Source organism: Onychostoma macrolepis, chromosome 02, assembly GCF_012432095.1.
Source record: "Onychostoma macrolepis isolate SWU-2019 chromosome 02, ASM1243209v1, whole genome shotgun sequence".
Taxonomy (NCBI): domain Eukaryota; kingdom Metazoa; phylum Chordata; class Actinopteri; order Cypriniformes; family Cyprinidae; genus Onychostoma; species Onychostoma macrolepis.
This window is the reverse complement of record NC_081156.1, coordinates 7,075,316-7,219,494: the sequence shown is the minus strand read 5'-3', so window position 1 is coordinate 7,219,494 and position 144,179 is coordinate 7,075,316. Positions and strand designations below refer to the sequence as shown.

General features: G+C 36.3%; 5 protein-coding genes and 1 pseudogene across 9 annotated transcripts; 5 read left to right on the top strand and 1 right to left on the bottom strand.

The window, feature by feature from the left end:
* Positions 1-10,248: 10,248 nt before the first annotated feature.
* Positions 10,249-14,560, top strand: aqp1a.1 (aquaporin 1a (Colton blood group), tandem duplicate 1). The gene is made up of 4 exons (XM_058749820.1): positions 10,249-10,648; positions 11,830-11,994; positions 12,249-12,329; positions 14,039-14,560. Exons 1-4 carry the CDS (start codon positions 10,292-10,294, stop codon positions 14,216-14,218), a joined length of 783 nt encoding a protein of 260 aa, XP_058605803.1. The 5' UTR covers positions 10,249-10,291; the 3' UTR covers positions 14,219-14,560.
* Positions 14,561-22,631: 8,071 nt separating this feature from the next.
* On the top strand, positions 22,632-30,612 carry aqp1a.2 (aquaporin 1a (Colton blood group), tandem duplicate 2). Of its 3 annotated transcripts, none has more exons than XM_058764604.1 (5): positions 22,632-23,015; positions 23,944-24,108; positions 24,271-24,351; positions 25,500-25,705; positions 30,034-30,612. In XM_058764604.1, exons 1-4 carry the CDS (start codon positions 22,650-22,652, stop codon positions 25,695-25,697), a joined length of 810 nt encoding a protein of 269 aa, XP_058620587.1. In that variant the 5' UTR covers positions 22,632-22,649; the 3' UTR covers positions 25,698-25,705; positions 30,034-30,612. The 3 variants fall into 3 exon arrangements, with proteins under 3 accessions (XP_058620587.1, XP_058620593.1, XP_058620588.1); XM_058764610.1 differs by having other exon boundaries at positions 25,500-25,677; positions 30,034-30,610; XM_058764605.1 differs by lacking the exon at positions 30,034-30,612 and having other exon boundaries at positions 25,500-25,975.
* A 5,614-nt stretch (positions 30,613-36,226) lies between these two features.
* Positions 36,227-45,660, top strand: LOC131551094 (zinc finger protein 91-like; annotated as a pseudogene).
* A 7,446-nt stretch (positions 45,661-53,106) lies between these two features.
* thoc1 (THO complex 1) lies at positions 53,107-64,312 on the top strand. The gene is made up of 21 exons (XM_058756668.1): positions 53,107-53,252; positions 53,718-53,791; positions 53,893-53,953; positions 54,069-54,138; positions 54,252-54,370; positions 55,080-55,128; positions 55,431-55,526; positions 55,621-55,703; positions 55,855-55,928; positions 56,055-56,163; positions 58,107-58,241; positions 58,329-58,429; positions 58,561-58,627; positions 58,724-58,774; positions 58,870-58,940; positions 60,085-60,180; positions 60,281-60,346; positions 60,421-60,504; positions 60,609-60,756; positions 61,661-61,745; positions 63,489-64,312. The coding sequence occupies exons 1-21, from the start codon at positions 53,202-53,204 to the stop codon at positions 63,764-63,766; spliced, it is 1,968 nt and encodes a 655-aa protein (XP_058612651.1). The 5' UTR covers positions 53,107-53,201; the 3' UTR covers positions 63,767-64,312.
* A 137-nt stretch (positions 64,313-64,449) lies between these two features.
* usp14 (ubiquitin specific peptidase 14 (tRNA-guanine transglycosylase)) lies at positions 64,450-75,444 on the bottom strand. The gene is made up of 16 exons (XM_058756680.1): positions 75,281-75,444; positions 73,438-73,583; positions 73,316-73,348; positions 70,110-70,214; positions 69,885-69,988; positions 69,752-69,810; positions 69,464-69,594; positions 69,259-69,339; positions 68,033-68,118; positions 67,320-67,434; positions 67,166-67,231; positions 66,958-67,050; positions 66,725-66,856; positions 66,568-66,628; positions 66,362-66,469; positions 64,450-64,676 (listed from the first exon to the last, which is right to left on the bottom strand). Exons 1-16 carry the CDS (start codon positions 75,294-75,296, stop codon positions 64,540-64,542), a joined length of 1,473 nt encoding a protein of 490 aa, XP_058612663.1. The 5' UTR covers positions 75,297-75,444; the 3' UTR covers positions 64,450-64,539.
* Positions 75,445-79,985: 4,541 nt separating this feature from the next.
* On the top strand, positions 79,986-141,408 carry rock1 (Rho-associated, coiled-coil containing protein kinase 1). Of its 3 annotated transcripts, none has more exons than XM_058753533.1 (33): positions 79,987-80,798; positions 107,723-107,804; positions 110,231-110,331; positions 112,221-112,358; positions 113,512-113,687; positions 113,811-113,895; positions 115,094-115,238; positions 116,842-116,980; positions 117,770-117,861; positions 118,320-118,470; positions 118,556-118,622; positions 118,729-118,817; positions 119,817-119,865; positions 120,039-120,174; positions 120,668-120,747; positions 122,672-122,918; positions 124,026-124,132; positions 124,717-124,867; positions 126,681-126,841; positions 126,963-127,147; positions 128,967-129,036; positions 129,794-129,897; positions 130,033-130,198; positions 130,846-130,939; positions 131,016-131,104; positions 131,817-132,008; positions 132,565-132,730; positions 136,659-136,729; positions 136,823-136,911; positions 137,026-137,104; positions 137,651-137,912; positions 138,151-138,358; positions 141,276-141,408. In XM_058753533.1, exons 1-33 carry the CDS (start codon positions 80,700-80,702, stop codon positions 141,277-141,279), a joined length of 4,074 nt encoding a protein of 1,357 aa, XP_058609516.1. In that variant the 5' UTR covers positions 79,987-80,699; the 3' UTR covers positions 141,280-141,408. The 3 variants fall into 3 exon arrangements, with proteins under 3 accessions (XP_058609524.1, XP_058609516.1, XP_058609508.1); XM_058753525.1 differs by lacking the exon at positions 141,276-141,408 and adding an exon at positions 138,665-141,269; XM_058753541.1 differs by lacking the exons at positions 136,659-136,729; positions 136,823-136,911; positions 137,026-137,104; ... (1 more) ...; positions 138,151-138,358; positions 141,276-141,408 and adding an exon at positions 134,566-136,652 and having other exon boundaries at positions 79,986-80,798.
* Positions 141,409-144,179: the final 2,771 nt, after the last annotated feature.

Below are 144,179 nucleotides of genomic sequence, written 5' to 3'. Positions count from 1 at the left end.
ATTTTCTTTTTGTTTTCCGCTTGGCAAGGTAAGTAAATGATGACAAAATTTTAGTTACAGGTAAGAAAATGCTCAAATATATTGTTTTACAAACTCACAAAACATGCCACAAATACACACAGGTCATTTCATGCAATTTAATGCACAAATAAAAAAATTTATTTGTAAATTTTATTTGTATTTAAATTTTATTTGTATTTATTTATTTATTGTAACTTTTATCAACAAATATCTGATGCATATTTAATTTAATTCACAAATAATAATAGATACAGTATAATAGGAGTCCTTCTACTCATTTCTTAAGAGGCAAAATAAGAGGCAACCACCCTAAAACTATTTCCAGTTTGGCTTTGTAGAGATAGTAGCTATGAAAACAAAATGAGCAAACAAAACACATATAGCAACATAATGATGCTGCTGAGTGAGAAGAATGCTAAAATTACCTTTAATTAATCTTTTTGATGAATCCCCTTTAAACAGTTTTCAGACCTGTTAGCTGCAGTTGCTGACATTTTATGATGCCATGTTTTCTAACACATAAAATTGACTTCGCAGGGACTGTAGAAATGACAAGCTCAGCACATCCTGACAATTTAAAATATTTCTTCTTTCTCAATTTGAGTGAATTTCATTCAAAAACAAAGGATATCCTACTGTACTGATTACATGAGATAAACAGCCCACAGTATAGCAGATTAAAGAGAGCAATAAAGCTGCACACCATTAAAATGAATGAGAGTGTTTCCTGCCCCTGACAGTAAGACTAAACACTGTCTTAAGATCTTGCACTGATCTTTGGATTTGTAATCAGATTCTAAAATTAACTCCATGTGAAGTCATGAAAAGAAAGTGACCAATGTTACTGAGGTAGGTGGTCAAATAAATGTCAAATGTATAATCTGGCAGAATATATGTACACAGTTATTACATGAAAGTGGCATGTTTAATCCATTAATATGATTGTCAGCATCAAGGTTTTGTTGTTTAGCATGGCAGCATAATCAGCACTGTTTAATCAGCAAGATTATGCTTTATTAAAATGGAAAATGGTTAACAATAGAAAAGATTTCATGTGTCATTTTTTTGTTAGACTTTTAATAAAGTGTTGTTAAATTGTATAAGTTTCATGATTTCAAAATAATTAGACACGCTTTTTGATTGCGATTTAATTTAACAGTTAAAACAGAGTGTGGGGGGGGGGGGTCCAGAAAAATGAATGGAAATTCCAATGGCATCTAAGAGTACAAACTAGTAAGCATATGCCTATTCACTGATTAAGAGGGGTTCCTTGGTAAGTTTTCTCCCCTGTAAGGGGTCCCTGGCCCCAAAATGTTAGAGAACCCCTGATAGACAATGGGAAGTGTTTTGGTACAGGACAGCCCTTAGCCACAACACTCCTTCTACCACCCCAGTCCAAAGAAGATCTGACCATTTCTGCGTCACACCCAGAGAGCTTGTGACGTTACATGGCAATACTAGAATGCTGGAGTTCAGTGTAAACAGTTCATTCCATTATAACAGGAGCGACACCATGTAGACGTGGTGTCAGTTTAGGTTACTTTTTCACTTATTCTTTATTAACGTATCAGATTTTCTGATGAATTACATAATGATTCTGGCAGTAGGATTTGCTCCTGTGGTGAGCCAAGTTCATGCTCATTAGAGACGGCCCTCATGACAGCTATTTGGAGTTTAATGTCACTGTCATCCTGAGCTGAATGGGATCCTTTGAGAGGAAGGATCCTGGAGAGATAGAGCCAGCACATTTGTTACAACAACAGGCTTCAGTTTGTGGCGGGAACACTAAAGCATCCAGACGTTAAACAATGAGGGATGGCAGTATTTATAAACAGTTCACATTCTCTGTGGCCTAATGACTGTGAGGACAGTGGATAGTGAGTATTTTTTATAAAGAATTAATTCAAAAGGTAAAGTGAATTTAAAAGTTCAAATCCCTAACCTTAAGTATTCATTTTTGTTATAACTGCACCATCTGTGCAATGAACTTGAATCATATCTTGAATCATATGAATCAATGATTTTAATCAAAACAGGCAAAACAAATCCCTTAGACTTAAATTGAATGACCGAGTCATGTATAGAGACCGAAATATATTTTTTTGACTTGGGTCAATTAGTGCACATTCACTTTTTCAGCAGTGTTGGTTTTATTTTTCCCAGAGGGAAATGCTTCATTAAAGCATTATAAAGTCATGAACCAAACCAGCCAGCTACGGGGTGAAATCAAACAATACAAACTTTTTTGAAGCCAAAACGTATTTGAAAATCAAACAAAAAGACAGAGGTATTAGACTGTGTACTTGACAGCTTTAATTAAGAAACAAACTACAATCCCATGAAGCACGACGATTGACATAAACAAATTTATGTTTTCCACCATGAATTCCATTGTTAAACATGATCATTTAAAAAAAAATAATTTCAAATAATGTGAACAGATGGCTTCAACAAAGCATACAACTGAGTAATGACCTCAGAGCTCACATCAGGTCTGTCTGGGAAAGTTACTTTTAAAAGTAATGCATTACAATATTGTGTTAGTCCCTAAAAAAGTAACTAATTGCATTACTTTTTATTGAAAGTAATGCGTTACGTTACTTTTGTGTTACTTGTTCTCATCTGGGCTGGGCTTATTTGTTTGTTTTTAATATAAAAAGTTCTGTTTTTGGCAAATGTAAAAGCCCTTTCACACCAAAAGTGAAATGAATAAGCCTCAGGCTGAAGGAAATGTAAATTCACGTCTGTACAGTAGAGGGCGCAGCTCAAACAAACCTTTCAGCTGTGCTGCCTTTTTGGATTGCTTGAAGAATAGGATGCTCATTTTTGCTTATTATTAGTATGGTTGAATTGGATCATTGAAGGTCAGCTGCAAAGACATTGGTTAATAAAATGGGATTGAATACATAAAGGATATTTACGTAATTAGCGTTACTTCTGGAACTCGAATGTTGCTCTCTCAACCCAGCAACCACCTGTTTCTTAGAAACTGCTCCTAAATGCCCTACAACAACCACCCAGGACACCCCAGCATTGTGGCGGTAGTTTTTGTAGAAATAGCACCACTCACTTTTCCAGTTTTGCAGACTTCTTTTTCCCTAAGCGTGTTTATAAGCTAATGCCTTCTGGATGTTTATCAAGACACTACAGCTTCCTTATTTCTCAGTTCTCTTCTTTGAAATGCACAAGCTTATTTTTCTCACCCCCTGGTTTCCTCTCGAACCTCCTCTTTTGAAGCTCTCAATGGATAGTCTTCATTTCCCATGGAAACAATAGCTGTCGCAGATCTCAGCCTTTGTTTAGGCATTCCTCTGCCTGGCGGCAATATGAAGCAATTAGGTGCATGTGAGCAATTAGTGAACTGAGGTTTTTTCTGTCTTTTTTCTGTCACACAGTGTTTTGTGGCTGAATGGCTCTCGGAGCTCTCGCTATTCGATCTGACTACATCTATGCGACAGGTCTTATTGTGTGATAAGTTTACATCACTTCATAGTGGATATTAAACTTTAAAAAACCCTTTGATCTCAAAGCAAATCCCGTCTATTATGTTGGACTCTCTTCAAGACATTCTAATATTTGCCATCAATCTTTGATTATTGAATGTAAATTCAGCTAATAAATTACATCTTATTCTTAACATTCTCTATCCCATGCTTTGCTCTTATCTCATCTACCTCTCTCCATCTTATGGTATGAAGGTATGGTACTAACTGGTACATACTTATATCTTCTCACTACCCCTGGATTTGTGCATGTGTGTTTTATGTCAGCCTTCTATGCATTCCAAGCACTGTGTGTGATCTGACTGTGTTTGGATGGCAAACGTCATAGTAAAAGTTATCTCCCTTATCACATAAGCCGAGCGGCAAAACTCTGGTGCGTTCCTCTCTTGTCTCCTGGATTTTTCTTAGAAAAAGTACAGTGAGTACATTTTGAGTACATTGCACTTACATTGTTGATGACTGACTCAGTCCTTAGCAAGGAGGATATCAGTGTTTCTGAATTGCTATTTTTAAAAATAGTCACACTATTTTTCAGCTGCTTTTTGCTGGAGGAGGAGTGTCTTTCTCTTTAAAAAACTTAAAAAGAGTTCTGTTGGATTCAAGTGAGGCAACATGCTTAGTCAAGTAATAGTTAGAATTTTTTTTCTAGAAACTTTATTTTAGGGTCCAATTCTTACTATTAACTATGACTTTTGCCTCAATAAATTCCTAATTTGCTGCTTATTAATAGTTAGTAATGTAGTTGTTTAGGTATGTTGTAGGATTAAGGGGTCTAAAATATGGTCATGCAGAAAAAGGCATTAACCCTTTAACTGTCACCTGCCATTTTTAAACATAGGCATAAAAGTGCACTATCCAAACTTAAATTGTTATAATTCATGAACGCTTTTCAATACAGACCTAAGGTTGGACTCTTTTTAAAGAAGACAATCAGCAGATTATTGCAAAAGTGCAGTTGTAAAATGCATTTTCGGTCAGCGGCACCTATCATGCAGGCGTGAATTAGCCGAAGGCGATCAATTGTTTCGCTTTTGGTGTGAAAGCATCATTCTATGGAAGGCAGATGGGGCCAAAAGTCTTTAAATATAATGTGTGACATTTGACCATGTCAATAACATGCATTGTTTGTCTGTATTAAAGGGGTCATATGATGCGATTTCAAGTTTTCCTTTCTCTTTGGAGTGTTACAAGCTGTTCGTGCATAGATAAGATCCCTACAGTTGCAAAGACTAAAGTCTCAAAACCAAAGAGATATTCTTTATAAAAGTTAAGACTCGTCCACGCCCTCCTAAAATGGCTCATTCAAACACGCCCCCACATGTCACTGTGTGGGAAGATTTGCATAACACCGCTCAAATGTATATGCAAAGAAAGAGGGCATTTATTCTCGCCGTAGTATTGTTGCGCCATGTCATGGAGATGCTGTGTTTCGTTGTAAAAACGACTTTGTTTGGGCTTCCAAAAGAGGACACAACACAACAGTTCAACCCAAATATTTGAGTGTGTGCAGCACATTTTGCGGAGGACTATTTCCTGATTATGGCAGTAGCCTGCCAGCTGTTCAAAGACTGTTTCTATAAAGTGGGGCAATTCCAGCGTCGCAAGGACAGTCTGGCACTTCTGACTCAGCCTGTAAGTATGTTTTCATATTTAAAGAATTTGCCACTGACTATTCAAATGCGAGTTTTGAGCAGTGTAGAGTAGTGCTTGTTGTTTGTCATTTCTCTGATCACAAATGCAGACATGGTAATGTTTATGAGGCGCGATGCAACTCGACACATAAAAAGACAGTATAAGTCATTATAATCAGTAATTATGTCCCCACTGGATGCAACAAATGCCTCTTTATAATGGGTTTTATTCTTTTTGCCTTGTCGCTCCAGGACACAGCATCACATTACGGTAAGGGGCGTAACATTTCCATCACACGCTTGAGGTATTTGGCCAATCACAACACACCGGATATCTGGCCAATCAGAGCACACCTTGCTTCTCAGAACAATGAGCTTTGTAAAAATCGACGCGTTTCAGAAAGGCGGGGCTTAGAGGAGCAACAATAATGTATGTGGAAAATAATGTGTTTTTGAACCTTAAACCGCACAAACACATTGCATTACTCTAAATACACAAAACAATGTTCTTTTTAACAACGTCATATGACTCCTTTAATGTTACATCATGCACAGCAGCCAGTAGTTGCTGTATTTCAGACTATATTTGCATATGTAACACGATGGTATGTTGGTATACAGCCAGCAGCCATATCACCTTGTAGCCTAAGACTGGTTGCCCACTGAAGCTATGGGTTGAGCCTGGTCAGTACCTGGATGGGAGACCTCCTGGGAAAACTAGGCTGCTGCTGGAAGAGGTGCTAGTGAGACCAGCAGGGGGTGCTCACCCTGTGGTCTGTGTGGGTCCTGATGCCCCAGTATAGTGACGGGGACATTATACTGTAAAAAAGCACCGTCCTTCGGATGAGACATTAAACTGAAGATGTGTAAGAAATGTGGCAAAAACTGGTGCTTAAACACAACCAGAATGTGCATGTCTACACATACAAAAGAAATGCATTCAAAATGGTCACGTTAATTCGGACAAACAGTGTGTGTGGACACGATCAAATTTAATGTGTTCCATTTAAAGACTTTTGGCCTCATCGGCCTTCCATACCATCCATCGGCAAATTGCTTTATTCTATCACGCCGCGCTCAGTGTGAAAGGGTCTTAACTCTATTTATTTAGCAACTACTTGTCAACTTCTTCTTCTGACCCTAACCAAACAGTCTACTAATACTCTAATGAGTGCTAGTTGACATATAGTTGCAAAGTTATTTATAGTTAGTAAAATGCCTAAAGTGGACTATCAGAATAAAGTGTTACCTATTTAATTGATATAGCACAGAAGTAAACTCTTTTTATTATGTTGATTAGCCTTCTAATGAAGTAAGCACACTTTCATTTTAATCTTAAAAAACTGAAATACAGTGTTGTCAAAGCATACTGAATGTGATGTTTTTAACATTGTGCAGTGCTCTGAGCCTTTTTTTCTCTTTGTGTCTTTCTCTTCGTAAAAAGATGACTTGCTTGTTTAAAGTGATCTGACAGGCAAAGTGTCTGGATTAATGGAACACAGCCAAAAGACTCAAGTGTCTCTGATTGCTTGACATGAGATTTATGAAGAGTCTTTTGACTTCTGCCCTGCACAGTCCATTAAAGTCCCATTGCTCATCCTACACATATCTCAGAGGGAGTGAAACAAGTTTTTACTGAGGTTTTCAGAACTCATGTTTGCTAATCAGTCCTTGCTCACATAACACACTCAGCTGAGTGCACATCATTACTCAACATAATTATTTTAAACACTCTGAAAAATGTAAAATACAAAATACAAAAATGATACAAGCTCCTTCAGCAGAACACAAAGTACAAGCCAACAGCAATGGTAAAATAAGAAGAAAACAGATTTCTAACCATACACTGTCAACATTATCTGTGTACAATGAAAACCCTGGGGATTTGTAAACAGAAATCAGTGATATCATTATATTTAAAAGCTATAATAATTAGCTTCATTAAAACAAATTGGAAAAATTCTAATTTCTCATGGTTTGAGTAGCTCAGACATGCAGTACTTCTCTTAAAGGTGTCTGGTTTGCTCTGTTGAGTACATACAAAACTATTTTAATCTTTTGTCAGCCTGTTTACGCTTCACGTATCTCAAAGGGCGACACTGTGTGCTTCATGCAAGTTATCGGTATCAGTGTAAATACTGTAACTAGAGAGACAATTGAAAATATCTGTGACAAGAGTATTTTACAACTGAAAATAGGTCAAGAATTGTATTTCAGATAAGAAATTAACACAAGGGGTATTATGGTAGTAATATAGAATATAGAGTTAAATCTATATAGAACAGAATCATATCTAAACCCCCAATTATTCTGTTATTCAAATTCACAAGATCAGATAAACTTGAAATAAGCTCATTTTAACAAGCCAAACAGTAGTGAAAATAGTTAGAAAATAATTATGAGAATGCAGATAATGTGTGATTTATGATTGGGTCATATCTTTATTGGCACAGGTCCTAGATCAACAGTTCTCTGTCAGAAATATCTACAAAGCCAGGACTCTGCCAGTCACTGAGATTACATGTTTATCTTCTGCAAATCCTGATGTTCTCCAGGTACTGTATATGACCAAAGAGTGCCAGAATATGGCATTGTTTATACTTTGTATTTTGTGGTGTTAAATGTTTCTATGAAACTTACACGTAATTGCCAGCTATATAAGAGATGAATTACCACTTTGGCTTTGATTAAGTATTGCTAGTAAAAATGCAGTACCGTATGATTTTAAAGGACAATAAAAACATCAGTTTAGACAGGAACTGTGCATGTACAGTTTAATTCACAGTTAGTACCTAGAGTATGAAGCCTAAACAATATAAACACACGAGCAGACACAAGTTCATTTGCCACAGGAGCCAGATAAATCCTCGAAGCACTGATAGCAGATGTCCTTTAAAGACTTTATTTTGGCAATACAAATCAGAAGTTAGCATTAAAACAATATGTGAAAGGAAGCGTGTTAAGTTTTAAATTTTTATGTCATTCTCAGCGGGCACCTTGATATCAATTTGATGTCAAATATTAGTCAAGACTTGATCTAGATGCTGTAACATCATTTTAAATTCAGTTTGGACTGCAATTTCTGCCAGTGGTAATTGGGTGAAAATAAGAAGTTAATTGATTTCATTTATATGTAGGCCAATATGTTTAATGTTCAATTTAAATCAAATCAACGTCACGTCAAGGTTTATATATATATATATATATATATATATATATATATATATGTGTCAATTTTGATGCCAAGTTGATGTCTTTTCAACATCAGTTGCCCACTGGGTTGCTTTACTTTGAAATGCAAAGCACAAAATACAGCTCATAAAAGGTTAGTTCAGAGAAAAGGTCTTGAATCAGTTCTTTGCATATGCCATTATGAGTGTGGCATAAGAGTACAAATCATTTCTTGGGCTACTATAGAGAGAGGTTAAACGTGCTGTTACTTTATTGTCTGAGGTGAAGAGGGAGCTGTGTCTCTCTGTGTGTGTGTGTGTGTGTGTGTGTACACCTGGTATTTATCACGTTATGGGGACCAAATGTAAAACCAGTAAATTTTGACCTTGTGGGGATATTTTTAGGTCCCCATGAGGAATCAAGCTTATAAATCAAACAGAATTAAGTTTTTTGAAAATCTAAAAATGCCTGTAGTTTCCTGTAAGGGGCAGGTTTAGGTGTAGGGTTGGTGTAGGGCGATAGAAAATACGGTTTGTACAGTATAAAAACCATTACACCTATGGAGAGTCCCCATAAAACAAGGAAACACACACGTGTGTGTGTACCCAAACTGTATATTGGGGACAAATTTGTTCCCAGAAGTGATCTAAACCTGACAAAAACCTGAGAAACCAGAATTATTCCTTTTTTAATGATTAAGTTATTTTAACAAATATAAAAAATTGTAAAAATACAGACATTTTGCAGAAAGTCAGGAAATAGTAATACCCCAAAAAAAAGTTTTTTCACTTTTGTAAAAATGCAGAAAGTTTTCTATGAGAGTGCTAGAATATACATGTGGACATGTGGCCAAGTAACCCATACTCGGGAATTAGTGCTCTGCATTTATCCCATCCAAAGTGCACACACACAGCAGTGTACTGGTATATATGGTTTACGAGGACATGGATGTGTATAATAACATGGGTACTACAACGTAAACATGGTTTATGAGGACACTTCCTGTGTCCCCATAAAACAAAAGGCTTTTTTAAAAGGCTTAAAAAAACATATTAAATTCATATGTTTTATGAAATTCAAAAATTACCAGTAGCTTCCTGTAAGGGGTAGGTTTAGGTGTAGGGTTGGTGTAGGGCGACAGAAAATACGGTTTGTACAGTATAAAACCATTACGCCTATGGAGAGTCCCCATAAACCACAAATTCAAGTATGGGTGAGTGTGTGTGTGTGTGTGTGTGTGTGTGTGTGTGAGAGAGAGAGAGAGAGAGAAAGAGAGAGAGAGGGAATTTAAGCTCACTTTTACTCCCATATTGTGAACTTTATGTGAATTTTCCCCTATTGTATGCTGAAAATTACATAAAGTACTTTTATTTTTCTGTTTGATTTTTACAAACTGTCAAACCAAAAGTCTGGTCACAGCTGAGTTCATTAATGTATCTCATAGTCCTGAAAGGTCAGAGTGTGCAGAACTGTGATCTTGACAAAGGGTGAAAACTTTGAAGTGAACTAAAATGTAAGTTTTGATTTATGTAACATTTTAAGTCACTACATAGTTTCCAATCTTAGCTCTGATGAAATTTCTATTATTCTAAAATGTGAAAAATAGTAACAGTCCAATAGTTTGTTCTCCAAGTTGGAACAGAATAAAAGTTCAGCTGCTCGTAGTCTTCAAATCAAATAGAGATCGATGTTTAAATAAGGCCAGATTATGCCCTTCTCTGCAAGACTTAAAGTGTGAATGAAATGAGAGTTGAAAGGGGGAAAGAAAAACTAAGGATTTCTCATTAATTTTGCCTGCCTCTTCTCCACTCTCTCTCTCACTCACTCTTTCTGCAACGTAGCTTAAACCCGCCCTCTTTCATTAGCAGGACCTGCCCTATAAATACTCTCTTTTGGCAGAGAAACTTACTCAGTGCCCTCAGAAACCCCCACACTAACACATCCTCGTGCCCAGAGCTGCCAGTCATGAAGGAGCTGAAGAGCAAAGCGTTCTGGAGGGCCGTTTTGGCCGAGCTGGTGGGTATGACCCTCTTCATCTTCCTCAGCATTACAGCTGCAGTTGGAAACACCAGCAATGATAAACCAGATCAGGAGGTCAAGGTGGCTCTCGCGTTTGGCTTGTCCATCGCCACTCTTGCCCAAAGCCTGGGTCACATCAGCGGAGCCCATCTGAATCCAGCTGTGACACTGGGCTTGCTGGCCAGCTGTCAGATCAGCTTGCTGAAGGCTGTGATGTACATCGTGGCCCAGATGTTCGGTGCAGCGCTGGCGAGTGGCATCGTGTTTGGCGTCACCACAGGGGATGCCCTGGGGCTAAATACGGTGAGTACGCTGATCTTCAGTATCTCTGCTAAGACACCAGTCTCTGACGGCTCTGTTTATATGAGTTTCAATTCAGTTTACTTACTAGTTTAAAATAATCAATATTTACATTTTTCAATGAATCTCCAAACTGGAATAATCTGTAATTAATTGTATATTTTAAGTCTAGGAAATTTATAATTTGTTAAATTTCACAAATAAATAATTAGTTACAAGGAAAGAATTTTTCTACGCTGTTAAAAATATTTCAAATCTGAATTTGGTTTTATGCAAGTCAAGAATATTATGAACAAATCTAATTATATTAAAGCAAGAAAAGCCATCTCCTTTAGGTAACAGCTTTGTATTTTCACTTTTTTACAGTAAACTGCTGCTGTTTATATTACAGTTTATATTGCATGTATTCTTGGAAAAAACAACAACAACAATTGATAAACAAAGCAACCCAGTTCCTGGTTTATTGTAGTGGTAGTTACAAATTATATTAGACATTATTTTTTAAATATGTTTTTTTAATACATCTGCAAATATTTATATAAAATATGTAATACTCTAAAATATAGTTATAAAAAATGAAGTATACATATATATATATATAAAACTTCAAACATTTCTTATTTTCATTTACTTTAACCTGATGTTCTAAAATAACTAAAACAAAAATAAAATGGACATTTTAAATAATTAACAAAAATGAAAATGAAAACAGAAAATAAAACCTGATTCAAAATATTAATGAAACTATAATAGTTGTTCACTGATACTAAAGCAACACTGCTCAGTGCGTCAGAATCAGTCACTGTGAATTGGCGTGTGGGCTGACGATACTCTTATCATTTGTCTTCAGAGGCGGCGTTCTTTCCAGTGATTATGTTTTCTTAACTTTTCAAGAAGGTGTAATGCACTTATTACTTTGCCAGTAAACAGAGTCATATCATGTTATTGCTGAGTGACATCAGACGGCTGTCCTCTGACCCGAAAATGATTTCATACTTGCATAAATGTGCGTTTAAATTTACATTATTATTCCTGCTTATACCTTATTGTGTAAGTGATCAAATGAGTGTTTCCTCTGCTTTAAATGAATTGTGATGCTTATGCGTGCAAAGAAATGATTACAAATACTTATTAGTAGTTTGAATCTACACAACAATCTAACTAAATCTATTTTTTATTTGCAGCTCAATAGAAATATTTCTCCCGGTCAAGGTGTTGGTATTGAACTCTTCGCTACCTTCCAGCTAGTGTTGTGTGTCATAGCAACCACAGATAAAAGAAGGCGGGACGTGACGGGCTCCGCCCCTCTGGCCATCGGCCTCAGCGTTTGCCTGGGCCATTTGACAGCCGTGAGTAATCAGCATTCACTCTTCTCCTGCTGCTGCCTCTTTTCTGCATCAGCATTCCTGTAACTGTTGTAAATATTGCCAGGGTTACCATATGAATACATCAAGCAACATGACATAAATAGAGTGATGTTTAAGTATGTAAATTAGTGTCTGCTTTAAGAGAAATAAAAATAAAGTAGCATAACTGATTCAAAAATGGGCAGCTTATTTCTCTTGCTCAATCACCCATGACTCCTTTGTTTTTCTGTGTTTAGATCAGTTTCACGGGATGTGGGATCAATCCGGCTCGATCCTTCGGCCCTGCAGTGATTCTTCGAGATTTTACCAACCACTGGGTAAAATTACATCTCTGTTTTCCCCTTTGAACATTAATACATTATATCTAAAAAATAACAGAGAATGAATATGTTAAATGTAAACCATTTAGGATCTTATCAGAAAACAGAATCAGCTCATGTTGAACTTTTACAGTTAATGAGTAACAATTATATTGTTTTAGATGAATGCCTAGTCAAGAATAATCTATAGTTAACTTAGTTAAATCACATGTTTATGTATTGTTTGCTAAGGGTTACTTAGTGTACTTAAAGTCCCAGATAGCACATGTGCATGCACAGATGTCTATTTAAAGGGACAGTTCGTCCAAAAATTAAAATTATTTCATCATTTCTCTCATCCTTAAGTTGTTTCAAACCTGTATGGGTTTTGTCCTTCTATTTTGAGGAATGTGAGTATCAAACAGTTTTTGGTTCCCAAAAAATGCTATGGAAGTCAATGTACACCAATGTACAAATGTTTGGTTACCCAGATTCTTTCAAATATCTCCTTTTGTTTTGGGCAGAAGAAAGAAACTCATACAGGTTTGAAACAACTTATAGGTGAATAAATGATGACAGGAATTTCTTTTTTTTGGATGAACTGTCCCTTTAAGGTCTATCTTTTTATCCTGTAAATGTATTGTTTGCTCACCTGCCATAGGGTGTTAAATAGCCATAATAAAAATGTATTTAAGATATGTATGAGATATTTGCACAAAAAGAATAATACCTCGAATTTGGCTTGTTGAGAAGAAATGAGCTATTAAAAAATCTATCATATTTGGAGACCAGAATATCAGAGAGACTGGGAGTGACCTTTGATTTGGGTCAGTAAGCAAACCCAGAATACAATACATTGGGAGAAAGAGAGAGAGAAAAAAAAAAACATTATTTTGAAGGTCCTCTTTTGAAATACTGTTGACTATAAGTATCTTTGCAAGTACATGTCAACTAACTCTCATTAGCGCTAGGCTCTCATTAACCCAGGCCAGGGTTAGAGTTAGTAGAATAAGTTGAAATGCACTTGCAAAGTTACTTATAGTCAACAGAATGCCTAAAGTGGACCAAAATGTGGTGTAGAAACAATTTTCACTCAGAAATTGCCAGTATATTTCACAAACAATTACAAAGAAATGGCAAGTAACATGTTTAAACGAATTAAACAAAATGTTGAAGTTGAAAAACTTAAAGTAAAACATACTTCAATAAAATATTGACTCAAAAAACATCAATAAACATCAAAAAATCATTTTTTTTTCTTTTAGTAGCAACTGACCACATGCAATAACAGCAAAACAGAAAAGCTTCTAAAGATATTACATAAGCGATCTCACCGCAGAACCTGATTTTACCAAGTGAGACATCTTTGTTGACCCTGGCACAACCAATCAGATTTGAAGAACCAGTTTATAGTTTTTGTGAAGTTTAGGCTTACAATAAGTGTTTTGTGCTTGTACATCAGTATCATTCATCTATCATTTCCTCTGATTTTAGGGATTACTCATGGTTAAGGTTAGGTTTAGGTGTAGGAATATAGTCAAGACTAAATTTTTGGATTAAAATGTTGTTCCAGGGTCAACAACATACAGTATGTTGACCTAGAAACACATCTAACTCAACAAGATCAAGTTGTGCCGATCCCACCCACAAACACAAATAGACTTTTAAATATTTTTGAAGTTGTTGTTTCCAGTCGATGTTTGAAATGATTTCTCTACTGTTTTCAGGTCTATTGGGTAGGCCCTATGTGTGGAGGTGTGGCAGCTGCGTTGGTCTATGACTTCCTTCTCTACCCTAAACTGGACGACTTCCCCGACCGCGTGAGGGTGCTGGTGTCCGGCCCGGCCACAGACTACGAGGTCAACGGTACTGATGATACCCCTGCTGTCGAGATGTCATCAAAGTGATATGATACTCTGCGTATTTAGTGTATGATATTCTTCAAGACCACAAAACATCTGTAAATATACCTGTTTTTTTCCACAGGGAAATAGCATCAATTTTAATTGACTATATGCCAGTGTGGAATTGCAATGTAAAACCGTCTTTGTAGTTGTTCAAAGGGAAAGCTGGCATTTTGTATTGACTGATTAGCATTTTGTATTATTGTTTGTACTCTTATTTAGTGAATCAGTATGTACCTCAGGAAATTTATACCGTTTTCACTATTTTTTTTCTCAAACACTTTGTGTTTTTGTGAACTTTTTTCACTTTGTATTGTGTTATGTGTACACTATGATATTGTTTTTGTAATTAAACTTCAGAATGTTTAATCCTAAAGTGTTTTTCTTCAAATTACAAAAATGTAATTCCAAGACAAGCGGTTTAAATATTAGTTGATGTTTTTTCGCACATATGCAAGGGTTAACCATCACACATCCCTGCTGAAAAAAACAATAGAACCCTGCCCAAAACACAACAGAAAATGTAATGGTTTTAATGGTTATAATGGGAATTGTATTGGTTTTAATGGAAACTATAATGGTGTCTACTGGTATGTGATGGATTCTATTGGTGGGATGTTAAATCCTATTGGAAAAATGCCCAAAACACACTACAAAAAGGAATTTTGTAATGATTTTACTGGAAAAAGCTAATGGTTTATAATGGTATTTTAATGGAAACCATTGGAATTTCTGTGATGGTTTCTATTGGGCTTCTATTGTTTTGTTTTTTTAGCAGGGATCAATCAAATACATTTTTGAATCAATAATGAAGGGGTTACTTTGGAAGGTGTATCCTTAAAATTTTGAAAAAGACTGCTTTGTTTTAAAATGTGGGTGACTGTCACGTAATCCACTGATGGCAAATCGAAACTGAACTCAAGTGCAGTTTATTTGGTTTCACTTTATTTTGATGGTCCCTTTAACACATTCTATTGACTATAAGTAATGTTGCACCTACATTTCTACTGACTCACATTAGAGTGTTAGTAGTGTATTAGTTGACTGGTAGGGTTAGGGTTAGATTAAGTTGACACGTTCTTGCAAAGTTACTTATAGTCAGTAGAATATCTGTTGGGAGACCAACACAATAAGAGTTAGCAGATATGAAGCAGACAGTCTACTAATACTCTTATGAGAGTTTGCTGACATGTAGTTGCAACATTACTTAGTGTCAACAGAATGCTCAAAAGGGACCATCAAAATAAAGTGTTACCGTTTATTTTCAGATAGTCTGACAGATACAACATAAACAGTACCAAATGAAGACTTGACTAGACCTTAACTATGATCCTGAACCTCAACTAACTTCAGACAGAGGGTAAACTCAAACAAAGGGACAAGGGAAACAAGAGGGCTATAAATACTAAAGTTAATTAGGGTAGTGAGACACAAATGAGAACAACCAGGAAATCACAGAAGGGAAACAGGAACTGCAACTACAAACTAAAAGACTTGATAACAAAACAAGAGCACAAAAGACACAGAACCCTGACAGCAATATTTCAATTTTAAAGATGCCGTATGTCCCATAAGCCTTGTTTTGATATTTCTGTAGTCTAAGCCTCCCTTGAAAAGCGTCGGCTAAATTAATACACGTATTGAACCTTCTCTAATTTTGCCTGGGTCCTAATGGGGAGAGTAAAAAATTAAGCATTTTTTTAAGCATGTGTTTTTGAGGAAAATGAGAAAAGTGCATAATTTAAATTACATTTTGGAGTGAAATGTGACCTGGATATTTTTGTATGTGTGTTAGGGTTAGGTAAACGTAAGTGAACTTGATGCAATTATGAAGCATATCAGAGAACAAACTTGGTGTAACATAAGCCTTATCAAAGAACTGCCTGTACTGCATACACCAAAAAAAGTTCATTTCTTCATTTTTCACATGTACTAACACTATTTCGTAATTTCAAACATTTATATACAAGAATATCAATATTACTCAAATGATGTAATTGTTTGATGTAACAATTTATGTAACTGATGTTGATTTTAGTTTCATTGGCTGTGATATTGTTTGGTAATGATTGACTATCATTTTCTTTCATATCGGCTTCTCTGAAGAGGAAAGCAAAGTGCTGTTTTTAATCAAGAGAATGATGTGAAGAATCTCAATAAACAAAAAACTCAGTCCACACATGTATGGAAATATTTGATACAGGTGAATAAGCCATCTTGCGCTTCTGGAAATGGTGGTTAATGATGTTTAATGGACTAGTAGCCACCCATGGATAAAGCCTGGAAGCCCACCTCCCTCCTTTGTGCATCTTATCCTGTCTCGTATCCTGTTCCACACCAAGGAATGTTGCATCTCTTTTTCCTTATTGTTCCCAAAGTCATATAAACCAAATGCTCATGAATGAGTAGCCTGATAATAAATAAATACATTTTCTGCATAATAAAAATATTGTATTCCAAAGTTTACAATCTGTAAAAAAATAACATGCATTTATGAGACCACTTGTTAAAATATTTTGTATTGAATTTAGAAAAACATACTTTTCATTACAAATTATAAAAGTTTAATTGAATTGACAATTTTTGGCTGCTAATGAACATTAAAAATGTTGACAGGAGTCCTATCCCAAACAGCACCCTGAAGTCGCAAGGTCATGTAGCTGACCAATCAGATTCATCCTTTCGGTAAAAACATTGAAAGCTCAGCCAAGATGGAGGAACAGCTGATCATAGCTGTACAGGAATAACTGTTTTTAAATAAATTTAGTAGCAGAGCTACTGTCCACCAAAGCATTTTTCACCAAGGCTTTTTTAAATCGTTTTCAACGGGAGCACTGTTTTTTTAAACACCAGGATCACGAAATGCTGAGCGTCTGTTACATGCTGAGCATTGAGAGCTTGCATGTTTTTTTCTGGGTGGTGAGAGTTGAAGAATGTTCAACTTAGAGTAAAACACAGCGCTCATCCCTGTCACTTTTTAGTCAGCCGTCCAATCACAGTGGAGGAGGGGCGGGGCAAAAGTCACACAGACCAATCACCACATCCTGGTTGTTCAATAGCAAGACAACACGAAGAAGCACAACAATGGAATAAAATCATCTAAAACCAGGGCCAGAGCAATTACTTTACATTCTGTCAACATTTTTATATTCAGAAATAAATTATCTGCAAAATCAGATTATCCGCGGATATTCTGTCTCATATCTGCAAAAGTGTCTCAACCGGAAAAACAAAACTCTGTGCCGCAGAAGCACTCTCAAGCTCACAGCTAGGTGGCTAAACTGGCTAAAAATGCATTGGCGAACACACAGACTAAACCTTTGCCGTAGGCTATTCCACACTTTCTTTACGTAATGCCTCTTCAGGAGCTCTGCGGTGGAGCTCACCTTGTGCAGTATATAATCCTGCGATACCGGAAACTGCAGTTTCTGGACTGCATTTTTAGGAGCCTAGTTTTTTGTGACAGCGCCACCTAGCTAATAGTACTCCATCAGTGGAGACCTGATTCAAACCTGAAACAAACAGGTGCAGAGATTGCTAGACCCTTGGAAATGATTCAGTTTTATTATCTTCCAATCTCATTTTTAATGAGGCGATTTCAAACTTGAAATGTGCGAGGCTTGTGTCATCCACTTCCAGGTGTTTTTAGCTGTACAAAAACATTCAGTTATGCTGCTAGATGTTGCAGGCTGGTATTTGTTATCATATTAGTTTAATTTATTAACGTAATCATAAACACACTAGTTTGTAGCAACTATTTTAAGGTTTACTACACTTTAAGTCGGTTGCACACCAGACAAGACACACCAATCCACACTGTGGGTAATAAAAATCAAGTCTCATGCATACAAAGAAAATAGCTTATATTTGCATTAAAAAGTAAGGTCTTTCATAAGGGCTCATAGATTGAAAAAAAAAAAAAATATATATATATATAGATTTAAATATTTCAAGAGGCTTACCAACAGTTATGTTTAGTGTTTAGGGATTGGTTAGAATAATATATCAATTAAGTTTAAACATTTAAAACCTAAATCATACATGAAAATGAATAATGCAAATATATGATTGAACACTAAGTGCTATAAAATAGTAAAAACTGCTAGTTAAAAAAAAAAAAAAAAACTATGGTCATGCACCTGTTTTGCTCCTTCAAAAGATCTGACATCTAACATTTTGCTCTAACATCTGGAAGTGCATACCATTATTTGGGTAGCATTTTATTTTACAGTCCTGCTCCACATGTACATACCATGTAGTTATTATAGTAATTACAATAACTAGGTAATAACTAGATACTAACCCTGAACCTACCCCTAAACCTAACCTTAACCCATGTAGTTACCTTATATTACTCAGTACTTTCTTAGGTAAGTACATTGTAAGCGAATGGAAGTGCACATGCTGTAAAATAAAGTGCAACCATTATTTGGCATTAGTTTAAAAGTTGTGAATAACAAATGACAATACACTGATTTTGGGACAGTTCTAACATTGCTCTAAATTATGATTTTGCCATAATTGGCAGAACATGAAATATTCTTGTTAAGTCACGGTGCCATCTTGTGGTATGACTGACAGGAATGCCCAGAGGACTCCTGTAGATGAACCAGCAAAGCACAGCGCTAGCAAAGCCAAGCTCATGGGTTCAGTTTCCAGGGAATACATGTACTGACAGAATGTAGACCTTGAATGCAATGTAAGTCTCTTTGGGTAATGCATAAATATAAATTCAGATTTTCCCACCACTGTCTTTGATTCAAATGCTGCCACCAGTGTTGTCATTTCCATCACAACCAATAATTAAGCTGCTACATTTTGATCAAAAGTCACAGAGGATGTTACAGGACAGTATCAGTGAAGAGCATGCTTGAGGTATGTGACATGCAAAGAAAACAAAGACAAATCAAGGTAAATAACTTGTGAACAGAGTGTTTATGACATCAGCGGTTCTGGAAAAAGACTCACTGAATCAATGCAAATTATACTGAATTTATTTCATATCTGATTAATCCAATCATAGTGTTTGCTTGATGCCTTTGTTCCCAAGATATAGATGTTAACTCGTTTTTTTTTTTTTCTTCCTTACACTGTAAGTGTAGTATGTTGACAACATCTTAAATATCATAGGGTCTCATTTCTTTCTGGATGTCCTAAAGGAGAATAATTGACAGAAAATCAGAACAGTTTGTACAGCAAAGCGTGAAACTACAAAAGACAAGTTTCTTTTGTCAACTACTACTGTTGAGTCTCTTATCAGCGTCTATATTTGTGTATTTGTGTCTATATTTGTGTCTGTGGTTGTGGGTGTGTGTGTGTGTTCCCTCTCCTAGGTCTACAGAGTTAGTCCTTTGATGTGGAGTATTCTTTGCATATATCTCCAAAATGTAACAATTTCCCCAAAAGTCTTATTTTGTGAAATAAAAATCTCAGGCACTGAGACAAAACCTTACTATAAAATGCACTTTTTGTGTAAATAAATAAATCTAAAGAAAATATAGCTGAGGAAATGTAATGTGCATCTTAGTACCCAACCAGCGGGTGCAGAGAAGGTGCAGGCCAACTTTTGCAACCAGCACTGTGAAACCTAACAGTCAAATGTACTAAATGCAAAAACTTAATTTTACTTTATTACTACTGAACGTTCATCATGCTTAAAAGAAACAAGTTATGTCTGAATGAGCTACAGCAGGTCAATTTTCCCAGCGTGTTTTGCTTCAGACTTTTAAATTAGAGTTAATGTTGAAATTAAGTGTTATTTTGTGTACACGATTAATATAGGGGGAAATCTGTTAGTGTTTACATTGGGATTTCAATTTGTTTAAGTTGGTTGCAATGGTATTTCCCTATATTAGCACATTAGGACATTTGACCTACACACATGCACAAACAAACACCTAAGCAGGCAAATGAGACTTTTTTATAGGGTTTTATAAGGTACATTGGATTACAATGCAGTGCAAGTGTTTTCTATGGCAACTGTGACAATTTCTACACTCAAAGTGAAATTTACAAAAAACAGAGCATCGGATGACTTTTAGCAACTTGGTACATCGCACCAACTTGTAAGGATATTTTTTATGTTCTCAATAGTCAAAAAGGCTCATATATGACCTTAAATCTATTGATGTGCACAGGTGAGAGTTAATTCTAGGGGTTAGGTGATTTTAGACTGATTTATTGGTTTTCGATTCATGAACCAAGCATCTAATGTGGGTTAGAGATCTGAGCTAAATTGCTAAAATTTTATTTAAGAGCGTAATATCTCCCAAACATGCAGAACAGGGTTCCTCAGAAGGTGGCCTGTGGGCCAAAGACACAAATGTTTGGCCTGCGTCCCACGCCGAAATCAAATGTTTATGTAAATGTACATGCACCAAGCACAATCTGTGGCAATTTTAGTTCATAGAAAACAAAAAACTAAACAAAAAGTCCCAAAAACACAATATATTACTCAAAAATGTGGGAGTGTAGAAATGTTCCAAAGGTTAACCATATGTTACCCTAAAGTCCAAAGTATACTTAATTTTTTTGTGCGTATGTTAGCATATGCACACTGTTGAATGCACAGCTTTTCCAAGTATACTCCATTTGACAGCATGTGTGGATACAGGCATTCGACACATGTGGACTACAGAGATTTGTCCTCGTCCAGTGTCTGTGCTTTTTCTCTCCAAAAGTTATGAGTGATAAAAATGTGTTTATGTTGATTTGCGGCCTTCTTTTAATCCCCTCAGACGTGCACTCGTCAATGCGGATGTCTGTTGTTTTTGGCGTCTTCAGTAGTGTTCAGTAGTGTTGTTCTTGTTCCATCTCCTCTGTTTCTTTTTCAACAGTTAAACAATGGCCCAGTTCAGTGTTGGCACTTTGTAGACAAACTAAGTAAGGCAAAAACAATTGACAGCACTTGTGCAAGCGGTTACAAACATTGGACGGTGCACTACAGTATGTGTGTACTCTTCTGATGATAAAATTCATGTCACGCGTATTGCACACCAACCCAGAATGAAAGTATATAAAAAGTGCCTGTTCCAACACAAATGTTCGGCAAAATCAGTTGCATGATTTTTCCATGCAATTTTGTCTGTTCAGACTAATGCATAAAAATGGCATATGGCCTGAATGAAAATGCAAATTCACTCTCATTAGGTGGCACTTTCAGAAATTTGACACTGCACAACTTTCCGTTTCTGACACCGCTTGTCAAGAAAGGAACTCAAATATTATTTACATGTTTTTAAACAGCCATTAAGATTTTTGTATTTACGATGGTGTTTATCAAACACCAAGTCATAGTTTTATGTAACAGCAGTGGCTCTGGGAATGTGACCAAAAGCACAAATCTTATTGGTTGGCCACTGTTTTCACGAATTAAAATGTTCATCACATCAAACATTTGTCTTAGTGTGACCAGGGGCCAGTTACATAAACGTAGCCACCATGTTAAGACTGTGCCTTAAGAAATACAGAGTTCTGGCATGAAACTCTAGATGGTGCTGTCTGATTGGTCTAACTCAATCTGACTTAATGACATCATTATCACATGGCACAGCTGATTGGTTCTCTCCTGTATCTATAGCCAATGAGCTCTCTGCTCAACATTCAGATATGACTAGTGCTTATTGTAGCAGTTCGCAGCGTGCTTCAGAAACCCTCCACCTTCCCCAGCTCCACCTGTATAGATCTGCTATGAGGTGATACATGTATGCTATAAGGGGTTATTTCATGTATGTTATATTTGCAGCAGCAGTATTTCCTACATGCTCACAGCAGCATTTTGTGGATATATTGGCAGTAGCAAGTCTCGGTACTTGCTCTGCCGCAGCAGCAGCGTAGCAGATCTATCCTGCCAAGATCAAATACATTAACATTGTCATGTACATTTCCATGCCAATCCCTCCGAGTGTTGTCATGACAGAACTAGTTTTACCAACTAGCAGTTGTCAAGGGGTAATCAGTCTCACTTTTCCAATACAAATAAGAACAATCTACCTTTTCATAACTGAATTAAAAAAGTTATGGCCAGTCTTGAAGAAAAAAATAAGATGACTAACTTTTTAAGACTAGTCTAAACAGTTTATGCAAACAGCCCCAGGTCTTAAACCCGGAAACCTTGAATAGTGTGTTCCTTGTGCACAATATATTTTGGGCAGCTTAGGATCCAGGGAACATATTACTCCCAAAAATGCAACAGACAAAGATCTTGATTTGAAAATGGATCTACTGGATCTTAATGTCCTTGTTATGTGACATTATCTCTTAGGCAGTTAGCAATTAACTACCTCCTTCCTCCTGCCATTTTCTGGTCTAAAACTGTGGTTGCTTTGTTAAAACCAGTTTCCTGTCAACCATCTTTCACCAAGTGTTTATAAGTGGTAGCTTATTTGGCATTTTCATTTACCAGCTAAAAGGCAGAAAAGGAACAATACTCGTAATGGCAAGAGAGCTTAAAAGTTGGTCGTTTTGGCGGGCGGTATTGGCAGAGTTTGTTGGGATGACGGTTTTTGTTTTTATTGGCATAGCCTCCGCCATTGGAAACAAGCATAACAGATATCCCGACCAAGAGGTTAAAGTAGCTTTAGCTTTTGGCCTGGCCATTGCCACATTGGCTCAGAGTTTGGGGCATATCAGTGGAGCCCACCTGAACCCAGCTATTACTTTAGGACTTTTGGTCAGCTGTCAGATTAGTTTCTTCAGGGCCTTCATGTATATCGTTGCCCAGATGTTGGGAGCTGTGCTGGCAAGTGGCATTATGTTAAAAGTTAGTCCTGACCCTGAATCCACACTGGGACTCAATATGGTAAGTTGTTTTTAAATGTAAAATTAAATCACAACCACTAAAAGTACATTGTTGATTGTTGTCACGCGGTGAATGTGTTAAGGGCTACTCTAAGTTACATAAATGTTTATTTTATATAGCTTTATAAGATTTTGTATGTTGGTTTCAAATTCAAAATTGTCTTAAATTACAATTTGTTTTAGTCTTTCCTCTTTCCAGTATCTTTACTTTATTTATTTTTTGTTTGTATAACAATAAAATCACACTGGCATACAGTATATTCAGGCAAGAGTTACCTAAATAAATAGTTTTCAATGGCGTCCAGGGCTGCAAAAGGGTGTCTATGAAAAACAAATTAGTTTTTACAAAATGTGTTTTCAGGGCTGTCAAAGTTAACATGTGCATTTAAAATATGAAATATTTTAAATAATTTTTAATACATAATATTATTTCATCAGTAAACAATGTAAACACTTTCCAGGTGATATTTTAACAGTTTGCTATGTAGTAGTGCAATGACAATATAAAATGACAATAATCTTGACCTGAGAGCAAAGTTTATACTTTTTTCTTTGTTTCATTTAATATTTTAAATACAATTTCTGTTGGCCAAAACAATTGTTTTGTGTATTATCTTTTCCATTTTCATGAATTTTATTTTGTAATTGCTTAAATTTTAGAATAAAAAGTGTTATTTTAGGTACCCATTCTGACAACATATCCCATGTAGTGTGACTAATGCGTTTGATAAAAGGGCTGTCTTTTTGTTCTTATAATAACGGTGCAGTTGTTCAAAATTCATCCAAATATTAAATGGTCTTGAAATTGCATTTATTATGCTGTCTTGCTGTTGTAATGTGACTGTAGTACTATAATCTTGTTGAATCCCTTTTTCGCATCTTTACAATGTAATCCAATATTTTTTTTCATTTTTTCATTTTTTTCTTAGCTGAGTAACGGAGTGAAAGCGGGTCAGGGATTTGCGATTGAGCTTTTTGCAACCTTTCAGCTGGTGCTCTGTGTCCTGGCCACAACAGACAAACATCGAACTGATGTTACAGGCTCTGCACCCCTAGCCATCGGACTGTCCGTTGGTTTAGGGCACCTAGTTGCAGTAAGCAATTGACTTTTCATTAACCAATAGTAAATGATATGTAGCTAATGATCTTGGAAATTAGATCAGTAGGTCTCCAGCCAAGTTTAGTAAAGTCTCTATTCTGCTCTATGCGAAGTTGCTCATCATAAACTTTATAAGACTCATCATTCCTGTCCCCAGATCAGTTACACCGGGTGCGGCATCAACCCCGCTCGATCTTTTGGACCAGCTGTTGTTCTCGAAGCATTTAAAAACCACTGGGTACGTTCCTCCAGATTTTTTCTCTATTAGATTGTTGTAAGAACAAATTGTAACACTTTATTTTGATAATCCACTTTAGACATTCTACTAACTATAAGTAACTTTGCAACTACATGTCAACTAGCAGTCATTAGCGTATTAGTAGACTGTCTGCTTAATATCTGCTGACACTTTATTTTGATGCTCCCTCAACTGACTATAAGTAACTATGAAAGTCAAATTATTCTACTATCCCTAACCATAACCATAACCAGTAACGAAATAAAGTTTAACCAGTGCTGGGTAATCTGTAATCTGGATTACATAATCAGGTTCCAAAAATTAAGTACTTGTAATTAGACTATATTATATTTTAAAACACTTCAAGAAATTAGACTAAAGTTAGTTTTTTACTGATTACATGATTACATATTATTCACATGGTCACATGTTAACAGGTATATTTCATATTTTTATTGAGTGTTTTATTTTGATTGTTGTGCTTTTTAAAAGATCTTTTTTTTTTCTTTTTTACATTTTTGTGATTTAATTAATTTTTAGCTTTTCATTAAACTCACAAACCCCAGTTTGTGAAACTTTGACCTAATATAATGTTAAATGCACTTCATGTTGTTAATAACAATGAATGGAATATATTTTCTTTCTCTTTGTATTTTTATATCAATATGCTACAAGATTTATTTTAATTTATTTAAATCAATGTGATAAACAAGTTAGGTCAAAAGTAATCTAAAAGTAATCAAAAAAGTAATCTGATTACATTACCAAATGTGTAATTTAATGGATTACATTACTAACTAAATTTTTGTCATGTAATTTGGAATTGGTAACAGACTACAATTTTTAAGTAATGCACCCAGTATAACAAATCGCCATTGCTTTTTGAAAAAAAAAAAAAAAGTATTTTATTGCTTTATGATTTGGTTATAGCCTAGGTTAAAATGCACTTGCAATTCTTCACAACTGTTTTTGCATACTTTGTGACACATTGTACTTCCTCTAAGTTTCTTAGGGCTGAAAGGAAAATGATTGTTTTTTTTGGTTACCCATTCTTTTGCAAAAAAAATAAATAAATAAATAAATAAAATAAAATGACCATTTTAATTGCTTTATTATTTCTTAAATGTAATAATTATTTCCTCATATAGATCTACTGGATTGCGCCGATGAGCGGAGGGGTGGCTGCTGCTCTTGTGTACGACTTCTTGCTCTGCCCAAAAAAGGAAGCTCTTCGCAAGCGTATGAATGTTCTGAAAGGCACAGCTGATCCGGAGCCGTCTGCGACAGAACCACTAATCGAACCCCGAATCCCCAGATCTGGTTCTGGTCAGTGGCCCAGGCCCTGAAATATCTTGTAAATACAACTGCTTGTTATGTCCTTGGGTTTTGTATGTAGATACCTGATAACTATACCTACATACAACACCAAAGCATACAATACCATTTCTCTTGTCATTATCCTAACGACAGTTTTGTCAGCTTCTTTTCTGGCTAAATTGACTATTTGCACAGCTACTTCCGTGTCCCACTTATAATATCTCTTACAGATTTATTCATTGGAAGGCAAATTATTTCTGCTTTAAGGGCTGGCAGATGACTGAATAAATGAATCTTGTTTTCAGCATTACCATGACTTATCTTGACTTTTGAATATCAATATTTATTATACTATCAATTCATATGTAATGTAATCTCAAATGTCAATATGCTGGCAGCCCCATACTGTATACATACAGTTGTGGTCTTACGTTCACATACACCTTGCAGAATACAAGTAGCTTGTTTTGTTTTTATTTTGTAGTACCCTCAATAAGCAATTTCACATAATCATATCTTGTGGATTCTGCAAGGTGTCTGTAAACATATGACGAGAACTGTACATATAATCGGTGAAAAGTTTGGAACAATTAATTTGGAATATTTTTGGATGAAAGAAGTCAGAAAATCAGAAAATAAAGTGATATTGTGAATTATCATTCCAATTTAAAATAACTGCTCTCTATTTGAATATATTGTAAAATGTAATGTATTCGTAATGCAATGCTGAAATTTCATCATCATTACTCCAGTCTTCAGTGTCACATGATCCTTCAGAAATCATTCTGATTTGCTGCTCAGAAAACATTTCTGATTATCAATGTTGAATTTTTTTTTTGCTGCGTAATATATATGTGGAAACAAAAAATTGGGGCAAGTAGAATTTTTAAAATATATATATATCATAAAACATAATAGATAATACATTTATTCTGCAAGGACATTTATTTATAGAGGAAAGAGTTTTAACATTGATAGAATTACAGGTCATTTTTAAGCATTTGCAAATTTGTAGCAAAATATTCTCAACATTATACTGAGTGTTTTATGAGAACACTTCTGCAAAGCAGTTAACACGTACAAACCGACCTGATGTCAACTTCTTTATCACCTCTAGACTAACTGAAACTAAAGCTGTCACACGAGTCAGCAACTTGTTGACTCTCACAAATTACAAATAATTTAAGGAAGCTGGCCATTGGACAATATCACAACCTGAATGTCTCGCTAACTGTTAACATCATTTAAAAATATAATATCCACTAGTACATTGGAAAGGAAGGACTTGGTTTCCTTTTTGGCACAATCAAAGGTATTGTATGCATGGATCTACTCACGTATAGCGTTTTTAATTAGCACTACACCGAACCCTATTAAGTAACTGCAATTAAACCTCTTTAGGTACAGCTTTTTGTTAATCACAAACAATCATCTAGCATCTGTTTTAATACCACTGAAAAACAAAGGGCCATCCCAAAATGCATCAGAATGGAACGGCATTGAAGGGATGTAAAGAATTTAATGTGCATGCCTAAAATTTTTGGCCGACATTCAAATTGTAATCATAAACTTTGGCTTGGTTTCATTGGAAAACTATGATTTATGTTCAGTGCACATACCTAAAGGCCTGCTCACAACAAGAACGATAACAATAACTATATAAACATGAAAGAGAGTCCACACCACAGCTATAACGATAACGATACAGTGGAGCGATATCGTTGGAATCACTTTCAGAAATATTTTTCCCAGCTGATGAACAATAAAACACTGACAGCCAGTCAGAATTCAAATTCAAGATTAGGTCAGTATGCCAGGCTAGCAAACAATGTAACAGTCTGATTCAATTTTAGAGATCAGATAGATTACACTAGCTAGATTTGCTGTTCAGACGCACTCGAAACATAGCATGCTGAGGACATCTGCTGGTTAAAGTTAGCTGCAGTGACGCAATGACTTTACCAACTGAGAAGGCTGGACTATTCCGCCATATTGTGCATTGCGCTTTCTCCCATTCATAAGTAATAGACCTCGAGCATTACAAAGCGCACAATAACTTTAGTTAAATCTACGAGAAGTAAATCCACTTCATCAGCTAATTACTCTTCAGTAGTGATGCTATCCCCTAAGATCGAGCGCAGCCATTTGTAAATTTAATGTGTCTGGCTTCTGGTGGCATCCGCTTCCAGCTATTTTTAGCTGTACAAAGCAGCTCATTTTGCAGCTTGATACGTCAAAATGGTGTGTCTTACCATATTATTTTGAAGTGTTATCTTAATTATAAACACACTGGTTTGTAGTGCAAACCATTTTACCGTTTACTGCACTTTGTTATTCTTCTCATTGTTTCCCTGCAGCGGCTAATGAACCGGAAGTCTCGCACATTCACAGAAAATGGCTTACTTCAGCATTGAAAAATAAGGTGGAATGAGCTACTGCAAAAATAGAAGTTCAAAAACCGAATTCTAAAAATGGCTGCGCACTTGTTTCTCAGGTCTATAGGTGTGCACCGTATCTAAAGTCTTCAATGTGAAGCAGCAGCAGATCATCCTCTTTCCTTACTTTGAAACTGCAACGTGCATTGAGAATGAATAAAAAGTTATTGTTTGCAGGTGTGAATGCAATCGTTATAGTTATCTTTATTATTCTTGGGGTGAACGGGCTGATTACCTGCTCCCCTTCCTCAAAATACTTCTTTGGGCCTCACTGATAAAACACGTTGCATGTTTTCACATATATGACCCTGGACCACAAAACCAGTCTTAAGTCGCTGGGGTATATTTATATCAATATTGATAACAAAATTAATCATTTTTCTTTTATGCCAAAAATCATTAGGATATTAAGTAAAGATCATGTTCCATGAAGATATTTAGTGAATTGCCTACCGTAAATATATCAAAACTTAATTTATGATCAGTAATATGCATTGCTAAGAACTTCATTTGGACAACTTTAAAGACGATATTCTCTGTATTTAGATTTTTTTTGCACCCTCAGATTCCAGATTTTCAAATAGTTGTATCTCGGCCAAATACTGTCCTAACAAACCATACATCAATGGAAAGCTTATTTATTCAGCTTTCAGATGATGTTGAAATCTCAGTTTTGAAAAATTGACACTTATGACTGGTTTTGTGGTCCAGGGTCACATATACTGTAACTGTGATTTCAGTTAACCTATGCATTTATAGCAATCTGTTTGTCAGACAATCTGATGTTTTTGATCACTCTCTGTTGGTCTTAAATTTCTCTGTTTTCTTAAATTTGGGTTTCATTTAATGAGCTAGTTTATGTTTATGGCATACTGCTGAATTTTAGATTCTCCCAATTCACTATGATTAAAGATGGCACGTTCCTGTCAGTCTGTCCAACATCACACTTTTCACTCCTACACTGCTTTGCTTAATTTTTCGTAAAGGATTCAGAAGCCATGCAGTGATGAGATTTTGTAGATGCTGAAATAATAAAATAGAATAAAAAAACTAGCCAACACAGAAAGAAAATAAAATCATTCAGCAAACGAAGAAAAGTTTTAAACAAATGTGTCATGAAAACTTGCTGGCGTAGAAGCTTTTAACTTCTGCTGTAGCAATCGAAACACAAACAACAGAGAAGAGTATATATCGGGTGGCTTTTCTGAGGGTGGGGTGACACTTCTGAACAGCATTTATCGAGTGACAGAACTGCAACACCCAAACGTTCAGTTATCAGTTTCCTCACATTGTGCCGATGAGGCATAAACAAACACATGCCGTAGATCTCCTCAAGCCCAGCTCTACTGCTAGACAAAAGCCAATTCCTAAACAAATTAAAGGAGATTGCTATGATGTAAAAAGGAAAGACATCATCATCTTTGTGAACAATAGTACCAAATCTTGAGTCTCTATTTGACAGTCCTATGGAATAGTTTGTCTTACTGCATGATTTTTTAAATGTCTGTTAACTGTTGGGAATGATAAAATCAAGATTAAAGATAAATGTGAATGTGTCTCAGTGGAAAATGTGTCGCAATATATGTGCCAATCCTTCCAAGGACACATGCACTTCCAGTTTCAATTATAGGCCTATTAAATACCTGATAGGCACTTTATTTTAGAATAGATTAGATATGGAATCAGATAAAGATGGATTCATACTCTGGATGATTACATCAAAATACCTCACCCACATCCACCATCTTTATTCTGCACTGCTATCCGTGTAACAGACACCCGAAAGTGTAATCTCAGTGGGGGGGTTTTGTTTGTTTGTTTATAATACAATAAAAATGCATTTCAAAAATTAAAACATTTTTGAGAGTTCTGACTTGTGTTTGTCTTTTTCCTTTCTTCCCTTTTTTTTTTTTTTTTTTTTGCTTTGCAGGAGCTGAGTAAAGATGGATTACATGCAGAACCACCAGGAAAACTCCTCTCTTGACAGATATAAATTGACCGGGTATTAGATCTGCACATCTGTGTAATACTGCATTGATGGTTTATGTCAGATTAAATATATTATTCTTAAAATTTAGATGATTAAAGCTCTGTCTCTATTACCATTATTGTATGATGAACATCAGAATCTACTGTCTTACTACAAATAAATAAATAAACTAAGTGAAGAAGAAAGGTAATGAATTCATCATAGTTGCATGTAACTTCACTCGACCCTGAGCTGAGAAGTGACATTAAAGTACCGAGAAATTACACCTTTTATATCCCTTTATTTAAGGACCAATTCTCACTATTAACTAGTTGCTTATTAGCATGCATATTATTAGCATTTGACTGTTTATTAGTACTTACAACGCACATATTAATGCATGACCATCCATCCCTTAATCCACCCCCATATTAGAAATTAAAGAAATATAAACATATAAAAATAAAATGAGTATTGTACATTGACTTGTTTTACATCAAAACACCTTTGTAATGTCACCATGCTTTAAACTTAAAAGACTGACATCTGCTGGACATTTTGTCGAAATCCACAGAATTCAGGAACATTGGGAATATGTTGTGAAGTTCACACACACCTTACTCAGTTCATGTGGAGTTTGGCAAAATACTACAACAACAGCTGGAAAGTGGGAACATACCAGTTTTGAGTAGGTTATTGGTGATGTTGTCATAAAAATTGGTTTAAAATATTATATTTACACATCATATCACTGTGAATTATACCTCAAGCGTTCATTTTAAGAGGCCTATTTGAATGTTAGACAAAATGAAGGTAAGAGTGACAGTTTATCATGGTTTGGTGTTGATTCTGATCTGCTCAGAACCACATTACCAGCAGTCAAAACCAGCATTTCTGCAGGATATTTAAAATCAAAATTAAGGCTTTTAAAAACTTTTTAAAGACCTGCACAAATAATACCGTATGAGTGGGATAAGGCGATATCTACTAGTGGTAGTATCAATAGTAATATATATTACACCGTAAAATGACTAAACAGTTCAAATACAGGTTTTCACAAAACCAACAACTGTGATAATATTGAATGATAATACTCAAATCTCAGGGGGGGTTTTTTAAGAAAAAGGATTAGGCAAATGTATAAATTATTATATTAATTTAAAATATATAATATCTTATTTGTTTAGATTTTTAGAATGCATGTGACTTTATATTAATATATCAATAAATTTAAAAATAAATAAATAAAATAAAACACAAATATGAGAACATATGATAAATAAAACTGAATAAAATACCGTACTAATAAAACAAATAGTCTACAGTATACTAAATGGTGGCTGGGGGCTTCAGCCCCTGATGTTTTGCCAAAAGCCCCTGATTTTTTTTAAGATGGACCATTCACTCCACAAATAATACATGTTTTATACATTTTCATTTGTTCTCCAAGTTCTAGAAATCCATCTGCTGGCTGTGGTAGATTCCCACTAAACACAGCTTTGAAGTTTTTTGTTTTGGATATTTAAATAGCCAGATATCGAACATGATTCAATCACTTACGCAATCTTATTTCTAAACAAAAGTTTATAGTTTGAATATAAACACACTGTTGTCTTACAGTAGCGATCAAAATAGGCCTAAATCGCTTCAAATAAAGATTGTATCCAGCAGGTGGCGACTAAAGTTCTTGTTTTGTCTTGGTGTGTCCCTGACAAGCAACAAAAGGGCCATCAAAAGTGAAGCCCAAGAAACAAGAAATATTAAAAAATCAGAAATGCATTGAATATGTGAATTACCACATACCACGTTTTTAAATTAATTGTGCTTTTTGTGTTAATGCTGTTACTTTTACAAAGAAGCAATACTGATTGAGGCAATTTGATAGGCTATGGTCTCTTTCAGAGACAGAATCTGGATAAATGCTTGAATGTATAAACAAATAAGTCAGCGAACTTCGGCTCTGTGTATTAAATGCCGCTCCATCTGAAAGCACGCGAAGGAGATGAACTACTAATCACTGAACCGGCTTTACTAACTAGATGCGCATGATCATTGCATTCGATTATTTGCACACCCCTAGAACAAAGACACAAATTAAACAATTATTTAGTTTTTTTTTTTTAAGTTTGTAGGTGTTCAGGTACACAAACTAAATAATTAGTTGCATAGCACTGCTTCACGAGCATCTCTTCTCTGAAATGCGGCTCTCTGTGCGCACCTAGTTGAGTTGAGTTCTTTTGCATCTTCTTAAGCTTGAATGCCTTACAATCTCTTGAATGTTTAAATTAGCAAGGTTTAAAAATACGTGCAAATGATAAGCAGTGGCCCATCAACAGGGATGGGCATAAATACAAGAAAAATATATTTAAAACAGGGCCGTGACCACGATAGACATTGAGGGGGACAAGTCATTTTAATGTTGAAAGAGAGTGAGGTAAGATGGAATCTGCAAATCATTTAACATTTGTCAACTTTTAGAAATACAATAGAAATGTTAAATGACAAACTATTCTCTCTCTCTCTCTCTCTCTCTCTCTCTCTAGATGTTCAATCTCTCTCGACCTATCTATGAAAACAGTTTAGAAAAAGTTCAATCAATTCACACTTTATATCAACATCATGGGTCCGTGTACCTTCGGATAATTCGTTTTTTGATTTAATATTGAAATCTGAAAAATGAAAAAAAACGCCACCTTTTTCGTTTTTCATTTGTTCAAACAAAACGAAAAATCAAGAATTCGGCTTCATTTTTCGTTTTTACTTTCAGGGACAGAAAAGGGATAAACTACTTGAATATTCGATCTCTACAAGTGGGCGGAGTGAAACGCCCCTCTCCGCTGATTGGTCTACCAAACATTACAACATAATAATAGTCATAAAAACATAATAAAAGTCCTCCGCTACTATGTATTCTTAAAGTGTTTATTTCTACTACATTTGATCTCTTTCTCTTCAACAAACAGCCAGATTAAGGAATGGCTTGACACAAACAATACCGAGGCAGAGCCTAGACAGAGATTTCTTTTGTGTAGGCTTAAATTCTGCAACCTACCCCTGAAATCTCATAAATATTAATTTAATTCGTACCTGCACACACAACTACCTACTAGCCTACATCTTTGGCACGGCCGCCTGATTTATTATAGCTAACCACCCTGCTGAAAAAAACAATAGAACCCTGCCCAAAACACAATAGAAAATGTAATGGATTTAATGGTTATGATGGGAATTGTATTGGTGTTAATGGAAACTATAGTGGTGTCTACTGGTATGTGATAGATTCTATTGGTGGGATGTTAAATCCTATTGAAAATGCCCAAAACACACTACAAAAAGGAATTTTGTAATGGTTTTACTGGAAAAAGCTAATGGTTCATAATGGTATTTTAATGTAAACCACTGGAATTTCTGTGATGGTTTCTAATGGGCTTCTATTGTTTTTTGTTTTTTAGTAGGGCACCTATTAAAATCTGTGTGGCAAAACTGCAACGTATGGGAAGCCAAACAACCCAAAAGTGGGAGAAACAGTGCGATATTAAAGAGTTTGCGCCGCTGTCCTGTCATAGGCTCAATGGACCGGCGGCACGACCGACTCTACAGCGCAGGGAGGACGTGTTTGCTAGCGCCACCGAACTGACAGCGCAGCGCGAACATAAGAAGTTCGTATTTTTCCCTGCACGTTAACATAATGAAGATCAGTATTAAGTTAATAACCCTAAAATAAATGCAGTGCAAAATTCAAAATACATCATATTGAATTTACATACAATTTACAATTTTGAAAAGAGTTTGTTTTTAAATCAATTAATTAAATTTTATTTATTTATTTATTTAATATGTAGCGTAGAGAAAAGCCTGACAAACGTAGCCATTATATAAAATTGCACTGTTAAAGTTAAAGAACATTACCTTGGATGTTCCCTGGTCTTTAGAGACCAAAAAATAAATAAAATAAAATAAAAAAATTCCCTGGACCACAAAAAGCAAGGGTATGTTTGCAGCAATAGCCAACATTGTATGGGTCAAAATTGTCAATTTTTTCTTTTATTCCAAAAATCATTAGGATATTACTGTAAGTAAAGATCATCCATGAAGATATTTTGTAAATCCCCAAATAAATCAAAACTTAATTTTTGATTAGTAATATATGCTAAGAACTTCATTTGGACAAAAGCGATTTTCTCAGTATTTAGATTTTTTTTTTTTTTTTTTTTTTTGCACCATCAGATTCCAGATTTTCAAATTCAAATTTTTTGGTTGTTTGGCTTCCCATACAACGCACTGCAGCGCGGGAGATTGTATTAGCGCAGACCACTATAAATGTATTTATTCGTGTTAAAACCATGGCTAATTTTCGTAAGGGAACATGGAAACTCAGAGAGAATATTAGATGCGTTGATGGTGGTGAAATTATTACCGACATTAAAACACGTTATTAACATCAACAGCCGGAGTGCTGATGTCTTTTCAGGGGCATAGCTGTCCGTCAATTATGATAATTTGCATTTAGCCGCAAACATGAGGTGTGAGCACCGAGTTCACCTTCAAATCATGACGTCAAATTCACATTTCACTAAAACAGCACCATGGAGGAACAAATAGTCCCATGCCAGTGGGATAACAATATGATTTGCTATAAAGTGCTCTGTGAATAAAACTCAAAATAGAAAAATAGCTAATAGATGTGATGTGAAGGTAAATTACACAAAGTCATATCTTGTCATATCTGTCATATTATTTAGGTTCCTCCATTGTCCAAAACGTAGCGTATTGTCTAAAACAAAAGTTATGACTCGTCAGCGGCTTTGCCACACAAATTTTGATAGGTGGCTATATAATAAAACAGGCGGTGTGCCAGAGGACTGAAAGGTTCTGCCTCGCACGGTTTGTGTCAAGCCATTGGTTAATCTGGCTGTTTGATGAAGAGAAAGAGACCAAATGTAGCAGAAATAAACATGTTAAGAATCTGTAGAAGCAGAGGACTATTATTATTATTTTTAAGGACTATTATTATGTTGTAATGTTTGGTTGACCAATCAGCGGAGAGGGGCGTTTCACTCCGCCCACTTGTAGAGATCGAATATTCAAGTAGTTTATCCCTTTTCTGTCCCTGAACGTAAAAACGAAAACTGAAGCCGAATTCTTGATTTTTCGTTTTGTTTGAACAAATGAAAAACGAAAAATGTGGCGTTTTTTTCATTTTTCAGATTTCAATATTAAATAAAAAAACGAATTATCCGAAGGTACACGGACCATCATGATATGTATTGCTCTAACATGCAATAGAGCTTTAAACACATTTGACACGATTAACTATCAATGTCTGAACTATCTGATGCATGAAATCAGCCGATAAAGAGGCTGACCGGCACAAAGTGTTTTATGAATATTCAAAAATACTGTTCTTAAATGTATTTAAATACAAAATACATTTGATTTTAAATATGTGTATCTGAAATACTGCCCATCCAGAAAAAACAATAGAACCCTGCCCAAAACACAACAGAAAATGTAATGGTTTTACTGGTTATAATGGGAATTGTATTGGTTTTAATAGAAACTATAATGGTGTCTACTGGTATGTGATGGATTCTGTTGGTGGGATGTTAAATCCTATTGGAAAAATGCCCAAAACACACTACAAAAAGGAATTTTGTAATGGCTTTACTGGAAAAAGCTAATGGTTTATAATGGTATTTTAATGGAAACCACTGGAATTTCTGTGATGGTTTCTATTGGGCTTCTATTGTTTGTTTGTTTTTAGCAAGGTTAGCAGAGTTTTCACTTTTACTTAGCTAAGTTTTGTTTTTGCTTTGAGACATTAATTAAATGATACCTTTTTATCAATACATTGTTATCTTTACTTTTCATATTTTAACAACTTATATTGTCTACTTATTGTATTTAAGGGGAAGAAAAAATATATATATCTGAAATGTTATGTTCCTTTTTGGGCTTACTGTTTTAAACTTCTCAAAAAAAGCTTTTAATTGCCTAATAAACTATATTTTACTCCACACATGACTGAGATTGAGTGAGACGGCTGCTTGTCCTCATTTGTAGGCTATACCTGATTTTTGTGTGAGTTGTTGCTTTATAGATGTCTCGTCGTTTTAAATAGAATTTGGCGCTTTGGTGATCTGCCGATGATGACGTCATCACTAGCGCGCGCTCACTCAGAGTCAGTCAGCGTCGAGTCTTCTGAGGCGAGGTGAGCATTTCGTGTATTTAAACAATGGTAAAATACACTTTAAGCATTTTTGTTTCTGCAACAATATGCGAGGTCGTTTCTGCATTGTTTTCATCGAGTACAGCGCTGTTTGTGTGTTTGCTGACTTAAAAACTTAGAACAAACGTGTGAGGAAAACATGTTAAATTCACAAAGACCCGAGCGATTTGTGTTTTTGTGAGAATGATTGTTTCTAAGTTTGGAGTGATAATGTTGCTGTTACTGAATGTTTCGTTAAATGGATGCTAAAATTGTATTGCTGCTGTGATTTTGTTATTTTTATCTTTGTTATTGTTACTTTACATGGTTAAAATTAATAACAGATACTGCTATTGAGCCTATATAATGATGAGCCACGTGGAACATTTTAAATCTGAACAGATTAATAGACGCTGGATATTTTGCTTTGTGGTACTCTTTCTTTTTAAAGAAGTTTTTAATCACTGTCAGATTTTGCACATAAAACTATAACATGTTAATCTCTTAATTACTTTATTTCACTGAATATAGTTATTAGAAAACCAAATTATGTTGATGTTATGTGCTCAGTTATTTACCTGTAGTTGTTAATGAAGATGTATGTCATCTAATTTCTGTTTATTCTTTACTTTTTTTTTTTAATTCGTATATTCTTTTCTATATTTCTAGACCGATATCTTCTTAAATGTTAATACGAGGGCAGAATGAAAAAATATGGATTGAAATGTTAACACTAAAAAGACAGACAAAACAGAAATGCATAGAATGTGTTAATTAGCATATGTGTGAGTGTTGTTTTACTGAATGAGCTTTTTAAATTGATGTGCTATTTTGTCAATGCTGTTACTTTTAATATAGTAATATAATGATTTACTAAGTTGGCAGACTTTGTATTTGTTAGGCTATGGTCTCTGCTTCACTTACATACTTAAATGTGTAAAATAGTCCAATTAAAAATATATATATATAAACCTCAGTAACTTATTTATTGTTGATTTTGGCAAATCTGCTTCTTCCACACAGAAATTCATGTTCAGTGAAGCTCCTGAACGACAATCACACAGTCAGTGATTTCACCAATAAGTACTGGAAATATTCACAAGTGAAGATTAGCATCAGAGCATCAGAAAGAACTGAAATCTACAAAGACTGAGTTTATTAAAGAATACAGAGAACATGAGAGATCAAGGACCCTGCAGAATGAAACACACTGACGATACCGAAGAACAAATAGGTTGGTGTTTATTTTTGTTTCTTCATTAATAATGCTGAAGTTTATGAAGCTTTAAGCAGATTTATATTTGTTGTAATAGGAAATAGCGGTTAAACTTTATTTTAAGGTGTCCTCATTACAATGTAATTATACATTTAAGTACTGAGTAATATTAATTAACTACATGTACAGTGCATCTGGAAAGTATTCACAGTGCTTCACTTTTTCCATATTTTATGTTACAGCCTTATTCCAAAATGGATTAAATTCATTATTTTCCTCGAAATTCTGCAAACAATACCCCATAATGACAATGGGAAAGTTTGTTTGAAATCTTTGCAAATTTATTAAAAATAAAAAATGAAGAAAATCACATGTACATAAGTATTCACAGCCTTTGCCATGACACCCAAAACTGAGCTCAGGTGCATCCTGCTTCATTCTTTAAGATGTTTCTACAACTTGATTGGAGTCCACCTGTGGTACAACACGAATTCCGGAAATGTTGGGACATTTTTTAAATTTGAATAAAATGAAAATTAAAAGACTTTCAAATCACATGAGCCAATATTTTATTCACAATAGAACATAGAGAACATAAATGTTTAAACGGAGAAATCTTACGCTTTTATCCACTAAATGAGCTCATTTCAAATTTGATGCCTGCTACAGGTCTCAAAAAAGTGGGCACAGGGCAGTCGTGGCCTAATGGATAGAGAGTCAACTTGTAACCCGAAGGCCGTGGGTTTGAGTCTCAGGTTTATGTTATCATTCTATTATAAGGGTTTGAGACCCTTGAGCAAGGCACTAAACCCCCAACTGCTCCCCGGGCGCCGCAGCATTGGCTGCCCACTGCTCCGGGTGTGTGTTCACTACTGTGTGTGTGTGCACTTGGATGAGTTAAATGCAGAGCACAAATTCCGAGTATGGGACACCATACTTGGCCATACATCACTTCACTTTACAAAGGGCTGAAAAAGCAAGAAATTCTGAAAAGATTCAGCTGGGAGAATATCTAGCAAATAATTAAGTTAATTGACATCAGGTCTGTAACCTGATTAGCTAGAATGAGATGAGTCTCTCAGAAGTAAAGATGGGCAGAGACTCTCCAATCTGTGAAAGAGTGCAAAAAAGATTGTGGAATACTTTAAAAACAACGGTCCTCAATGTCAAATTGCAAAGGCTTTGCATATCTTATTCTCTACAATGCATAACATCATCAAAAGATTCAGAGAAACTGGAGAAGTCTCTGTGCGTAAGGGACAAGGCCGAAGACCTTTGTTGGATGCCCCTGGTCTTCGGGCCCTAAGACTGCATCACTCATCGGCATGATTCTGTCATTGACATTACTAAATGGGCCCAGGAATACTTCCAGAAAACACTGTCGGTAAACACAATCCGTTGTGCCATCTGCAGATGCCAACTAAAGCTTGCATGTTTTGGAAGGCACTATGAATGCTGAAAGGTATACAAAGGTTTTAGAGCAACATATGCTCCCCTCCAGATGACGTGTATTTCAGCAGGACAATGCAAAACCACATACTGCAGCTATTACAACAGCATGGCTTCGTAGTAGAAGAGTCCGGGTGCTGAATTGGCCTGCCTGCAGTCCAGATCTTTCACCTATAGAGAACATTTGGCGCATCAAACGAAAAATACGTCAAAGACGACCACAAACTCTTCAGCAGCTGGAAACCTATATCAGGCAAGAATGGGACCAAATTCCAACACCAAAACTCCAGAAACTCGTAACCTCGATGCCGAAATGTCTTCAAACTGTTGAAAAGAAGAGGAGATGCTACACCATGGTAAACATGCCCCCGTCCCAAATATTTTGAGATCTGTAGCAGGCATCAAATTTGAAATGAGCTCATTTTGTGCATAAAATTGTACAGTTTCTCAGTTTAAACATTTGTTAAGTTTAGGGATGCACAATATTATCTGAGTAATATAGGAATCGGCTGATAATGGCTTTAACTGTAAATATCATCCTGATGTGAAAATGATGCCGATAAGAGGAATACATTAACTCACATGTGCTCAGGGTGTGCTAGCGAATAGATCACATCAGCAGTGTGGCTCATTCTTGAAGCAACGTTTTGCCTGAATGATGATTAGATTCACTGTTTTGGATTGCTGCATTTAAACTGAAAATGTATGTACAGAATGACACGTTTGGTATGTGTTAGAGTCCACAGTAATGGCACGTGTAGCGGCAGCCTCCCCTGGGTCCTAATACTTGCTCAGTAAGGAGTTCTAATTCCGTAGGGGCGCTGTTGGCCTTCTTCTAATAAAATTAAAGCAAAATACACACATAATATTTAGACTGTGATTCTGATTAAATAAAGCAGTAATTGATGCTATAAATTCATGAGTATGTTTTGATTTAAAGCTCATAAGCTATAGCTTACATGAACAAAAAAAAAAACACAAACAGGTCACTTAAATTAAATAATTTATACTGATTTATTCATTAATGTGTAATATGTTATATTTTTTAAACAATTGAGCTCTAAAAGATTTTCAGAATTTTTACAACTCTTGCTTTAGACCATTTACGAATGTTAAATCTTAAAATAAAATGTTAAGTTACCACTGTATCTTTCTGAAAAAAACTGCAGCAATTGAATATAGGTTTTTTTTATAGTTATTTTCAAATCTTTAATGTACTGTCGTTATAAAATAACTTCATTGTTGTTTATTTAATTCAAGCAAATAAGTTCTTGTTAAAAACTAACCAAAATTAAAATAATTTGCTTATAATTTCTGCACAGGAGAGACTTAGTGTTGTTTCCTTAACAAAAGGAAATATATCGGCACCGGCTATCGGCCAAAATGAGTTGAAAAATATCGGCAAAATCCAATATTGTGCATCCCTAGTTATGTTATCTATGTTCTATTGTGAATAAAATATCGGCTGTGATTTTGAAATTCTTTAAGTTTTCATTTTATTCAAATTTTAAAAATACCCCAACATTTCCGGAATTCGGGTTGTAAATTCAGTTGATTGGACATGATTTGGAAAGGCACATACCTGTCTATATAAGGTCCCACAGTTAACAGTGCATGTCAGAGCACAAACCAAGCCATGAAGTCCAAAGAATTGTACCTCCAAGACAGGATTGTATCAAGGCACAGATCTGGGGAAGAGTACAGAAAATTTTCTGCGGCATTGAAGGTTCATAGAAGCATGGAGTCTCTGTTACCCTTAATGGAAGAAGTTTGAAGCAACCAGGACTCTTCCTAGAGCTGGCCTCCTGGCCAATCTGAGCAATTGATGGAGAAGGGCCTTGTCTAGACGAGTGACCATCAGGTTCTTGGTCACCATAGTTGAGCTCCATGATCATATATGCAGATGGGAGAAACTTACAGAAGGACAAACATCTCTGCAACACTCCACCGATCTGGGCTTTATAGCGGTGTGGGCAAACTCAATCCTCTCTTCAGTTAAGAAGTTAACACACTTGGAATTTGCAAAAAAGCACCAAAAGGACCCTCAGACTGTGAGAAACAAGATTATCTGGTCTGATGAACCTCAATACCAAGCATCATGTTTGAAGGAAACCAGCTCTGCTCATCACCTGCAGAGTACTATCTCAAAAGTAAAGTGTGCTTTTAGCAGCCTCATACTGTGGGGCTGTTTTTCAGCAGCAGGGACTGAGGAACTTGTCAGAGTAGAAGAAAATATTGAAATGGTCTTAATGAAAACCCAGTCCAGAGCATTCAGAACTGGGCAGAAGGTTCACCTTCCAACAGGACAATGACCCTAAGCACACAGCAAGAGTGGCTTATAGACAACTCTGTGAATGTCCTTGAGTGGCCCAGCCACAGCCTGGGCTTGAACCCAATCAAATATTTCTGGAGAAACTTGAAAATGTGTGTTTGCCCCATCCAACCGGACAGAGCTTGAGACATGAAGAAGCAAGGAGAAGAATGCCAGATGATTGCCAAATGATGATGATCAAAGCTTGTTGCATCAAACCCAAAAAGACTTGAGGCTGTAATGGGTGCCAAAGGTGCTTCAACAAAGTATTGAGCAAAGGCTGTGAATACTTATGTTCATGTGATTTTTATTTTTTAAATAATTTTGCAAAGACTTCAAACAAACTTCTTTCACATTGTCATTATGGGTATTGTTTGTAGAATTTTGAGGAAAATAATTAATTTAATCCATTTTGGAATAAGGCTGTAACATAACAAAATGTGGAAAAAGGGAAGCGCTGTGAAAACTTTCCGGATGCATTGTACTTACTATATAGTTAAGGTTAGGATTAGGATTTGGTTTAGGGTTACTTTTATGTAATTATGCATAATCTATTGTTATTATAATAGTAAGTAAGGACTCCTTAAAATAAAGTGTAACCGAAATATCTTTAGAGCTGTGCAATAATACAGGTGGAGCATCAAATAGTAAGGATGCTTTCTATAACTGTGTTTTTGGTTAAATAGTTCTACCTATAGAAACATGGGATTTGTGCCTATAATGTTTTAAAAATAATTTGAAAATCAATGTACCTCATTCATGGAAAGTTTTGGGACATATAAATTATAAAAATGCATCAAAATGTTCAATGTTTTGTGTAGCAATTGTCTTTTTTCTGCTGTTATATCAGAGCTCGTTTATATGTCCTTTCACATTTGTTTTTTTTTTCTTTTTTTTACGAGTTACTGAAATTGAACCGTTTTCATTTTTATTTCAGAAATGATTGGAGAACACGAGGAGATTGAAGAACTAAGTGAAACTGAGGAGCAAAATCATGTCAAAACTGGAGAAAAACCTCCTAGTTGCTCTCAGAATGTTTTAAAGAAACTAAGTGCTGAGAAATCTTTCACCTGCACTCACTGTGGAAAGAGTTTCGCATACAAACATAGTCTTAATGTTCACATGAGAGTACATACTGGAGAGAAACGGTACAAGTGTTCACATTGCGACAAGGGATTCAATTGGTCAGGACACCTGAAAGCACACGAGAGGATTCACACTGGAGAAAAACCTTACAAGTGTTCAAACTGCGACAAAAGATTCAGTCGGTCAGGAATCCTCAAGGCACATGAGAGGACTCACACAGGAGAGAAACCGCACACATGTGATCAGTGTGGGAAGTGTTTTGCGCAAAAAGGACAACTTACGGCACATATGAAAGTTCATACGGGAGAAAAACCATTCACTTGTGATCAGTGTGGGAAGAGATTTGCACACTCGGCACACCTTAAGGTACATATGAACATCCACACTAGAGAGAACCTGTGCATGTGTGATCAATGCGGCAAAATGTGTTTGCGGCCTTCAGACCTGAAGATGCACCTGAAAATTCATACAAAGGAGAAGCCACATCCATGTTATTTATGTGGGAAAAGTTTTTCATGTCTACAAAATTTAAAAGTGCATCAGAAAATACATACTGGTGTGAGAGAGTACATGTGCTTTGAGTGTGAAAAGACTTTTATTTCAGCGAGCAATTTAAAACTGCATCAGAGGATCCACACTGGAGAAAACCTTATAAGTGTTCACACTGTGACAAGAGATTTAGCTGTCCGGGAATCCTGAAAAGACATGAGAGGAGCCACACTGGAGAGAAACCTTATAAGTGTTCACACTGTGACAAGAGATTTAGCTGTCCGGGAATCCTGAAAAGACATGAGAGGAGCCACACTGGAGAGAAACCTTACAAGTGTTCACACTGTGACAAGAGATTCAATCTGTCAGAAAACGTAAAAAGACACGAGATGATCCACACTGGAGAGAAACCTTACAAGTGTTCATATTGTGACAAGAGATTCAGTCAATCAGCAAATCGGATAATACACGAGAGGATTCACACTGGAGAAAAACCTTACAAGTGTTCAAACTGCGACAAAAGATTCAGTCGGTCAGGAATCCTCAAGGCACATGAGAGGACTCACACAGGAGAGAAACCGCACACATGTGATCAGTGTGGGAAGTGTTTTGCGCAAAAAGGACAACTTACGGCACATATGAAAGTTCATACGGGAGAAAAACCATTCACTTGTGATCAGTGTGGGAAGAGATTTGCACACTCGGCACACCTTAAGGTACATATGAACATCCACACTAGAGAGAACCTGTGCATGTGTGATCAATGCGGCAAAATGTGTTTGCGGCCTTCAGACCTGAAGATGCACCTGAAAATTCATACAAAGGAGAAGCCACATCCATGTTATTTATGTGGGAAAAGTTTTTCATGTCTACAAAATTTAAAAGTGCATCAGAAAATACATACTGGTGTGAGAGAGTACATGTGCTTTGAGTGTGAAAAGACTTTTATTTCAGCGAGCAATTTAAAACTGCATCAGAGGATCCACACTGGAGAAAAACCTTATAAGTGTTCACACTGTGACAAGAGATTTAGCTGTCCGGGAATCCTGAAAAGACATGAGAGGAGCCACACTGGAGAGAAACCTTATAAGTGTTCACACTGTGACAAGAGATTTAGCTGTCCGGGAATCCTGAAAAGACATGAGAGGAGCCACACTGGAGAGAAACCTTACAAGTGTTCACACTGTGACAAGAGATTCAATCTGTCAGAAAACGTAAAAAGACACGAGATGATCCACACTGGAGAGAAACCTTACAAGTGTTCATATTGTGACAAGAGATTCAGTCAATCAGCAAATCGGATAATACACGAGAGGATTCACACTGGAGAGAAACCTTTCAAGTGTTCACACTGTGACAAAAGATTCACCGATTCAAGAGACCTAAAAAGACATGAGAGAATCCACACTGGAGAGAAACCATATCAATGCACTGCATGTGGGAAGTGTTTCAAACAATCATCTGCTCTACGCAGTCATGCAAAAAACGTTCACTGTAAGTAGATCATCTTCAGATCAGGACTTTCAGGTCTGATGCCGCGTCCTCAACAAATGTGACATAATAATGCCCAGTGTTGGGCAGTAGCGTCGCTACAAGTAGTGACGCTACTAGTAGTGACGCTACTAGTTTAACTACATTTCTCAGTAGCGTGGTGAATCAAATAGCTTTTCAGTAGCGAAGCTCTATTTTTGATCAAGTAGCGCGGTAGCATCAACAAAAGCTAACGTTACATTTTCCAAAGCATTCTGAAACTCAAGCTCAAATGAGAAATAAAACAGCTAAGGATCACTGATCCTGGATCAGTAAGTGACGCCACAGACACTAAAGCTCGTAACGCCATCGGCTCCTCAAACTGTCAGTCAAACCTCATTATTCCTCCCGCCTCTCTCGTCAGTGAAGTGCGGCGCGCAGTTTAGAGCATCTCAGCTTGTTTGCTGTCTGAAGGTAAAGAAAGAACTGTTGATTGAATAAGTACAGCATTTTCTTTACTCAATAAACACTATATTTATAAAGGCTAATGTTTTTGTTTTTGAGGAGTGGAGAAGAGTTTCTTAGTCTAGCATTTGTTGTCAAGTCACAGCCAAATAGCTCGTGCGAAGCGCTGAATCCTTTATAATATGATACTTTGGCCAAATAACAGAAAAAAACTGAACGCCCACATAATGACAGAAAACAGGAAAACGGGACACGAGTCAGAAAAAAAATAAAAAATAAAAAAACACTTCCCTGGTCAAAAGCTTCGTGTTTGAACTTGATTTTGGTGAAATGTTTATATTGATATGACGACACATGCAACAATGCAAATAAACGTAGCCTATCTGTAGCCCTATACATCTATATGGTACAATAAGATTTCATTAATGTTAGCTAATGTATTATCTAACATGAGCATACAATGTTTATTTATTAATCTTTGTTAATGTTAGTTAATGAAATTACAGTCGTTCATTAATAGTTCATGTTAGTTCACATTGCATTAACAAATGTTAACAAACAACTTTTGATTTTGATAATGCATTAGTAAATGTTGAAATTAACATTAAGATAAATGCTGCAGAAGTATTGTTCATTCTTAGTTCATGTTAACTACACTAGCTAACTAATGTTAACTACTGAACCTTATTGTGAAGTGTTACCATTTAGGCTATATAAACATATCTGTATACAATAAAGCCACAATACCAACTACTAAAAGGAGGTTTCTGGCCGACAGCAAAAATTTTATTTTGCCTATGTCACAATATGAGGTAAATCCAACCCTGTATTTGATACTGATTATGTTGCCAAATTGGTTTGGAACAGCTGTTGAATAAACAATTAAACTGAACATGCCTGTCTATCTGCTTGACTGACAGTTTTATTGATCACTGAGAGAGCATTGACTTGGTATGATGTTGGTTCAATAGAATTTTTTTTTTTTTTTATAAAATAGCTTAGATGTAGTAAACTACTTTTGCTAAGTTGCTGTAGCTTAGCTTGCTACATTTCCTAGGGCTGTAGCTTTAGTGTAGTTAAGCTTCATTTAAAGAAGAGTAACTGTTAGATTAGCTCACTACATTTTCCAAGTAGCTTGCTCAACACTGATAATGCCTCAAGCAATAAAATATCATCTGGATAAATTTGTGCTAACCAGTCATTGCAAGTGGCATGACAAAGAAACATTATCTAAACTTCATTATCTAAAGTTCATCTTCATCTTCAAAACCAGCAGATTCAACTGTGAGATTCAGATCAACTCAAAGATGGAGTTCCTCCCCAAAGAACAATGTCAAAAAAAGTGTTACTCTTGTGTATCATTTTGCTTCATGATATAAGTGATGCTATTGTGCTTTCTTATAAGTTTCATATTATGTTCAGTTTGCTTACTTTTCTGTCATGTGTTGACCCCTCTCATCAGAGCGCTCTGTTTGAGTAGGCGCGGTGGATTGTAGACTTGGAAGTAAAAGCCCACTGCTGTGATTGGTTAGATATACTCTCATGTAGCTTTGCAACTGATCCTTCTTTGCTTCTCTTGTCAGTAGGAATGGGTACCGGAACCCGGTATTAAACAGGCCCTGGAGCTAAATTACAAAAGACCTTTGTATCAATAAGCTTTGACGTTATCAGTTAGGAGAAATGATGAAAATACACTTAATTTATTACTGCTGCATAAATGTTATCAAACTAATTGTCTTTTGCCAATCATTTCTATATGCAAGATATTCATCCATGATGCGTTTTTGTTATTCAGAATCCAGAAGAGAGATCAAATTTTATTTTTGATTTTGAGTTTGGCTTCTAAGCTTTATGAAAACAAGATGTTTTATTGATTATTGTGCCGCATTTCGTCTAGCAAAGCTTCCTTATCTTCATAATTCCTTCATTCCTTCCTAAAAGTCCTAACTTAATGTCAAATCAGTGATTTGATCAGTGATTGTCTTAAAAAGCAGTCTATTGTTGTTAAACTGCAGGACATGTTTGATAATAAGAAGAGTTATTAAAAGTGCATTAAGCTATGAAAGAGGCACTGTTTCCCAAGCGGATATCTGTGCTCACGCAAAGTATACTTTGGGCTTCTGGTGCACGCCTAAACAGTAATGATTTTAGTAGCTTTAATAAGCATTTATCCATCAGTTTATACGGTGAAAGACTGTAGTGTTTTTATTATTTGTTTCATTTATTCAATTTATTTTGTAGATTATTATTCATCTGAATGGTACTGTCAGATCTTAGTTATCCTAGTGTATTTTTTTCTTTAGTATAAAAATTAAATATTCAATTCAGTTTGTCGAAAGCTTTGTTTGTCCTCGGAACACAATTTAAGATGATTTGGATGAAAACCGAGAGGTTTGAGTGTCCATTGACTGCCAAGTAAGTAACACTGTCAAGGCACAGAAAAGTATAAAAAAAACATTTTATGAAGTGACGATAATACTTTTTGTACGCAAAGAAAATTAAAACAACGACATTTATTCAACAATTCGTCTCCTCTCCGTCTCTCTGCGTCACCGTACCACCATTTTGGAGAGCTTCCGATGGACGCAAAGTGTGTACGCTATTCTCTGTCATCAGTAACGCATGGATATGACTTTGAGGAATGACTTTCATATGCCGTGATTGTGGACATGCTGTTAACGTACCATGGCATAAAGATGAGCCTGCGCTCTCTAAAAACACACCTGAAAGATGCAGGTATGTTTGGAAGAAAAAACTATTCACCATTAAACAACGTAAGAAAACGCAATAAGAGCAGAGCTGCATGGACCAGGACAGTTCTTCGGCTACCAGACTATGTGCAAGAACCCACAAGGGACAGAACAGAGGACATGCCGTAGATTTGTTCGACACACATATCGCTCCATGGGACCAAAATATCTGTGGCTTATCGATGGTTATGGCAAACTAAAGCCATTTGGTTTTGGCATATCAGGATGCATTGATGTTTTTTTCGAGATGTACTCTCTGGCTTACTTATGGGTCTGCTAATAATGACCCTGCTGTTATTGCACACAATTTTAATACAATACTTGTATTCAGTGCCTTGGTGTTGTATGAGACTACAAACTGACAGTGGATCAGAAAATGGTACATTGACAGCAATACAGTAACGAACACCAGTACTTTCTTCAGTTCTGCTTCCAAAATAATCTACAGGCAGACTTGGATGATAGTGTAGAACTTTGCAATAAACACAATGTGCCCTGGGGGTGTACATCTACCACACAAGTGAGCAAATCAAAAATTGGGAGGAAGCATTAAAACTCTACTTCACGATGAAGGAAACATCAAGAGAGGAACCTGGAGAGACAACCTTGGAAGAACTTATTTAAAAAGGAAGTATGAACTGAGAATACAGAGGATGTAAAGTTTACTTAATTACATCCAAAACCTGCAGAATTCTGGATTCCAAAAACCATGAGAGTCTAAGATTGGTGTCAGTCCTCTGTCGTGTGTGTCTTGTGTTCCCGCCTCTTGTGTCCTTATTTGGTCATGTTCCTGTCCTTGTTCGGTGTGATTATTAGTTAAGTCTTGTCCAGCTGTGTTTGTCTTATTATCAGTAATTATCATGTGTATTTAGCTCATGCCTGTTCAATTAGTTTTTGTCTGGTCTACTCGTTACTCCTGTGTGTTCCTGTGTGGCCTAGCCTTGCCTAGCCTAACCTATTAAAGACTGTATTTTGAGTTCATCCTCGTCTCCTCGTTCCTCCCTGCTGTGTGCACCGTGACAATTGGTAACTTGAGTGTGTTTGTGCATGTATTTGCCATTGGGTTGGGTGAATTGTCAAGAAACATAATGCATGGTTGTGTTATGTGTTATCCAAAATGTTATGTTTCTCCTCAATGTTCTTCATGCGTCGAAAACACCCAGCGGTTTGGAGCAGGTTGCTGTTTTTACAGTTACAGTACAGTACAAGTTACAGTAGTGGCCAAAAGTGATGTCCAGCCTATGAAAATTTATATTTTGATCCTTTATTTAAATGATTACAAATTTAAAAAAAAAAAGGAAAATAACAATTTTTAAAAATGCTATATTTATTCCTACGTTATTTTGTGCCCTCTGTAGAGGACCCCAGGACTAAATTTTTTAAAAACAAAATGACATGAATAGGCAAAAACACTTTTCTTTTCTTTTTTTTTCTTTTTTTAATCGCAAATAAATTGTTTCTGGATTTTTTTTTAAACCAAACTTTGTATGAAGATGATTCTCAACTATGTTATGAAAGATGTAACAGAATGATTTTATATACCATTTTGATTTATTCAATGTGTGTGGAAAATGACCATAAGAGGCTTTTCCATTATATACAATGTATCTATACACTTTATCTAATTTGCATATTAATGCATTCTTGGGGCAACATGAAATTAAATAAGAAGTGTAATAATGGGAGTAATAATTGGCAAGATTTTCATAATAATATCTAATGTTTCCTAGGAATATTGAAATATAATGTTTTTCCCCCTATTTGTTGTGTCTTCCAAAATGTGTAATAAACATGCTTTCAGTCCTGGTGTCCTCTACAGTGGACATGTATGAAATAGATGAAAATCATATTTTGATTTCAAACCCCATAACATTTTCCTAAGATGTTGATTTATGACCATTTAAAAAATTTGTCAGATTTGAATGATATTTACAAAATATTACCAGTGTTAAAGTTGATCACTAAATTAATGTCAGCCATATTTAAAGACTAAGGAGAGGGAGTTGTCATGGTGAAACTTCCAAACATTTGGTATCTCTGAAAAGCCCTGAATGTGCTCTTAACAGGACATCCAGACTTAAAACTGTGACTTAAAATCTACTCCTCGGTTTCAGGAGGGTAGTTGTGCTTGGAGTAAATTATTTTATTTGTGATGTCCCAATGAAACATGCCAAACAAATTAATATTAATAACTGATTATGTTGTAGTCAGTGTATGCTTTTTCTGCTGAGTTTGTCTATGGATTTGCCTAGTAAAATAAAATCAATAGCTCTAGTTTGCCTCCTTTTTGGCCAAATAATTTTGTCAGAAAAATACCTTAACCATGTGTAGTGTTTTGTTCTTGTCTCATATTTAAAATATTTAAAAATATAAAATATTTTCCTCATATGTTGATGGTTTATTCAAACCTAACAGTCATTGAAAACAAATACCCAAACCAGTCCAATACATATTTTTTTCTTATCAAAAAGAATTCAACACTCAAATATGTAAAAGCAAATGTTTTACACTTGCTACTGACAATTGTATAATTTCTAGGGGCTTCGATGTTGAAGTAACCTTCTTACTAACCACATAAAATACATCTATTATCCATACCTCTTGCAGCACTTTCACTGCATCCTCATCTGTGACATCTTTTAAAGTGGCGCTGAAAGAGGGCTGGCCTACAATGTGGTTTACCACATCCTTTGAAAGAAAATTTCAAACGCACTATTGATACTGCCATCATTTTCCCTGCCAAGAAATACTAACAGCTGTCGCAGAAAGTGTTTGTTTTCCTTTCTGAGTTGGCTTCTAATTGTTTGTGTAATTGGCATGATACATTTTTACCTGACAAATAAAATGTTATATTTGTTTTATTCTGAACTCTCCTTTAGTCATTATGACTGGTTGATCATGTGGAGGCTGATGTTAACTCAAATCTATGGCCAGGATAGAGCAAACTGAAGGCTCCCAGATGAATTATATACGCATTATACCTTCACCTGCACTTTTGGATTCAGCCCTCACTCTGGTGCTGCTTTAAACAGTTCACTGAATCTTTTCATGTTTATATAAATATGGCAGCAGAGAAAAACTCTTTCCACATACAGAACATAAATGCGGCTTCTCCTTCTTATGAACTGTCAGGTGTGTCTTCCGGACTGAGCCCTAAGAAATGTTTTGCCGCACTGATCATCAGTGTTGGGGAGTAACTAGCACACGTACGTCTGCAAGATGTCTGTTAAAGATCACTTGATCTGAAAAGCATCTGTTGTGTACAAATATCTGACATATGTCTGTAAGATATCAGTTTTACATACATTCTAAATCATAAACATCTTAAAGACATCTATTTGACATCTGGTAGGAACCTTCCTTTAGACGTATTGCAGATGAGCAAATACTCAAAAAAATACATCTTGCAGATGTAAATGCAGACATCAAATAGACGTCTCTGTGATGTACTATCAGGGCTGTTACATGTAATGGAATTACGTAATTTAATTGCAAAATAAATGTAATCTGTTACAGTTACTGAGAATTTTTTTTAAAGTTAAATTGCAGTTACTTATGAAAATGTTAACAATTACAAATCTGACATCTGAATATTTTCACACACATACACAGATTTGATCGATTCCTTTCCCAAATTGCATTGACTGCTCTTCAGGAGTTTAGGGCAACAAATGGGACTTATGCTTATTCAATAACTGATTTATTTCCTATTTAGGTTTGTGTATATGCTTTATTTTCTAAGATTGCATTGTTAGATGCCAATGTTTCCTGTTGTAGCTATGCAAAGATTTGATTTCAAAAACAGTGTCATAGCTATTAAACTATATCTTATGATTGTATATCTTTATTTAACCTCAGTATGATCTTAAAGTAAAAATAGGTGCTAAAGTCTGATTTTGTGATGGCTGTGCAATAAATGCTTTAAATGTTTTAAAATTATTAACAGTTGAAAACATTTGTTAGAAATGTAGAAAAGTAATCAAAAAGCAATTAAATGTAATCAGTTACATTACTTTATTAAAGTAACTGAAATAGTTACACTACTTATTACATTTTGAATAGGGTAACTTGTAATCTGTAACCTCCAAAGTAATCTATCCAACACTGCTGATCACACATGAACAGCTTCTCTCCAGTGTGAACTCTTACATTAATCTAAAGACTTTGTTGTTCCATGTAAAGTTTAATTTCATTTTGAGCACATCAAATTAATTCACAGAGAGAAATATGAAGTGAAAGGACATAAATGGCTGACATTTCATTTATTATCAGTGTTGGGGAGTAACTAGTTACATGTAACAGAATTACGGAATTTAATTATAAAATAAAAGTAATTGTAATTAGTTACAGTTACTAAGAAAAAATGTGTAATTAAATTACAGTTACTTATGAATGTTAAGGATTACAAAAGGGGTTATATCTGATTTTTTTTTTTTCATACACACTCCCACATACAGATTTAATTCACTTCTTTCATAAATTGCAGTGACTGCTCTAAAAAATGAAACACCAATGTTTCAGAAGTTTAAAACATGCTTATCCGATAACTATTATATTTCCTATATGGGTTTATGTATATGCTTTATTTATTTTAAGATTAACTCTTTTTTTTTCTAAGGCATTGTTAGATTTCAGTGTTTCCTGTCATAGCTATGCAAAGATTTGATTTAAAAAACAGTATCATAGCTATTAAATTATTTCTCGTTATGATTTTAAATCTGTATTTAACCTCAGAATGATTTTAAAGTAAGTCTGATTTTGTGGTGGCTGTGCTTCAAAGGGGACATCGGATGCCCATTTTCCACAAGGTGGTATGATTCATTAGGGTCTTCTTGAAATGGTCTCAGTGGTCGTGTAAAACAACACCCTTTTTACCTTGTCAAAAACAGCTCTGTTCACAGTGACTCGTTTCGGTGCATATCTCTTTACATGCTAATGAGCACTGCTCACCCCGCCCCTCACTTCTGTGGAAGTGATCCATCCTTGAGATGGCGCACGCACGCACACACACACACACACACACACGCGCGCACACACACACCGTGAACACACACCCGGAGCAGTGGGCAGCCATATTGCTGCGGTGCCCGGGGAGCAGTTGGGGGTTTGGTGCCTTGCTCAAGGGTCTCACCTCAGTCGTGGTATTGAAGGTGGAAGAGAGCGCTGGTTATTTACTCCACAATCAAATGGCTTGATAATTGAGACTGTTTAGGTTTTTGGGTTTTTAAGTAGGGTAACTTGTAATCTGTAACCTATTACATTTCCAAAGTAACCTTCCCAACACTGTTTATTATACTAAAAACGTTCAAACTTTTTCAAGTAATCAGTGCGGCGCCCTCTGTTGGTGAACATCATATTTAAGTATTGATCATACAGTCTATGGTATTTATATGTTTTTATAATTTATACATCTGGAACATGTAGTTGTAATTGATAAAACAAATACCTGTCAAACTGGTATATTAAATTGTTTAAAGAATTATGATGGCATGAAAGTTATATTGCATCAAATTGAGGGGAAAAGGAAAAGCAAAAAAATAAAATAAAAACATTCACCATCATGATTGCACAGCAGTCCAGTAGGTGGAGATATGCACGTGTGTTACCAATACATTTAAACTAACGAAGAAGAAGGAGAACCGGAAGTAGAAGGGGGTCGGATTGACAGACAAAGCGCTAGTAAAGATGTCTCCGCCGTCTCACTTCGACTTCATTGAAGCCAGAGATAAATTTACGGTAAATTAACATTACAAACATTGACCGATAGACAAGCTTTGGCATTCGCAGACGGTTTTAAGAAAAAAGTGTTTTGTTTCTATCTCTTGCCTGCTAAGTCTCTCCTCCAAAGTAGTATGTAGCAGTAGATATTATCACAATATATATTATTTATCATGCATTAGACCTATTGAACTAGACATTTGTGTAAAGTAATTTGTTAGCGAATACTTTAAAATAGATGATGGTGTTTGTGGAGGACATAATGTGGTACTGTGGTGGAATCGCATGGTAATACCGTGTTACTAAATGAAAAACATAGTATTACTATGCAACATGAACCAAAATAACATATTTCACAGTACTTTGGTATTTCTGTCTGGAAACCACGTAATATCATGCTACATTTAGTGTTTTTGTCATAAATACTAGAACCACTTCAATCAATTTCTTCAACTTATGTCAAACTAACTTTTTTTCTCCCAGGCTGCCACTAAAAGTGCTGTAGATATCAGGAACTGTAAACCTCTGACCAACGCTTTCGGCCATCTGCCTGGAAAGTAATAATTGCTCTTTATCAAGATTTTCTGCTTTTATAGTCAATTGAAGATGTTTTAAGCATATAAACAAACAATAATGCATTTCGATTAATTCTTCACAGTGAAACTGAGAAGAAAGCCACTCTCGATCAAGCCCTGCGTGGAGTTCTTGAAGAGCAGATTGTGAGTCCACAGCTGCTGCTTTGTGCACTTTTATACCAGAATACTGGCATACTTGCATTTATTTTGCATGTGTGTTTATCATTGTGTATGGTGATGATTTAATTTTATTTTGCAGGTGAAGCAGAAAGTGAATGTTGAAGATTTCCTTTCTCTGATCTACATCAGTATAGACGGTGTGACTGAAGGTACGTGTGAACTACCACCTTTCTATACAAATGTTGAAATATAAAAAAAATTATTTTCAGATCATCAATCTGAAAATTTCCTCTTTTTGCATTGATTTATTGTTTTCATAAAGGCATCTGCTCTGCTACCACTCCCTTTCTTCTGCTGGGAGATGTTCTGGACTGCCTTCCTCTGGACCAGTGTGACAAAATCTTCTCCTTTGTTGAAGAAAATGTCTCTACGTGGAAATCTGTAAGTTTGGACCGTTTAGTTGGTAGTGCTTAGTAGGGCTGCACGATAAATCACATGCAATTGTCATGTGCATCTCGTCAGTAAAGCCAGTTCTGTGATTAGTAGTAAATCTCCATCACGTGCTTTCAGACGAAGCAGCATTTAATACACAGAGTTCGCTGACAAGCTACGCAATATCACGTTCATAATCGCAGATGAATCGCCTTGTCAGCGAACTACGGCTCTGTGTATTAAATGCCGCTTTGTCTGAAAGCACGTGATTGAGATTTACTACTAATCACAGAACCAGCTTTACTGATGAGATGCATGACTATCGCATGCAATTTATCATGCAGCCCTAGTGCTTAGTTTTGTAGATAAGAATTAGACAAAGGCCAAGCACCAAAGTAGCATAGGCACCTATTGTAATCGTTACCATTCTTACTATTCTTCTTCCACCAATGATGTCTATGGCAGCCCATAGAAACGCTTGCATGAAAGTTATGAAATTTTGCACACAGATAGAGGGCAGTTTTGCCGTTTGTAAATTTGGAAACTCTATCTCGCGCCGTCTAGTGCCTCCAACAGCTAAAATTTTCACATGAGTTTATGCTAAAATCATCATCAGAATGGTTTGTTCAGTCTTCAGTGTTTCCATTAGCCTGTTTGACTCCTTAATTGCTGCTTGCTGCTATATTATTTATGCTTACTCTTTCTTTCATGCTTACAGAATACCTTTTACTCTGCTGGAAAAAATTACTTATTAAGAATGTGCAATGGTGAGTTTCAAGTTCAAGTTTTATGGGGTTTTTTTTTTTTATGGATTTATCTTATAATGGTTGGATACAGATTTGTGCTGTGTATTAAAGTGACATTTAAATTGCGCATACATTTTTAGAATAAAACTTTTGATGATTTAATTGTTTTCTACCATAGTTTGTTGAAATATAAATGCTTAGGCCTAAAACAAATCTTGAATTTTGTCTCTATACCCAGTCCTAATATTCGTGTATATCTTAGCATAATTCTTTATTGAGAATGTGTTGGAGTAGCCTAACATTACCACTGTGTTTGCCTACAGACCTGCTCAGGAGACTCTCTAAGTCTCAGAATACAGTGTTTTGTGGACGAATCCAGCTGTTCTTAGCACGTCTGTTTCCTTTGTCAGAAAAATCAGGTATACTTTTTTTTTTTTTTTACAGTTTTTGTTTTTTCTTGGTTCTTTGTTCAGTGGTTATTTTATGACTTGATGTTTTACCCTTGTATTACAGGCCTGAACTTACAGAGTCAATTCAACCTTGATAACATCACAGTGTTCAACAAAAATGAGCAGGATAGCACACTTGGACTGCAGGTAAAGTCATGCTGACGGATGTTGGGTTTGATTTTACTTAGTCATGTATTTTTGAAAGTTCATGCAAGCAGAATTAAATTAATCTGAAAGTTAGACACCTACAGTGGATGCTACATTAGATGTCAGACATGTAATATTTTTTTCCCCCAAGCACACAGAGGTTAAGGAGGAAGGGATGGAGGTGGAGGAGGGAGAGATGGGCGAGGAAGATGCACCAGCTCCCTGGTAAAAGATAGTTGTATTTATTTTCACAATCTTGAGCTATGAGTCATTGTCTTGCTTTTGCTTCATTTTGGCTGTTATTAAACACTTATTTACTAGCGTGTAATTCAGAGGGCTTTTGTTTTGTAGCTCCATTCCTATTGACTACAACTTGTACAGAAAATTCTGGACCCTGCAGGACTATTTCAGAAACCCTGTACAGTGCTACGACAAGTTCTCATGGATGACTTTCCTTAAGGTGGGTATTTGAGTTATCTGATGGGATGCATGAAGTGGGGCGCAGGTGTGCATGCACAAACAAAATAAAAAACTGTGCTGTATAAATAAGTTCAGACCGCTCATTTGTGTACCGAAATGGTTGACAGCTGTTAATGCACAATCATCGTTTTAGCTCGACTAACTGTAATACTGCATAAGATTTCCATTTGAACTGAAAACACAAATCTAGGCTTAATAGGCTATGCGCTGCAGGTTTGTTTCAGAGCAAAATGCAAAACTGTGGCTCTTCATTTACTGACACGCTTCACTCGGCAGCACTTAAACCAGCAGCGCATACACTTTCTTGCCAGCAATCCGCCAAAATAAAAGCTTGCTGATTTTAGTTTTGAATGATGAAATAATGAACATTCATATTAAAAAAGAAATAATAGAAAATGTAAATAAAAATATTAGCATTGTATTTTTAAAGCCCAAAGTATACTTGAACGCGCTGCCTATCAAAGTATACTCCATTTGATAGCGTGCGCGAACACTTAGTCCAGTGTCTGCTGTATTTTTCTCCAGAAATTATGACCGATTAAAATGCCAACAAAAGTTGTGGCTCTCTCTCATAACCCCCTCACACAAGTGATTGTCAGTGTGAGTGTCTGTTGTTGTTGCTGCAGTTTCCTCTGTTTTTCTGTCTTTTTTTTTTTTTTTTTATTGAACAATTATTAATGTACAAACAACTTGGCAGTTTTTCTGTCTCTTTAGTTTTGTTTTCTACTGTGAAACAGCAGCCCTGGCCAGTGCTGCCACCTTGTGGAACAACTGATTAGTGCAAAACCAAGTCAATGCATATGTGCGACCTGCTCCTGCAAAGTACGCATGATTACAAAAATCGGATGGTGTGCATACAGTATGCGCATACTATTCCGGTGACAATTTGCATCACACACTCGGCCCGGATTAACCTCTTATTGTGACATAGGCAAAATTAGTTTTTGGGCACCACTTCCTTATTAATATATTATATTATCTCTCTAGCAAAAAAATAACATTTCATAGTCAGTGGAAACCGTTACAGAGTTCTCTATCGCAATGAGCGCAAAGTCGTTCGGCTTGCGTTTAGTCAATGAAGATCGAATGTATTTCTTAATACGTTTAAGAATGGAGAAAAAGACCATTTCATTAATAGGCTCTGGCATCGTGGCCACATTACCACTTTGGGAGTGCATTATATTTCTGATAACTTTAAGAGCCTAGAGTCACAACCACACCTTGAAACATTGTTGAGATATCTTATGTCAAGACATTTGTCATGTTCCCATCCTGAAAATTTGTGTGCATTGAAATAATTTACACGCCTTACTCCAAACCTTCCGTTGCTAATTCCAAAATGTCATTTTAGAGCTAATAACGGAGGTTTGAGCCATTGATATGCAGGCTAATTCAGTTATTAGGGAGAGAGATTAAGTGCATGTGAATATCTGCGTCTGTGCATCTCTCGGCAGTGTTCAGCGGCATTGTCTCTACTAAGAGTGAATCTTTCAGTTGAACTGCTTCAAGAGCCTCACTACTGAAAAATGTCATGTAGCTTTTCAGCTGTGAAACTGTTTTATTTATAAATTTGCGGGGCAGTGCTGACAAGAAATTTCTGTGCGCATCTCCACGTGTGTGCGCGCAAGTGCCAGAGAATAAAAAACTTATGTGCATCTCTGGTTATAACCAACCCACCAATATAGCTAAAAATTCTTTGAAGATTCTTATAAAAATTAGGTATAATTTCAGTTTAGACAAAGTATATTCGCACTTTCCAGTTGTCCATAGTTTACATGTGATGAACTACATTATATCCGTGGTTGCTTTGATAGGCCACCTATGTGAGGAAGAACTGATTAGAATCAATTGAAAAGGAAAACTGACATTCTTGGTCCACATGTATCTTGTTGTAATATCCCCTCAATTGTGTTCTCTATGCAGTTTTCAGATGAGACACTAGCTGTGTTCAAGAGCTTCAAACTGGATGACATGCAGGCGTCGAAGAGAAAGCTGGAGGAGATGAGGACTGCTGCTGGAGACCACGTCTACTTTGCCAAGTTCCTCACCAGTGAAAAAGTTGGTTCATCTGTTGAATAAAACTGTTATTAGTACACTCCAGTTGTTGACCTGGTAACACAAGGCAAATTTCCCATCTCTCTGCAGTTGATGGACCTTCAGCTGAGTGACAGCAACTTCAGACGACACATTCTGCTTCAGTATCTCATCCTCTTCCAGTATCTCAAGGGCCAGGTCAAGTTCAAGAGGTCAGGGGAAACAGCAAGCATATTTAGCATCATTTTAGTCATATTGCAGACTTTTCAAGCTGTAAGGTTAACAGTAATGTTGCCCTGCTTTTTGTCATATTTTTACCTCAATTTCTTTCTAACCTTCGCAGTTCCAGCTGTGTTTTGAATGACGATCAGTCTTTGTGGATTGAGGACACAACCAAACTAGTCTATCAGGTTAGTCTTAACCTTAAGAATCGCCGATTTGAGGTGTGTGGTGTGTGTTAGTAACACTGTTATGTCATGTTTTATTACTTTTCCTACCATTTTAAGTTACTGAGAGAAACCCCTCCGGATAGTGACAAGTTTGCGTCAATGGTTGAGGTAAGTACATACACATGAATACATAATGAAATTGCAGCCTAGTGCTCTAAAAGCTTTATTGTTTCATCTTGATTTATTCATTATATCTCCAACAGCACATCCTGAACACAGAAGAAAACTGGAACACTTGGAAAAACGAAGGCTGTCCAAGCTTTGTGAAAGAAAGGTATTAAATAAAAACAGCACAAGAACAGCTTTATCCATATTTACACAAATGAGTATTAAAGTGTTTTGTAATGTAAATGTAATTAATTATTTTTAGTAATTTACTGACTCTGGAGGAGATTGGTGATGTGCTTATGTAAACAGATGTACTTACCCCAAGTATACCCAAATGTTCTCAAATCTAATGTGCCTTATATTAGTTTATGGAGCTAATGAGATTTTAAACAATTCAAATGTTACATATGCTTATGTAAACATTTAAATGTGAAATGCATATATTTATGTGTGTATATATATGTTGAGATGATTACTTTTAGAGTCAAAATGTAAAAAAGTAAAAAAAAATAGTTGACGGAGCTTCAAAGTGGTTTCTAATAGAGCTGCTGAGGAAATGACTGTTTTCTGACTGCCACAATTTTTCTGTTGCATTTGGAGCAAATTGTTTTGCTTATTTATATTTATTCATTTTTATTAATTAGTAATTTATATAATTTATATTACTCGCTTAATCACTGTATTTTTTGGGAATCTTGCCTTATTTGTTTGAAGGTTTAAGGAGTCTTAAATAGGCAAAACTTTGCAATGAGAAGCAAATAATATATAATGAGTTAAATTCATAATTATTATGGTTTTATAATAAACAGCTTCCCTACTCTCGAAATGCGGGAACTGCTGGAAACATGCTTGAATTTCACTCTTTAAAAATCTGTATAAGCCTGCAAATAACATCTTTTTAAGAAAAGCTACTGCCGATGATCATTTTGGGCTGCATTCATGAAAAAAAGTAGATCTGTAGGTCATTTGCTGGAGCAGAACCAAACCAGTGTAGAAATGTTTGCTGGAGTCCCAAAAATATAAATTTCACTTTTAGGCATGATGGTACATCAAAACTGGGCGCTTTACTTAAATATCTATAACTTTATAAACAAAAAAAGATTTAATTCTGAAAAGTCTGCAAATAACATTCGTTTTTGAGAAAAGCTACTACAAGTTTGCACCAATATGCATTCAAAGTTGCTCTTTATGAATTGCTAACGTTTTCACTCTCTGTCCCTCTGTTGACTTCTCTTTAGTTTGCAGGTGTGGTCACTGCTCTTTATTTAGTTGTGAATGGATATGTGAATAGTGTCTTGTGTTTCTCTCAGACCGGCAGAGACCAAACCCATCCGTCCCAGCAGAAAGAGACAAGCACCAGAGGACTTTTTGGGGAAGGGCCCTGATCGCAAAATCCTCATGGGAAAGTAAGATGATATTAGATTACTGGTTAACTTTTGTATAACAGAGGTCAAATCTTCTTTTCAAATCTTATTTTGCATTTCTTCTGTTCTTGACCATCAACAGTGATGAACTCACAAGGCTCTGGAATCTAAATCCTGACAATATGGAGGCCTGCAAGTCAGATAGCAGGTTTGTGTTTGGTAATATTCACTTAAAGATGCTTAATGCGAGAGATGTTGCATTAATACATGTCTCTGTTAAAGGGAGTTCATGCCATCACTGGAGGACTTTTTTGTGGAAGCTATCGAACAGGCAGATCCATCAAACATGGTGGAGGAAGAATACAAGTACAGAGATTTACACATTCAGTCTCATAAATGATCAAGCAATGCGTCACAATAGATCAGAATTAATCATCAGAATAAACGAGTTCTTTGTCGTCGTCCCTCAGAGTTGTGCGTAACTCAAACTACGGCTGGCGAGCCTTGCGATTGCTCTCCAGAAGGAGCCCTCACTTCTTCCAGCCCACCAACCAGCAATTCAAGAGTCTGGCAGACTATCTGGAAAACATGGTCATCAAACTGGCCAAAGAGCTTCCTGTGAGTGGACATCCACACTATCAGACAATGTAGATAACATTCAAACTAGTGCTTGACCAATATAGGCTTTTCAGTGGCTAATGCAACAAATATTGGCACCCTTGGTAAATATGAGCAAAGCAGGCCATGGAAAAAGTATTTTGGTCTTTCATTGAAAATATTCACTAAAATAACTCGAGCATTTTTGTTTTTCTGAAATGTATGCATTCCACAATTATTGGCACCCCTCACCACACTCTTAAAAATAAAGCTAACAAAAAGAGGGTTTATGGAGCGATTCAACAGAACCATTTTGGGTTCCTCAAGGAACCTTTCAGTTCTTAAAAGAGAACGATTATATTTTAATAATCTAAAGAAGCCTTTCCCACTGTAAAGAATTTGTGTAGTGAAAACGTTCCATGGATGTTAAAGGTTCTTCATGGAACCACAGATTCCAAATAAAGAAGCGTTATTTTTAAGAGCGCACAAGCATCAGGTGTACTTGAGTTTGTGTAGTAGATAAAACTGTCGCTACTGCTCATTCACATGGAAACACGTAGACTTTTTATCAACACGCACCATAAACACCTTTTAAACACCTTTTTTACAATAAGTTTGGTGCATATTTTGGGGAAAAACATTGAATTTGTTCTCCTTTTGTGTTTTTTTTTTTTATTTTATTTTTTAAAGGTAAATTGTTTTTTTAACTTTGTAAATAAGACGAGAAACAACAAAAAAATTGTGTAATCCATTTCGTTCATATTTACCAAGGGTACCAATATTAATAGAGGGGTGGTGTACAATATGGTTTCATTTAATTTACAAAATTCCCTCAAAAATCCTGCTCACTATTTTCCTAAACAATTCAATATTTTAAGCAACAGTTTAAAATCTAAAAACTGAATCTTTGTCTTTCTTTAAACAGAAAGACCTTCCTTCTGAGGAGATAAAAACGGGAGAGGAGGATGATGATGAGAATGGTGATAACCTGTTAAAAGAGAGCAATGACAGTAAGTTTTGTTTTGTGGTGGTGGTATGAAAAATATAAAGCCTGTTGCCCTGCCTGCTGGATTCTGCTCACACTGTATTTCTTGGATCAAAACGGCAGTACGTTTGCATCAAAGTGGCAGCAGTTGCTAAGAAATGACTCCATAGGAGTTGTGTTGCTTGCCTCACTCTGTACCTTTGGTTTTGTTTCCAAAGCATCATCACAGAACGTCACCTTCATCTATCTGCCGTGAATGTAGTATAAAAGTTTCAAGGACAACAGGAGTTCATTTTTGCTTGAGGCAAGCAGAGAAAATAGGGAAAATGTACAGCAGCCACAGCCACATAGCACATACGGAGATAGTCGGTCATGGATTGTAATTATTTCGTATGTCACATTTTGTATGTCTCCCTAATCAAAGACGCTTGATTCAGCTCATGTAGTTAGAAGACCTGAAAAAGGAAGATATGGGCTGCATCCGATGTTCATAAGTCACATGACCATGACGACATGGCGACTGTACTATGTCCGGATAAAAATCATAAAACTGACTTTTTAATGGTCGCCAAGTAATTGCATGCTCTCAGTAGGTACTACTTTTAAGATCGAAAACGTGGATAAAATTTGGGCGTACTCCAGGAACAGGTTTGGGAAACACTGGTTTAAACTTAACTGGCTTTGCACAAAAAAACAGGAATGGAGCTGCAAGCAGCAATTACAGGGTCAAGCTCAGCATCGGCAGCCAAAGAAGTGTGATGACATGTTTTAGGTTTCATGTCAATGGCTTGCAACCATAAACGTCTGCGTTGAGCACCAAAGAATGATATTTCAAGATGATTTGACAATGCATTCATAAAACACAGCATGTTAAATTAAATTAAAAATGATGGACACTCTAAATTGAATTGTTTGATTTGTTATGCTGCAAATGAATCTAAAGAAACCAGTCTAGTGATTTTTGGCCAAATAAACAAAATATTTTCTCAATATGCCAATGAATGCATGGCATGAAATTCGCCAGCGCGCTATATGAGAATGGTTTGGTGTACTGTGAGTTCCTTTACTTTTTGCCAGGATGGCCTTACAGTGATCTGAGATTATTCATCTCGTCTTCAAAATGAGTTTGAAAAAGTAGTTTGTTTTTTTTATGAAAATTTGATTTGGCAGAAATTCTTAAGACTAGAACTTTTAAGTCAGAAATTGCATTACTATGCCTTATGGTTATAGTATAAGCATAGGTAAAACTCTGAGTAGTTGGTGCTGATAAAGGGTTTGGGATACTCAGATTTTGCTACATCCTGTCTTTTTCACAAATGGTAAGGTTACATGGTCGTTGCAGATATGAAGAGTTCATTTGCAAAAAAACGGATAACTCTGTTTTTAACAATTTTCAAAAGTCAAGTTTTTTCATTGTGCATTACAATTAATTTCAAACTGCAGTTGGGTTATTTTTATTAAGTAAAAAAATGAAATATTAGCTAACACAAACCACAGTAACAATAAAAAAAAAAGTTATGTTTTTGCAAATAAACTCTTCATATTAAGAACAATGTGGATGTTTTTGGTTTGCCTCATCACCATTTGGACCGAGAACTTCTCTCAGCAGGAGTTGATGAAACCAATTACAAGTGGTCACAGGAGATGCATTTGCGATGCATGTTACGACCTGTTATCGGGTGTGAACGGGGTCTGTGATGCCTTACAATTTGGATTTGAGCTAGCATGAGAGTGTGTCAAAGCTTATTTGTTGACGGTCCTTTTCCAGGTCCCAGCATTCAGAGCAAGGCCGTGACCAACAGTCAGATGGATGAGATCGCAGCCAAGCTTGGGTCCCAGTGGAAGACGCTGGCAGACCACCTGGAGATGAGCGAGAAGGAGATCCGCGTGATAGAGTCTGACAGCGAGGATGTAGAACTACAGGCCAAGATGCTGCTGGTGGCCTGGCAGGACCGAGAAGGCTCTCAAGCTACGATGGAGAGCCTGGTCACGGCTCTGAACTCGGCTGGTTTCAGTAACATCATTGAAGGTCTCAGTGAAACATAACAGCAATGTTTTCTTGTTTTAAACTTCGTCTGTACTTCAATGAAATGCATTCTTAAAATTTTTGAAATAAATGTTCATTTGAAACTGATCCGTTAGCTTTGTTTGTAAAATACACACGAGAGTGTCAATGGCATGTTTATTTCACCGTTTATGAAAAGCCAGTAGTCAACTTATTACAGAGCTCAAGTTCTCTTACTCTGATTGTATTTGAGTATTTAAGGACAGATGAGTTTACAGTGGCATTTGTTGCATGGTAGCTAAAGACAGAAGCAGTAATTGAGCATAAAGACATCCTCTCAAAGTGCTTTGATATGAAATCCACCTTTGATCAGTTTCAATCCACACACACACAACATATCCTTGTAAACAAATTACATTTCTTTTGGTAAGTTTCCAGTATCTTACAACCTCTTCTTGATGTATTTAAGTCTGAAACTTGTGGCCAACAACATCTTTATATACCAAGTCACTACTTCTCCTGCGGGAGGAGCATGAATACCTTTTCACAGGCTTAAAAAGAAATTGAATGCATATAGAAAACATTTATAAAACCATTGCTCCAAATCCAAACCAGGATCGCGTCCAGCAATCTATCATCCAAAAAAAAGGGAAGGAAAAAAAAACACCCTTAAATATGCCGCTTGTGTGTTGATGCATGAAGAGTTCAGGAAATATTAAGGTCATGTTTTTAAAGACACAAATTTATTTGCACATCTATACAGACAGTGCTCTGAAATGGCAATTATGGTTTAAGTTTCCTCTGTGAACCATTGTTACTCCAGTATCTCCAGACGTCGAGGGCCATACAGAAGGACGTATGCTATATGCCAATCACCACCACCAGACAGCTTCAAGATGTCCTCAGGGGTCACAACGCTGACCTTATCATCGTCAAACTTCACCCATTCATCTGTTCAGAGAGAAGGGGGGGAGATCAACATCAGCTAGAATATGAAATGCCCTATAGCAGGGGTGTCCAATCCTAAAAACACCTGCAACAGCTAATCAAGGTCTTCAGAATTAGAAGAAACTTTCAGGAAAGTGTGTCAGGACTTGGCCCTCCAGCCACAGGATTGGACAGCCCTGCTCAATAGAAACGGCATCAGAAGCAATAAATGGTGTCCAAAAAAAAAAGCAACTTAAGTTCTAGATTTTTCTCTTTTCACTCGACTCAAGATGTGATACGATTCCCGATACCGATTTCATATTCTCATGTTTTTTTAATAAAGAACTTTAAGGGAAAATATTATAAATGAAGAGTTGTCCTATTATTTCCCAGACAAAATGCTGCACATTTCTTTGTAAAATTGAAAATGTTAAAACAAATCTCAAAATCAAATAAAAAAGATAAAACAAATCAAAGAAATCTCTTCATATAAACAAAGGCTTTGCCTGTGCTCTTCCCTTTTAAAATTAGAGGCGACTGCTGCATTTTAATCACAATCCAAACAAAGATGCTGCATACATGCTGCTTGAGCAGTTTTTAATCTAAGTTAGACTGTATAATTTTGAAGTTTGAAGCAACAACAGAATGGTCTGACAAACTTCGTGAAACTACATTACATAAAACATTTCTAAACGGAACAAAAACAGCAGACGGGCTGCATGAGAATGCAAATTCACTCTCTGACAGCAGGTGGCGCTTCCTTGGTTACAAAGCAGCTGTGCTTATAAACTACTTTATTATGCATTATATGGAGATAAGATGAAAATACCATCTAAACTTTTCTGAAGACAGTCAGTTGCACTTCTATAAACCCCCACGCCCAAATGCATCACGATTCATTTAACATCTCAACCGATTTGAATCTTCAGAAATTTTTATCAATTTTCAACCAGCTCGTTAAATCCTTATTAGATTCAATTAATCAGATACTTTTGATTGTAACGTAAAAAAGTAATATTCATTTTAAAATTTACAACAAAACAGTTACTTTTTGAAATAAAGTAGCACTCATATTTTGACATTTATGGACGGACTCCTTTACTGTCCCATGTTGAGAGAAATCCATGGGAGCCAGGTGCAATTCTTCTTCGATGCATAAGTTGTTGTTTTTTTTAACTAAAGTACTTTTAAATATATTTTTTAAAGTTGCTTATGTCCTTCAGAAGCAACACCCTTCCGATGTTTGTTTGCGACATCTGTCTCTTCAAATGCATTCAACCACTATCAATACTACTACAAATTAGTTTTTGACTACCTCTGGAAGTGGTCAAAAGTGGACAAGCTCAAAACATTTTAGACCCCGTTTACAACTGTATTTAGCATTGTCCAGTTGTGATCGGATCGACAAAAGAGTGTGAAAGAGCCACAGCTAGCTGAATGCAAAATGCAAAAGTAACAAATTATTAGGAATGCATTACTTTTAAAAGTAACGTTACTGTGTTACTAGTAAAGTAACACTGTACTATTAATAAAAATAATAATAATCCTGGAATACTCACTCAAGCATACAATCAAGATGCATTTACAGTAACGAAGGCGGAAAAAAAACTATGCATTTTACAAATGATTAATGCAATAACGGCTCTTATTGAATGCATGAGGTCCATGAACATTGCTTTGACGTTTGAGAGACATAGACAATACTTGACCTTCTTTCCTTTTAACCCAGGCGAGGTAGTGGCCAGATGAACTGGATCGCCCCTGATGCGTCAGAACCGCTTGCAGGTCGTAGTAACCACTGTTGTTGGAGCCCAAATCTACAGAGAAGAAAAAGTTCTCAGCTTATAAATCCACCAGCAGAACGAACTTTCAGAACCGTGTTGAAATGGAAAAGAGCTTTGCGGTGAGCACTTACCGTCAGAAAAAAAGAAAGGTTCATATTTTGTTTCCTTTGGAGCTCCAACCTTCTGATTATCCTGTTAAATGAGAAATAAAATGAATGCCAGTTATTTTACAGGCGGCGGCTTTTCTAAATGCGTGACGCATTCAGTATGACATCACAGGGCACTTGCTTTCGGTTGCTGCATCATCTCCAGTTTCTTGTCTTCAACCTCCTTGAACTTTGACCTCACAAGAACCATCTTCTCCTGCAGTTCAGCAGTGCACAGCTCAAAGACGTCCAGCATAAGAGGAAATTTGACATCCTAAACGCAGCAAAATTCAAATGCACACAAAATAAATCAATATACAAATATTTTGGCTGACACACTTTATATGCTGACTCAGCCCAGAGCAAGTGACCTACCTTAAGGACTTTGGCATTCACTGACTCTTTTTCTTTGTAAAAGAACCGGACCATCTGAACCGTGAGGTATGCCGGGAGACGGCTGATTTTGGACTTAAATGCAGACACATAACAAGTGACTGTTCATTTCATTGTTGCACAAAAGAGGAAACACTTGAACAAAAGAGCATTTCTCCAAAGATGCCAGAAGTCAGAAGATAAAGCATACCGATTTGATATAGAGGGCATTTCTTTGTAAGGATGGGGACAGCTTTGTAATGTCCTCCTGTAGCCTCTAGATGTAATGAGGAAAAGGTAAAGATTAAGAGGGACTGTGAGCACTGGTGGTACTTCCAACTGCTTGTATGGGACGTCCCACTCACCAATCTGAGTCCAGTGGCGAGATATTTGACTTCCTGATTGATGAAACAGCTAAGCTGCAGCTGGCTCTCTGTGCCTTTAGTCGGTTCCTCATCCTCTGACTCAGTACACTTCATACTGGACACATGCAGGTTAAGGAACTTCAAATATTGCACGTTCATATGTATGGAATCTCGGGTTCAACTGTATAAAACTCAACACAAACTCTCAATATACATGCATGGTATAACACTGCAGAGTATTCAACAATGCTGTGAATCCAAAAGAGAAAAGAAAAAACAAAGTTAGCTGCATTGTAGAACTTAAAAGGTCATATCCTCTGACAACTATAATGTAATGCACAAATAAATGTACAGCCGTTTGCATTTGTAAAGTATAAGAACACACTGCTGCAACTAATAAAATTCAAGGCCTATTTTGAGGCGTTCATATACTCTGGTTATATCGAGGAGCTGTAAAGACTATTTACGCTCACGCTGTGGATGAATTGCGTTTGTGTTAGGAACTTGGTGTATCGAAGAAAAAACACTCACTTTTGATCTATGAATACACCTCTTACTTACTGTACATGCAAAATATCACTTTAGGATCACTTTAACAGGTAAACGTTGAAGTAAACGGGCCGTGCAGCTTATTAAACTATAAACAGCCACAGCACACAGAAGCACTACCTGAGAGAGCACATGCTGGTATAGATTTGCACAACAAAGGATACGTCGTTTCAAATTCAACACCAAAATACTGATCGATGAAATTCTTCTTTTTTGAGGCGGCGGCGGCGGCTCCACTATCACTGACGGTCTGTTATGCAGATAGAAGAAAATTACAATTATTTTAAAAATTGTTTTCTAGTTTCCACAAAAACATGATAGAGAACTGCTTTTTTTTTTTTTTTTACATTAAATTCTCAGTGTTTCTGTAATGAAACAGTTATACAATATATGTGACCCTGGCAAAATGAGTGTGAATGCGCGCACAGGCAAAAGAAGTGAAACATGTCCGTTTTGGTCGAATTTGAGGTTTTCACAAAAAATTAGTTCATTAAACTCACTTCTAGCGATCCCAATGCTCCAAATAATAGTTAAATACCTAAAATGATCTTTATTTGTATGTTTTCTGAGAGGAGTGCCTTTTTCTCTGCTCACTTCTGGACAACTGCTGCTGCTTCTCACCACAAGTTGTAGGTCTATTGTTGCAAAGCGCAGCATTCCAGCTTTGTGAATATTCATATCGAATTCTTGATTACACATGAGTCCAAACCAGTGAAATATGATTTTGAAACCCATGCTGATGAAAACAAAACGATCACGCTGACTGACATTTGTAAAGCGCTTGCATAAGCCGCATCTCTCCGCAAGCGCGCAATCTTATAAAAGTACATTGCGAAATATGCTTGTGTGAATTTCGCCAAGACATAATCTGTTATGTCTTACATGAACGTTTAGTTAATGGTTGGGGAAAAATCTGATGTGTAACATTATATTTGATCCATGCATTACAGTAGGTCTTAATATAGATCTGTTTCAATGTTAATTAAACATTAAAAGTAAAGACGGAATCACTCGCTGCTCTTGATTAAACTACCTTTATTTGCATCTTTGTTCTTATTTTTAATAACAAAGATAAAATAAAAATAGCTATATTGTGATTAATAATATAGAAATTATTATCAGGAAAAGAACTGGAGTAAAATATACAACGTTGCTTGGTGATTTTGCTTTGGAATCTTCAGAAAACTTTGACTTTCTCAAAATCAACTCTGCTGATCGCATTCAAACGGCTGTAGCTTCAGTCATTTTTTCGTCCGATTCCAACAAGTCATATATCATTTTGAAGGTATTTTAAATGGAGAATGTGAAAATAAAAAGAACTCATTTTTGAAAATGTGCTCATTTCAACTCATTTTGCCAGCATGGGTCACATATAATAAAGTAAGCTCACCTCCAGTGGGGTTTCTGGTTCTTGAGGTTCTAATTTCTGCTGAAGGACCCGCATAATCTGAACCCAGCACTCATTGGCATCCTGGGTAAATGGGAAAAAAAAAAATAATAATTTTATAACTGTCCATTTTAACAGAAAATATTCAATATTAAAATATTAAATGTATTCCAGTAAAAATGTGTGATCAAAAATATTATCTCCTGACCTGCTGGAGGTACTGGCCCTGGTCTCCTTTTTCGGCAAATTGTGGGAAGGCCATGTGCAGGAACTGCAGCAGGATGATGGGTGGAATGCTTGAGGCGGTCTTATCCATGGACTCGTACAAATCACGCAGAGCTAAGTGAAGAATTCAGCTGATCAAACAAGTGCTGCATACTGTCCACAAAAACTACCCAGCTTAACTCTTTATTAATTTGTTCAGGACAAACAGATCCTCAAACGTTGATAAAAATAATCAAAAATTTGTAACCTCAAAACTAAGATAGTTCTTCACCTGCTGTGATGTACTGAGAAGGTGCATTAGCTCCAGACGACCGCAAGGCACCAGAGTACCTACAAAAAGACATTGATGCATTACACAAAATAAAATCTCTGAACTTGATATGAAAGACATGACTAAATTGTACCTCCTGAGAGAGTCTTTGAGCTCAGGCACAGAGCGTAGACACTGCACTGTTGCGTTCATGTAACATGTGTTGCCCAGATTTGTCAATCCACATGGCAACTCCATCTGAACATGACAGAGATTACAGAAACAAGTTCACAGCTGTTAAAACTCGTTTCTGTGATTTCTGCTAAAATCTTGAAGTAGCAGATCATTCTGATCCAAACTGTGTTGGCGGAAAACTCACCGCAGATGCAAGCTGCTCCTCCGTCATGTCCTCCACAAACATGGGTCGCACTACAGGCTCTTCAGGCAGGGCGTCAGCAGAGCCCATCATCAGAAGAGTCATCCCCTACATGAATCATAACACCTGTTTAGCTCAAGAAAACTCACATTTAGTGTCAACCTGAAATAGCATTTGCAACATCACTGTTAAAGGGTTAGTTCACCCAAAAATGAAAATTAGCCTGTGATTTACTCACCCTCGAGGCATCCTAGATGTATATGACTTTCTTCTTTCAGACAAATCCAATCGGAGTTATATTAAAAATTGTTCTGGCTATTCCAAGCGTTATCATTGCAGTGGGGTGGGGGGGGGTTCTGTTCATCAGTCCAAAACACATCAAATAAAGCACGTGCATCCAGAATAAAATGTGCCTCACATCAGAGTCCTGCACGGGTCCTGTTTGATAAACCCGCACCCGCAGTAGTTAACTGAATACCCGACCCGTTATCCGACAGCAACACTAATTTAATTCCGAACCCGACCCGACCCGTTTGACATAAAAACCGCGACCTGAACCGCACCCGCATTAAATCTACATAAGGAAGACAAAACACCTTTATTTTATTTTTAATGTAACAAGCAATTAACAAGTCATTCTGAGTTAATGCGTTAATATTTTAATAATAAATAATAATAAATTTAATAATAACATTTAACACACGCAGCCCAACAAGTTAACAGAGAGAGAAAAAGCACCATTCAACGTGTAAACAATATAAAACTATTGCGGACTAAAGCTTTTATTCAAACGGTGAATAGATTAACTACAGAAAAGCGAGCAAAGAGCGCTCCCTTTAATATAATCACTAGACTTCCAGCTGTCAATCAATGTCAATACAGCTGTCGATTGGCTACAGTGCTCAGTGTTTGCAAATCCCGCTGTAGAAGCCAGGTCTTCAGACAGAGCACACGAACCCAAGCACGGGACAATTTGAAAGGAGCTGCCTATCAGCGTGTACTGGATTAAGTCGAAATAGTCTTGGTTATAATTGTACCCGCAACCCGCCCGTGCCTGTCACCAGTCCGACCCGCACCGCACCCGACACGTCAATATTATTCCACCCGTTACGTCAATTTTTGCGGTTCACCCGTCGGTACCCGCACGCGTGCAGGACTCTGCCTCACATGGCTCCGGGACATGAATAAAGGCCTCCTGTACACATATATTTTTCTTACAAAAACACATGGATTCGCTACAGGAGGCCTTTATTTAGACCCCGGAGCAGTATTTATTATGGATGTGCACGCTTTACTTAACATGTTTTGGAATGTTGAACAAAAACACCTACCCACTGCAATGATAACGCTTGGAATAGCCAGAACAATTTTTAATATAACTCCGATTGGATTTGTCTGAAAGAAGAAAGTCATATACACCTAGGATGCCTCGAGGGCAAGTAAATCACAGGCTAATTATAATTTTTGGGTGAACTAACTACCCAACTACGACTCAAGCATGAAAATGAGCAGAAATCCAAAGTTCTGTCATGAAACTCTAGATGGCGCAGTCCAATGGGTCAAACTCAATCTGACATAATGACATCACATGGCGCAGCTGATTGGTTCTTTTCGTATCAGCAGCCAATGAGCTTGCTGCTCAACATTCAAATACTTGGCTAGTGCTTGCTATAGCAGTTGCGGCTTGCTTCAGAAACCCTCCACCTCCCCCAGCTCCACCTGTATAGATCTGCTACGAGGTGATTTCATGCACGTTATATATGGGGGTTATTTCATATACGTTCAATGTGCAGCAGCAGTATGTTGTGGATGTATAGGCAGCAGCAGCGTAGCAGATCTATTCCACCAAGACTAAATCACATTAACACTGCCATGTACATTACCATGCCAATCCCTCCGAGAGCCGTCATGACAGAACTTGAATTTAACCATCTGGAATTTACTGATTACAGACCCGAGTTTGCAGTGAATTGTTAAGGACTGAAACGCTGTTGACACATACTTTTAAGGAGGTTTTTTAATATCAGGACTTGGAGAACAAAGGTCAAGTTCACAGTTCAGTGTGGAAGCCTTTCAAAGCATTGGCAGTGAATACAGATGGACATGTTCATCGCATGCACACTACCTAGTGGATGCGGAGCTCTCAAATCAATGAATGTGATGGAATTTGTTAGTGTTTTAATGAATGTTGTTGTTTTAACTATAATAAAAGTGTATAAGTGTTTGTATTGCGGCTTTGCAGAGACCATTTGTTGACCTTGTTATTTTGGGTTATCGCTATTTTGGTTCTCTTTTCTTTCATTTGTTTGGGTATATTATTGTGGCGAGTGGGCGGGGCCGAGAGCCGTGGGAACGGAGCGAGGCCGGTGGAGTTAATGATAATGAGCGACACCTGCACCACTCACCGGTCTCGTCTTCCACTGTCGTCGCTCCTCCTCCGTTCCCACAGCTCTCGGCCCCGCCCCACTCGCATAGTCCAGAATCTCTCAATGGGGGAGGTATCCACCAGTGGTAGCAATATTTTTGGTGTTGAGATGTTTTTGGAAGCTAATATTTGTAACTACTAGCAAAATAATATCTACACCGGACACATCGAATGCATCACAGCAAATATTCCAAATTCACCTGTCCAAGCATGTGGACTATATCTGAAATAGAATAGGGCAGGGGTGTCAAACTCAATTCCTGGAGGTGCCACAGCCCTGCAGAGTTTAGCTCCAACCCTAATAAAACACACCTGATCCAGCTAATCAAGCCCTTCAGGCTCCATTGAAAACTACATGGTTTGTGTGTTGGAGCAGGATTAGAACTAAACTCTGCAGGGCCTCGGCCCTCCAGGAACCTAGTTTGACACTCCTGGAATAGGGCATCAGTTTACTGTCGACGACTTAGTATCACTAATTATAATGGGATCCATTTCATTTTAATGTGACATGGCGCTTCGCACTGATTGTATCTGGTGTAGACAGGGTGTAAAACCTGCCAGTTTTCATCAGTGGGACCAGACAAGATGGTGTATCGTTCAACAACAACAATGGTTTTATATGAATTTTGCACTTGGTACAAGTACAACAAGGTTGGCCACGAGTGTAGTCAACAATGTGCATAATAAGACAAGGTACATGTATTAAGGACTAAAAAGGATTAAGGATCAGGACAAAACGTAATTTTCAGACTTTTCCAGAAAATAGATGTAGCCACATACTTACATTTTTCAACTTGATGTTGCCCCACTCGTCATCCTGGTGAACAAAAGTAAAATCCGTCAGACACCTGCATTAACAGAGGACAGCAAATTCTAATGCTCTAAATTACGGTTCACATCCAGTACCTTCAGCGTTCCACCTTTCACCATGACTTTCTGTCTCTCTGGCTGAACCCCCGTTAGAGCGAAAAGCTGGGCTTTGAACACCATGGGCGGCTCCTCTGTATTCAGTTCCACCGCATCAAACTTCTCCTTCCCCCATTTCACATTCACTATCATATTCCAAAAACAAGAAGACACATCAGTGACACAGCAAAATCATTCAGTAACACACATCTGCACATAGAGAAAGAAATGTGTATAGGTTTAAACCAGGGGGATTCAAACCATCCCTGTCTCCACAGGACTTCTCATTTTGGACGTCTGCATTGAATGAACTCATCAGTTCAGTTCTGCATAACCTGAGCTGGTTGAGTCCAGTGGACCCTTTTCACCAACAGTAATTTCCACAATTATCAGCACAGTTATTAATTATTAACTTGTGGTGGCTTTAAACCAACTAGTTAACACTCCTGAGAGGGTGTTTCTAATACAAGGTCTGAAGGAGTGATGAAAAATTTGTTGTAATCAATCTTTCTATTTCTTCCCCTCTTTTGGAAAGTTGTGGAAGCGTTATCTTATTTTTTTTCTAATTTTGCTATTGGAGCAAATTAGAACACAAAAAAAACACATTTGCTGCAGTCTCTCATTCATCACGAAACTAGTTCACCAATCTCTGACGAATTTTGCTTCTGAAAACGCTGAAATGTGAAAAGGGTCCATAATGAAAAACCCAAATAGTGTAGTACATGTGAAGCTCCAGGAACTGTTTGAAAACACCTGCTTTAAAAGTGACGGCTCACCCAAAAATGAAAATTCAGTAATCTTCCACTCACCTTCATGTCTTTCTAAACAATTAGATTGATATTTCTGCTTGGGTGGGAAACAAATATATTCCTAGCATAATGGCCTGAAACTGCACATCCACACGTGCATTATTATATACATCATGTTGAATTGTACTGAAATGTCAACAAAAACTCGCCAGCCGGAAAAAAAAGAAAAACACTTACATTTTGTGCTGTTCTTTGTATAAACTAACATACAGCTTCAGAAGACTTTATACAGTGCACAAGTTGATTTCATCTATGAGGCTTTTTCCCCATTTCTGCCCATTCTTTAAAAATAAGCAACTTTAACATTCTGCAAATCATCTCCTTTCGTGTTCTAAGAACGAAAGGAGGTTGTGGAATAAAATTAGGGTGAGTAAATAATGACAAAATTGACATTTGTGGGTGAACTATTCCTTTAAATGTTTGTTTGAAACCCCATTAACACAACTGGCCAATGCAGTCTACACAAAAGATAAACTAACCACATGAGAGGCTTACTTTGGTCTACAAAAAAAAATGCAGACAGAAATAAACATAGCTTTAGCAGATCTATCACTGGAAATACATTAAAATGAACTAGTAAATGCTCCATGTAGTACGCTACAGACACTACAAGGCATGATGCATCAAATTTAAAACCTACAAGCTGTTCTATACTCAATTCTGCATGAATGTAGGTGTAAAGTCTGTATATAGTTACTGTCTGTTCGTTATGTTGATTGAAAAGTGCTATAAGCTTTTAATGCATTTTAATAAAGTCAGAGCCGCCTAGCCGGCATGATAACACGCTACATCTATTCTAAGCATAATATTTCACACCATAAACATCCATATAAGATAAACTAATCTCCTAAATAAAGGCACGCCAGAAAGCTTGCTATGGTTTTCCTGCTTCTTGTTTAGCTTTTCCCCTGGTTTAAAACTATCACTTGAGGCCTGAAGCTAATGTCTAATGCTAACGGCGCTGCCTCCTCTCAAGCATCTCCTATCGTTTAAAGACTTACTTTGATTTATGTAAAATCACATTGTAAACAGACCTGTAAATACGGGCATCTTTCTGTTTACTTGTCCTTTATTCAGCTCAACTCCAAAGGCCGGGTTTAAGTTGGGGTGCGGAAGATTTGAGTGTCTTCTAACTTCATTCAAACAGCAGCCCACAATGACGCTGCAACTGCATGATGACTGGATCGATGAGCTCGGCGAGCGACTAAGTAAACTTAATGCCAAATTACTACGACGAAGGTTTGGGTTATAAATATTAATAAGTGTAGGAAGGAAATGGAGCATTATATTGATACTATACGATTTTCTTTGAAACAAAAAGCAATTAAAACGGTGAAAGTTTGTTAACGCTTTAATATTTTATATAAATTTGTATTTGTATAATGTTTATTGTTTATATCATGTATACTGTTTGTCATATACATGTAATTTGATGTTGTTAAAAATAAATAAATATTAATAAGGCCTCCAAGACGTTGCTAGACGAATTAGGCCTTATTCACGAATATTAACTAGCCTACATAATGTTGACTTTGCTTGGTTACCTTCCAATGGCAAAGGCTTGGCAAATTAAAAACCAATCAATCCCATTTAATCCCATTTAATATGCTGCTTTGACACTGGAGGGAGATAACAATAACCACTATGCACCTAATTCAGAGCCAGTCAATGTTGAGCTATAAATTAATCGCATCATAAACTTCAGCAGTAATATTACAGTAATGGTTGCTAGCATGTGGCTAGTCCATCACAGGGAATGAAATCAGTGTGTCAACCAAAGACTATAAAAATACCTTGAAAGGGACTTTGTGTCAACTGCGAATAAAACTTGTGAACATCATCTCACCTGACACTGACCTCGGGAAAGTCATTAGCTAGCTCCTTCGTTAGCTAGAATGAACTCTACGGAGAAACATATTTAAATGCAGTATAGACCTACAAGTTCATGTTAACTTAATAATCATTTGAAAGCGAAGATTTGCCCTTTTCATTGACTCTTTTCATTTATTTTGGAAGACATATTCAAAGCCTCTGTGAAGTCTTTCAAATAGTTAAATTTTTTTGGTTCATGAAAGCCTTATGTGCAATTCAAATATTTGTAAGCAATTTTGTTTAAGTGTTATCTGAAAATATAGCAATTGAATTAAACAGTTCAGCCTCTCTGTTGTTAATTTATCCTTTAATATTATAGCAATGTACTCTGGCTACACTGCTTAAGGTTAAATAAATTATTAAAACATTTATGCATGTATGTATGTATGTATTTTTCAATTGACTGTACAGCTCACAGCATTAGTTGACCTATTTTTTTTTTACATACATTAAATATTTTAAAATAAATTGATATTGAAGCAAATCAAGAGCTTGTGAAACAGAATCTAATCAAATTTGTGAAATGCGGTGCATCAGTCAAGGTCACTCAGCCCAGTCTTTTGGCTAAACTCTAATTACCACCTGTAATAGCACCCCTTTTTTTTCAAGTTGCAGCCATCATTTCCCCAAAACTGCTTACATTATCACACTTCTCTCTGGAAGAGCCTGTCCTGGGCTACAATTGTCTGCAAGACCCGCAGCCCCTTCTGTTCCAGTTACTCCTCTTTTGTTGAGGAAATCAGATGGGTGTTTAAACATCCACTCAAAGGAGCTTTTGTCCATCCAGCAAGGCAAATGTAGTGTAGCAGAGTATGCCATTCAGTTCTGCACCATCGCAGCAACAAGCAAATAGGATGCACACATTGTATGTTTCCAGAACGGTCTTGCATAGGTCATATGGAGGATGAGCTTGCCACCAAAGACCTGGTCAGAAGGTCTTCAGATGTGGCCATCTGCTTGGACAGAGATTGGATCTGTAAGTTTGTCATCCCAACACCTAGTGGTCCACATCTCTCAAGAACACCCCAACACCCTTGCAGCTGAAAAGTACCAGGATTCCCCCTGCTGAACATGACAGCCACGCGAGGGAGCGGTGCTGCCTTTACTGTGGCTTTAATATCCGAATATCCGCTCATTCTCTGCATTTTTCCCCTGCAAAGCAGAACTGTGAAATCAGCAGCTGTAAGCTGATGGAGGTGCAGCTAGAGGCTGGAGGCTGGAGGAGAGGCTGTCCCATTTTTGATGTGGACCGACCACAGAACCTGGAGAATATACTAAACTGCTGAACTCCAGACAGACTCAGTGATCCTCACAGTAGTGGACCGCTACTACAGGGTGGTTCATATCATGTCCCTGCCCAAACTTCCCTATGCCAAGGTGATGACGGGAGATCTTAGACCATGTCTTCCAGATTCATGGTCTTCCGAAAGATGTGGTCTCTGACATAGGGCCCCAGTTCATCTACCATTTCTGGAGGGAATTCTGCCAGCAGATTGGCACTACACTCTTAAAAATAAAGGTGCTTAAAAGGTTCTTCACAGCGATGCCACAGAAGAACCATTTTTGGTTCCACAAAGAACCATTCAGTCAAAGGTTCTTTAAAGAACCATCTCTTTCTTACCTTTTTATAATCTGAAGAACATTCTTTCACTACAAAGAACCTTTTGTGAAACAGAAACGTTCTGCAGATGTTAAAGGTTCTTTATGGAACCATTTAGACAAAAAAGATTCTTCTATGGCATCGTGAAACACATTTAATGTGTGTACCACCAGTCTACACTCATACGCACTCCTTTGGATTGTTCTCTAACTTGTTCATAACTCAGCAACCCAGCCTTCTGATATTCAATTTAATTAATAAAGTTTGATTTTTAATGTCTCCCCTTTTCCAAAAGTACCTGACATCTGGTTTATGGTATATGGAGCAGCAGCTGTGAGTGTTCTGAAAAATTGACATAATACAGATCAGAGCTCTTAGTTTCTATAACTCTTAAAACTCTAATGGTTATTTTATAGTTTTATATCTATAACCAAAAACTAACCTTGCCAGAATATTGCAAAGAGGTTTGTTTTGTGACAACCTAAAGGGAACCTATCTGCTTAAATCATGACATAAGGAACGCCTCCCCTCATTTCACTTGAGAATAACAGCTGTTTATGAGCGCTATTTATTCATATTACACATTTAAAAACTTACAATGTACACTACAGTCTCCATGCTCACAGCGTCCCAGACACTAATATTAAAAGACTAATTATAAAAAGATGAATCACTGTCTGGACTGGGATTTCGGTCATAAAAGTAGTAATATTTTAGTAATATTACATTACATTGTGAGTGTATATTAGCACCGTTTTTTGTTTTCTTGTGGCATGAGCATTTAGACGCGGAAGCTGAAAGTGGCTAAGCTGGTTGGCTGGTTTTAGCTGCTCTTCCAGCTTAGTCATAGCTGGTTTTAGAGAGGTTTTCTTTAGCTGGTCAGGAAAATCAGCTTGGCCAGGCTGGGAGAGCTACTTCGAACTTCAACCAGCTAAGACCAGCCAACTGTTTTAGGCTGGTTTTAGGTATTTATTTTCAGCAGGGATATTTTTAGGCTTTATTTTTTAAAGAACAAAAACTGTTTAATTTTGAATTTGATATGATTAAATGCAGTACATTTGACACTGAACGCCCATTATCTGTGTCTTCAACTTCAAGTACAACATGAACTTATGGCATTTGTTGATATTGGTTAACATAATTTATTCATGTATTATTATACTTTGTTATTAAACAGTTCTATATTCTCATTAGTCCAAGCAATATGAACATGAATACATATAGGCTACCAGTCAAAAGTTTTTGAACAGTAAGACCAAGCCTGCATTTATTTGATCCAAAGTACAGCAAAAACAAGAAAATTTTGAAATATTTTTACTATTTAAAATAACTGTTTCCTATTTGAATATATTTTAAAATGTAATTTATTCCTGTGATTTCAAAGCTGAATTTTTAGCATTACTCCAGTCACATGATCCTTCACAAATCATTCTAATATTCTGATTTGCTGCTCAAAAAACATTTATTATTATTATTGCATTGAAAACAGCTGAGTATAATTTGTTTTTTTCAGGTTTCTTTGATGAATAGAACGTTCAGAAGAATAGCATTTATCTCAAATAGATATCTTTTGTAACATTATAAATGTCTTTATCATCATCCCCTTGCTAAATTATACTTTTGAATAGTATAGTGCATAATGTTACAAAATGTTAAATGCTGATCTTCGGATCTTTCTATTCATCAACGAATCCTGATAAAATGTACCTAATTGTTTTAAATTATTGTTATTATTGATAATAATAATAATAAATGTTTCTTGAACAGCAAATCAGCCTACGACAATGATTTCTGAAGGATCATGTGACACTGAAGACTGGAGTAATGATGCTGAAAATTCAGCTTTGATCACAGCAATTATTTCACATAATAAAAATATTTCACAATATTATTGCTTTTGCTGTATTTTGGATCAAATAAATGCAGGCTCGGTGAGCAGAAGATAATTTTTTAAAAACATTAAAAATCTTACAGTTCAAAAACCTTTGACTAGTAACGTTATTGTATTTTAAAAACTGGCCTGGCTCTAATTTACAGTCTATAAACCGCTGGCGCTGCGGATAACGTTACTACTGAAACACGCTGGATCGCGAGCCGCCATTGAGAGAGAGAGAGAGAGAGAGAGAGAGAGAGAGAGAGAGAGAGAGAGAGATGGGTCTGCGCATGCGCAGTTGGAGTGGTTTCGAAGTTGACTCTGGGGTGTTTCAACAGGAAGGCGGACATGTTGGTCAGGCAGTGGGAGAAAATCGGGCACCCAGTATTGTTTTTTTTTTTTTTTTTTTGAAAAGTAGCATCGTTCAAGCTTGATTTATCCGCATACTCAGAGCATCGTGGATTACACACTTGTTGGAAACGTAAAAGCCGGCATGCGGACTAAGAGAGATTTATCACAGCAGGATTTGTAAAGGGTCGTTTTAACCAGGATCTTGTTTTAACTCATCGAAATTTGTAAGGCGAAGTTTTTTTTTTTTCGCCACTTCTCACTTTGCAGCTGTCAGACTCGTTTGGCCTGGCAAGCTTTTATGGACAGAGGCCTGGAGAAACTTCACTTAATTTCATGTGGCCGCATGCTAACTCTGCAGCATTTGTTTTATCGCTTCTTTTCGCGTGAATGTGATCGGTTTGTATGTTTTAAAAGAGCCCATTCCCTTCCTATCTCCTGAAGCTAAATTAGCTTAGCGCAGTAACGTATAATCTGTTGCTACTGCTGCTGCTTTTTGTGTTTGCCAAGTTGTCATGGACTAATCCGACACCTCGTCCTGTTGTTGTTTTGTTTCGAAAATGTGGCTTTTTGTCATCTCTCGGTGTTGTATACGATTCAACGAGAGTGATATTAAGGCAGTAAGACACAAAACGTTGCTTTGATCAAACCAGTGCTTATTGCTTTGTGAGGGCAGAGGAAGTTAGCGAGTTAATTTGCTAATCTTCGCCAGTAACTCGCATCTCCTCCACGCGTCTGAATCAAGTTGGTCTGATCAGTTATGAACATGTCTGCTGGAGAAAGTTTGACAGCTCGGTTCGAGAAGATCGATGCCATGCTGAAGGATCCCAGATCAGAGGTCAACACAGACTGTTTGCTGGTAAGTGTGTCTGGTTTATCGTGCAGATATGATTGTGTTTTGGAAATTGTGTACACTGTGGTCAGCACAAACTAATATAAAACACGGCAGACGTGCAGTAAAGTAAAATAGTGCAGTATAGTCTGTATCTGCAGAACAGTAGGTGAATGATGCTTCATGATGTTGGCCATGCAATGCATGCCAGCTTGTAATCACTTGAGTACAAGTCACACTTTGTGAGTGTTGCTAAAACTTGAATAATTTGTCTGGGTTCTTACTGATTTCTAGAAATTTGCTTGTAATGGTGACCTTTTTTTGTAATAAATTTGCATTTTTTTGTTTCAATTTGCAGTACATTACAGCTTTATGTTTCTTGATAGTTCTTGATAGGTCTTTAACCACTAGGCCACACCACCCATGCTCAGATTTTTCAACGGACGAACTTTTGATCTGCATTTGTACCATGTGTTTACATGCAGTTTGCACCGAGGTGAAATGTGCAATCTGTGAAATTGATTTTATGAATTATTTCAGCAATTGCATACATTTGAGCATTGCTTCTTTGAGAATTTGGACTACTTTGAGTTGACCGTTGCGTACACAGGCACACAGATTGTGTTAATTTGTATTTATTTTTTGACCAGCTATAGTGTTAAATCTCACTTTGCATTAAAGACATTCTTACTGAGAACTTTAGTTATTAATAGTGGCATCAGTGACACTTCCTATAAAGTCTTTTTATGTAGTCTTCTGTCTCACAGGCTTTGACAGCATCTGTAATAAGTGCAGGTCACTGGGATTTTGCAGTAATGCATTAAATTCGACAGTATTTATGTATGGATAGACATAGATAGATATATGTATACCTACAACCATAAACCTGTATGGTTTTCTGTATGAATACAGATACTATTTAAACTGAACTGAACATGAAATGAAATTATTGACACTATTTTCCTATTTTGATATTGGAAAGTTGCTTTGACACAATCTGTATTGTTAAAAGCGCTATATAAATAAAGGTGACTTGACTTGACTATGTAACTGTAAAACAGATAGTTCTGGTTTTGGCTTTTGATTTGTCAATACAGCGTTCCCGCTCCACTAAAATTTACAAAAACTATCTTTACATCTTTATTTACATTTACAAATTTTGCAAATTTTACTTATCCAAGGTGTCCGCAGGTCCTTAAAAAGTCTTAAATAATGTTTTCCTAATAAAAGGCCTTAAAATGTCTTAAATTCAGATTGGGTCTTAAATATTTTTGATCACATTACCGCTAAGATATCTTAAGTCTGATGGACCTAATGACTGTTTACAATCATTGGACAGACAGAAGATGTTTTTCTTCCCCTGCGGTAGTTACTGCGTCATCAGACAGAATCGCAGTAGCAGAATACAGGTTGAATTACCTTTTTTTTGTATATAGTGTTCTCAATAATAATAATAATAATAATAAAATATATATTAACATAAATATATGTTGAGCTACAGCTAGCTGACCAGCCTTCTAGCTAGTTTAAAATGTTTTTTTTTTTTACTTGCCCGACCCGACAAATAGCCTGATTAAAACTTAAGTGACAGAAAAATAACAAGGGAAGCATCAAAACGCAAGAATGATTCTTCTATTTTTATTACATTCAGTGTAAACAGCGATTGATAATGGATAGTGTATTTCTGGTATCAAGGTCGCACTGCCTACTGTCTTTGTGAGAGACTTCAAAACAAATTTTGAACGAATCAGTTGAATCAATGACTCACTCGAGTGACCTACCACCACCTACTGGTAGTTTAGTATAAGTATGCATTCCCCCCCCCCAACATTTCTTATTTGTAGATTCATAAATGTATTTAAAACATTAATCTTATAACATTATTTATTGCAGTTGTAATTTTGCAGTGTAAATGATTTAATCTGACTGGTAACAGCCCTATAGAATTTATTGATAAATTGTAATCATTTGACATGAAAGGTGATGCATACATTTAAAAAGGTTAAAAAAAAATAGGCCTTTGTAAAGGTAAATAAAAATATGCAGATTTAAATATGTAAACGCTGATAGAACAAACACTGGTGAAAATATTGCTTCAGAATAAATTGTTTACACCACCAGATATCTTGATGATGCTGTACTTTTATGGGGATATATTTGTATGGAATATTGTAACAGCAGACAATTTTCACTGTATATCGTAGTAATAAATATCATTCATTACAGCGATTATATTTTGCTTTCTTTTACATTAAACACATTAAATATTACCTATATGCATGTAATATAATGTGCATTTCCGTTACAGGTTTATGTCTTAATTTTCATACAAAGTGGTATTAAAAAGGTCTTAAAGTCTTAAATTTCAATTCTGTATACCCTGTTATCAGTTCATGCTACTGTTGGAGCTACGGGAAGGCTATATATTGTTCTTTGCATATCTATAGTGTTTAATGTCAGAAACTATATCTTCTAGGTGAAGGGGAGTGGTGTAGTAGTGATTGACGATGTGGACATACTGTACTCTCAGAAAAAAAGGGTATAAAAGCTGTCACTGGGGCAGTACTGTTTCAAAAGGTACTAGTATGTACCATTTAGGTACCGGCATGCACCATTTATGGGTAAATAAAGGTTCAAAGGTGTACCTTTATGAACAGGTACTGCCCCAGTGACAGCTTTTGTACCTTTTTTTTTTTTTTTCTGAGAGTGTGTGAATTTTCCAGTGTCCCACCTGTGTACACCTGCACTTTTATACCACTGATACCACCTGGACAGATCTGTGGACAAAAATTCTGTAAAGTAAAACGAAAGGAAGAGATTTTAAATCCAAATATCGTTGGTTTGATTGAAAAGAAAAGTCTACTTAAACATATTAAATAAGACGAAACACATCACGAAATCGCATAACAACATGTAAAAATATGTGATATGAAAATTTTGCATTTATATTGCACTGTTATCAAAATAAAATATCAGTCTCAAAGGCTCAGTTAAACCAGGGGTGTGGGAACTGTCTGTAAAGTGTGGGAAATGCATTTTAAATACTCTTTAAAATTCAACGACATTTAAAAAAACTAATTTCAAGATGCATACATGTGGCATGTAATTTAAAGGCATAACAACTGAACCTGTAAGATGCATCAACCTTTTTTTAAACAGTGGCACTTAACTGTGGCCAAAAATGCACATTTTCATATTAAAGTGAACTTAGAGAGAATTAGTATGGGTTGCTGGTGGTGTTAGAGGTCATTTGTGTAGACTAACAATAATGAGGTCCATGATTAAGAATGTAAAATGTTTTTTTTTCTTTTTTTAATTGAACAACTCTTCCACTTTGAAGAATTCAGCTACAAAGAGCATTCCCTCACAGTGCTCTTTGTAGCTGAATTCTTCATATTTTCCATTTACATGTGCAGTAGACTTATCATGGTATCATAATCGTCATCAATCTCATTATTTAGACCTGAAGAAATTGCCACCCCCTCCGAGACACAAGAGCGATGTCCAATTTGTGAACAAGCTGATTCTTCCCAATCTTTGAGTTTGTTAACAGCTTGCACTGGCCGATTCATTCGTGAAATATAGCCTACTGATCTAGTGTTGTAATTACCTGGTCTTTGGTACCAAGTTGATACTTGCATTTTAAAAACGATACCAGCCAATCACAAACATGTTTGTTGAGTATGTAAATGCAGTGGCCAATCAGAAGCTTTTAAGTCAGAATCTACCAGAGTTTGTTCAGCGTGTGCTTTGCGCATTTGTGAGTCTTTCTTTTTAACATGATGTAGGCTAATTAAAAGATTCATTGTGCAGTATAGACAGATTTTTTTTGTATTATAACAGGAGTTTTCACTCAGTGAGCATTTACTATAAAGAGAGTACTTTTTGCTCGGTTTCTGTACATAACCTACTCACCTTTCGAACAAAAGTTTTATTTTTCATGCTGCAAAGTACACAGTGCAAAGTTTCAGTTTTGACATTGTGATAACCATCCCAATGGACAGGGCAAAAAAAAAAAATCTGAAATGTCGAAATAAAGCAGATCTGTGCATTAAAGTGCCCCTATTATGCCATTTTTAAGGTTGCTAATGTTGTCTCCTAAAACAGGTTTACATGCATGCAAGGTCAAAAAACACTTTAGTTTTCTCAAAAAATTTATTTTATTTTACCTCATTTCTAAATGATTCGTAAACGACTCGTGTGAAGCAGTTCAAAGAATCAGTCTCTCTAAACCCCTCCTTTCCGTGAGCCCTCACTGCTGTGATTGGTCAGATGGCGCAGTTACAGCACATGTCGGAAACGAAACGCCCAGCACGACTGGAGCAGGACGTTTCTCAGTGGTAAGTGTCAAGTGTTAACAAGTTTGTGGTAATTATAAGATGTGATAGCAAGTTGTTCGCGAAAACGTGGGCGGACATTATGCAAATGTGTTACTTCGTGACGTACAGCCGTAACAGAATAAGATTAGAATTCCTGACGACTCGTTTAGGTGATTGCGAGTCGACTCTTTTTTTTTTTTTTTTTGATAGACAATAACTTTATTTATCGTGCACTGTCGGTTTCACAACTTTGCAGATAGTTTATGTTCATATACAGCTACATCACACACTGCAGGCTACTAAAATTATGGTATTGTGACAACACTATGATCCATGAGCAACTGTTCTTTAGTCAAAGATTCACTCATTCAGTGATGAGCCAAGATTTTTACCTTTTACATGGGCTTTAAAAAAAAAAAAAAGACTTATTAGACAGGGCTGGAACAATATGCTTCGTGCTATCATGATACTAATCAGTATACTTTGATTTTTATAAATTGTGATTCTACAAGTATTGTGATTCGATATTGCAATGTTTTGCATTTTTTTCTTTGATTTTCTAAAACTAGACTTTCTTGAAAGTTGAATCATACAGATTGTTGATGTATAAGATGAGTCAGATTTACAAAAATAAAAAGTTTTTTTTTTTCAGGTGCAATCATACAGTACTGCACTACAAAATGATCATTTCAAAACCTTGCTCTTCACTGCATATAAAAAGTGGTAAAAAAATAGAATGAAAAAAAAAAAACTTAAAATTAAATGCTACATTAAGCTGTTCCTGCTCATCAAGCTAGTTAAAACAATAAAATAAGCCATGCTACCACAATGGTTTGCATATCAGTTTAGATGTGTCTAGTTTTGCATTTCTTGCTAATAGCAATGCACCAAAATTATTTACTTGTTTATTTTTACAAAAAGGTTAATTAATAATCAACACTCAAATAAAACTGACTCCTCCATAGTTATGTTTTCAAGCTAACTATAGAGCTTTGAACATTGAATTGCTTTCGTGAGGTAAATGTGACATTATTTGACAAGTTTTATTTGTTTTATTGAAATTTTTCCAGGTGAAGCACTGATTGCTCAATTACATGATACATAATTTTTGTGTTATATTGCATACAAGTTTTACTGTATCTTTCAGCATACCTTCTGATGTTCATTCATGTTTATTTTTGTGCTGTATCTAGTAGTAAATAGGAAGAGACAATCAGTTAATGTGCCACGAACTGAGGTGGATACAGCAGTCTGCCATGCCACATTGCCATACCACAAAGGGCATCAAAACCACATTTATTGTTTGAGAGAAGGTAGAGATAATAAAACGGGATCACTTGAAATAAAACAAATAGGCCTAGGTCTTGATGTATGCTTGGTTTTCCAAATGTGGATGGATGTTTTGTCATCTGTTATCTGAAGAAACACAAGAGATATGACTAGAAATGTGAGAGAAATTTGCTCCCTGGTCATTGTTTTAGTGCAATGAGCCATATTAACTGTGATGAATAATTTGACACTGATTAATCATTTCAAATGCATACCATGCCATTTTCACAGACAAAACAATGAGAAAGAAAATCTTTTTGAGGCATGAAATGGAACAGTCTTCACATGACTCTTTATGTGCACTGAATGAGTTTGTGTGTGCATGAGAGAGACAATGTGGAATAACTTACAGCTGTAATACCACCTAATCTTGAGCAAATATTGCACCTCTGGCAAACCTTGTGATCAGGATGCTATTAAAACTATTCAATTTAATTTGTTTAGTCACATGGAATCATTTTGCAAGCATTCTGAGAAAGTTGTCCTCTATACTTATGTTAACAAATATTATCTGACAGATGGGCGCACTAAAAATGGAGGGCGATGAATTCCTCTACAGGAAAGTCTTGAAAAGAAAATGAATTGCTCCAAGGCAAAATGTGGCCTATGCCACAGTCAGTGTAGCTCATTATGTTGTAGTCGTGTAATGTGGTGATGTAGTATTTAAAGTTGTTGCATAATCTATGTATGTTTGCTCAATAGGTTTTTGTTATCTGCAAGCAAGGCAAACCATTTTCTGCATTATTTGACAGTCATTGTTACAGCTTTATGAGGGTGAACAATAATCATCTATAATGATTCTATAATCATTTTAAGCTATTCCTCCACTGACAAGCATTACTATGCATTGCTGATTGGTGGACACACATCCCAGGGAAAATATTGTCCCCATTGAAGTTCATCAAATAGTTACTGGTCTTCCTGGTTTCCAGATAAATAATCAATTAATTAATTTTTTTTTTCCTAAAAGAATTTTCATTTCGGTGCATCACTAGCATTTTTAAAACTGAGTTTCTACAAACATAAGGCAGTTTTTATGTCACCCTTTTAATAACATAATAATGTTTATACTTCTGTATGCCTTTGAAATATAAACATTTAAATTATGGCTGTAATAAAAACATTTGATGACTGATTTATTAAAAAGTACATTAAATAATGAACAGGTAATATAATAAATATGTAATATAGTTGCATATATTTATCAAAATGCTCCTCTCTAGAGTTATTTTTTTTCTAACTGAGTTTATGAACATTGAGTGGCTAATGTAAATGTAATTTTAAATTTTGTTTAGCTGTTTTATTGACCTTTTAACACTGAATGAACAATTACATAAGACAGAGATTTTAGCAAGTTTTAAGTTTTAATCCAAGAGATTGGTTCACTTGTTGCTTGAACTGATGCTGATATAGCAATCTGTCACGCCGCATTAAAGAGGGTAAACACACATTTATTGTTTGTATTTCATGATCAAGTTGACAGAATTTTAAAGCTGAGACTGTTTAATATCAACGGCAGTAACAAAGCACAAAGCTTACTGCAATTATTGGTTGTCAGGTAAACTAAAAATATCGTTTAGTATAGTTCACTCACCAACTGAAAACGGCAATAGACTGATATTGAGATTTAAGAATTTAGATTAAAAATGAGAATCAATATAGTGAATCCAGTGCTAGTGTGTACACAGCTGACATGTTTATCCATGCTGTGTGAATGAAAGACACTGACACAGTCAAAATGAGCCATCCATCGCAATTAAAGGTCACTGTTTCGGTCAGGGATTTACCCTCAGAGTTGAAAATTGCTTCCAAAATTTCGGTGCATCGGTAAAAATACACAATAAAAAATTAAAGGGATAGAAAAAATACTATGGATGTCAATGGCTACTGGCAACTGTTTGGTTACCATCATTCTTCAAAATACCTTCTTTTGTGTTCAACAGAAGAAAGAAACTCTTTCAGGTTTGGAACAACTTAAGGTCGAGTAAATGATGAGAGAATTTACATTTTTGGGAGAACTGTCCCTTTAACTGTAAATTGTGTGTAGTGTTCCAACCACAAACTCCTAGCAGCGAATAAATGGTAATGCAGTATCTTTGGCTTTTATAAAAGGATCCCTTTATATTGGCTGTGAATGAAATTGCTCAAGTTATAAATAAAATTAAATGCCTTTCAGTTACACACAGCATTTGTAAAGGCCTAAGCCTCGTGTTTGCTCTCACAAAGAGCAAATAGAAAGAGTAGAGGTACTTTTGTTTTATTCATCTGAGGCTTTCACCTCTGGCCTGTTCTTACCCGTCTTTTCCGTGTGTATCGCCTCCCCGTATCCGCCTCTAATACTTCCTATTGCAGCCATAGTTCGAGATGTGACATGTCTAATGAAGCTCCAGTGTTCAGAGAGTCTAGAACTGCATGCACCTCAGGGCAACTGGCCGATCAAAGCCACTTTGTGTTTGGGAAGCTCATGACAGTTTCTTGTGGTGCGCTGGGGCTGATTCTTTCCCCTGGCCGGCCGCCTCTGCCATGGGGCTGCTCTGGGCGACCGGCATCAGTGTTTCCAGCTTATGTTATATTTTCCTCTGACTTTACATTCCTGGAGGAATGTGTCAGAAATTACATTTTCAACAACATTTCTCACCGCACACTGACCTAATTCTGATTTTGTGGCAGTCAACCTACTTTTGAAAATGTGATTTCAGATGTTGGTGAATTTAAACCTATTTAGAAGAATTGGACCTATATGAGTCGTTCATAATTTAGAGTGCATTTCACATCAGCAAAGAAGTGTAAAAACAAAAATGCTTTCTCAATAAAACAGCTGACTTAATTAAACACCATATTGATATTACAAAGGAAAAAGCTGTTTTCCTGCTGGTGAGTGAGTTTGTCGACTATGTTACAACTATGTTTCTTTCAAGATAATTTTAATATAGATAAAATTGACTTTAACATTTTTATTACTCATTGTTTTGAACTCAATTAAGGGACATAATGGCAATTTCAAACAAACTGAAAAACAGGGAGTTTGAGATCTTAGTATGTATTTGTATTTTATACATAAAATGTGATGTTTCTGAAGAAAATTGTTGGAAAAATATAATTAGCATGAATGGACATGACATGTGCCCTAAATTATAGAATGACTTCTAATAAAAGCAGCCATTTGTGAATGTTAATGAGGGCAGGCCTGTGCTTGAGTCACTCACTGAGTGTACAGTGCAGTGAGAGTATTATTCCTGTGGATATCAGTGGATGCATATTTGATGCACTGTAAACTCTAGTCTAGTGTGTAGATGCCAGACTCACCGTCACTTGCCTGAGAATAATCTGGTTTTCTCTCACACGTGCAAAGAGAGTCTTACGTACCACATAGAATTGACGCTGCAATATAAATTATATTATTTGTTGTTATTTCCTGTCAAAATGACAGAATTTGCTTAGAATTATTTGTTCAAAAGTTGTTTGAATAACAACACAAGTGTTAGTTTGGCCAAAAATGAGATTTTTGTCATCATTTACTCACCCTCATGTCAATTCAAAGCCTTTAGGCCTATGTGATTAATAATTATTTTAGGCTTATTTATATCTATACACTGTTCAACACTCATACATATAAGCGCATGACATATGGTAAACACAGAAGCCTGTGTCTGTGCGTCATGTGGATTCTTATGGATTTATTTAAAATCTAATGCATAAATCCAATTCATAGTTTTCACATGACGCCACACCCTTATAGAAAAATCCATCTGGAGGGCAAATCAAGGCTTTCCTCTGCTGCCTGTCAGTTAAGTTTACCAAGTGTGTGCTAAGTACTAATGTTATGTAAAGATATTCAATACACACCTTATTGATGATGCATACTATATACAGGCAAACAAATGTGCCTGGAATATGAACGCAGTGCACTAACTTGCATGTTATGCATTTTTCCATAGAGATCCATAATAAAAAAAAAAGGCATAAAGGGATAGTTCACCAAAAAATGAAAATAGTATGAGTACTCATGTATGAGTTTCTTTCTTCTGTTGAACACAAAAGAAGATATTTTGAAAAATGCAGATAACCAAACAGCTGACGGCAGCCATTGACCATAGTATTTTTCTTTCTTTCTCCATACTATGGAAGTCAATGGCTGCTGTCAGTTTGTAAACCTATCTTTTGAGAAGCAGTCTATTTTCTTGGCTTGAAACAGATGCAAAGTTGACAGGCCTGTGCCGCAGTTTTATGGATGTTTTGATCTTGTGGTCTCCACGCCAGTCACATCACATGACCTGAAAACTGTGAATATATTAATAGGCATCTGATTTTTACCCAACTGTTTTGATTCATTTAACATAACCAATTGTGTTTATTAGAGCCCGACCGATATATCTTTTGCCGATTTTATCGGCCGATATGAGCCTGTCGCAGATATATCGGTATCGGCGAATATGCCGCCGATCTGCAGTTGATATGAATTTTTTTTCAGAACATAAAGAGCAGATAAAATGGTGTAATTACGTAATTTGTCCAGCAGAGCACACTCCATTGTTTGCTACTAGCGACCTGGATGAAACACTTTAAAGCTTAAGTGTATGGAATACCATCGAAACTTTGAACAGCCATATCTCTGTAACGGCACGGCGGATCAGCACCAAATTCGGGGGAACCCTTCAGCTCGAGGAACCCTCTTGAATGCCGAATCGAGTGTACATCTCGAGGCCCCCTTTCGAATGAGACCACCCTCGCGTTGATAGCCCCTGGGGTCCAGGAGTTAAGGACGGTTAAATTCGTGGTCGGGCGCCGACCGATCTGGCGATCCCGGGGGGGGGGCTACCGACACGCGGAGGGTGGCGTTCGAGAGGGCCCCTCAAGCTGAAGGGATCCCCTGAATTTGGTGGAGATCCGCTGAGATAGTGACACCAGCCAACACTTTCACTTCAGTAAGGAGGTCTCTTGTTCAGGCAGCAGCCTCCATGCGTTGCCTTATTCGACCGTAAGTGGGCTTCACATGATATTCCGCCATGATTCCAGTTCAAAGGGAATGTACACGTTACATTCAAAGGGGATTAAAGTGCATGAGACGTGAATTTAAATTGTATTTATTTACAGAGGTATATTATGTCACACTTCACACTTCTCTAGTAAGTTTCATCTGTGTGTGAAGTAGGGTTGCAAAGGGGTGGAAAATTTCCAAAAATCCCAGGAAGATTCCAAAAAATCCTGGAAAGTTTCCAACTTTTTGCAACCCTAGTGTGAAGACAGTAGCGCAAATTTGTGAATGAATGTTCCAAAGTGAAATAAACCTTAAACGGAATAAAGTTGAATGGAATTGAATTGAAATAAAGTTGAATAAACTTCAACTTTACTGTTTAGTGCACTGATGTCAGACTCATTTTGGATAATAAAGTTTATTGTTAAATGCCCTGCCTCCATTACATATCTTTGTCACATCATTATAAGTGTTTGATCACTACATTTGAGTGATCATTGCAAAAAATATATATATATTCCGTTTATGTATATACTGTATTCTATATAGTACCAGTCAAAAGTTTGGACACACGAATGGGAAAGTGTCCAAATTTTGAGTGGTACTGTACTATAATATACACCACGAATATCGGCCGATATATCGATATCGACCTTTTTTTAACTCCCTATTATTGGTATCAGTATCGGCCCCCATCAGGCTCTAGTGTTTATGGAACTATTTGTCAAAACCAATTTGTGTGTATTAGGCCAGTCAACTGCTGAGACATGCAGCTGAGCATCCATAAGATCAAAATGTATTGAATTTCTTACAAAAATGCACTCTGTGTCCTCCTGTCTTTCCAAGGCAAGACAAGTCTCCATGAGAATGCAAGTATGTTCTTTGCGTTCTTAGAATTGACAAGGATAGTATCTACCAAGCAAGTTAACTGGTGTGATAACTGGGCCCTTTCCTGACACGAGCTGAGGATGAATGGTAATGATCTTTGGAGACGAGCTCCCAGGCCTCTGAACACGAGAGTGTTGTTTTTGCCCTTCAGAAGCTGTGGCTGATCAGTGAATGGAGTCCTTTGCTCACCCCTCCCTCCAGCATCCTGCGGCTGCCCTACCCACCTCTTAATAAAATCCCCCGCTGATCAAAAAACCTCTTGTCTTGGACCCACAGGGGGCCCCCGAGTGTATGTGTTACAGTGCAATGCTTTACGGCCCATGTATGTTCTTGTGGTTTGTGGTACAGATTTGCAGTTTGGAAAAAAATAGGTTGGTGAATTAAACCAAGATTAAGTCATTTGGAAAAATAAACATACACATATATATATATATATATATATATGTATATATATATATATAAATATATATATATATATATATATATATATATATATATATATTTATATTTATATATATATATTTATAAAAATTTAAGTTATTGTATTTAGTACTGGCATTGCAATCCCACATGAAATTGAAAGTCAAGGCAATACAATTATTATTATTACTGGTAATATAATTTTATGAAAATATCCAAGGAATGAACAGTGTGTAAAAATGTACTGTGACCCTATCACAAGTTCACAACTGACATGGACCAGAATAGTGACTGTGAATAAACACACACCTGCTTTTGTTGATGTTGTTCTTTTAAGGAGGACTTGTGCTCACTAGTGATATTATAAGGTCATGTATTATCTGCAAACATTTTTAAATACTCTATAGCTTTATTCAATGACTTTTTCTTTAAACATAAGTGATGAGCATCTGCATCAGTTAAAGGCAGTACAAAACTGCCTATTTTTTGTGTAATACTACCTCACTGTTTAAATTTGAATAATATAATATAGTAATGGAAATTATGGGAGGAGTAGTAATGGACGTTTAATTTGACAAATTTGAAACAAAGCTGTGTTTACATTTCACTTTATTGACTTTACATTAGGCCTATTTCTGAATGTAATAATAAAATGCGACTTATATGCAACTTATCTTTTTTCTATTCAATTTTATTTTATTTTTGTTTTTAATATGTGTAGCATATTTTTAACCATGCAGCAAACTAGGGCTGTCCCCGACTGAGGATTTTCATTGTCGAATCGGAATTTTCAAATCTGGCCGATAATCGACTGATAGTTGAATCATATGTCTGGGGGCGGGGGGCAAAATACATTACCAAGAGTCAAGTCATTAACACGCAGGGAAAATGTGTATCGCATGCCTCGCAGATACAAACAGGGTAAATAATGTTTTATGTTTCAATGAAAAGATAGTTAACATTAAATGTCAGCAAAACCCTAAGAATTAACAGCATTTTTTACAATAGTGCTCTCAATATAACGTTATGTAGCCTAGTTACTAATGTTCCGCATTTCTGTTTTGAGCTGCGCTGAAGATGACCAGTAGAATGAAGCTTTTGGTAGCAGGTTTTTAATCAATGGGATTTAACTCATTCATCTCATATAGAATACGCTTCGTTATTTATACAACATAACTTTAATATTACGACTTATAGGCTATCTGCACAAAATGCCCCGAATGCACATGTCTGTGCAGCTCTGAATGAACTCCTTTTGTGGACGCATTCTACACGCAACAACGTGCAGATAAATCCAGATCAATCGCATTCGATTTTGAACGCGATATTGCCTAGCTTGTCAGTGAACTATGGCTCTGTGTATTAAATGCCGCTCCATCCGAGAGAAGGTGATGGCGATTTAATGGCAATTACAGAACCGGCCTTACTGATGAGATGCGCGTGACAGTCGCATGCAATTAATTGCACAGCCCTATTATGTATGTGACAGTCCCCGTCATAGTTATTAATATTCTGCATTGTTGTTTGTTCTGCTCGTGCTGCGCGCTGAAGAGATAATCACCGTAGTACTACAATGAAGCGCTTTATTGCAGCGCAACTCAACCAAATGCATCTTATGTAGAGGTTGACCGATTAATCGGACCAATTTTTGGCATTTAAAAAAAAAAATAATTGGCATGCTGCAAATTAGGCCGATTTATAGACAGGCGCATCTGCGGGCAGCTAAGCGTTGTTGCGGAACGCCGGAGAATCTCTCTCCCACTGAGACTGCGCGAGACAACTCACACACTGCAGCCGCGCCTCGTTCACACACAGCTTCAGCAAATGATGGCAAAAAGCGTATTTTACCCTACTAGAATTGATGCCAGAAAGTTATCATTTTCATAAGTGCAACAAGTCATTTGCATGTCAAAGTACAACCACGCGCAATTCAGACGAAACTTCTGGGCTGGCTAAAACTTTCCTCATTAAATGTGTCTGTGGGTCCGACAGTAGCCTCCACAATGTCGTCGCTAGTGAGCTGCAGGCTGTGAAATATGAGTGAACTCTTTTATTTTGTTATCACTTAGATTATGGCCATTTGACTTATAGCAGTGTCCAGTGTTTCCCATACATTGATTTATTTGTGGCAGCTCATTACAGTATCAAAACTGACTTTTACAAATAGATATTTCAAAAGGCTTATACTTAGGTGAATAAACTGAGCACTGCACGTTTCAAAATTAAAATGCAACGTGGGTGTTTTTATATTAATGTACTGACCGTTTTTAGAAAAGCTCGATGTTGTTTTCATTTCGTCTTTCCTGTAATGTGAGCCCAGTGCTTATTTGATTACAGCCATTACCGGGGAAACCACTATAGCTCCTGCTCCAACAGTGCCTCCTGCTGGCAGAGAATCAATTTGCATTTGCAAGTCTGTGGGAAACACTGGTGTCTGTCAGCAAACATAAACAAAAACATGCTTCAGAACTGTTTTGCTTAAGTTTTAAATCATGTATTATTACTATGAATTAGACTACTACTACTATTACTATCTTGTACCCTGCAATAAACATTTACTCAAACTCTCTTTTCTGAGATGAAGGGGGGAAAAAGAAAAAGAAAATCAGCCAAACATATCGGCCCAAAAAAATCGGCATCATATATCGGCCATCGGCTGCCCTGATTTCTAAATATCGGCATCGGCCAGAGAAAAACCCATATCGGTCGACCTCTATTTTTATACAAGAGAAATAATATATACACGAAACCAGCTGAAATGTTTTGAAATCACTTGTACCCAACCTGATCGAAAAAATCCAGTCTTTCACTCTGCCTCTGCCAGTTTGAGTCTCCTCTGTCAGTCACGGATTATGAAAAGTGAAACTTAAATCTATAGGGGTGGTTGGATTTATTCACGCACGTTAAAATATTTATTTAAAGCTTCTTTCTTTTCGGATTCTTATTTACAGCGTTTTCATAATAGGCTGTATATTAACTTATTGGGAGAAAACCGGTAGTTCTGTGTGAAATCAGACATTTGTGAAATCAGACAGCACCCCCATATAGCCAAAATGGCATGATCATAACACCTCTGCGAATATTCGACTGAGATTGGGAGTCGAATCAGGCTCCTCCTATTGAAGCATTGAATCTTCAACTATTCAAGGTCACCCTCACAGCAAACATTTTACAATTTGTAAAAAATTACTTAAATACTTAAATTACTTTTCAATATATTTAACTGATTGTATTAATGGTCAGAATTCTTACTGTTGGTTAACCAGTTAATATAAGCATTCTGAAAAATGGTTAGCAGATTTTATTTTATTAATATATTTTGCATTTTTATGCACACCATAGTTTGAATGTGTTAAAGGTTTCAGGGAAATTGAGGGGTTGTTCTGCTGTTGAACACAAAAGAAGATTTTTGTGAAGAATGTTGGAAACCAAACAGTTGATGGTAGCCATTGACTTCCATGGAGAACAATTCAGTGGCTACTGTCAACTCTTTGGTACCAGTATTCTTCAAAATATCATCTTTTGTACTGAACTGAAGAAAAAAACTCCCACAGGTTTGGAACAGCTTGAGGATGAGTAAATGATGACTGAATTTAAGACACAGTCGCAACATAATGGCTATGTTTATGCAGCCGGCTCCTGTTTCAGAGAAAGGGGGCGACTAGATAATCTTCTGGAGCTCAACAAGTAGTCCTTAGACCAGACCTATACCACATGACAGATCTGGATTAGTGGTTTAGTTGACCTATAGGTCACATGTCACTTCTAGAAAACTCTTTGTTCAAGCCTTACTACATGGTCGTGTCATTCTGTTATAATGATTCATAAAAAAAAATTGTATATTGAAATTGTTTGAAATGACAAAGCGTGGCACTTCTTTTATACCTCTCACTAGAAAATTTGTTTCCTCGCCCTGAGGTTGTGTTAACTGAATAAGGACTTCCGGGCTTTCTCATGCTTTATGTCACGTAATTACTAGAGAAACTCCCTTCTGTGGTTTTGTTGGTTCTTGCTCAAGTAGTAGGTAATTGAGAGGTGAGTAAGGCAGTTTCTTACCTGAGAAGAAAGCAAAGAACAGTCTTGGATTCTCATGGAGATTGGTCTTGCCAGACTACTATGACATTATGAACTCTAAGGTTCTATCAAGTCTGTATTTGATGCATCCAAAACACATCCGGGTAATTTCAAGTGTCCTCTGTCCTTGTGTTCTTGAGTATTTGAATTGAACTTCATTGGATGATGATGTTGAATGAGTACAAGGATGCAAGATTGCATAAGAATGCATGTTGAGAAACAGTCTCAGCTGTGATGCTGTCACCAGCACGTGTGCAGCGAAGCACAGTTAATGCATGCAGTGTATTTGAGACTGTTGAAGTGGTTTAGGCGTGATTTTTATGGCAGGTAGGTGAAGCGAAATAGTTTTTTTTCTATTCTTAAGAAAAGATTGTTTCAAAATCTTTTATCATCCACTTTCAAACTAGGTTTTTATATTGTCTTGTGAATGGTGGCTCCATTCCGTTTAGCATCCTAAGTAAACATTCTGTAATGCAGCACTTACAGACTCGTGGTTTAATTATAAAACAAATTCACTTGTTAAGTATCATTTTATTTGTAAAAATAAAAATAAAAATATGAGCTTGATGAATGCATTTGACCGTTGTGTTTGTCTCTTGCAGCTTTTCATGCATAAAACAGCATTCTAAAAACATGCCGCTCTAATTAAACTAAATTCAACTCGCGTCTCATAACCTTGTGCTGTTCCCATCCCTCTGCCCGCGTCGCATCTTTGTCAATGCAAAAGCGCCTAGAAATGTTTTGTATGTTACGCTCCTTCATAGAGCATGTCACATGTGAGCAGTTAATTGTTCTATTATCTCAGCTGTTATCATTGGCGTATTGTCAATGTGTGTAATTGTAGCGTTTGCTAATATTTTTATTGAAAAAATTAAATCGTGGCAAAACATTAAATTCGAATTAGCCAATAAAATCGAAAGATAATTGCCCAGCCCTAACCATGTGAGAATTTTTGCTGCTATGCATTACTCTAATACTGTGCTGTTGTATTCGTGTAACAGTGTTATGGGTGCCTGGGTGGTTGGCAGGGCTTTGCTCTGTGCAGCCGTTAATAACTGGTCTCAGTTCCTTCCTTCAATGGTCCTGTGTTCCTCATCTGCTTGGACATGCAGGATCTCCTCTGGCAGACCATCACAACAGTGTTTGGCATATCTTCCGCCTTAAAGGCCATGAAAGCCCTTATTTTAGCACTGATTAATTCTCTCTTTGGAAAAATGCGAGGAAGGACGTGGTAAGCTGTGGAGTGGAGGAGAATGACACCGCAATGGCTTCTGATCCAGTCAGTTTTATTTCAGTTTCATTTAGCCAAAATCATGTGTGGTTCTCACAAATACATGCTTGCAATAAAATAAACGTGTGCATGAAGACAGATTACTAATACAGCTGAACTGTATAATAAATGTAAATTTGAAATGAGTTTTTCATAATAGATATCTTAAATATTTTACTTTGTAGTAGTCAAATTATAATTAGTAATGCATGATATTGGATTTTTGCTGATATTTTCAACTCATTTCAACTCAACTGTTACTTTTGTTTGGAGACAACACCAAATCTCTCCAGATATTATAAGGAAATTATTTTTGAGCGAAAATTTAGTTGTTAGAAATAAACATTAAAGCTGCAGTCCGTAAGTTTTGCCTCTTTGTCGCCATCTCTGTTTATCTTCCGTGTGCGGGGTTGTGATCCGGTGATCCGGTGTTTCGGCACGGCTCCAGCGCGGATGAATCTAATGTTTTGAGAAGTATGTGTGTCAGTCTGTCAGTCACCGCACCGGTGTGGATACTGTACTTAGGTATCACAGATTCTAGCCTACGTCTTGGAATATATGACCCAAATAAGAATGTTCACCATATATTGCCATCTGAACAAATAAGTAACAAGTCTGCCACGTTTGTTCTGACCAACTGAGGAAAAAAGCATTACCATAAATCGCGCCACCAATGGTGATTAATTACGATCGGTTAGCTCATATCACATCTAACCGTGCAAATTATTATTATTATTATACTTTATTCTCAAATTATTCATGTTAACAACATCAGCATTGCGTGACGAGTATAGTGTGTATTAACGTGTAGATTTCAGATTTTCAGATTTTCTGTACAGTCTTAATCTAATCGTCATGCCATTCGAATTTCACATTAAGAAATTCTCTTAACCCAAAAAGCAAACTATGCTCCCTTCAAACTGGTTGTCTTTTAAAATACAAATCTTGTGTAATCCCAGGCTACCTGTAATCAGAAGCACATTTAAAACTGGAATATAATTTCATTTCATTCACATGTTTCATAAACACATAATCCTTTATGAATTACAATCCGCCATCAGAATGATACATTTAATTATTCCAGCTGCTGTGAGAAAGGCTATAAAAGATGCATCACCTGCAGGATCCTCACATGAGATATAGCCTCGTAGCCGGGACAACTTCTTTATGTTTATAGACGTGATGTAATGACGCAGTGCCATGCTCAAATTTCCCACGAAAACCTACCCGTACCACTCAAATTAGAAAACATTATTATAAGCTAACCGTTGTGAATCGGGCTAAAATAAGGCGATAGTTTTGAACACTGGCTGGTTATGTACTTGCTCAATATTGATTTCGGATCATTTTTAACCCAAAAAAGTTACGGACTGCAGCTTTAACATGCTTTTTATTATGGCAATACATTGAAATCTTTAATTAAAATAAAATCAATTAATGCTGTTTTTTCAGACAGATGAACATTTTAAAAAATCTTTTAGAGCTCCTTGTGTTTAAGTTTTAATAATCAGTTTGAGAAAATGCATTAATACACAGGACACACAAGACTGTGTTGGTCTGTTTAGCACATGAACACAGTGGCCAAAGATGTTAAAGTTAGGCCCTGTTTACACTAGTGCATTTTCGTTTTAAAACGCATAACTTTTGCTACGGTTGCGCCTATCGTTTACACTACTCTTGAAAACGCTGCATGTGTTTTAGGTTGTGTAATGTAAACGGCGATCGTTTCTAAAACGCAGCAGAAACACCAGTGTAAACGGGGCCCAAGTCAGAATTCACTCAATAAACTGCAACCGTTCCAAAAGTAAACATCTCATTCATTTTTTCCATATGATAACCTACAAGCTTTTAGTATCTGTCGTTTTTAATTTGTCATTTTCAATGGAACTTGGAATTGTTGCCTTACAAATTAAAGGTTAATGTCGTAATTAATGTAATCAAATCACAGGTTGAATAGGTTTATTTTTCTTGCTGCTAAGAACACCCTGCAAAGTTTCATATCGGTTTGAGGCAGGTAATTTTGTTACAGCATGAAAACGTTTTTAACAATGTATGTGAAAGAGGGTGAAAAGAGTTCAAGGATATATTTAAATGGCTTTTATCCAAGGGACTTATAAATGAGGAGTATTTTATCACAGAGTAGCTGAAAAATATTTCTAATAATTTTATCCTTCAAGAGTAAGCTAGAACAGTGGTTCTTCTCAGGTAAAGTATCACTCACATAATACATAATCACCAAATAAAGCTTATTGATCTAATTAATATCAATAATAACCCAGTACTTCAGATAAATAATGCTTCCAACACACATACGCAATAGTATAATTATGAAGTTTTCTAATCTAAAATGCATTATTTTCCAAACAGAAAAATAAATGAATAAAAAGCGACCAATCGCAGCTCTTGTGGTCTTTGTAGACACAAATTGTAGCTATATTTTTGGAGAGGTGCGCACTGTAACTACACAGAAGTATAAATTGCTCTTTAGTGACTAGATGTCACTTCCTTAAAACTAATGCTGAATCTTTAACGTAAGCTTCACATGTTGTCACTGATGGAACAGAGAGTCCATTGATGGAGATCCCACTTCTGTTTCTCACAGACAGGCCCTTCTGAGAGGTAATTTTGGTTTGTCTTGGGTGTGAGGTGGCAATGGGAAACGAGAGGCACTGCCCTCAGGACACTGGCACTTCACTGCACAGATATTATGTGGTTGAGTGTGTGTGTGTGTGTGTGTTAATGTTTGGATGGCTGGAAAATGCTTCCACAGATTTTCCCCCAAGGTTTAAAAAATATATGATTACCAAGTAGAGGTTGCTTGACCATTTTAATTTTTTAGGAAAATATTGCATTGAGCTGATTACATACTGGATATTTTTACCTTTTTTTTATGTATAGTCCCCAATCTCTGTATTTTCTCGCCATGGCCAATATATGAGGAGATATTTGCATTTTAGCATCTTCAATGTTTTGACATCATGTTCACCAAGTTTGGTGTCTAAGAGGAGTTCTCAATGAGAACTATGTGTTTTCTGGGTTTTCTACATATACATCCAAGATGGGTCACCTTTATTTATATAGCGCTTTATACAATACACATTGTTTTAAAACTTCTCAGTGATAAACAGGAAAATAATAGAATCAGTGATGCAAACTTTAACTATGAGTCTAATTCAAATTCTGCTGTAAAGCAGCTCTAAAAGGACTGGGCCTTATTCATGAAACGTGCGTAAATGTATAAGTAAATTAGGAGTAATTTGCATGTAAAATAGACCTTCCTGAAAACTCTTCTCAGGATTCACAAATGCATTGTAAACCTCAGATTTGATAGTTGTGTGTGTGTGTGTGTAAATGAATTACAGTCATTCATAAATAGGATGTTCATGCTCATTGTGCATGCTCATTTACAATTAACATAATCCCCGCCCTTTAATTATAACTACATGAATTATGTGTACAGGAATGTTGTGGGATCTTTTGGTTTGGCTGCAGTATATTGCATACATGCAAAAGAGACTAATTGGCCGCATGCCTAAAAATTATTCAATGAAAGTGTTCAGCTTGCGCATATTACTGGCACTCATAATAGTCTAATAGTAATCCATAATCAAAAAGAAAGCATTCTACACAGCTGTTTGATTGTTGCAACTCATTGATTTGATTTTATTAATTCCTAAATGCAATTTTGGTGGAGTGAAACTATTTAATCTTTTAATGAACTGCCAGAGCACATAAGCAGCGCAAACAGCAAGCCAGTTAAGTTTAACTTAGTTTCTTAAAGATTACCTATCTAAATGGGCAAATTCACTTTTGAAATATTGTTATATTACACATAGTGTTATGAAAATCTAGTGTCATCAGTTTTACAAACCATGTGCACGTGATTAAGAGCAGGAATACCAACTAACATTTTGAACACTTTTGTTAATATGAAAATGTATGTCATCATGGCTTTAAATGAACTAAAAGAACTAAATGTATGCAAGTATGTATAATATATTTATATATAAATTCAGGTGTTCAAGGGAGTGCTGTAGACTTCCAGTGCTTGCGCCATAAATTTGAATAAATACTACAACACAATATAAGACTCGCACCTCCAGATTCAGAAACAGCTTCTACCCAACAGCCATATGCGAACTGAAACCTTTCCTCCCTGTTTTTCTTTCTTCATAACTACCTTTAAAATTTTGAAAGGATGGACTGTGCCATACTACTGCAATGAAATGCATAAGTCACATTAATATCGGGTTTTTAGGTTTCTTTTAGGACTAATTCATCTCAATTTGTTATGTATATTTATTTATTTATTTATATGTGTGGTTTTATGAGTGTGAATGTAGATGGATATAGTTGCATTTCCACTAGAGATATGACATTTTGTTGTATGCTATACATGCAATGACAATAAAGGTATTCAATTCAGTATTAACAATACTTTAATAACTCTTCATGGGAAGCATGCTGGGAATTACAGATCCGTTGACCTGTTAGTTACGTCAACAAAAATCATTCATGTAATCCCAACACAAAATGATTACTTTATACAAAATAATTTATTTTACCAATTCAACTTGATTGAAAATAATGCAGTAAGGTTGAGAAAAATGTTGAAGATTTATGTTGCATTAGTTCACTTCAACAAAGTCATTTGAACAAGCTGCACAATCTTTGAAAGTGATTCATTCAATCTCTGCTCTCTCTCTCTCTCTCTCTCTCTCTGTGTGTGTGTCAGTGAGCTGTGTGTGAAGGAAGTGCATTCTCGCATGTGTCTCAACATAAACCAATAGGTACAGGTTAAATAAACATTCAACGTGCAAATGCCATCACACATTGTCTGTTTATTTTAACATAACATTTAATGTAACTTTACATTATCTTCAATATACGTTTTACTACTTTATACCGTTTTAATGCTTGATTCCAATTTTGCTGAAAGGTGAGCATTGAAACTCTAATACACTAGTAGTTCCAGTTCTAAATTAATTTGCACACATAAGAAGTTGACTTGCACATACACAGATTAAACCTCACGTACACGGAAACATCCAAAAACACAGAAACTTAAAGTGCACAGATAAATCCTTTAATAATACTGCAATATTCTATAAAAAAAATAAGAATTGTTCATTTAGATTGATCATACTTATTAAACAGAATCATGCTGTGGCACAGTCTGGTCTGGTTTAAACTAAAATAAAATAATTGATCATTTTCTCATGCTGAGAGAGAATCAGATTGTGAGGAAATATCATAAACAATGTAAATGACACAATGCATGAGAACATTTCCTAGTCTGTGTTTTTATTAGAGCTCCATCAGATGTGTATGACTGTCTTTCCTTTTTTGTGGAAAATGAAAAAATAATGTTGGTAACCAAACCCCATTGACTTGCAGTGTATTTTTTTTGTCCATACAATGGAAGTCAATGGGGAACCGGAACTAATTGGTTACCAACATTCTTCAAAATATCTTCTTTTGTGTTCTGCAGAAGAATGAAACTAAAGGGTGAGTAAACTATTACAGAACTGCTATTTTTGGGTGGACTATCCCTTTAATCATTTTACTTCAAAAAAGCAGTAATATATATTTTTTGCTGTGAGCTCTTAGAGTTCTACGCTTTAGCGAAAACTCCTGTTATGATAAATGCAGCTTACTCTACACTGCATAATAAACCGCTTATTCGGTCTACATTTTATTGGTTATAAAGCTGGATGCATGAAAGTGTAACTCAATCAGTGAGCTCATGCTGAACAAAACCGTTTTGAGCAGATTTCTTCTGCTCACTGACTCATTTAAACTCCTCTGTGTGGCCGTTGCCTTCATGTGCTGAATGCTGTATTGTAAGCAACGGATGCGATGGGAGTAAATATAAATAAATATGATGCTGTAATCAGCACTTTTCAAGATTAGGTCATCTTGATTACACATACACATGGGATACTTTGACACGGGTAAAGAATTGAGTCGGTTGTATTACAGTTTCAGTATTTGGGTAATTTTGACAACACTAGTCAAATCTGTAATTACTGAGGTTTCTAGAGCCATGTAAAAAAAAAAGAAAAAAAAAGAATGGAAACTAGGTCTGTTTGTTTTTACTCTCTGTATAATGGCCTTGGATTTTGGACAGTTTTTAGAAACTGTTCTCAGTCTTCGTGCTTTTCCTCTGATGTGCTCTTTAAAGACCTGCTGTTTTCTGTTCCTTTTGTTTTTTTCAGACTTTAAGTAAGGTCTCAATCGCTGTTGAAGGGCGTTAATTAGAAATAAGGCCCTGTTCACTTTCTGACTGTGGTCTTGGCTGTTTTTTCCTCAACTTTGTTGGGAACTTGTTTGGCTACATTCTTAAAATAGCTCTCTGACGTGTACAGTCCTGCTGCGGAATGCAACTGTGGCCGTCCAGAATTCTCTGCGGCAGGATGTTATGCAAACATACATTACTGAATGGGGAGGTTTGTTATTATCAGAGTTCGCACAGGGTTTGGAAAGTTGGGAAAACGATCAATTTGAACAATTATATTTTCAAGTTTTTTTTTTGTTTTTTTTTTAAATGTATAGTGTGAATTTAAAAAGAAAAATCATTTTATTAACAAAAAATAACCTTTAACAAACTTTGCGAGTCTCATTGCTTCGATGTTGCGAAATCACATAGAACAACACGTGATACGTTACCGCTTGAAAAAATGCATATGCACATCCTGTTTTCATCAACTATTTAATGAAGCATTGAATTGTTCATCACCGATTTAATGGCAGCTCATAATAGGAGGAGATTTGTAGGCTATGGCGAGGAGGAACAACACGGAATCTGTAGCTTAGAATGCAAAACAGAGACATTGCTGTAGGGCTCACAAGATATAAACCAAATCACGGTATGGCTTAGTCAGTGTGATTATCAAATCACAAAGCTGCAATTTAATTAAAGAAATGCATGCGTGTTTCAGAGTGAAGCGTGACACTGTGGTATTACACGTGAGGAGGTGTTTGCAGCTTCTCAGAGTGACTCGGTTCGCAGTAAATGCTGCTCCACACAAACTCTATCCTATACTTGTAATGAGAAGGACTTGCCAACAAAAGAGAAGCTTTAAAGGGATAGTTTTCCCAAAACTGAAAATTCTGTCATCATTTACTCACCATCAAGTTGTTCCAAATGCTGTATGACTGAATTCCAGCTGTTGAACACAAAAGATCATATTTTGAAGAATGTAACCTATTGACTTACATAGTATGGACAAAAAATACCGTGGAAGTCAGTGGCTCCCAACATGCTTCAAAATAAAAAAAATTGTGTTCAACAGAAGATAGTTAGTCTTACGGGTTTAAAACAACTTGAGAGTGAGTAAATGATGGCAGAATTTTCTTTTCGGATGAACTACCCCTTTAAGGGATTCCTGCAGTTTTCTGTCAGAATACAAATGTGTGGTTTATCTTTGAAAATGAAGAAATTAAGCCATAAATAATATAATCTAAAAGACTATTATTAAAAAAAAATAATAATAATTTTCTTAACTTGCAATTTTCATCAGAAAAGCCCTACAATCTGAGAAACTGAATGAATAAAGGTGGGGTTAGGAGGGTCATTTGCAATTTCTCAAACATGTCTGGGTGGACACATGGTTATACTCTTAAAAATAAAGGTGCTTCACGATGCCATAGAAGAACCTTTTTGTCTAAATGGTTTCATAAAGAACCTTTAACATCTGAAGAACCTTTCTGTTTCACAAAAGGTTCTTTGTGGTGAAAGAAGGTTCTTCAGATTATAAAAAAGTAACTGTCCACGAGATATATATATATATATATATATACACACACACACACACACACACACACAGATCGAATGATTTTTCAGATGAGCAGGAAACAAGATTTTTTTTTTTTTTAAAGCACCATGAAGGGTTTTTCACAATTTTATGTGTAGCCTATGTATCTTCAACCCATTCTCATCAGTCTGCGTATAAATAACACGACTTTACAGAACGGGTTGGTATCTTAAATGCAGGGAGACACGAAAGAGGAATTAACTCTGTATTTTCGTGCTGAAACACATCTTTATGCTTGTGCGCGCTTTGGCTGTGTGTGAGAACAGCGCCTGAGTAACAAATTGATTTCTCTTTCGTTTGTGGTTTAAAATTGCTTGCACGTGTAAATTGACAAATTAATCTTGAAATAACATGCGTGCCGAACAGTGGGGTCTGGTCTGTACGAATCACAGATCAACTGTGCTCCGTTTAACCCCTAATATAGATCAGAGCAATCTATCATATACTAATTTAACATGAAATCGTCAAATTGCTGCTCCATACCAATCGCATACAACGAAAATACAGAATAATTAGAACAATCATTAACGCGCAATAAATAACAGTGTGTCATATGATCATATCTATAGGCTACACGTCTTCCCAGAATGTTCTTGCGACCCGGTAGCAATTCTTCCACGGCCCGGTAGTGGGTCGCGACCCGGAGGTTGGGGACCTCTGCTTTAAAGAACCTTTGACTGAATGGTTCTTTGTGGAACCAAAATTGGTTCTTCTGTGGCATCGCTGTGAAGAACCTTTTAAGCAACTTTATTTTTAAGAGCGTACATGTAATTTGTCAAATACGTTTTTTTTTTTTTTTTATTCTTTAAAATGCAGTATCCTGAAAAAGGAAAATTTCGGCTTTACATCACAGAAATGTGTGACATTTTAAAATGCATTAAAATAGAATTTAAAACAGTTATTTTAAATTGTAATATTTCACAGTGTTACTGTTTTTACCTTTTGATCGAATAAATGCAGCCTTGGTGACCATAAAAAGGCTTCTTTCAAAAATAAAAAAAATAAAAAATGATTATTCCAGACTTTTGACTAGTCGTGTATATAAATGTCCATCAACTGTTCACAATTAAGAAACTGCAGACCGATCTAACCAGGTTAGCAGTGGCATAAGTGACATCAACAGGCTTAATCTTAATCTACTGTAATCCTGGATCTCGAAGTCAAGTGTGCCGTGTGGTCAGTCAAACTCAATTCAGACCAACCTTACTCGGGCTACATGCCTTTTTATTGTTTTAACATATTCCTTCAGGTTCACTTACAATGTTAGTGAAGTCAATAATGATTGGTTTGTTTTTTTTACAAAGTGAGGGACATACTCATTGTCAGTTTGTGCATTGTTAAAACAATGATAAGCCGAGAAAGAGAAGTCAGTTTGCTTCTCCTACTGTCTAACTTTCTGTTCACGTGTTCATTTCAGTTCTTTCTTTTTAATACATTTGCATTGGCAATTGATCACAGATCTGTTTTTGCTTTGTCAGTATGGGGCATGGAGCTTTAATGACTGTAAAAAATAATAATTTACAGCATTTCAGCACAAGGCTGCAACTTAAAATGATCTCGCACGTGTTGTTTTTAAACAATCGGTCAGTGTATGATTGTGCAGATGACTTTTTTCTAGATAGATAGATGAAAGCAACTACCCTGAATTTTAACAGAGAACACTGCAAATTCATTCATTTTAGTTTGGATGGTTGCAGTGAAATTGCACATTTTTTGCTGATCATGCAAGAATATTTGTTTTTGCTAGTATGTAAAAGTGATGACTAATGATGACATGTAGCACAACTACTGGTCAGAAGATGCTAAATTCACATTTCATTGAAGTAATATTTGTGTTTTTTTCTTCTTCTTATTTCCAGGACAGTCTGGATGCTCTGGTTTATGACCTTGATTTTCCAGCCCTGAGGAAAAACAAAAGCATCGATAACTTCTTAAATAGATGTAAGTATTTTGTCTAAAGAGTTTCAAGCTGCTCTGCTGTGAATGGGAATTGGTTTTGGGTCAGTACTTTCAGTCAGACACTATTTTGTCTTTCCAAGTATTCACTTAACAAAAGGGCTTTTGGCACTGCATGGTGGAGACTCACGTCATATTCTCTCAAAGGAGGCCTATCATTGTATGATTTATGTGATTTTCACACAGCACAGATTTTATTACGCTAAATTGGATTATAACTTGCACTGTTTGTGCTACAGACATGAACAACATTGCCAGTTGTGCTATTACTATTAGAAGAGACCTGTTAGATGGTAAAACATGCAAAATTTACTGTAGACTTGAACTAAATTAGGGACCTGAGCCACGTGGGATCTAGAATATCATAGATAAATTGAGAGGTTTCTTAGGACTCGGGTCAGTAACCAACAACAGTGGACCCTTTTTACATTTCCAAGTTTGGAACGCGGAAGTAAACTATACAACGGTCAATTTCTATTGAGATAAATGAGACCATAAGGAATATCATTTTTGCATTCTCCAAATTTTGCTTTAAAGGCATCAAAAAATGAAAGAGTGGTCAAATGCCTTGCACATCATTGAGACACTAGAGGTACCCTAAGTTAATTTTGTCATTGTTACATTTTATGGTGGTGTATAATTTTGTCATTATGGTATATATGTTTCATACAATTTGAGCAGACGCAATTTTATTTGCATTACACCGTTTAGACATTTTGAACTGCATTCTTAAACCTAATCAACATAAACCACATAACAGACATGCAGTCACAATAATTTATTCCAAAAATTCAAAATATCTCTGCTTTGTGTGAGGAACAGACCCAAAACTGATAATCGATGTTGTTAAACGCGTTAACTGCCAAATGGCTTTTATCTTGTGACAGATTGTGACATGCTAAAGTTCGGATTTATCTTTTCAATGAGAGTGTTCACAAAGCGGAAAGGTTTTTAGCAATTAAAGCCTTCAGTTTCACTCTGTTCCTCACAAAAAGATCTGGTATGGCTTCAGAAGAATGCACCACTAGTCGTATAGTGTTTTTGCTGTTATATTACTGTGATTGTACTGCTACTCTTCATAATGTAATGATCAGCCGTGGCGTCCATAGTGAAAATAATCAGCAATCGTTTTATTCTGGTTTGGAGCCATGTGAATGTAAACAGACAGAACAAATCAAATATGTTGAGAAGATTGAATGCATGTATTTAGCCTTGCAGTCTAAACAGCCAAAATCAGGCCTGTGTGCTACAGTTAAAAACTGGTAAATGTTATATGTCTGTGTCCATTAATTGTTTCAAAACTTAGCAATTTAGGAAACACACCAATTTCAATATTAAAGATGAATGTTAAAAATGTTATTGAACAATTTTTAATGGTTTATTTTTTTAAGTGCTTTAATTTTATTATTAAAGAACTTACTTAAGCAATAAACACAGTGTTTTCAGTATCTAAGATTGTTTTAAGTATCCAAAAGTTTTCCAGAAAGAGAAGCAAGCAGTATTTTTTTTCCCTAGACAGCAGCAGGTCAAAGCTTCATACACATGCATAGATCTATTTTGACACACAAGATGTTTTGTCCCCTCTGTTTACAAGCCATAACCAACTGTTTACATGAATTTTGCAAATACATTTAGGCGCACACATGCAGTCACGCACAGCTACACACACGTGCAAGCGTGCAATTGCCCTGTTTGCTGCAATATTTTCAAACTTTAACTAATCATTAAAAAAAAATCGTGATGCATCTGAGAATCAGTGTTTTTGTGCTTATGGAAATTAATGTTCCTCTGATTGCCATTTCAGAGCAAATACTTAAATAGCAAGTTATTTAGCAGCAAAATGCTAAAGAATATTGAGATATGACTGATTTGCAACATTGGCACCAGTCTAGTTCTCCATGACATGAAATACAACCGTTTTCTTTCCCCAAAATGTTTTGCTTACTATCCAGCATAGCAAATAACCATAAATCCTTCTCTAATGTTTCTGCGAATACTGTGGGATTTCTTCTATCCCTTCTCATAACTGAGATTCGGTTCAATTGCTGGCTTCTCTTTACCCAATGAATATGATTCAGATCATATTGTTTTTCTGTTGTATTTTTAAACCTGTTGAACTTGGAGGCCCCTCCGCCCCATCCGCTCATACTTGTAGTAAAGTAAGAAAAGAATCTCTTGATCAGCGAAGACCAAATCTGGCTGAATGTTATCTGTCCCCTCGGGAAGCAGAGCCGTGTTAGATAAAGCCTCAGTGGTACACATGCTCATCTAAACGAGGTGATCTAAGGCTACGTTCATAGTCAGTTGACAACTGCGTTTAGTTACAGGCGTGAGTCTCTCTCTGTATATAAATTGCATGTTATTAACCAAGCACACTAAGGGTGATATTGTGCATGTGTGTTTGTTTCCAGATAAGGACACAATCAGCAAAATTCGTGAGCTTCGTATGAAAGCAGAGGACTATGAAGTGGTAAAGGTCATAGGACGAGGGGCATTTGGAGAAGTACAGCTGGTAAGTGTATTGAGTATTGTTGTCATTTATGCTGCTGTTACTTCCATTTTTGGAATATATATATATATAATAAAAAAAAATTTCTTTTCAACTTGTCATCATACCATCACTTAGTGTTGGGACCAATTCTTACTATTATCTAACTAATAATTACAACTTTTACCTCAAGAACCTCCTAATTTGCTGCTTATTATTAGTTAATAAGGTAGTTAAGTATAAGTATAGGGTCAAGTTAAAGGCACAATATGTAAGATTTTTGTAATAAAATATCCAAAAACCACTTGCACAGTGTTATATATTCCATGCAGTTGTGTACTTACGTTATTCCAAAAATTTCCAAGGATTTGTAAATCCAGAGAAATTCCAGTTTTAAAAATTGGCTCGTCCCTGTTCCCCCTGATTTTTGCCGATTCCGATTTTCTTTCTAAAAACTATAATGGACAGTATATACAAACAAAAATCTATACTTTTTTTAATGCAAAAAAATTATTAAACATTGCAATTCCCTCAATCTGGACAAAGTTATAGATGTTCTCTCACTTAAACAACTTTCAAAATAAAGTGCTCTGTGACTAGAAAAGAGTAGAAATAATTAACTGGCAAGGAGTTGCTGTATTTAACAAAACAGATGTCATTTTTCGCTGTGTTTCTTAAATTGTCATTTTTTCACTAATAATAAGATAAGAAACTGTAGAGCTGTTACCATTCAAATGAAATCAGTATCAACAATCTCCTTCTTCGCACAGCAGGAAACACAGAAGCTGCATCTGAAGTGGCATTAGATTTATTTACACAGACTGTTTGATGAAGCTGCGGTGCCATAAATGCATTTACACTGCAAATTTCGAAAGGTTTAAAGAATTTTATAAGATTAATGTTTTAATTATTTTTTAAACGTACAAATAAGAAATGTTGGGGAAAATGCAATGATAGTTTTAAATATGATACCAAACCGCCAGTAGGTGGCAGCAAATGACTGTTTGAATGAGTGAGTCATTTAGTTCTACATTCAACAGATTCGTTCAAACGGCTGATTCATTCAGAAACGAGGCAAGTAACTACTGTCTTTATGAATGGGTTACTGAATCATTGACTCACTTAATTCATTCAAAAACGTGGATTCATGCAGTAACGAAACACCACTGTGTTGCTCAAATACAAAACAGTTCTGCTGTGGCTTTGAACTATTTTCAGCAGCGAAATATTGTGTCTAAAATTTAAGTCACTTAATTTTAACTTTGTTTATTGAACTACTATTGTATAAAGTAACATTGCAATTGTATTGAAACATTTTGGTGGTGCAATACCTAAATCATATATATATATATATATATATATATATATATATATATATATATATATATATATATATATTTGTATATATATGTGTATATATGATTTAGGTATTGCACCACCAAATATTATTTTTTTTTGTATTTTTTTTTTTTTTTACTACCGCAGTATGCATGTATAACTTTGTGTGCGCTGTTGCGCTCATTTGTTTTGATTTCTGCACGAGTCTCTCTCACACAATCACTCAGGCTGCACACGACACACATACATTATCAGAATTGCTAATTATTGATTTTTCAAGTAGAACAATAAGATGCATGTTTATTTGTGATCACAGGGCTTCACAAGACAACATCCATTAGGCGTGCAGATAGTGTGCGAGAAATAACGCTGCTTTCACATGTTTACTTCATATTTCTTTAGAAGAAATCATTATTTCTGTTCAGTTTCTACTAAATTATGCTCTGCCTGTCGTAGTGTGAATGCAGTAGTAGTTATAAGAGTGTTATATTCTGTACTGTTTACTTTATTTGAATGACCAGTGAAGGTGAAGTATATAACAAGCCCTGTTCATGTTCCCTTTCTCCGTTTGGTAGGTGAGGCACAAAGCCACAAGGAAAGTGTACGCCATGAAGCTGCTCAGCAAGTTTGAGATGATCAAGAGGTCGGACTCTGCTTTCTTCTGGGAAGAGAGGGATATTATGGCCTTTGCCGACAGTAACTGGGTAGTACAGGTATGAATATCACATTGTGTATGATGGTCACAGACTTTTTTAGCTTCAGACTATGATTCTGTTCAGTTGGAGGATATCAAACAATTATATTTTCAAATGATTCGTGCATTTAGAAACTAAGCAGTTGACTGACTTTATGAATGGATCATGGAATCATTGACTCAAAAGATTCATTCAAAAACAGATTCATTTAGGAACAAAACACTGCAGTTACGCACAGATGTGCAGTCCCCCTTTTGTTCGGAACTATTTTCATTAGTGAAACATAAAACCAGACACTACTGTTTCTAAAATGTAATTCACTCAATATTAACTCGTTTGTTAAAGTGTTGGATAAAAATATCACATTGGCGATGGCGCTCATTCGGTGATATTTGGGAAAACAGCATTCTTGCTTGTGCAATTATTACTTAACTATATCATATCATATCTTATAAATATAAAAACAAAAAACCTATATAGGGATATTTTTTGCTTTCATTATAGAGGCGTTTTAACTGCATGGTAAGAGCTTTGTCAGGGAATGCTCTTGGACTCTCAAGATGTGTTTTTGTTTGTTTTTTGAGTGACATACTTGATAATGTCAGCAACAATCACGAGATTATCGTAGATGATAAATGTCGCGCACCACTACTTGAAAGTCTGGTAATGTGATCCTCAGTCGTTTAGTGTACGATGCCTGTTTTTTTCCTTCTGTAACAGTCGGCAAATGTATGATGCCTAGTGTTTTAAAATCCGTTTTCTGATTTTTTTTTTTTTTTTTTTTTGAGTCATGTAGTGTATTACAAACTTTAGTTTGCTGTATCTTTCCTAACTGATTAGACTTAGCCAGCTAGCTATCTTTAAAAACTGCTACTTAATCAAACTTGTAACTACTTCAAACTTAAAAGCATCTGACTTAAAGCTGTTAAATCCACTTCAGGCTTTCTCGTCTGGCTTTCTCAAGCCAACATAAAGTTTATGTCATGATTATAATTATAACCTGCGTGATTTGTCTTGAATGGGTATGAATGTCTATTTGCCATTAATATAAAACTACATTTAAAAACTTTCTATTGCTTTTGTGGCCATTTATCATGTGTTAAGTTAATATATGTTTTATACTTTCTTGAAACATAAGTATGAAGTAATTTTTTTTCTTTTTGTCGTCCAGCTGTTTTATGCATTCCAGGACGACCGCTACCTCTACATGGTGATGGAGTATATGCCAGGCGGAGACCTGGTCAACCTAATGAGCAACTACGATGTGCCTGAGAAGTGGGCTCGTTTCTACACTGCTGAGGTTGTGCTGGCACTGGACTGCATCCACTCTATGGGCTTCATTCACAGGTCTCATTCATACATTAAACAACCCTTTCATTGTTTCTGCTGGTGAGCCTACTTGCTTGAAATGTTGAAAATAACCTTTGCGTTTCTCTGTGTGCGTGTGTTTTCGCTTAACATTTGTCTCAGGGATGTAAAGCCTGACAACATGTTGCTAGACAAGGCAGGCCACTTGAAGCTGGCAGACTTTGGGACCTGCATGAAAATGAACAAGGTACTAGGGTTGTGCAAAACTACACAATTTCATAAGTCACTGCGTTGCTCTCAAGAAGCCCTGTATAAGTTTGCAAGCCATGTAAATGTACAGTTACAAAACACAATCGATTGCGGAGGTCTCAAGATTAATTTTTAGAAGTGTAAACCAATTTTAACTTGACACGTTGTCTTAAAATTGCAACATTGTTGTAAGATATGGAAGAAAAACTGAACGGGACACTGACATCCGGCACAAAAATGTGTAAAATTATTCTTGTTCAATAACAAAAACCAAACATGTACAGATTTCACGTAATGACGGGAATAATGCTCATGGTAAGCGATTTGAAACCTTACTGTAATCATCTGATTGTGGTTATTTGATTTCATCACAGTTATTTGAGATAATTACTATAATTGTGAAATTTATATTTTAATCACATTTTGCCATTCAAATAAGGGAACTGTAAGCATGTAAATAAATGCTACCATATTCGTGTTGTTGCGTCTACTTTCCATAAATAATTAAGAATAGCATTTACAAATCATTATTTATTGTCCTACTTTCAAGTGTATAAACTATACATAGATTACTGTGATGATACTTGTAAAATCTGTGTATTGAATAATGTATAAAATAATGTTCTTAATCAGCCCAGACAGAAGCTACAAAAGTTTACTTTCAATTAAATGCCAGAGAGGGTTTATTCTGTTACCAAAATACCAATAATAGCCAGGAAAAATCCTTTATGCTTTAATAAAGGACTTTTAATTATAAACAAGTCTGAAATACACTGAGACTCTTATTTTGAAAAGTCTATGATTTTCTATCACAATGAACACTATGAACATTCATTGTCATAACTCATGGACAGTAGATCATAAGCAATCGCTTGGCATAAATGCACAGTATTCATTGATGGTGAACTGCTCTGAAAGTGCAAGCCCTTAGAACTGCAACAGCACCACAGTTTGCCTTTGGTTTATGCCTAATTCAATCAAGATGTTTTATGACTTTAAATTGCATAAATTTTCTTTGGACTTTTTACTTTTTTTGCACACATGCTTCTAAATACATTTTACAGTTCACATCTATTTTTAGTTGCAAATGTGAGAAAGACTCGCACCGTTGAACCCTGTGAATGAACCTGTAGCATTTATTTAGTGTTCTTTCAGTTCTGCTTTCGACTCTATTCTTTTGTTTTTCCCGCTGTCAGGATGGAATGGTACGATGTGACACGGCAGTAGGAACTCCAGACTATATTTCTCCAGAGGTACTGAAGTCGCAGGGAGGAGACGGTTACTATGGCCGAGAGTGTGACTGGTGGTCTGTAGGGGTCTTCCTGTATGAGATGCTTGTCGGTGAGTTTCAGCATTATTGCAGCCAGAGCGCTTTCTGTTCCTTCTTACATACAGTAAATCACCTCTGTGTTTTATTGATTACACTTTCGGCTATGTGATTATTAAGGAAACATACATTTCTCCTCATTCAGTGAGTTCATGTAGTGAAAAATTCATCAGACTGCCTTAAGCGATTTATTAACCCTCTGGTGCTCCTTATTTGGGAGTCACACTTGTGATTTTCACGGTGAAGACACCTAAAATTTTACTTTTTTTCCCCCCTCGATAAAATCAATGTAACATTTTTGTTTAATAATATTTTTTCTTTTGTATTTTGAGAGAATTTCATGGTACTAATTAATATTTATGTAATAATTATGATAAAATTTTCCCATCGGGGAAAAAAAAAAAAAACTTTTTTTTTTCAAATATTTTCTATTACTTTTCAATAATGGCAGTCATGTTAAAATAGAGCCAATGCCTTTAAAATCCAATTTTTGAAACCAGATTAGTGCCATCTGGTGGGAGTAAAATAAGAAAAACATCTGCAATTCCATGGTTTAGCCCATAGATTCCTACATAGCTCTATATAAAAGGCCTATAAATTCTCTAATTGTTTTTAGACATAAATACTTATTTTTATTAAGTTGTGCATTTGCATATTTAGACATTTTTAAAGACAACTTTTTGTAAAGGTTTAAATTTTTTTTTTTTGAAATGTTGATTTAAAGCGTCAGTTTTTGAATTATTATTACTACAGTCAAACCTGAACACAGAGAAAGCATTTTGTTACACAAAATATTTAAATTCTATAAAAAGTAACAAAAATGAACAGGAATGTTTATTAGAGTTTAATCCTGATTTAATCTGATTTCAACCCCTTCCTTGCTGTCCACTTTTTTTACTGCGTTGTAGTTGAATTATTGCTTTTATTTGATATGTTACAGTCACACCAGTTCATAGGTGTGTGTGTGAGTGGATGTGTTGGCTTTGCACTCTTGATTCGCTGAATTTTTGTGTTTTTGTCAATTTCCCATTTCCTATGGTCGGTCATTTTTGACCGAAGAGCACAAGTGTGACTTTTACTACCACTTAGCCTGCTCGAATCAAACCCTCAATTTTTGTGTGTGTTCACATTCCAAATGCCATAAAAATCACCAAGTTTCGTGCCATTCCGATGAAGTTGTGATTTTTAAAAATCCAAAAGGTCAAAAGTGGCCAAAATAGCACCAGAGGGTTAAAATAACCTGCTAATAAACCAGTTGCTTGTGAATCAAAGTGCACATTGTTTGTGCAAGGACAACTCTTTGGAAAATCATGTTGTCTTGGCATTATTTTGTGATGTGCAGCCTTTTTATCATATTTCAAACCCCCAGATTGCTCTTGTTTATTAAAAGCTACACTTCTGAGCATAGATCCCTAGATCCCTACAACCAGAGGGGACGTCCTGGCACAGTTATTGAGCGTTTTGGCTCCACTTTAAATTCTCAGAAACTAAACTGCATAAAGGCAAAGACAAATTCCTAAGAACGCGAGTTTTCCCGACAGATGGTGAGATCACAGAGCTAGGAATAGAGGAGGCATTCAGAAGAATAATGGTCTGTGTTGTTTAACCTTTCCTCAGGTGACACGCCGTTCTATGCTGACTCTCTGGTGGGCACCTACAGCAAGATCATGAATCACAAGAATGCCCTGACCTTCCCCGATGACAGCGACATCTCAAAGGATGCAAAAAGCCTCATCTGTGCTTTCCTCACAGACAGGTTTGCATGCAAAAATTATTTTAAACTGCAATAGAATAAGATATCAGCCACTGAAAAAACTTTGCAGAATGACTAGTTTGTAGTATTGACCCAGCTGACGCAAACATCACTTCCTACTGTTGCTCAAAACAGAGGTTAGGGATTTCAACAAATGCCATACCAGAAGTATTAAACACCAGTGTGTAGTCTGACCCTCACATTTTTGCTGCAGATGTGAATAATACCCCAAATCTTACCAACAATTAGGCTTCTAAGTGACCAGACTTACTTTTGTCTGGCTTGCAATGAAAAATTTCTTTGACTTGCATTGTTACACTAGTTTTGAAATTCTCTAAGATGCATCAACCAGTGCTGTTTGTGTTTTCTGGGTATTACAAAATAATTAGGTTTTTGCATTATAATTTTAGTTATTTAAATACTTCTCTTAAGTCTCAGTTGTTTAGTTTCATTGCCTTGCGGAAATGACACCTTAACTTCACTAATTTCTGCATTTAACTCCATTTAAGGAGGAATATTAATAGCTACAAAACCTTGAATTGTGTAAGGTCACGCATAAGGATTAAAATGATTATCAACTTTCATATCCATCTGAAAACTTTAGATGATAATTTGATGATAATTTCATAAAGATTTGATTTAAGCTTATTTTTTCAGGCGCTTATGAGTTAAAACTCACCCTGGATCAGTTTGTAGGAGTACGTTTTCATCACTGTTCAGTTGCATATGAAGAAGTGAACAAAAGCTTGTTTACTCAAAATACATTGTGCTAATCTCATCTCCTCTCACTAGGGAGGTGCGGTTAGGACGCAATGGAGTTGACGAAATCAAGCGACATAGTTTTTTCAAGAACGACCAGTGGGCATGGGAGAACATCAGAGACAGTGAGTTGAGCTTCTGAACCTCAGATCTACCAGCTTTATCTTTTTCAATTATCTTAAAATAAACACCCCATGAAATAAAAATAAAAAATGGTATTTTTATGACTTTTTAGTTCATGTGTGTTATTTTTGAAATATATTAGTGTACTGGTAAAATCTGCATTCATCAAAGCATTTCATGGAATCTTCAAAAAGGCATTTTGAAAAATCTGTTTTTGTCCAAATTAAGTGTTGCAAACATGCTTTTTGAGTTACTCATGTTTTTTGAATCCTCATTTATGAATGTGTAAATAAAAGTGATTTGAGGTAATTTTGCATTCTGTCCATCTAATCCTGAGTAGAGACACCAACAACAACTGAACTGAAATTGTACCTTCCTTTTAATTAGCCTTGATGTGTTTGTGTTTGTAGCATTATTTGTTTGTTCTCATTAAAATGCATTACTGTATTGTCGCATGTAGCGGCTGCTCCAGTGGTGCCGGAGTTAAGCAGTGATGTAGACACAAGCAACTTTGACGACATTGAGGAAGATCGAGGGGAGGAGGAGACATTCCCCATTCCTAAAGCATTTGTTGGCAACCAGCTTCCGTTCGTGGGCTTTACTTACTACCAGTGAGTACTGAGATTCAGAACAGGCAGCCGGTGTTCAGAGCCCAGGTGTTTGTGTTAAATTAATTAATTAATTAACCTCTGCCAGGTTTCCTCGGGAACCAGCTATAAAGACAAGTGACAAACGCAGCTCGACAAAGGAAGATAAGAGTCATGTAAGAAGTCTCAAATAGAGATTTTAAAATAGTTTCATGGCATTATAATAGTCAGTCTGTCTTTTAAACTGTGAGGGTGACTAATTTTGTGTTTCTGATCCCTCAGTTGGAGAATCTTCAGAAGAGAATTTATCAGCTAGAAGAACAACTTCACAGTGAGATGCAGTTGAGAGATGAGATGGAGCAGAAGTGCAGGTGTTTATCTGTCTGTTTGTCCACCCACCCAAACACTTTATCTAACCATCCATTTGTCCTTCTAAACCAATCAAGCACCTTATCCATCCATCAATCCTTCAACCAACACCCTGTCCAAACCAAACAAACACCTCATCCATCTGTCCATCCAAAACCAAACACCTCATCTATCCATTGGTCCATCACCAAACACCCTACTCAAACCAATCAAACAACTAATCTATCCATCCATCCACAAACCAAAGAAACTCCTCATCTATCAGTCAATCCATCAACAAACACCCTACTCAAACCAACCAAACACCTCATCCATCCATCCACAAACCAATGAAATTCCTCATCTCTCCATAAAAAAACAATCAAACACCTCATCCATCCGTCCATCCAACCTAAACCAATCTAACTCCTTAACCATTCATCCAAAACCAAACACCATCTGTCCATTGGTCCATCACCAAACACCCTACCCAAACCAATAAAACACCTCATCCATCCATCCATCCATTAATCCATCACCAAACACCCTATCCAAACTAAACATCTCATCCATCCATCCAAAACCAATTAAACACCAATCCATCACCATCCAACAAAACAAACACCACATCCATCTATTCAAAACCAATCAAACACCTCATCCATTCAGATCTAAACCAAACACCTCAATCATCCATCTAAAACCAAACACCATCCATCCATCCACCCACCCATCCATCACCAAACACCCTATTCAAACCAAACACCTCATCCATGTATCATACATCCACCCAAAACAAACCCCTCACCTAATCAGCCACAATACAACAGTCTGTCCCAAATACATCCTCAAACCAAACTCTTCATTCAGCCATACATGCAGTATGTAGATCCATCCATCCTCAATAATCCATCCACCTTTCCTCATTTAAGATCCTCGTCCCTATATCAAAACCTAAAGTAAAATTCTCACAATAAAATCAGGCCTTTTGAAATCTGTTCTTTGATTTGTTTCCCCCTCAGGGCATCCAATACAAAGCTAGACAAGATAATGAAAGAGTTAGACGAGGAGGTGAGTGAAATGATTTCATCTCTAAAGCATGAATTTAAAGAATTACAGAGGATTTGTATTTTGTATAAAAGGCTCTAATAGATCATTCAAGTTAAAGATCTGTTAAAACTTGGGTTGTTTTTAGTATGTTAATTCTCGGTTTCTTGTTATTCTGTTGTCCTGACGTGATTCAGAGTAACCTAAGGAAGAGTGTGGAGGCTAACATGTCTTTACTGGAGAAAGACAAGATCATGATCCAGCACAGAGCAACAGAACAACAGAGAAAGGCTGAACAGGAGGCTGAAAAACGAAGAAATCTGGAGAATGAGGGTGAGGATTCAGAGTCTTATTCCCAGTATACCATGAAGGTATTCTAGAAAGCAGGTTATGAAACTTATCCGACTATGTTTGCACAGAGTAACTGGCAAAACTATACTAGAAATAAATTTACACAGCCACTTTTTTAAGAATGTCTTTGTGTTCACAACTGAGTTTCAAACCCTGGGTTGACTGAACTTACTCTCGACCACGTTTTCGGAACCGAAAGTTAGTTGTGTTAATTAAGTGAGAGCACATTTGAAACAATTAATATTCAGAAAATATTATCAATCTGACTGCTCTGGCACGCTCGGATGAGAACACTGGTGAGATCCGAGTAGAACCAGAACCAGCAAAGAGCAGCCAGACCTGTATGTCATTATAATATAATATATATTTCAATGTTCTGTTACTATGTTATAAGGAAAGCTGAAGCACCCCCCCACCCCCCACACACACACACAAAATATTTTATTTCTAAAAACTTTTATTTCTATTTTTCTAGTGTCTACTTTGAAGGAGCAGCTAGAAGACTTGAGGAAAATGAGTCAAAACAATGAAAAGGTCACCCAGCTGCAGAATCAAGTAAGCTTGTCAAGAACACTTGTGGTATTATAAATATTTTAGGAGTTAGACGAGTAGGTGATGTGTAATTAATATATACAAGATACTGTATATATGTACTCAAATATATATATAAATATGTATATACACTTTGAAGGAGCAGCGGAAACCCTTCTCTCAGAAAATTGTTGCAGTTGCAAGTGTTTTGGTACTCACATGTTTATTTTTTTTGCTTGCATTGGAACAACCCAAACAAACTGAGAAGAAAAGTCAAATCTGATATAATTCCACACAGAACCCAAAAAATGCACTGAACAAAATTATTGGCACCCTTAACTTAATATTTGGTAGCACCCCCTTTGGAAAAAATAACTGAAATCAATGGCTTCCTGTAACCATGAATGCGTTTCTTACTCCTCTCTACTGGAATTTTGGACCACTCTTCTTTTGCAAACTGCTCCAGGTCATTCAGATTTTAAGGATGTCTTCTCCCAGCTGCTGTTTTGAGATCTCTCTACAGGTGTTCAATGGGATTCAGATCTGGACTCTTTGCTGGCCATTTCAGAACTCTCCAGCGCTTTGTTTGTAACCATTTCTGAGTGCTTTTTGAAGTGTGTTTCGGGTCATTGTCCTGCTGGAAGACTCATGACCTCTGGTGGAGACGCAGCTTTCTGACACTGGCCACTACGTTGCGCCCCAAAATTCTTTGGTAATCATCAGATTTCATGACACCGTTCACACAGTCAAGGCATCCAGTGCCACAAGCAGCAAAGCAACCCCAAAACATCTTTGAACCTCCACCATGTTTGACTGTAGGGACTGTGTTCTTTTCTTTGAAAGCCTCATTTCTTTTTCTGTAAACAGTGCCATGATGTCCTTTACCAAAAAGCTCTACTTTTGTCTCATCTGTCCACAGTACGTTCTCCCAGAAGGATTGTGGTTTTATCACATCAGTTTTGGCAAACTCCAGTCTTGCTTTTTATGCCTTTGTGTCAGCAGTGGTGTCCTCCTGGGTCTCCTACCATAGCGTCCCTTTTCATTCAGATGGATAGTGCGAGCAGACACTGTTGTACCCTGTGTCTGCAGATCAGCTTGAATTTGTTTGGAAGTTAATCGGGGTTCTTTATCCACCATTCGAACAATCCTTCATTGTAATTTTTCATTAATTTTGCTCTTCCGTCCACGTCCAGGGAGGTTAGCTACAGTGCCGTGGGCTGTAAACCTCTTAATGATATTGCGCACAGTGGACACAGGAACATTAAGATCTCTGGAGATGGACTTGTAGCCTTGAGATTGTCCATGTTTTTCCTAAATTTTTCATCTCAAATCCACAGACAACTCTTTACACTTCTTTCTTTTCTCCATGCTCAGTGTGACACACAGCACAAAGGTTGAGTCAACTTTTCTCCATTTTAACTGGTTGCAAGTGTGATTACTATATTGCCCACACCTGTTACTTGCCACATGTGTCTAAATACAAATTACAGGAGCATCACATGCTTGAAAAGAAATTATTTCTTACAATTTTGACAAGGTGCCAATCATTTTGTCCAGTCCATTTTTGAGTTCTGTGTGACTTTTCTTCTGTTTTTTTTGTGTTGTTGCAATGCAAACAAAAACATTAAGCACATGAATACCAAAACATTTGCAATTGGAACAATTTTCTGAGAGAAGTGTTGCATTTTCTGACAGAATTGCATTGGTGCTGATATTTTTGGCCATGGCTGTATATAATGTATTATTGACTTATTGTGTGTGTGTATGTAGTTTGCACAACACGTTATCCAGATTAAAGCAAATTAAAATCTATTTCAGTGGGAGTTGTTCTATTGTTTTGGAAGCTGTTCTTGAGATGACTTTCTCAAACTTTAAATACTGTGACTCTGGATCTTCTGTGCCACATTACAATTAAGAAACACCATCTCACACAACCTTGTCCTCACAGCTGAGGGAGTCCAACGACCTTCTGCGGGCTGAGTCTGACACGGTGGTGCGTTTGAGGAAGAGCCACACAGAGATGGTGAAGTCCATGAGCCAGCTGGAGAGCATGAATCGTGAGCTGCAGGAGAAGAGCCGCGCCGCAGAGAGTGTCAAACAACAGCTGGAAAAAGAGCTGCTCCAGCTCCAGACCACGCTAGACACAGAGAGACGGAGCTGCAGCCAGGGCTCAGAGGAGATCAGAGAGCTGCAAGGTAAGAGTGGGCTTTCCCTGATTTCCCTGATTTGAGGAGAAGCTTCCATGTGGCCACACTGCCGTAAGGAGTTGTAGTGATGGTTGTCCTGGACGTTTCTGCCATCTCCACTGATGATCTCTGTAGCTCAACCAGAGTGAACATCAGGTTCTTGCTCACCTGTTTTACCAAGGCCCTTCTCCCTTGATTGTTCAGTTTGGCTGGATGGCTAGCTCCAGGAAGAGTTGTATTTGGCCCCATGCTCTCAGGACTTATTGCAGTAGACTTTTTTTGTTTTTTGTAGCCTTCCTCAGATATGAAACCTCAAAGCGACACGGTCCTGTTTCTGAGCTATGCAAGCTTGATTTGGCTATTTAATTTTACTCTGTGCGTTTTTAACTTAGACCTTATAGATAGTTTACCACAGACATTGTGTAGAAACATCTCAAAGGTGATCCAGAGAACTGAGATACATCTGAGTTAATTATAAATAACATGGCAAAGGATCTGAATATTTGTCAATGTGATATTTCAGTTTTATCTTAAAACTACAAATCTGCAAATCAGTTTTTTGCTATGTCGTTTTGGGGAATGGAGTGTAGATTGAGGTTCAAAAGCACGAGGGGCCGTTCACACAGAACTCGTCTTTGCATCTAAAAACACGAGACGCAGCGCTCAGGAATGGTTTTTAGAAAAAGCACAATGCAGAAAAAAAACAGTTGCCACGCCAACTTGCTACTGTAAACAAAATCTTGCAATGCTTGCCCCGCCTCCGGAAGCTTCTGATTGGTCCACTGTTTTGGAACTCACATTGAGCGGCATTGCGTGTAAAAGTTGAAGTTCTTTTAACTTGACACAGCATTTTAAAAACAATGCGCTCGTGTGAGATGCTGCAAAAGACATGAGCGCCACGGTCATACACATTCTATATCTAAAGCGTTTACATAGAAAAACCATGGAAAAGTAGCGCATTGGAATGGAAAATAGTTTTCTGTGTGAAATTCATTTTTTACAATTTTCATATATTGCTTTAAGTGTGTCAGTAGGAAATACGACATTTTACATTTCCAAACATTCCCTTTGCAGATATTATGATATATGATAACTCTGTTGTTTGTCTCTTTGAAGCTCGTATCACAGGTCTACAGGAGGACAACAAGAACTTGAAGCACAGTCTGTCTAAAGTGGAGCTGGAGAGAAAACAAGTGCAGGACAGATGTAACGTTTTAGAGAAGGTATTATTTTTATTATTTAAATGCATATATTTTTGTGTCTTTTACATAATAATTGCAGTCTATTGTAGAATTTTTGCTTTGTGTCTGTTTTGCATCAGTTTAAATTACCATAAATGACCCATTTTTAAGGGTAGATAAGGTAAAAGTTCCTTGTAAACTTGTACCACTACTATTTTTTTTTTTTCAGATTTTTTCTTACAGTGTATGAAAGTTAATGTAATATAAAAAAAAAAAACACATCAGTTGGTGCCTTCTAGCATTTCAGTAACTGATCTAGTCATGTACAGCAATGTACATTGAATGGAAATCTACTGTCTCACTGTTAAAATGTCTCACTGTTTCAAAGGTTTATACATAATGCATAAATATAGAAAAGAATGAAACTGTATAGTCTCAAGATTTTGTGCTAGTAAATTGATATAGAATCACTGCCAAATTTGATCTGTGCAAAGTTATTTCCAATCCATGTCCTGTCAGGATGATGACGTCTTTGGCTGCCATTGTGTTTTTAAAATGATTGTGTTGGCTGAGTAAAGTAATTGTGTTTTGTGTAACCAGTGTTTCTATGTGCTCTCTGCTTTTAGGAGAAGAACAGTCTAGAAATCGACCTGAACTACAAGCTGAAGACTCTACAGCAGCGGCTGGACCAGGAATCCACAGAGCATCGCATCACGAAGGCTCAACTCACAGACAAATACGAGTCTATCGAGGAGACCAAGTCAGCTGCTATGCATGGTACGTGTGCGTGCGGGGCGTGCCGTGACCGCTTTACTGCGTGTCCAGACACCACCTCCAGGACTTCACACTTATGCGTATGGAACAGCAGAATTTCTTTTAATAGCATCTTAACAGACATGACACTATCAAATAAGTTCAGAGAAAGTACTCTGTGTTGTAATTAGACTGTAGGAATATCATATTTAAAGTAATAGCTCACCCAAAAATGAAAACTGGCCATCCTCACCCTCAGGCCATCCAAGATGTAGATAATACTGTATGTGTGTATTTTTATATACATAATAAATATACACAGTACACATGCATATATAATGTAAACACAAACTTTTATTTTGGATGCGATTTAATCGTTTGACAGCACTACTTTACCCCTTCGCTTCCAGACAAAGTAAGACTTCATAATCCAAAATAACACTTCCCCCAGTGAAAAATCTTCCTGTCCAGGAGAGAAATATGCACAGTTCAAACACCGTTTACAAGTATAGTACTATAGCAGTGTTTTTGTTTGTTTGTTTGTTTTTGTTATTAGATGGGACATTTAAATAGATCATGAAACTAATGCTGTAGGAGAGGGTAAAGGAGTACTTGAAAAGTGGGAGTCAAATTAAATATTAAGATTCTGTGTTTCTGTGCTTGGCGAGAATATTCAGCATCATCCAAATAAAAGTCTTGCTTCTGCCACTTTATAGTCACTTACTCATTACACTGTAACAAGGACACCTTAAAATAAAGTATAACATTAATGTGCAAAATGTGGTTAAAAAAGGTCAATTACTACACCTCAAACACACATTGCATTTACAGGCTGCCATCTAATAACAGGAAGTCAGGCCACAAAGAAGGGCATGTCCAAATGAGTCACACCTCTATATTGAAAGAAACAGAGTACATTAACATTCAATTCTATTTAATATAAAATTAATTAAAGAACAATAGCAAAAATACAATTTCTAGATTTCATTCCTTTTAGGAATGTCGACCTTGAGGGCTAAACATGGCTTTCTTCCATTTAACGCTTCAACTAATGTAGTGAGTCATTATTGATGTTGCATTCTATATATAGGCGAACAGATTTGTCCAGAATATGAACTCAACATGCTAAATTGCACGTTTTCCCACAGAAAACATTATATAGAAAACACATTCATATTCTGTGCCTGTTTTTAGTATGCATCATTCATAAGATGTGTAATGAATTTGATCTTTTACATTTACATTTAGTCATTTAGCAGACACTTTTATCCAGAGCCACTTACGAATGAGGACAATGGAAGCAATCAAAATCAACAAAAGAGCAATGATACGCAAGTGCTATGACAAGTCTCAGTTAGCTTAACACAGTACACGTAGCAAGTTTTTTTTTATTATTATATAATAAATAAAAAGAAAGCAGATAGAATAGAAAAAGAATAATGCAAGCTAGTGTTAGAGGCCTTTTTTGCTTTTGTTAATTGTATAATAAATAAAAAGAAAACAAATAGATAGAATACAAAAAGATTAGAGAAGCTAGTGTTTTTTTTTAAGAAAACAAGCAGTTAGTAAATGAATAGAGTGCCATCATGTTTCATGTCATGTTATCTTTTAATAACATTGTCTTAATACATGTTAAGTGTTTTTCATTTTAGAATGACTCGATGTATTGTGACAATTATATAATTATTAAATATAATTTGTGCAACAGAAATGGCTCCATTTAGGCAAACAGAAGTTCTTGATTCAGATGATTTAGAAATGCAGGTATATCGATCCCCTAATCTTGTCCATGGTTCATTCTTTCTCTAAAAATAACAAAAGTCTTTCCTCTGTCCAGCGGTGGAGCAGAAGGTGACGGAGGAGACCACGCTGCGGATGCGAGCGGAGAGCAGGGTGGTGGAGGTGGAGAAGCAGTGCTCCATGCTGGAGTTTGACCTCAAGCAGTCTGTACAGAAGATGGAGCAGCTGATGAAGCAGAAGGAGAGGCTGGAGGACGAGGTGAGCGTGAACCCGCAGTTTGACCCCACACACCAGAAAGCTTGGCTTGATAATATTAGACTGCTAACAGTGTTTTAGCAGTACAAATTCAGTATCTTTGCTCTTTCCTCCGCTCCACCAGGTGAAGGAGCTGCGGGTGCAGTTGGAGCAGGAGTCCGGGAAGCGCGTGCTGGCCCAGAATGAGCTGAAGAACTGGACGATGGAGGCCGAGCGCCTGAAAGGATCAGAGAAGCAGCTCAAACAGGAGATCAACGCGGCCCTCGAGAACAAGCGCTCCGTTGAGTTCCAGCTGGCACAGCTCACCAAGTATGTTGCTTTCTCTCTCCTGCGCTCAAAAGGGTCATGAATATACACCGTGAATAGGGTGCGAATGTATCTCCCATTATTTTATTTATTATTGTTTAAATAAAAGACTAACCAATACAAATTGTCTAGTTTCTAAACGGGTTGCAAATGATTTAATTTTTTAAGGCTGTCAAATGTTCTAATTAATTGCATAATGTGCTTAATTAATTAAATTAATTGCAAATCAATCGCACATCAATTTAGGGTTGGAAATTACTCCAAAAAAGATTAGATTTAGAATTGCATAAATAATTATAATAAATGGGTATGTTTTTTAATTAGATATTGAAATATGAAATAATATTTAAAAAAAAAGAAATAATACTTTAAATTAGTGCTGTCAAACACACACAAAATAAAAGTTTTAAGTTATGTATATATAAATACACACACATACAGTATATATTTTGAAAATATTTGCATGTCTATATTTATATTCATATAATTATATTATAAATAAATATATTTAATATATAAACATAACATATTTCTCAGAAATATATACATGCATGTGTGTGTATTTATATATACATAATAAATATACGCAGTTCGCACGCATATTATGCAAACAAAAACTTTTATTTTGGATGTGATTAATCGTTTGACAGCACAACTTTAAATATGAAACTAAAATCACCAGTAGGTGGTGGCAAGTCACTGTTTTAATAAGTGAATCGTTCATTTATTCACTCACTCAACCCATTTGTTCAAACGGCTGATTCATTCAGAAATTACCCAAGTGACTCTCTTTATGAGTGAGTCACTGAATCAAAAAGTTTATCTGTCGTTTACCACAAATATTAACTTGTTTATTGAACTATTAAGTCAATAGGCAATATACATTGCAATTGTGTGCAGATATTGTGGGGAAAAGGCACTCTTGCTCACATGCTATTGTTCAACTAAATCATAATATAAATATAAGACGACAACCTGTACAGGGGCATATTTTTGCCCTCATATCTTGAATTTTAGGGACATGTAACTGTTCTCGTAGGCTTCGTTATACAGTCTGTCATCCTGCATCATCATCTTCAGCAACAGCATCAATGTAAGATGATGTACAGGTCTGTATGTGACAGGGTGCATTAAATGCATTAGTAATTTTAACACACAATTTTTTATTTTTTTTTTCCCATAAGTAATCACACCAAATTAACGTGTTAAATTTTCAGGCCTAATAATATTTTTTTTTTCTTCGAGCCCTGTAGTAACAATGGCCTTATAACGTCATTCCTTTGGCTCTGAGCCAAATGGCTTCACAAAAGCTATTACATCACTAAATGCTTTTCTGTTGTAGAAATAGCTATTATTGCAGCTTATGTTTAAACCTGGCTAAAACAGTTGGCTGCCAATATTTACATGGTTGGATTAAGGATTAGCCGTTTCGTCTGACCACAGCCGGTTAATCCTTCACCTCTCCTCCTGCTGGACTCGGTCGGTCAGTGAGGCATTTCCACACTGTGCCTAGCTTTGTGTTCTCAACATGAAATCACTACACTATTTATATTATACAGGTTCCTGACCGTATTGTGAGCAATGTATCAGTTCACATTATTTGAAAATTAAAAAAAGTTTGTCTTTGGAATCTTTCATCAATATATGATCACTCGATTCATCACTTAAATGACTTTTGCTTGAAACGACTTGCTAAACTGTTATAATGGGCATAGAAAGTAGACCTGCAGGTCATTTTAATGTTCATTGTACTTGAGTTGTGAAGTGTGACTGAAAATTGTTTGTGAATCTGACTGTTACTGATAGAAATGTATCTTCTCAGGCAGTACCGAGGAAACGAGGGTCAGATGAGGGAACTTCAGGACCAGCTGGAGGCTGAGCAGTATTTCTCAGTGAGTATCACAGACTGCTGATCAAACTTGCATTTTTCCTCTTTCTTTATGTGGTGTAAATACATTGCGCACTTTGAACAACCGAGTCTGGGAACTTTTACTTTTCTATATGATGTGATGACTTGATGACTAGATTGATATATGAGATGCTGCATGAAGTTACGATTTCTTTTTTGTCTTTTTTATCTGATCAAATTAAGTCATGCTACTTGTTTAAGTCGTGACTTTTTTTGATGTGCAATAAAAAATGCATTAATTAAATGTTTCTATAATAGTTAATGTGCAAAAATCTATCCACCTGAAGTCAGCGTTTTTGTTTTCTTTTTAAATGCACATTTAGTAGATTCTTGATGTTTCCATCCAGCTTTTTTAATGCAATGCCACAAAATTAGCATAGAAATATTTTGATTGATTCCCAGCTAGTCACTAATCTTTCTTGAGAACCACAAAATTGCAAGTAACCAGACTTGGTATGCTTTTATTTAATGATGGAATCACTACCAATCTCATTTTCTTAATTAAAACCACCTAATTCCAAACACACCAGATGCATATGTCTAAAATAATGTGTTGCTCTCAAAGCAATTTCAGGTGAACATGTTGGTTTTCTTGGCAAAAAACATGCAATCGCTGTCACCAACACTGAATTTAGTTTAAATTTTCTTTTTGTTTTCATTTAGAAAAGCTGTACACCAGAATTGCTAATTGGAAAGCAAAATTTAAAGCATCCAAAATCCCGTTTTTTTCTTGTTTTCAGACACTCTATAAAACTCAGGTGAAGGAGCTGAAGGAGGAGATCGAGGAGAAGAATCGACAAACTCAAGAGGCTCTCAGAAAAGTCCAGGACATGTACTCAGAGAAGTAAAAGTCCTTTTCATCAATAAGTAGCATTTGGAACAGGGCTGCTTTAAAACAATAAATAAGGAACAACTTTAAAGTACTATTCAGCATTTATTTTGAATGTCGTCTTGTGAACTGCTGCTCCTGTTTTTATAGGGATTCGCTGTCTGCTCAGTTGGACCTGACCATGACGAAGGCTGAGTCGGAACAGTTGGCGCGCGCGCTGCAGGAGGAACAGTATTTTGAACTCTCTCAGGAGCACAAGAAAGCTGCCTCACGGTACAAACAGGAGATCTCAGAGAAGGACTCGACCATCACACAGGTCTGTGCTTCTCTGAATCATACAATGCAGGGCCTAATGAAATGTATATATATATTTTGGCAAACAAAGTGCCGCACAGAAGTTTAATGTTAAAACTTAATGTTGTCGGTCCGCACCAGTTGCACCGCCCAAAGGACAGCCCTGAGTAAGACGTACATTCTGCTGTACAATAGTAATATATTTCTGTCACAATTTTTTCAAGTTAAACCGCACTTTTATTTTGACGGGGTACTATTTGTTTGTATATGATTTTTATATATATATATATATATATGTATATTATATATATATGTATATGATGCTCATGTAGTGACTTTCAGAGCAGTTCTGGAGATGTATTTATGTCCTCATTAGTGAGGAGGCAGACACTGAAAATATTTCCTATTCCTATTTATTCATTCAAACTTTGACAAATTCCGTGACATTCTGCGTTTTACGGAAAATTCCATTTTTATGACTGAATTTTTTCTTCCGCAGAAATCGTAGGGCCTTAACAATGTATACAGTCCATCTGTGTTCCATCATATTTTCAGTATCAGATCTCTATGTACTGTGCAAGCCATCTGTTGTTTTAGCTCTTGTCATTGTTGTTTACTCTGTGGTTATATCAGAGGTTTTTAATTAGATTATAATGCATTTTCACGTAGCTTGAGGAATCCAATAAAACACTTACCAAAGATGCGGAGATCCTCAGTAAAGAGAAGGCAGAACTGAACGAGAGACTCCAAGCTCGAGAAGAAGGTAATGTTATTTCCAGTTGGTTAAACTGCATTTTATCTTTACGTATTATCATGACTTTTCTAATGTCTTCCTGTAGAGTTTGCAGCAGAGAGGGAGGAGCTGGCAAGCACAATAAAGGTCACTTACGAGAAGGCCCTTAATATAGAAAGAACTCTGAAGACCCAGGTATAACCAACACACAACATTATCAAAATAATGCATGCTTATATAGCTAAAAGTGAAAAAGCTAATGTCATCAATCGCTGTCATAGATTGTGTGAGAATGTGTGAAAGGCAACAAGATATGAGAAATAGCAACACTTTTTTTAATAGTCAAATACAAACGTAGATTAAATGTAAGGCTTGTTTTGGTGTCTTGGGCAGCGTCACATCTATCTTTTACTGATTTTGCTGTTGTTTTTATATGTTCTGCTTTCATTCTAATTTTAGTTAGTTTTAGTCAATTTTATTTAGTGCCTAGTAAACTAGTTAAATATATATATTTTTTTTTTATTTCCATTAACATTTATTTTATTTCAAGTAAAGGAAATATTTTTATGGTTTTAGTTACCAATACAACCATGTGACAAGCTCAGTTAAAAAAATAAATAAAAATAGTTTATATCAGAAACATTAATTAAAAAAAAAAAAAAAAAATCTATACAGTTTTACCTACTCTTTATATGCTATTTATATATTTTAATGCTTAGAAGAATATCCAATTGTTAACATATTATTAGCAAAATCAATTATAAGTTTTGTCTCTTGTGCATTTGTTGTGTTGTCTATTAAGACCAAACCGTATCATACAAATATGTTCCATGAAGTCTGAAAAGACAAAAATCTTTGGCTACATTGTAGTCATTCTCCATCTTAACGCCTCAACATGTGACTGCAGGCGGTGAATAAGCTGGCTGAGATCATGAACCGGAAGGACATGAAGTTGGACCAGAAGAAGAGAGGCAGCACCACTGACCTGCGCAAGAAAGAGAAGGAGAACCGCAAACTGCAGCTGGAGCTCAACCAGGAGAAGGAGAAGTTCAACCACATGGCCATCAAGTACCAGAAGGAGCTGAACGAGATGCAAGCGGCAAGTCAAAAACGGACAATTTTTGTACTTTTTTTTGTAAAAAAAAAGTGGACACAAAGACTGAATCCAAGATTTGGTGATAATACACAGTGGCGTGCGAAAGTTTGGGAACCCCTTGCAGAATCTGTGAAAATGTGAATAATTTTAACAAAATAACAGAGATCATACAAAATGCATGTTATTTTTTATTTAGGACTGTCGTGGATTATCCAGGTAACCACACATAGTATTAAGAACCAAGGGTTCACAAACTTTTGAAGGGGGTTATTTTAATAATTTCAGCTATTTTTTTTGTCTTGTGGACTGTATGTAAACATTTTATGTAAAATATCTTACTCGGGACAGTACTAAGTAAAAAAAAAAAAACATGCATTTTGTTAAAATGGTTCACATTTTCTGCAAGCGGTTCACAAACTTCCGCATGCCACTGTAGCATAATGAGACACATACAAGCTAGTCTGGTAATTTTTGGCTGGGAACACCTAAGTAGGTAAAGGATTTTCAGAACAAGGCTTTGTAATTTTGACCTAGTTAATGATGATGTCTGTATTTGCAGCAATTGGCAGAGGAGTGCACGTATCGCAACGAGTTGCAGATGCAACTGGACAGTAAAGAGAGTGACATTGAGCAGCTCAGAGAGAAACTCAATGACTTGCAGCTCCGCGTGGACAACTCCAGCGTCACCAGCCTTCAGCCAGACGAGACGGACAGTAACATCGCTGGTAAGGACACGCTCACTAAATATCAATTTTCTGTTATATTAATCTCAGGTAAATTAAGGAACAGAGGTTTAATTAACCAGTTGATAGTCGCTTTAGTCTGAATCGGTAGTGGTTCGATTCTGTAGAGATTGGAAAGCCCACAATAGCAGCTAATTCTGAAGATGAACATGCGGAGTATATGAAATACAGAAAATAAGAAGCTTTAATGTTTCGGCAGTTTACCTAAAATTCATATACCTTTATGCATCTCATTCATAAATGTATTTATCAAATCAGCATGCAGCATTGTCAAAATGCTTGCCTTTTGTTATTATAATGCCACCTATTCGGGGAACACTTTACTATAAGCTTCCTTAGTTAATCTTCGTTAATGCATTAACTGACAATGAGCAATACATTTGTTACAATGTTTATGGATCTTTGTTCATGTTAGTTAACAAAAATATACCTGTTCATTGTTAGCTCAGGTTCATTAAATAATATTATTCCATGGTCTGTCTGAATACTGGATTCTGATTGGCTGGCAGGTATGCAGTATAACCGTTTAATGCACAGGTAGTTCCAAGTCAGTTTAATCACTATTCTATATTAATGTGCTGCTTTAATTGATGCACACTAACCAACACACATCACACACACAAATTCACACACACACACTCTCACACACACACACACACACACACAGAGAGAGAGAAAGAAGTCGGAGATCGCAGATTGCGCTGCACACACAAATAAACTTGTCGTCAATGCTTCCCTGCGATTTTTATTAATAAAATACCCTAGATACTAGATCGCTACATTGTATTAAACGAGGTGGTAAAATCGCTGCTTTTTAAGTAATTAATTGTTTGTAGAGACGCTCAGACGCAGCATGCAGGTGTACACACACTGTCATCTCTCTCTCTCTCTCTCTCTCTCTCTCTCTCTCTCTCTCGAGATCAATAATAAATTGAAATGCACGCTATAATTAATTCAAATAAATGTGATGTTACCGCACTATTTCATCTCTGTGTCTGATTTGAAGCGGGCAGAATGCTAGCGCTAACGAGCCGTAACTGACGAAAATAACAAATTTTTACCCATTCGGTCAAATATTGTGCTGCAAAGAGCAATACTAGTTTAACTTGTCATAACTTGGCAAATGACCATGGAATAAGCAGGATAATCAACGGCTTGCCATGCATTAAAGGATTTTAAATGCGCTTCGCGTCAGGTGGTTCTTGGCCTCCACGTCGTGCATTTAAAATCCTTCAATGCACGGCAAACCGTTGATTATCCCTTACTTAACAGATACAAGTTTTGATTTTTAAAATGTATTAGTTCATGTTGAAATGAACAGTATGATTCGTTAATGGTGTAGAAGAATGAAGTAGTAGCATTATGTAGTTAACTAAGGAAGTTTATTGTGAAGTTCTCATCCTGAACTACTCAAGAAACTATGAAAGTAAAATAGTGTGAAAGAGAAATGTTTACTTTGCTGGTCATTGTTTTATTTGTTTTTTTTCTTTTTAAATAGACTTGATTAGAAGGGATTCTTTGGAATGCATTTTTTATGTAAACATATATATTTAAAACAAAAATTATGCCTATATTGTGTTTATATTAGTTAGCTATTTCATTTTAAATCCTTTATCTTGACTACATTATTTGTTATTATTTGCTAGTAATATGCATGCTAATAAGCAACTAGTTGATATTAAATTGTGTTACCAGATATTTTTTATCAGCACATAAATTGCGCTCATCACTTTCAATCCTGTGATGATAGGATGTTTATGGCTGCCATTGTCTGTGTTTAAAGTCCTCTCTCATCTCTCGTTCTCCCTCATATGTAGTCGGTTCTTCTTGCTCTCCTTATCTTTCTGTCTTCTATTCTTTTTCCTCTGTGAGTAACTTTAAGATTGGGTTCCTGTTATGCCTGGATTGTGCTCTTGGGTGGCATTTTGTTACTTCTCTTTTTTTATTTTAATGAACACATTTTACTTGTGTTTTGGTGATGCCTCCAAAATAAGCTACTCAGAGTGTTTCTAACGATAGAGAGCAATGCTGAACAAGTTTAGATTCAATACTAAACTACTGAAATTAGTTCAAAAAATATTTAGCTAATTCAAATCTTTTTATACTAACCCCTACTCTGAGCACCTTTCAGAGGTGTTTTAAGTCAAGTCACACTCTTTTAGTGTGTGTGTGTGTGTGTGTGTGTGTGGTTTTACACTTTGTATTTCAATAATGTTAATATGATAAAGAACCTGGCGTTGCCTTCAAATTACAAATTATGCACTAGGGCTGCAACAACTGATTGATAAAACTGATTAGATGCATTCATTATATTTGCTTTCAAAGCCTTCAGATTACATATTCTTTGGAGAACAACATTGAGCCAAATGTGGAATAAAATGTTGAATAATTGATTAATTTTAATTGTTTTTCTATTAAAATTGTTCCATTAATAATGGTAATATTTGGATTTTTATCTGATTAATTGAAGAATCAGAGGATCATTTAATGATAGTAATAAAAGTTAAAGTTTATTTATTTAACACCAGTGTTTTCAATCTGGGGTCCATGAAGACATTGGCTGAGTCTGGGTGGGTTCCTGGTTCTGTAAAGGTTTAAAACCCCTAATTTAGCAGACACTTTTATCCAGAGTGGGGAAAAAAAAGAAAGAAATGTGTAATAATTGAATCAGAATTGTTGACATTGAAAAGAAAATGAGCAAATATGATGTCTAATCAGATTGGGAAGTCTGTGTCGGTACCCAACCCTACATAGTGCTGCGGTCGTGACGTTAAAACCCAGAGGAATGATTCACCATCCGGAGATTTGACATTTTCCTATGGGTTTGTATAATGAGGGGTTTGAAAATGTGACTTTTGAAGCATTTGTTTGCAATAAGGAACTACATAAGAACATTTGGGGTGTTTGCAGGTTACGTTGTAGAACAAAATGTCCAAGATATTTTTACCACAGACATTATTTTACTCACGATTTGAAAAAAAAAAAAAAACATTATAAAAGCCCTTGAGGGAAGCTATGGTGAATTAGTGTTCTGGGTTTTAATGTCATGACTGCAGCACTGGATTAGGCACTTGTGTTTGTTGACTGAATGTACGGTTTATTTGTTGCACCAGCAGCATGTTCACTACAGAATGAATGACGTTAGCAGTCACAGTCGTAGTCACGCAGTTCATGCATGATTCTTTAAACAATTTTCTTGTCACCTAAATGTATTTCCCACCAAGTATGCTTTCAAACCAGTAACATTTTAATTAAATTGCATTATAGTTTGGTCGAAGGGCAGAATTACAGGCTTGTCTTGTCACTTTAACTCGAGTACAAAATGCTCTGTATAACAAACTGTTGCATTGAGCCAATTACTAATACTGTTGATACATGATAGGCATTCATAGTTTTATTATGCGCATTTTCAGTCTAAATCGATGTTTGTCTAGGTAATCATTCATTCAAATGTAATAAGTTGCTTCACCTCTGTAACAACTTTCGGCTAACATCCCCCATTGGTCTATTCGTTTATGTTACTCAAATAACTAATAGCTGCTGTTGTGAGGTTTTGAGTGGTTGTGAAGCATCCCATTTTCACCATCCAATTAATTCTGGAAAATTAAAATAATAAAGGCCTGCCCTCTTGTTCTTTGTTAGTTTCACTTAGCAGCTAAAGAAAGTAAAAATGATTTGCGAATGCTGTTTCGTGTTGAAGTCAGCTGCATGGGATTTTATAACTACAACCATATGATATGAGGCAGTTGTTTTAAAGTGTAGCTGGTTTACGCATGTTAGTAAAAGCTTTTTGATTTGTATGGATTGTGTCACAACCTTGGTTTGTTTTCCTAGATGACCTGCATGTCTTTTTCTATTTGTTGAAAATCTGGCTTGGACTTTATTATGCATGCATTTTATTTGTCCTCAGAATCAAGGCTTGAAGGCTGGCTTGCGATACCAAATAGGGCTAATATAAAAAGATACGGCTGGAAAAAGCAGGTAAGACTTGCAGGAACAATTGTGTATTAAAGTATTATTTGTGCATCTGGACATGCATGACCCACCCTTAACATTTGTTTTTGTTTCCCTCAGTATGTTGTGGTGAGCAGCAAAAAAATTCTCTTTTACAATGATGAGCAAGACAAGGAGCAGTCCAACCCCTCTATGGTACTAGATATCGAGTAAGTACTGTGATAAATAACTATCCATGTTAACTGGCCATTTCATTCATTCTTGTATATAAAATTGAATGATTTCCCTTTCTGCTGCTTTAAAACTTCATTTTTTCAAAACAGCAAACTTTTCCATGTGCGTCCTGTCACGCAAGGCGACGTTTATCGAGCTGAGGCCGATGAAATTCCAAGAATATTCCAGGTCAGTTATTGTATTTTATTTGCACAGTGAGTCTGTTTAATAAAGGTATAGAAATGCCCTGTAACGATAAATGACATGTAAGAAGCTATGTTTCCACCTATTTTTATACACATTTTGGGATATCGCAAAAAAACAAAACAATGGATGCGAATTCCAAAAATCCACTCTTTTTATGCATTCAATTGAGGCGGATGCATTTTTTATCCAAAAAGAGAACATGCATAAACTACAATTGAAACACATTTACTGAATAAATTTCTTGATGTGCATTAGAAAAGTCATGTGACTTTGCAGAATGGGATGGTGTAGACTTGTAGTGATTTGGAATAATACCTCTCAGAACTGTCTTACACGCCTGCTTTCCAAACAGAAGGCATTTCCTCCAAAAGCAAGATAAGATATAGCCTCATAAAGCAAGACAGATATAAGTAATCTACCCAGCACTGATAAAAATAAAAAAAAGGAAGTGAAATCATGTGCGATTATATACATGCATTAAAATCATGACAATTTAACGGTTTACTCAAATTTGTTTTTGTTCTTCAGATCCTGTATGCTAATGAGGGTGAGTGCAGGAAGGAGGCGGACATGGAGAGTGTTCCTCAGGGTGATAAGACCAACTGCTTGCCCCACAAAGGCCATGAGTTCATCCCCACCCTCTATCATTTCCCCTCTAACTGCGAGGCTTGCTCCAAACCGCTGTGGCACGTGTTCAAGCCTCCGCCGGCCCTGGAGTGCCGCCGATGCCACGTCAAGTGCCACAAGGACCATCTGGACAAGAAGGAGGATGTTATCGCCCCTTGCAAAGGTAAAGCACATTGCATGTATACAATTACCCCAGCAATGATGTGAAATGGGGATGTTTTACACGTTTAAAACACACAAAGTGAATAATCAACTCACCTTTTTGCAAGAACAATGAGAAACCACAAAAACCTTCATTACTCGCCTACTCTGTATTGGTCCAAGTCGACGCTTGGATGATCCTTTGCATATTCAACAAAACTATGGCTACACTCATATGACCTTTTGTTGTTGTTCCTCAGTGAATTACGATGTGACATCAGCTAGAGACATGCTGCTCCTGGCCTTGTCCCAAGACGAGCAGAAGAAATGGATCGGCCATCTCGGCAAGAAGATTCCCAAGACCCCTCCATCTACCTTCGCAAGGGCGTCTCCGCGCACGATGTCCACTCGCTCCGTAGCAAACCAGTCCTTCCGCAAGAACCCCAAAAACATGTCGGGCAAGCCAAGGTAACTACAGCCACACAGTGTCACGCTCAGCCTAAATCACATCATGCATTTGGAGCAGAGAGGGTGAGAGAAGTGCTTGAATGTCATAAAAATAATGTCTCAGTGGTCCCAAAAATATGACATTTCTTAATGCAAAATATACTTTTTGATACTTGGGATGAAATGTGACCGGGACATGTTTTTATGAGATTCAACCATTAGCAGTTCTAGATATAAAAAGCTATAATTGTGATGCTGAAGGCCATAAGTTGGTGGCTGTAGAGGCAGGGTGTCGTGACGGGCTGTTTGTTTGCTGTTGTCTCATAGCAGGGCGCAGTCCTTTCTCCAAGCGGCAGACACAACATCCAGTACATGCTGACAGCATCACACAGCCTCTCCAGATCTTAGATTTCTAACGGTGTAGTCGACTACCCCGTGTTTTTACAGTTGAGCTTAATTGTGGTGACGCGTTCTTTGAAGGGGTGTGCTTTTCTGTTTACTGTGGGTTTTTGTTTACTAGAATAGCAGGTTCTTTCCTTTACAAACTTAACCAATTCTGGGCAATTAAAAGGGAATTTCCTTAAGCTGGACCCTACGGGCTTGGCTTGAAAACTTCAAATTTCCCCTTCTTTTAAAATTCTGTTAGAAAACCCACTCTTGAGCTCCCCCTGCTAATGAAGTGGCATTCAGTACAAATGGGTCACATGGAGCACAAAACCAGTCTCAAGTAGCATGGGTATATTTGTAGCAACAATACATTATATGGGTCAAAAGTATCGATTTTTCTTTTATGCCAAAAATCATAATCGATATTAAGTAAAGATCATGTTCCATGAAGATATTTTGTAAATGTCCTACCGTAAATATATCAAAACTTGATTTTTGATTAGTAATATGCATTGCTAAGAACTTCATTTGGACAACTTTAAAGGCGATTTTCTCCAGATTTTCAAATGGTTGTATCTCGGCCAAATATTGTCCTGTCATAACCATACATCAATGGAAAGCTTATTTATTCAGATGTATAAATCTCAATTTCAAAAAATGTACCCTTATGACTGGTTTTGTGGTCCAGGATCACAAATGCTCAAACACCATCTTATTTGTACTCATGTTGGCAAAAGTAACACTTTAAGGGCCAGATTTATTAAACGGGACAAATTAATGTGAGAACGCAATCCCATAAAAGTTCCGATAGGAGTGGAACGTTTTGCTGATCTACTGACAATGCTCAAATTAAAGATGCAGCCAGATCATTTCTATAGTGACCAACACAATCTACAAAGACCAGCACAAATTAGCAACTATCACAGCAATGTTAAGTGCAGAAAGACATGCTTTTTTGGGGCATCATATGATGGCGCAGATACCAGTAAATTGACTACCACAAGCCTTAGTAAATCACGTTGCATGATTTATTTAAATACTCTCCTCCTTGTAAATTTTGTGTCTGAAAAGGAAACTCCTACATATGCATAAGCAAATAAGGTCAGCCACAAAAATTATTGCCTACACATTATCATCGCTAATTTTCCTCTGTGTTTAGTAAATCCTGGCAAGAGAGGGTTTGCACTGGTGCAAGCTGTTAGTAAATCTGGCCCTAATTCTAACAAGGAAATGCAAAAGATTTGACTCTTTGCATTAGAATAATGCAAAATGTCAAATCTTTGAGTAAATTGAGTATTGAGTTAAGTAGGCATTTTTTCCCCATCTTTCTATGATGGTAACAAAACGTGAATCACAGCAAACCTGACAAAGGAAGGACGTGTTTAAATGTTGCATGAAGAAAATGAAGCTTATTTTTAGGATTGTTTGCATTGTGACATTATTAATACAGTAGGGCTGTGTTACATACATCACATATTCAGTATCGGTACAGCTGTTTCTGTATCGATTAGGCAGCACATGTACCTCACAAGAACAGTGTTTAAATGAGTGAAAAAGTGCAAGGTTTCGAATGCATAGAATATAATATTTCTTTACAGATCATTTAATCTGGCCTGCTAGTCAATTATCTAGAATTTTTATTTTTATTTTTCATTTTGCATTAGTACTGGTATAAAGTAACCAGCAGATATATTGTGCTCAGGTCATATTCTGTGTAAAATTAACTTTTATTAAGTAACTTCCAGGCATTTTGTGGTGCAAGGTTATTTTTGTAAAGTAAAACTAAAACCAAGACAAAAACAATTGATCAAAAAACATTTTTGTGAACTGAAATAAAATAAAAACATTAAAATAAGTGAAAAACTAACACGAAACTAACAACAGTTACTGATAAACGATAAAAACTTCTGCCTACATCTTGTGAACAATCTTTCTGGCTGTTTTGAACAAATGTGCGTAAAACTACATGCTTATAATTCTTCATAAATGAAAAGAACATTTAAATATGCCTTTACTGTTAAATGCCATTGTCTCTCCTTAAACTCTGCCATGTATATGTGGCCGTTGGTCCTTTATAGAAGCATTAAAAATAAAACTTATAGAATAAAATTATTTATAGGCCACAGAAAGCAAGCAACGAGCGCTCCTTAAGCTGTCATTCACTTCAGCTTCAAATTGAATGTTGAGGCTCTGCCATCATTTAAAAATGTAAAACTATATAATAACCTTGTTGTGGTAAGGCAGTATGTCCTTAATTGTCATGAAAAGTGCATAAATATATCTTAATACCTAAAGGCTTCATTTCCTTTATGTAACACATAAGTTGTAATCGTTATTACTTGTTGTTGTCACGGTTGTTTTGTCTTCTATAGTTAAATGTGAGCTGGACAAGCTTTTGTTAGATTCACCCACATTACCACATAACTTGAGATGTTTGCGTGAAATTTGATTTATGATTGTCTGTTTAACATGAACCCTCAAGTAAGAATATGATCCTAAACTTAAACTTTCTTACAAATACTGGACATTTTCTTTTTCTTCTTTCTTCCAGCTAACCATCTGAACCGAATTGGGATTTTGTCCTTTCCTCTTCAAAAACCTCTTTAGAAAAATCTGTAACAACCTTGGAATTAACCCTTTAATGTTGCATTTCACAATTGAATAAATGTAAAAAAAAAAAAAAACAGACCGTAATTGGTGCTGAAGTTCAGGATTTACCAATCATAAAGCATCATGGACATTTTTTGGCATCAACTTTTTTCTCCCTGTAACGCTGGGGTCCTCAGATTCTATTTAACCTCCTGCTGTCCAGAGGAAAGCATCTTTTCACATCTTGGGAAGGAAACTATACGCTGTTCTCATGCCCATGTCTTTCTGTTTGGACTCTGGGATAGGGACTGTAGCTTGACACCGTGGTAAAGGGGACATTTGGTGAACTAACCATAAAAGGGTCTTTGGGACAATATTTTTAGTTTGCAAACAATTTCTACTTAAATCCACTTCAATGCCGCCTTCTGATGGACTCTGGTTGCCTTATTCAATCCCTCAAAGTCTATATGGAAAATGAATTGGTTTTGGGGCAAAGGATTGGGTACTGAGAGTTTCTGAGGGGAGATTTTGAGGGTTTTTTTGTTTTGTTTTTGTGGAGCATGGAGAATAATTACAGTCTATGCATAATATTATCAGAATTGTCTTTATCATTATAATTTGTTTTGGAGGCTCCAAGCCATAGGATATCATCGTAATGGCTTCAGGAGACATAAAATGTCATAGAAACCATTGTTTCAAGTTTTTGTGTCTGTGTGTGTTCATTGGGTACATTATTTCTGTAATATTCTTTTATCTTTTTTTGTAATGTGTTGCCTTACATTTGATTCATAGATAAATGTTTCAAAAAGGAAAACATTAAGTTAACAAGTGTAACTGCACTGTTTGAATTGTAATTTATTTGTAGAAGACTAAACAGCTGTAGCGTTTGGCTCACCTAGTGCCTTTTGGATAACAATTTTACTGCCATATCTGTTTTTCTCCAACAAATCTTTACTATTATAATACTTTGAAAAGCAACATATCTATTACAGTGTGACTTGTCTTTTCCTTTTTTTATCGAAAACCTAAATGGTTTTCAAACAGAGCGGACCATCTATTGCATGTCTTAATTGTTGTCAACCAAAGTTCAGAAGTTCTGCATGAAGCGCCATGATGAAGGCAACATGTCCTGCTATTTTCATAATCGATAACAGAACAGTTAATATCCCCACCTTTAAATAATTTCATTCAGTGTACATATTCAATTGAAACGAGATGATGAATACCTCCTCAATAATCCGACATGGTTTTTACATGCGTGTTCAGTAAAATAAGCACTGGAACTATGATCAGTTGTGTCGTGGATGTATTGCATGATAAATTGCATTGGAGGCCGCACTGATGGATATGTGTCAATAAACATATCTTTATCTATCACCTAAGACTGTCCTCTGTGTGTGTTTTACCTGATTTAATAATGTTTGATGTATCACTTGGTGCCTTCACAACAGAAACTGACCCTAAACCACTGTATTATCCATGAACATTTGCAAAATACAATTTATAATGTCTAGAGATGATGTCAGACTTGGATCGATTTCAAATATTAATGGCTGATCAAAAAGTTTACAGGAGTTTACAGATGTTGTGAAAATCCAGTGGTGCTGCAGTTGGACTCAATTAAAATCTGTTTGTGTGCAAAATAGAGCTGCACAATTCTGGATAAATTGGGACTTTTTTTTAATTGATGTTGTGGTTGTCTCTCAATTCTGAAGAAAAATTATTAGACAACAAAATCTCATAGAATTTGTAAATGGAATGAATCAATGACTCACTCAAGATTTACTTGATTCATTACTGGATGAATCAGTGTTTTTGAATTAATCTCTTGAATGAATGATTCAAAGACAAATAAATTTTTAACAGCCCCTTTTCGCCAGCTAAAAACAAAAGATGTGCACACAGGAATTGATAGGTGGAATTGAAATTGATTTTCGATCCCCGACCCTATATATGATGCATTAAGAAAGTATTTTTAATTCACTAATTATGCTTTCCAATGCACCCTAAAATGCACTATTTTATGGTATCATGAATAAGTATAATACTTGTCTATTTAATTTCATGCTTTAGCATAAGTATAATGAATTGGAAAACACATGACAAACAACCAATTTTAGATGCAACAACAAATCTGCAACTATTATAATGTATTTTAACTTTGGTTTTATATAATGCAATGTATGAAAATCTGTATAATATACATACAGACTTCAGGTAGTGTTACCTGAAATTCTTTTTTTTTCTTTTTTTTTTTTTTACCTGAAGTGAAACAACATCAATTGTTTAACTTTTGTTTTTGCCGTTATTCATTTTCTGTTGTTTCTGCTAGATTGCTAAAAGTTAGTCGTGTTTTTGTGCTAATGAACCTATACGTTCTGAATCCAGTGTTAACAAACACTTAGATGCTAAGACAATCTGAGGACACATTTCATCTGAGGAAATGTCATCGAGACTTGGCCCTAGTACTGTAACAAGGAACTCTTTAGTCATTTAGCTAGTCGAAGTAGTTCGACTTATTTATTTTCATTCGACAGAAGTGGACCATGGGCAAAAAACAGAGCTCAACACAAAGGGATTTGACAAATCCATTACAAATTAAATAATGAAAGTTGAAGTCAGTCATGTAATCTGTTAGATTACACATTTTAGCTAATATACTCTGGAGTACTTTCTGATTACTTCTTAGATTACTTTAACCAAAGTAAAAAACGTTGAACCATTACAATATGAAAATACATGGAGGAACAAAAAAAAAAATATATATATTCCATTCTATTTAACAACAACATAAAGTGCCTCAAACAGTCCATTGTACCAGTTGTGCTGAGACATTTCAAATTATACCAGTAATCACTTGCTTTCA

Bases quoted from the DNA above. Each gene is read 5' to 3' on its own strand.
- aqp1a.2 (XM_058764604.1), top strand. From the start codon at position 22,650: ATGGCAAGAGAGCTTAAAAGTTGGTCGTTTTGGCGGGCGGTATTGGCA. The intron at 23,016-23,943 runs GTAAGTTGTTTT...TTTTTTTCTTAG, and splicing joins CCACACTGGGACTCAATATG to CTGAGTAACGGAGTGAAAGC. The intron at 24,352-25,499 runs GTACGTTCCTCC...TTCCTCATATAG, and splicing joins AAGCATTTAAAAACCACTGG to ATCTACTGGATTGCGCCGAT.
- thoc1 (XM_058756668.1), top strand. From the start codon at position 53,202: ATGTCTCCGCCGTCTCACTTCGACTTCATTGAAGCCAGAGATAAATTT. The intron at 58,941-60,084 runs GTATTAAATAAA...TGTTTCTCTCAG, and splicing joins CCAAGCTTTGTGAAAGAAAG to ACCGGCAGAGACCAAACCCA. The intron at 61,746-63,488 runs GTAAGTTTTGTT...GTCCTTTTCCAG, and splicing joins GTTAAAAGAGAGCAATGACA to GTCCCAGCATTCAGAGCAAG.
- rock1 (XM_058753525.1), top strand. From the start codon at position 80,700: ATGAACATGTCTGCTGGAGAAAGTTTGACAGCTCGGTTCGAGAAGATC. The intron at 115,239-116,841 runs GTGAGTTTCAGC...ACCTTTCCTCAG, and splicing joins CCTGTATGAGATGCTTGTCG to GTGACACGCCGTTCTATGCT. The intron at 132,009-132,564 runs GCAAGTCAAAAA...CTGTATTTGCAG, and splicing joins AGCTGAACGAGATGCAAGCG to CAATTGGCAGAGGAGTGCAC.
- aqp1a.1 (XM_058749820.1), top strand. From the start codon at position 10,292: ATGAAGGAGCTGAAGAGCAAAGCGTTCTGGAGGGCCGTTTTGGCCGAG. The intron at 10,649-11,829 runs GTGAGTACGCTG...TTTTATTTGCAG, and splicing joins ATGCCCTGGGGCTAAATACG to CTCAATAGAAATATTTCTCC. The intron at 12,330-14,038 runs GTAAAATTACAT...TACTGTTTTCAG, and splicing joins GAGATTTTACCAACCACTGG to GTCTATTGGGTAGGCCCTAT.
- usp14 (XM_058756680.1), bottom strand. The intron at 69,340-69,463 runs GTCAGGAGATAA...CCATTTACCCAG, and splicing joins AGGGCCAGTACCTCCAGCAG to GATGCCAATGAGTGCTGGGT. The intron at 67,051-67,165 runs GTATGCTTTATC...TCTGCATTTAAG, and splicing joins ATGCCCTCTATATCAAATCG to TCCAAAATCAGCCGTCTCCC.